The sequence below is a fragment of the Mesoplodon bidens genome (genome assembly GCF_964165515.1).
Source record: "Mesoplodon bidens genome assembly, chromosome: 1".
Classification (NCBI taxonomy): domain Eukaryota; kingdom Metazoa; phylum Chordata; class Mammalia; order Artiodactyla; family Ziphiidae; genus Mesoplodon; species Mesoplodon bidens.
This window is the reverse complement of record NC_138176.1, coordinates 188418093-188562271: the sequence shown is the minus strand read 5'-3', so window position 1 is coordinate 188562271 and position 144179 is coordinate 188418093.

The following is a 144179-nucleotide window of genomic DNA, read 5'->3' as shown; positions in this document are numbered from 1 at the left end:
ATTATTTCTCCTGTTATAGCAGAGATCAATGACTTAATAACTTAGAAATATATATAACCAAGCATCAAAATACTCTATGAAAAAAATCATCTTCTTATAGCAAAATAATATAGAAATACTAAAAGATAACTGTAGAAAGTTAGCTGATGAAAAAGTTTCAAGCATTTTTCTCCCTGGAGAATCTATAGTTTTTTTAAACTATAGTGCAATAGTGTATTCACAGTAACTCTTTGGAAGAGGTTTGACTGAGAATCCTTCTGGGACGTCTGCAGTAGATCAGTGGAAAAGCAAATGCCTCTGTACTGGGTAGGGGCTTCGTGGCTGCCCAGCTGGCCTGGAGGCTGAAGGGTAGTCACAAGCCTTCCTTATGACATATCCAAAGATGTGTGATGTACATCCAATGTGCTAGTCAAACTAGATTGGCAGCTTTTCCCCAAACACTGCCACGACCCTTTATACCTCTGAGCCTTTCCTCTTAGCTGTTACATCTGTCTGAAATTACTTACCTACCTTTTTCATCTGCCTAACTCCAAGCCAGTATAGAAAGGCTGGTTGATCTTGAGTAGGTTAAGCAGGAAGCTGTAGCAATGTTCCACCTACCTGCCTGCTCCTCTTTCTTTCTACTTCCCTACCACCAACCAAACTCAAAGCTAAGAAAATCATCTTCTAGCTGAACTTCTGTAGCACTTTTCACTTCTTTGTTACATTGTAGTTTTTACAGAAGTTATTGTATATTATAATTTCTCTACCAAATTTCAGACTCATCAAGGAAGAAAACACCCAGCCTTTGTCATTCACTTTTCATTGTGCATTCTCCTCTGCCCTCTCCCTCCTCCCTTTCCACTGTACTTTGTATAAAGTAGATATTCAGACAAATATTAAATTATCCTGAAGATAAATTTCATTATTAAATGAAATAAGGTCAAAGCACATGGAATGCACCATTTAAAACTATCTGAAATGGGAAGTTAAATCAAAGAAGGTAAAAGAACCAAGGGCCTTTTTTTTTTTTTTTTTTACTTAACATCTTTATTGGAGTATAATTGCTTTATAATGGTGTGTTAGTTTCTGCTGCATAAAAAAGTGAGTCAGCTATACATATACATAGATCCCCATATATCTTCCATCTTGCGTCTCCCTCCCTCCCACCCTCCCTATCCCACCCCTCTAGGTGGTCACAAAGTACCGAGCTGATCTCCCTGTGCTATGTGGCTGCTTCCCACTAGCTATCGGTTCTGCATTTGGTAGTGTATATATGTCCATGCCACTCTCTCACTTTGTCCCAGCTTACCCTTCCCACTCCCCATATCCTCAAGTCCATTCTCTAGTAGGTCTGCGTCTTTATTCCCATCTTGCCCTAGGTTCCTCATGACCACTTTTTTTTTTTTTTAGGTTCCATATATATGTGTTAACATACGGTATTTGTTTTTCTCTTTCTGACTTACTTCACTCTGTATGACAGACTCTAGGTCCATCCACCTCACTACAAATAACTCAATTTCATTTATTTTTATGGCTGAGTAATATTCCATTGTATATATGTGCCACATCTTCTTTATCCATTAATCTGTCGATGGACACTTCGGTTGTTTCCATGTCCTGGCTATTGTAAATAGAGTTGCAATGAACATTGTGGTACATGACTCTTTTTGGATTATGGTTTTCTCAGAGTATATGCCCAGTAGTGGGATTGCTGTGTCGTATGGTAGTGCTAATTTCAGTTTTCTAAGGAACCTCCATTCTGTTCTCCATGGTGGCTGTATCAATTTACATTCCCACAACAATGCAAGAGGGTTCCCTTTTCTCCACACCCTCTCCAGCATTTATTGTTTGTAGATCTTTTTTTTTTCCTTTTTTTTTTTGCAGTATGCGGGCCTCTCACTGTTGTGGCCTCTCCCGTTGCGGAGCACAGGCTCCGGATGCACAGGCTCAGCGGCCATGGCTCACGGGCCTAGCCGCTCCACGGCACGTGGGATCCTCCTGGACCAGGGCACGAATCTGTGTCCCCTGCATCGGCAGGTGGACTCTCAACCACTGAGCCACCAGGGAAGCCCCCTGTTTGTAGATCTTTTGATGATGGCCATTCTGACTGGTGTCAGGTGATATCTCATTGAAGTTTTGACTTGCATTTCTCTAATGATTAATGATGTTGAGCATTCTTTCATGTGTTTGTTGGCAATCTGTATATCTTCTTTGGAGAAATGTCTGTTTAGGTCTCCTGCCCATTTTTGGATTGGGTTGTTTGTTTTTTGATATTGAGCTACATGAGCTGCTTGTATATTTTGGAAATTAATCCTTTGTCATTTGCTTCATTTGCAAATATTTTCTCCCATTCTGAGGGTTGTCCTTTCATCTTGTTTATGGTTTCCTTTGCTGTGCAAAAGCTTTGAAGTTTCATTAGGTCCCATTTGTTTATTTCTATTTTTATTTCCATTTCTCTAGGAGGTGGGTCAAAAAGGATCTTGCTGTGATTTATGTCATAGAGTGTTCTGCCTATGTTTTCCTCTAAGAGTTTGATAGTGTCTGGCCTTATGTTTAGGTCTTTATTCCATTTTGAGTTTATTTTTGTGTATGGTGTTAGGGAGTGTTCTAATTTCATTCTTTTACATGTAGCTGTGAAGTTTTAGCCACAGAAATCAGAAGAAAAAGAAATAAAAGGAATTCAAATTGGAAAAGAAGTAAAGCTGTCACTGTTTGCAGATGACATGATACTATACATAGAGAATCCTAAAGATGCTACCAGAAAACTACTAGAGCTAATTAATGAGTTTGGTAAAGGATCAGGATACAAAATCAATGCACAGAAATCTCTTGCATTCCTATACACTAATGATGAAAAATCTGAAAGTGAAATTAAGGAAACACTCCCATTTACCACTGCAACAAAAAGAATAAAATACTTAGGAATAAACCTACCTAAGGAGACAAAAGACCTGTATGCAGAAAACTATAAGACACTGATGAAAGAAATTAAAGATGATGCAAACAGATGGAGAGATATACCGTGTGCTTGGATTGGAAGAATCAACATTGTGAAAATGACTCTACTACCCAAAGCAATGTACAGATTCAATGCAATCCCTATCAAACTACCACTGGCATTTTTCACAGAACTAGAACAAAAATTTCACAATTTGTATGGAAACACAAAAGACCCTGAATAGCCAAAGCAAAAAACGGAGCTGGAGGAATCAGGCTTCCGGACTTCAGACTATACTACAAAGCTACAGTAATCAAGACAGTATGGTAGTGGCACAAAAACAGAAATATAGATTAATGCAACAGGATAGAGAGCCCAGAGATAAACCCACGCACATATGGTCACCTTATTTTTGATAAAGGAGGCAAGAATATACAATGAAGAAAAGACAGCCTCTTCAAAAGTGGTGCTAGGCCTTTGTTTTTAAAGCCACTTAAATAAAAATAATGTTAGTCGTGTATCTAGTAAAACAGTAAAAGGGCTCCTGTTTGACCCTCATGTCAGAGTTCCTGGAGGCGCACTCTGAACTGGAGATTTGTGTATAAGAAGTTTACTGGGGAGACAACCACCAGTGTGAGACCAATAACTGGGTGGGAGGAAGCAGGAAGCAGGACTGGGAGGTTCTGGCATAGTCTGCAGCAGATCCCCCGGAGATCCTGCTGCTGGATGTCACTTCAGAGTCATTCTATCTCACGTCAAGAGGGCTACGTTTTTATACCACTATTTGGCCATTACTGGAAAAGTGTTGTGACCTTGGGCCAGATGGCACCTTTCGGCTCTGGAGAATGACTCAGCTGAGAGCCACAAGCTGCTTCGAAGTGGGCGGTGGGGTTGGGTAGCTCAGTTCCAAAGTGGGGGTCTGGGTGGCACAACACAGTGTCCCCTGATGCTGTACCAACACGATGGGGATACTGGTTGATTAGTTTAAAAACTCAGTTAAAGAGAAGAATAGTAAAAAGCAACACATACATCAACAGAATACTTTATTTCAACTTAAAATGTATAAATATGTGTTTATTTGCCAATCTTTTCAATATAGAAACAAACCTTTCTTTGAGCAAGAACTCTCTGGTTGATGTTTTACATCTTTTGGCAAATGACATAGAAGATCATTGTGTAAAATGTCCTATTTCAATACTTGTGAATGATTGCCCTTTTTACACATAAGTTTGAAGGCAATATTTTTAGTGATTTGCCTTTTTATGTCTTGGCTTTAAAATTTGTATATTTTGTCATAGTGTAAATGCACATATATATTAAAGTATCAAGTAGTTCTATAAGCCTTATAATTAAAAACAGCAGTGCTCCATCGCACCCACCTCCCACCTTTGATTGTCTCTCCACAGGCAACCACTTCAACTCTCTTTTCTCTTTGTCACCTGGATTTACATCCATATAAACATCTCTATGTTTATGTTGTTATTTTTGTCTTAATTTTTCAGTTTTGATGTTTTCTCTTGATGTCTACTATAGAAACTGATGGTTTAGTTTTCTTGTATCCCCGTCTCTGTCTCCCTTGCCCCATTCTTCAATACATACTTCCCCTGATCTCTTTCAAATATGATTATGTTCTAAAGTTGTGGTTTATATTATTGAGCCTATGTTACTCTCATTTACAGATGAGCCATGTAGTATATTATGATTGCATTTACTTTTCTATGTAATTTTTAGGGGATTTTTGGAGTTAGTAATTACCAGAAACTCTCTATGCCTCAATTTCTTCAACAGTAAAATGGGGATAATAACTTATAGGGCAGTCAGAGCTATATAGATGTTAATTGTTAATTTTCATTGACTTTGTTTTTTTATATACCAATCCCTAAATCATTTCAAACTTCCTAACAGAACTGTAAATATGCTTTCAATACACTTCATCACATATTAAGTGCTCAATCAGTAAGTGCTGAAAAATATGCGTACCCATTACTCATGAACAGCAAAATAGTTTGAGAGAACAATGCGTTTGGAATTGGGAGGCCTGGTTCGAGGCCTAGATTGGCTCCTACCTAGCTGTATGACCTTGGACTAGCATAGTTGAATCGCAGTTTTATAATCTGCAAATAAGAGAATTGGATTAGATAATCCCTAGGGCCACTTCCAGTTCTGTGATCCTGTTAATGAAATAAAGGCTATGCAGAAAATAGCAAACATATTAAGATTGCAGTGATATTAGCTGCCACCACTTCTAGCACCACGTCCGGAAGACCTCTTAATAACCTCTGTCCGGCAACAGTATGGGGACATCACTTACACTGTGATAAATGAGAATTTTGCTTAGTCATTTGATTGGAACAATTGTCCCACCCCTCTGGGACAACTGGTTGTAATTTGAGGGAGCCACCACTAAATGTCGCTATAGGTTACATAACTAGGTGGTCAGGAGGCATTCTTAGGTGTCCTTCTCCAAGCCTCAGAACTATCATGTGGTCTCCTTACAAATTTAGAACTACACACTTTAAATACTTAAACTTGAACATCAAAAACATTTAGATGGAAATTAGCTATCATTTTAAAAAGAAGATGGTAAGTCCTTCCAAATTCTTACAGTTGCTTGTTCCCTCAAATGCTGTTTCTACATATCTAGTTACTGGGGTAAACTGGTATTTAAAGGAAATCCCAATTGAGCAATTGCTTGACTGTTTGGCCTACACCTTCATGATTTTTTCCCCCTCAAGATAAAGAGATTAAGCTGCAGAAGGCAAGTATGGGATTCTTTGTATCCCAGTTCTTGCTTCTGTTGTATCTCTAAGCTTTTCTGGAATCTTAGACACTTAGTGTATTTCATTGATTTTATGAAAATACACACATATTTTCATATTTTCACTTTTCTGAAATTGTGATGCTTCATAGAGTCAATGGAAACATGATTAGCAACACTTTTTCTTTTGAGTGATGTCTTATAATCAATTATATCTTTTATGTGATAAAGTATTGTATCTGGTATTATGGTATATCCATCTTAATTTATTAGCAGTCAGTGCTCTGTTAAAAGTTTTTTGACAGATAAACTTCCTTTTCCAGTCTAATTTTTTAAGGAGCTCAAACTGGAAGAGAGAGCAATATTTATTGAATGTCCGCCAGTGTCTGAGCTGTGGGCTATGCATAGATGATTGTATTTGATCCTTATCATACTATGAAGTGGGTTTTTTGTTTTCATTTTACAGTAGAGGAAACTGAGGACCATAAAGCTCAGTAAATTGTACAGTCATGCTGCTAGTGTGGGTCACTGCTGAAAACGGTCTATTTATATATTTTGACTACAAATCTTACACTTTTTGTGCCATATTACATGGATATTTTAGGGCACACTGCTTCTCTTTAACATCAGGTTTTTTTGATGTATTCCATAGAACTTAGCCCTCTTTGAATAGTGCACAATTGTTTTCTGACAGCCTTCTTTACCACTGGACCATCAGGGAAGTCCCCGGTTTATCAATTTTAGAACATGGTTCCAATCAGAGTCCATGGTGTCCTGGAGATCCAAGCTGTATGCAAGATGTAGTTGGCAGGAAGGATTTGGTCCCTCTCGCTTAACTTTCCAAGGCGTAAGGCTGAGAAACAACAGCAAATTCCTTTCATACTTCTTTGCTTTGACAGTCCCCTGTATACAGAGGGCACCCACTGGTAGTCAGGAAGGATGAGAGGGTGGAAGGCAGTTTACATCATGATCATCATTATGCTTGCACAGGCCCAGGAGAGCTGAAATTTCAGTTCTCAGCAACTCTCAGAAATTGCTGAAATACGTTCCATTGCTGAAGTACATTCCCTACCTCATGTCCTGAAGGGCATTTGTTGTCACAGGCTGTACTTATGTTTTCCATTTCCAGTCCCTTTTATTTCAAGTTCTCATTTGTAAATCTGAAGACAAAACATTAGCAATCTGTCAGAGATTCTGTTCCATTCATTTGTCTAGGGATTTATCATCAAAATATTCCTTTTATATCAGCAACTTGGGGTATTATGATGATAAGTAATCTGTGGTTCTACTTTGCAAGGATTCCTCAGATAGAGGGCATATGATTATAACATGTACAGGATATAATAGTCAAAAATTCAAGGTCACTAAGAGATGAGTTGATTATAATTATTTAAAGTTCCTTGGCTTAAAGAGAGTACTATTTGCTGCAGTAATTTTGAAATGATGTGTTTAACTTTCCATCTCTTAAGGGAGGTAATGACTCTAAAACTCTTGAGCCTTCCAATGTGAAACTCATGAGAGTTTGTGGGTATATGTGGTAACACCTAAGAATAGAAGTCATGCAGTATCTTCCTGAATACTAAAATCAGGGGGCATCTTTCATTCTCATCTTATGTGATTTCTTGACTGCATTTCACTCATGTATTTAATTATTCATCTCTTCAACTGTTCCAACAAATATTTATTGACCAGTAGATGTGTGCCATATGCTGTCAATAAGACATAGTCCCTGTCTTTGGGGAGCTAATATTCTATAAGGGTTGTAGACAAGTAGACAAAGTCACTGGGATCAGCACTCTGACAGGGTTTAGTATGGAGTGAGGTGAGAGCACATATAAAGAGGATTCCAATCCTGATTTGAGAAATCAGGGAGAGCTTCTCTGAGGAAGTACTATCCTAGGTTTCTTTCAGGAAGTGCTATTCTGTGACAATACTATGGCTCTTCCACTCCTCTGACAGCTTTTCTTAATTTCCTTAGCTGGTTCTTCTTTCTTTTCATCCTAATAAATATCAATGCTCCCTAGGGTTTTGTCTCAATCCCTTATTTCTTTTTCTTTTTTTTTTTTTAAACATCAATCCCTTATTTCTTATAATTATACATTTTCTAGGTACTTAAAATCATAACCATGGCTTCAACTACCCTTATACACAGTTGGTGCCTAACTATATCTTTAACTAACCTTAGACTGTTAAATTAGTGACTCATTCATTGTTTTAGCAAACATTCATTGACTATCTACCACATACCAGACTTTGCCCAGGGTAACAGAGATGAAGTTGACTTCTTTTTTTTTTTTTTTTTTTTTTTTTTCGGTACGCGGGCCTCTCACTGTTGTGGCCTCTCCCGTTGCGGAGCACAGGCTCCGGACGCGCAGGCTCAGTGGCCATGGCTCACGGGCCCAGCCACTCTGCGGCATGTGGGATCTTCCCGGCCCGGGGCACGAACCCGTGTCCCCTGCATCGGCAGGCGGACTCTCAACCACTGTGCCACCAGGGAAGCCCTGAAGTTGACTTCTTAACACTCACTGAGTTTTCAGTATCCCTAGCAAGAACTACATTACGAAACTATAAAACACGTGAGAATTAAAAACTTTAGCAACACAGGAAGGGAAACCACTAACTGCTCCTGGTGGCATCAGAAATCTTTGCAGAGGGGGGCAGGAATTGGCTAGGTGATTTAGGAGAAGAAATTTCAGGCAGAGGGAATGTAATCATATGTGCAAGGACTATTATGTGCAAGGTCTCTCTGGCTTGTCCAGAGAACAATCAAACATTTAATGTGACTAGATTATAGGATGTGTAGTGGAAAACATAAGAATCCAGCCTGATGAAACAAGCTGCAGTCAGATTGTCAATAGGTACCATGCTCAGAAACAAAGACATTTTCTTTTAGGCATTAGGGAGCCAGGAGAGATCTCTTAACTGTCAACCTGCAGAATCAGATTCTGCAATATCTGGTGGCATTGTAGAGGCTGGTGGTGGCATGGAGATCTGGTAGGAAATTAAATAAGAGGTGACAAGGATCTGAACTAATGCAGTGGCAAAACAATGAGAAAAGAAAGCTTTATGACTTGAGAGTTTTCCAAGGTCAAATCAATAAGATGTGGTAGGTAAGGAAAAGAGAAGGATCAAAAAAGACACTGAAATTTGTGGTTGAAAGAGGGAATAAGTGGTCTCACTGTTAACCAAGATATGAACAGTTGGAGACAGATTTGCAGTAGGGGAACACAGTGCGTTCAGTTTTGGAAAAGTCAAGTTATAGATGCCTGTAGGACATTCCAGTGGAGGTATTTAATAGGCAATTGGAAATACTGAATTTGAAGCTTGGGAGGGGATCAGGGATGAACATACACATTAAGAATGGACATTGGGCTTCCCTGGTGGTGCAGTGGTTGAGAGTCCGCATGCCAATGCAGGGGACATGGGTTCGTGCCCCGGTCTGGGAAGATCCCACATGCTGCGGAGAGGCTGGGCCTGTGAGCCATGGCCACTGAGCCTGCGCATCCAGAGCCTGTGCTCCGCAACGGGAGAGGCCACAACAGTGAGAGGTCCGCGTACCGCAAAAAAAAAAAAAAAAGAATGAACATTATATAAAGAAGATGTGGTACATATATACAATGGAATACTACTCAGCCATAAAAAAGAATGAAATAATGCCATTTGCAGCAACATGGATGGACCTAGAGATTATCATACTAAACGAAGTAAGTCAGAAAGAGAAAGACAAATAGCATGTGATATCACTTATATGTGGAATCTAAAATATGACAAAAATGAACTTATCTATGAAATGGAAACAGACTCACAGACATAGAGAACAGACTTGTGGTTGCCAAGGGGGAGGAGGGGAGGGAGAGGGATGAATTGGGAGTTTGGGATTAGCAGGTGCAAACTATTATATACAGAATAGATAAACAACAAGGTCCTACTGTATAGTACAGGGAACAATATTCAATATCCTGTGATAAACCATAATGGAAAAGAATATGAAAAAGAATATATATATATATATATATATTATATATATATATATATATATATATATATATATATATATATATATATATATATATATATATATATATATATATAACTGAATCAGGCTCCCCTGGTGGTGCAGTGGTTGCTAGTCCACCTGCCGATGCAGGGGACATGGGTTCGTGCCCCGGTCCGGGAAGATCCCACATGCCGTGGAGCGGCTGGGCCCATAAGCCATGGCTGCTGAGCCTGCGTGTCCGAAGCCTGTGCTCCGCAATGGGAGATGCCACAACAGTGAGAGGCCCGCGTACCGCAAAAAAATAAACAAACAAAAAAAAAACAAGAAAACAACAACAAAAAAACTGAATCACTTTGCTATACAGCAGAAATTAACACATTGTACATCAACTATACTTCAATAAAATAAATTAAAAAGAAAGAATGAACATCATATAGCTAGTAGTTGAAGCCATAGAAGTGGATGGATTATGTTCGTATTCAAGAAAATTAAAAAAAAATCTATATACTAGCCATTGAGAATATGGGAATGTGTGAACTGTGAATTCACATTGTGAATAGGAATATTAGTATGGCATGGCCATCTGCTTGCAGAGTTCTTTGGGGGCAAGGGACATAATCAAATAAATACAATATGTTGTGAAAAGGTTATTATAGAAATGTGTACAAGGTACAGACATGGCACAAAGGAAAAGGTCAGGATGGAAGACACAGAAGAGAGGAAAACCAGGATCGGAGCTCAGTAGAACTTCAAAGAATATGAGAAGCTTCATAGATTTGCTTGTTATTTCTTCAAGGCACATGTCATATCTCATTTATCAATATACTCCCAGCAGAACCCAACCTAATGCCTGCAACATAAGTGCTCAGTAATGTTTGCTGAGTAAATGGGCCCAGGGCAGTTGGAAAGACGTGGGGAAAAAAAAAAAAATGAAGCTTGGGATTTTCCCAAGCCCTGGGGAACACTTGAATCATCTCTTATTAGCCTTTCACATGGAGAGCTTATGCAGGTGGAGCTCAAAATAAACTCTCTGAAGAAATGAAGATGCAGCAGTTTAGAACTAGGGTAAGGAATGCATCTGTCAGTACTCTAATTATGAAATATGCTATGGCAAGCTAGACCTTTTTTTTTTTTTTTTTTTTTTTTTTTTGCGGTACGCAGGCCTCTCACTGTTGTGGCCTCTCCCCGTTGTGGAGCACAGGCTCCGGACGCACAGGCTCAACGGCCATGGCTCACGGGCCCAGCCGCTCCGCGGCATGTGAGATCTTCCCAGACCGGGGCACGAACCCGTGTCCCCTGCATCGGCAGGCGGACTCTCAACCACTGCGCCACCAGGGAAGCCCAAGCTAGACCTTTTATTTCTGGTGTGCAGCAAAACTGTGTAGCTGTCGATTTCCTGTCAAACCATCACTGAGAGTGCCTGAGACAATGCCACATCACCATTCATTGATTAATGACAGTGCTGGGCTTTTAAACAGGAACACACCACATTGTGTCTTGCAACCTCCATTCTTGTTGTGCGTCCATTTAAATGATTTGTAATAGCCAGTAATTATGAAAATGTCTTTCTTTCTTGACCTTCTCCCTCCTCTCTTCCCCAACCACTGAATTTACAGGTTAGTATTTCATCAAACTGGATTACAAATTAACATCCTTTTTTTTTAAAGACAGATTTATTTCGGTATATGTTAGTACACAGAGTTCCTATGAAAAAGAAAAAGAGAAAGAAAGACACTGTGTGAAAGCCTCAGGATAAAAGATATCCCTACCACTCTACCAGTAAGAATCCCTCCAAGGGCTGAGTGCCTCAACTTCATTGCCCAAGGTTGGCCATCGGTTTCATTACCATCTTACCTGAGACGTTTGAAGGAGGGAATCTTATCATCAAGCACCTACAGCTAGGCTTGAGACTTAACAGTGCTTTTTAACCACCCACCCCCTCCAAAATAACTAAATACGGTGTAATGTTTTTCATTGTTTTATCTGGCCAACATGTAGCTTTTCCAAGTTAAATTTGTTTTCCTGATCGTATTCTCTCTCTAGCTGCTGGAAAGATTCTGCTTTTCTAGAGGATGAGCTATAGAGGCTCCTGAAATATTTTCTCAATAATTCAGACCTGCAAGCATAACTGTATGTGTGTGTTGAAAGCGATCATTCATATCACTTTTCTTTCCTTTCAGGTACTGCACAGTATTCACGGTATAAGTCATTATCCATCTGGTTCAACCAGGAGCATGAAAATTTACCAGCATATAATAACCTGGAGATCATTCGAGGGAGGAGAAAGCTAATCCCTCCTCCCTTCCCCCAGCCACTTGCTAGTGTAGAGCCCAGGCTTCAAGTAACCTTGTAGCTTCTTCCTTGCTTCCTTATGCACCATTATGGGTTTTAGTGGCACAGGCGTATCTGTGCCACTAAATAGGCATTTGTGAAGTCTGTTGAGTACATGTGGCTGAAGACAAAGCTGGAGAAGTCCAGAATGCTCTGAAATAATCATAATAGCTACTATTTTCTGAGCGCACGTCCTCTTAAATTCTTACGAAATACTCTAAGGTAAATGATCTGGTTCCCATTTTACAGATAAGGGATTGAGGCTCAGAATTTAAGTGATGAGCCCTAGCCACATAACATGGGCAGAGCCAGAATTTGAGCCCATGCCCTTTCCATTAAGCACCCTGCTTCCAAGATGGATACCTTTGGCGCAGCCATGCTTTTCTGTGAGCATCTTTTAGAAGAAGGGCATCAAGTTGCTAAGAGATACTCAATCACCATGGCTTTCTTCTCCGTTCTTTTGAAGGCAGGTGATGTGTCAGGGTGGAGGTGGGAATGGAGAAGAAGGCAACAAGGAAGATGAGGCTCCAGATATTGGTGGCAGCCAGGAATTGGCAAAAGATGTGAATTCTCTCCTATTCACTTCAAACATGAGTACAAGGAGTCAGGAACTGAGAATAAGTTTAGTGACAACACTTGTTTCTGCATCAAGGAAATGCACAGTCTTAGGGATGAATGAGAATCAGAATAATTAATTTGGAGTAAAATCCCTATTTTCTAAGGACTTATGACCATGACCGGTTGCGCTACTAATTTGGAAGGGTCTTCTCTCATCTCCTCAAGGGAATAACTTAGTTCCAGGGAGATCTACAGTCCTATGCAGTGTGAGCAAAATGATATTTCCTCCTGTGAACTATTTTCTTTATTCCTCAGTGCTTTCTTTGGCTTTACCTTGTGCCAGACCTGAAAATCTGGAGCTGTCAGCTCTAGTCCAGCCCCTGCAGAGCCCAGTGGCAGGGTTCCAATTCCTTACGGTGGCAAGTGTGAAGACAGTGCTGCGTGCAGGGTAATATTTATGGCTTCGTCAGCTGTTGGCACCATAGAAAGGAGCTCAAGATGGCCAAAGGAGCTTTAGTGGATGATGAATGTTTGTTTAGAGTGATGACCTAGGGAACTGAGTTACAGTACAGCCTCTCAGCAGAACATTCCCTAAAAGAAATTCTTGGTTCAGCAGTAGCCCCGGGTCAAATGTGACCAAAGACAATGAACATTTATTTCCCTTGGAGTTGCTGTTTATACCAGAAAGTCCTTCATCTGCCCACATCTTCCTGTCCTGTTGCCTGATCCATCTGAAGTTGTGGGTGATTGAAGGGGCTTATGTCTTTGTTTCCACTCTGCCCTGGTTGCATGACTCAGAGTCACTTGATCATCACCCTGGCCTTACTGTTAATATTTATTTCTGAAGAGTAAGTCAGAGCTAAATATATCAAAGTATCAGTAGTGTTAACCATATACAAAGTATTTTAAAGTATGTGATTTTTATCTCATCCTCATAACCTTCCAGGTGGGTAAGGAAAGGTTTATTTTGCTCTTTTGAACATGAAAGTCAGTGATTTAATCAAAGTTACAAGAATAATAATCAGTGGAATCAGGACTAGAGCCAGGAGTTTCTGATTCCTAGATCCGTACCCTGGGGCAGACAACCTATAGCTTACAGGCCAAATCTGGCCACTGTCTGTTTTTGTACAGCCTGCAAGCTAAGAGTAGTTTTCACATTTTTAAATAGTTGGAAAAAAACAAAAGAAGAACAATATTTCATGATACAAAAACATTATATGTAATTCAAATTTTGGTGTCTATAAAATAAACTTGTATTGGCACACAAACACACTTATTCATTTATGCATTGTCTATGACTCCTTTTATAGTGACAGAGTTGAGTTGAGTTTTTGTGACAGAGACCTTATGGCCCACAGAGCCTAGCATGTTTTTTTTGTTGTTGTTGCTGTTTTTTTTTTTTTTTTGGGCGGTACGCGGGCCTTTCACTGTTGTGGCCTCTCCAGCTGCGGAGCACAGGCTCCAGACGTGCAGGCTCAGCAGCCATGGCTCACGGGCCCAGCCGCTCCGTGGCATGCGGGATCCTCCTGGACCGGGGCGCGAACCCGTGTTCCCTGCATCAGCAGGCGGACTCTCAACCACTGTGCCACCAGGGAAGCCCTAAAATGGTTTTTATCTGTCCCTTTTTAAGGAAAAGTTTGTCAACTGCTGTAATAATGATCAATAATAGAGACCCATGGTATAGTCTCTCTGTACTAGTTTGCTAAGGCTACATAAAAAGTACCACGAACTGGGTGGGTTCAAACAACAGAAATTTACTGTCTTACAGTGCTGGAGGCTAGAAGTCTAAAATCAAGGTGTCTGCAGAGCCCTGCTCTCTCTAAGAGTCTGAGTAGAATCCTTCCTTGCTTCTTCCTAGCTTCCGGTGGTGGCCCACAATCCTTGTTTTCCTTTGTTTGCATCTGCCTCTGTCCAGTCTCTGCCTCCATCATCACTTGGCTGTCCTCACCTCCTCATCCCTGTGTGTGTGTCTGTGTCCAGATTTCCGCATTTTTATAAGGATACAAGATATATTGGATTAGGACTCCCCCTAATGACTTCATCTTAACTGGATCATCTGCAAAGAAACCCTATTTCCAAACAAGGTCACATTTACATGCACCAGGGGTTAGGACATCAACATCTCTTTTGGGGGGACACAATATAACTCATAACACTTTTCCCCATGGAAGGTGTTATCCTGACATCATCATCATTCTTCCTTCTTTCCTTGCCCCCTCCCTTTGTACCTCCTTCCCTGCTTCTTCCTTTCTCCACTCTCTTGCCTCCCTCACCTCATTCGCTATACATTCAACAAACATTTATGAAGGTCCTACTGTGTCCTTGGCCCTATGCTCATCACTGTGCTAAAGTATACTGCACAAAAGTGATTAAGACTTGGTTTCTGGCCTCAACTGTGCAATGTGGAAAAGCAACCATCAGTGATAAGCCCATCAGAGGGGTTTGTGTAAGGTACAGTAGACATTTAGGGGGACCTTAAGGATCTAAATTCTCAAATATTGAGTCATAATCTTTTAAAATAATCGATGTGGTCTTATTTAAGGTACCACAGCTATTGGCTCAAAAATTACAGGTGCCAATATACATGGAATTGTAGGGTAGAGGTTTCTCACTATTCTTTTTTTATTTTTGCTTTATTTGCGGTACGCCGGCCTCTCACTGTTGTGGCTTCTCCCGTTGCAGAGCACAGGCTCCAGACGCGCAGGCTCAGCGGCTATGGCTCACGGGCCCAGCCGCTCCGCGGCATGTGGGATATTCCCAGACCGGGGCACGAACCCCTGTCCCCTGCATCGGCAGGCGGACTCTCAACCACTGTGTCACCAGGGAAGCCCCCTCACTATTCTTTTAAAGTCATAATGTACAGAAATATTCTGTCCCTCTTATTTGCCTTAATTCCCTCAATCTCTCTTCCCTTTAGCACTTACCATGTCAGGTTAGGATTCTCTGCCCTGGGAAAAACAGTGGGATGACCCTGAGGAGGGGACTCTAACCTTGTTAGATTAAGTTGATGGCTTTTATGGAGACTTTGTCTGCAGCTTTGTGGGATGAAGCTCGACAGCACTCAGTGCGTTTTGTCCCTATATGTTGCATTTTGTTGTGTCTTCTTTGAGGCTCTTTGTTGCTCTGCTCTCTCCTCCTGGCACTAATTGGTTACGTTCAAATATAGTTGTGAAGTGCATGAAATGTGTTCTGACACTTTCTCCTCCCCTTGCCCCAGAGCTCAGCGTCTCGCTGGTCTCGCAGGATCCTCCGGGGTCAGGGGTGTGAGGGCGCAGCAAGGGAGGAGATTCATCCTCTCTTCAGGGGTTCTGGTGGAGGCTCTTTGTGGACCGCATCCTCGGGTCCTATCGTTTTATCTCTGTGCAGTTTGTAAACCATGGAGTTACTTCTGCTCCCTGCAGATTCAGAGTTTCCTACTGGTTATCAACCCCAAAGATGCTGACCTGGTGAAAACATCAAAGATCCACTCCATGCAGGAAAAGGGGAACTGGTGCTAAAAAGTAACACCTCTTCTCCCAGTGGTGTTCTCTTCCTAGGGTTCATAGTTGCTGCTGACCTAAACTTTGTATCTTCACTTTGTATATATATTTCTCAGTCTCTGTTCTACTTAGCCCCCCCTTTTTAAACATATTTATTGGAGTATAACTGCTTTACAATGGTGTGTTAGTTTCTGCTGTATAAAAAAGTGAATCAGCTATACATATACATATATCCCCATATCCCCTCCCTCTTGTGTCTCCCCCCCATCCTCCATAACCCACCCCTCTAGCTGGTCACAAAGCACCAAGCTGATCTCCCTGTGCTATGTGGCTGCTTCCCACTAGCTATCTATTTTACATTTGGTAGTGTATATATGTCAATGCTATTCTCTCCCTTTGTCCCAGCTTACCCTTCCCCCTCCCTGTGTCCTCAAGTCCATTCTCTACATCTGCATCTTTATTCCTGTCCTGCCCCTACATTCATCAGAACCTTTTGTTTGTTTTTAGATTCCATATATATATGTGTTAGCATATGGTATTTGTTTTTCTCTTTCTGACTTACTTCACTTTGTTTGACAGACTCTAGGTCCATCCACCTCACTACAAATAACTAAATTTCATTTCTTTTTATGGCTGAGTAATATTCCATTGTATATATGTGCCACATCTTCTTTATCCACTCATCTGTCAATGGAATCTTAGGTTTCTTCCATGTCCTGGCTATTGTAAATAGAGCTGCAATGAGCATTGTGGTACATGACTTTTTGAATTATGGTTTTCTCAGGGTATATGCCCAGTACTGGGGTTGCTGGGTCGTATGGTACTTCAATTTTTAGATTTTTAAGGAACCTCCATACTGTTCTCCATAGTGGCTGTACCAATTCACATTCCCACCAACAGTGCAAGAGGGTTCCCTTTTCTCCACACCCTCTCCAGCATTTATTGTTTATAGAGTTTTTGATGATGGCCATTCTGACTGGTGTGAGGTGATCGCTAATTGTAGTTTTGATTTGCATTTTTCTAATAATTAGTGATGTTCAGCATCCTTTCATGTGTTTGTTGGCAGTCTGTATATCTTCTTTGGAGAAATGTCTATTTAGGTCTTCTGCCCATTTTTGGATTGGATTGTTTGTTTTTTTTATATTGAGCTGCATGAGCTGTTTATATATTTTGGAGATTAATCCTTTGTCCGTTGATTCATTTGCAAATATTTTATCCCATTCTGAGGGTTGTCTTTTTGTCTTGTTTATGGTTTCCTTTGCTGTGCAAAAGCTTTTAAGTTTCATTAGGTCCCATTTATTTATTTTTGTCTTTATTTCCATTTCTCTAGGAGGTGGGTCAAAAAGGATCTTGCTGTGATTTATGTCATAGACTGTTCTGCCTATGTTTTCCTCTTAGAGTTTTATAGTGTCTGACCTTACATTTAGGTTTTTAATCCATGTTGAGTTTATTTCTGTGTATAGTGTTAGGAAGTGTTCTAATTTCATTCTTTTACATGTAGCTGTCCAGTTTTCCCAGCACCACTTATTGAAGAGGCTGTCTTTTCTCCACTGTATATTCTTGCCTCCTTTATCAAAGATAAGGTGACCATATGTGTGTGGGTTTATCTCTGGGCTTTCTATCCTGTTCCATTGATCTATATTTCTGTTTTTGTGCCAGTACCATACTGTCTTGATTACTGTAGCTTTGTACTATAGTCTGAATTCTGGGAGTCTGATTCCTCCAGCTCCGGTTTTCGTTCTCAAGATTGCTTTGGCTATTCAGGGTCTTTTGTGTTTCCATACAAATTGTGAAACTTTTTGTTCCAGTTCTGTGAAAAAATGCCATTGGTAGTTTGATAGAGGTTGCAGTGAATATGTAGATTGCTTTGGATAGTATAGTTATTTTCACAGTATTGATTCTGCCAATCCAAGAACATGGTATATCTCTCCATCTGTTGGTATCATCTTTAATTTTTTCATCAGTGTCTTATAGTTTTCCGCATACAGGTCTTTTGTCTCCTTAGGTAGGTTTATTCCTAGGTATTTTATTCTTTTTGTTGCAATGAAAAATGGGAGTTTTCCTTAATTTCTCTTTCAGATTTTTTGCTGTTAGTGTATAGGAATGCAAGAGATTTCTGTGCATTAATTTTGTATCCTGCTACTTTACCAAATTCATTGATTACCTCTAATTATTTTCTGATAGCATCTTTGGATTCTCTATGTATAGTATCATGTCATCTGGGAACAGTGACAGTTTTACTTCTTCTTTTCTGATTTGGATTCCTTTTATTTCTTTTTCTTCTCTGATTGCTGTGGCTAAAACTTCCAAAACTATGTTGAATAAGGGTGGTGAGAGTGGACTGCCTTGTCTTTTTCCTGATTTTAGAGGAAATGGTTTCAATTTTTCACCACTGAGAATGATGTTGGCTGTGGGTTTGTCGTATATGGCCTTTATCATGTTGAGGTAGGTTCCCAGTATGCCTACTTTCTGGAGAGCTTTTATCATAAATGGTGTTGAATTTTGCCAAATGCTTTTCCTGCATCTATTGAGATGATCATATGGTTTTCATCCTTCAATTTTTTAATATGGTGTATCACATTGATTGACTTGCATACATTGAAGAATCCTTGCATTCCTGGAATAAACCCCACTTGATCATGGTGTATGATCCTTTTAATGTGCTCTTGGCTTCTGTTTGCTAATGTATTGTTGAGGATTTTTGCATCTCTGTTCATCAGTGATATTGGCCTGTAGTTTTCTTTCTTTGTTACATCTTTATCTGGTTTTGGTATCAGGTTGATGGTGTCCTCTTAGAATGAGTTTGGGAGTGTTCCTCCCTCTGCTATATTTTGGAAGAGTTTGAGAAGGATAGGTGTTAGCTCTTCTCTAAATGTTTGATAGAGTGTGCCTGTGAAGCCATCTGGTCATGGGCTTTTGTTTGTTGGAAGAATTTTAATCACAGTTTCAATTTGGTCTGTGATTATTCTGTTTATATTTTCTATTTCTTCCTGGTTCAGTCTCGGAAGTTTGTGCTTTTCTAAGAATTTGTCCATTTCTTCCTGGTTGTCCATTTTATTGGCATATAGTTGCTTGTAGTAATCTCTCATGATCCTTTGTATTTCTACAGTGTCAGTTATTACTTCTCCTTTTTCATTTCTAATTCTGTTGATTTGAGTCTTCTCTCTTTTTTATTGATGAGTGTGGCTAGTGGCTTAAGAGTTTTGTTTATCTTCTCAAAGAACCAGCTTTTAGTTTTATTGTTCTTTGCTACTGTTTCCTTCATTTCTTTTTCATTTATTTCTGATCTGATCTTTATTATTTCCTTCCTTCTGCTAACTTTGTGTTTTTTGTTGTTGCTGTTGTTCTTCTCTCTCTAATTGCTTTAGGTGTAAGGTTCAGTTGTTTATTTGATCTGTTTCTTGTTTCTTGAGGTATGATTGTGTTGCTATCAACTTCCCTCTTAGAACTGATTTTGCTGCATCCCATAGGTTTTGGGTCTTTGTGTTTCCATTGTCATTTGTTTCTAGGTATTTTTTGATATCCTCTTTGATTTCTTCAGTGATCTCTTGGTTATTTAGTAGTGTATTGTTTTGCCTCCATGTATTTGTATTTTTTACAGTTTTTTTCCTGTAATTGATATCTAGTCTCATAGTGTTGTGGTTGGAAAAGATACTTGATACGATTTCAATTTTCTCTAAATTTACCAAGGCTTGATTTGTGACCCAAGTTATGATCTATCTTGGAGAGTGTTCCATGAGCACTTGAGAAGAATGTGAATTCTGTTGTTTTTGGATGGAATGTCCTATAAATATCAATGAAGTCCGTTTTGTTTAATGTATCATTTATAGTTTGTGTTTCCTTATTTATTTTCATTGTGGATGATCTGTCAGTTGGTGAAAGTGGGGTGTTAAAGTCCCATACTATGATTGTGTTACTGTTGATTTCCCCTTTTATGGCTGTTAGCATTTGCCTTATTTATTGAGGTGCTCCTATGTTGGGTGCCTAAATATTTACAATTGTTATATCTTCTTCTTGGATCGATCCCTTGATCATTATGTAGTGTCCTTGTTTGTCTCTTGTAATAGTCTTATTTTAAAGTCTATTTTGTCTGATATGAGAATTGCTTGTCCAGATTTCTTTTGATTTCCATTTGCATGGAATATCTTTTTCCATCCCCTCACTTTCAGTCTGTATGTGTCCCTAGGTCTGAAGTGGGTTTCTTGTAGACAGCATATATATTGGTCTTGTTTTTGTATCCATTCAGCCAATATGTGTCTTTTGGTTGGAGCATTTAATCCATTTATATATAAGGTAATTATTGGTATGTATTTTTCTATTACTATTTTCTTAATTGTTCTGGGTTTGTTATTGTAGGTCTTTTCCTTCTCTAGTGTTTCCTGCCTAGAGAAGTTCCTTTAGCATTTGTTGTAAAGCTGGTTTTGTGTTGCTGAATTCTCTTAGCTTTTCCTTGTCTGTAAAGGTTTTAATTTCTCTGTCGAATCTGAATGAGATCCTTGCCGGGTAGAGTAATCTTGGTTGTAGGTTTTTCCCTTTCATCACTTAAATATGTCCTGCCAGTCCCTTCTGGCTTGCAGGGTTTCTGCTGAAAGATTGCCTTTAACCTTATGGGGCTTCCCTTGTGTGTTATTTGTTGCTTTTCCCTTGCTGCTTTTAATATTTTTTCTTTGAACTTAATTTTTGATAGTTTGATTAAAATGTTCTTGGCGTGTTTCTCCTTGGACTTATCCTGTATGGAACTATCTGTGCTTCCTGGATTTGATTGACTGTTTCCTTTCCCATGTTAGGGGAGTTTTCAACTATAATTTCTTCAAATACTTTTTCAGACCGTTTCTTTTTCTCTTCTTCTTCTGAGACCCCTATAATTTGAATGTTGTTGTGTTTAATGTTGTCTCCGAAGTCTCTGAGACTGTCCTTAATTCTTTTCATTCTTTTTTCTCTATTCTGCTCTGTGGTAGTTATTTCCACTCTTTTATCTTCCAGGTCACTTATCCATTCTTCTGCCTCAGTTATTCTGCTATTGATTCCTTCTAGAGAATTTTTAATTTCATTTATTTTGTTGTTCATTATTGTCTCTTTGCTCTTTAGTTCTTCTAGGTCCTTGTTAATCTTTTTTTTGTATTTTCTCCATTCTATTTCCAAGATTTTGGATCATCTTTACTATCATTACTCTGAATTCTTTTTCAGGTAGACTGCCTATTTCCTCTTCATTTGTTTGGTCTGGTGGGTTTTTACCTTGCTCCTTCATCTGCTGCACATTTCTTTGTCTTCTCAGTTTGCTTAACTTACTGTTTTGGGGGTCTCCTTTTCGTAGGCTGCAGGTTCGTACTTCCCATTGTTTTTGGTGTCTGCCCCCAGTGAGTAAGTCTGGTTCAGTGGGTTGTGTAGGTTTCCTGGTGGAGGGGACTGGTGAATGTGTTCTGGTGGTTGGGGCTGGATCTTGTCTTTCTGGTGTGCAGGGCTGTGTCCAGTAGTGTGTTTTGGGGTGTTTGTGTACTTAATATGATTTTAGGCAGCTTCTCTAGTAATGGGTAGGGTTGTGTTCCTGTCTTGCTAATTGTTTGGCATGGGGCATCCAGCACTGGAACTTGCTGGCCGTTGTGGGAAGATGGGCCTTAACGTTGAGACGGAGTTCTCTGGCAGAGCTCTTGCCAATTGATATTATGTGGAACCCGCAGGTGTTTTTTTGTCCAATATCTTCAACTCAGCTCCCCCACCTCAGAGGTTCAGGCCTGACACCAGGCCAGAGCACCAAGACCCTGTCAGCCACATGGCTCAGAACAAAAGGGAGAAAAAAGAAAGAAAGAAATACTAAATAAAAAATAATAAAATTATTAAAATTTTAAAAATTATTAAAGTAAAAAATTTCAAAAATAATAATAAAAAAGAAGAGAGCAACCAAACCAAATAACAAATCCACCAATGATAACAAGCACTAAAAACTATACTAAGATAAACATGAAAATCAGAAACAAGTTAGCCACAGACAGCAAACCCCAAGTCTACAGTTGCTCCCAAAGTCCATCACCTCAGGTTGGGTTGATTCGTTGCCTGTTCAGGTATATTACAGATACAGGGTACATCGAGTTGATTGTGGGGATTTAATCCACTGCTCCTGAGGCTGCTGGGAGAAATTTCCCTTTCTCTTCTTTGTTTGCACAGCTCCTGGGGTTCAGCTTTGGTTTTGGCCCCACCTCTGCATGTAGGTCACCCTCAGGCATCTGTTACTGCCCAGACAGGATGGGGTTAAAGGAGCAGCTGATTAGGGGGCTCTGGCTCATTCAGGCCAGGGGTAGGGAGGGGTACAGTAGTTATAATTGGAATGCAGGGCGAGCCTGCAGTGGCAGAGGCCAGTGCAATGTTACAGCAGCCTGAGACATGCCGTGTGTTCTCCTGGGGAACTTGTGCCTGGATCACAGGACCCTGGCAGTGGCATGTTGCACAGGCTCCCGGGGGGGTATGGATAGTGACCTGTTCTTGCACATAGGATTCTTGGTAGCTGCAGCAGCAGCATTAGCATTTCATGCCCATCTCTGGTGTCTGAGCTGATATCCATAGCTCGTGCCCATCTCTGGATCTTGTTTAGGTGGTGCTCTGCCTTCTGTGGGCAGACAGGGAAGGAATCCCCTCTCCTCATGCACCCGAAAACCATAGTCTCTTGCCTCTTAGGCAGTTCCAGACTTTTTCCCAGACTCCCTCCCAGGTAGCTGTGGTGCACTAGCCACCTTCAGACTATGTTCATGCAGCCAACCCCAGTCCTCTCCCTGGGATCTGACCTCCAAAGCCCGAGCCTCAACTCCCAGCCCCCACCCATCCCAGTGGGTGAGCAGACAAGCCTCTCAGGCTGGTGAGTGCTGGTTGGCACCGATCCTCTGTATGGGAATCTCTCCACTTTGCCCTCTGCACCCCTGTAGCTGTGCTCTCCTCCGTGGCTCCGAAGCTTCCCCCTGGCCCCGCCCTCCCCCCATCTCCACCAGTGAAGGGGCTTCCTAGTGTGTGGAAACTTCTCCTCCTTAGGTGCAGGTCCCACCCCTGTTCTTTTGTCTCTGTTTTTTCTTTTTTCTTTTGCCCTCCCCAAATACGTGGGCGGTTTCTTGCATTTTGGGAAGTCTGAGGTCTTCTGCCAGCATTCAGTAGGTGTTCTGTAGGAGTTTTTCCACATGTAGATGTATTTTTGATGTATTTGTGGGGAGGAAGGTGATCTCCACGTCTTACTCCTCCGCCATCTTGAAGGTCCCCCATACTTAGCCCTTTTAAGGGAGATTTTTTATAAAATTCACTTTGTATGCAAAGACTCTTCAGCTTTTATAAATGGTACTGAGTAAAAAGAAATTAATATTTACCTATTGGTAAAGAACCTTTGACATTCATATGAGACTAGAGTGACCTTGCTTTGTTAATTTTAAGTGAATTTCACATTTTACCCTAATGCTCCCAGAGTATGATTCTCATGGCACAGTCTACCCCAGAAATACTTCTGAAGGCCAGTGACCTGAATCTTGGTTTAACCACTTACTAGTTAAGAAAACTTAGACAAGTCACTTAACCTCTCTGTTTTCTTATTGTCCTACAATGGGTGAAACAGATACTCTATAGGGTTGTTTGGAAGTTCAAGTGAAACAATGTGTGTCAAGGGGCTTTAGAAATTGGACATTTTATATAAATGTCACAAGGTATTATCCCTATTGTCCTAATTATAATTAGGCTATGGAAATTCCAGTCAGATATACTTTTTCTTCTTTTGTGAGATCATAAAAGGCATAGTTATCATTGACATTAATTTGCTTTGAGTATTTCTTAGACCACTGGTTCTCAAGGTATGGTTTCCAGACCAGGAACATCCACCTTGTGTTAGAAATGCAAATTCTTGGGCCCCACCTCAGACCTCCTGAATCAGAACCTCTGGGGTTGGGGCCCAGCCATCTGTGTTTTAACAGGACCTCCAAGGAGATTCTCCTGACACTAACGTTTGAGACCCACTGGTTTAGAGTTATACCCAACTGTGTGTGTGTAGGCTCTGATTTTGCTGATGTTTTTTGAACCTGGCTTTTCTTTCAGACATGGAAGAGATTCTGAAAGACAAAATGTGTGTACCTAAGATTGAGTTGGAACCAACAGTTGACTTCCCAGAACATGCCTGCCAGCTAGGTGTGCTGTTTTTAACATTGACATAGATCCTAGGAGCACAGGTCCTTAAAGCATCCCCTTGGTTAAACACACACTTGCTGGAGATATGCTGAGGGTCCAGAGAGCATTATCCTACTTAAGTGGGACAATAACAGTTGAGTGAGATGACTGGTGAACTATTCGGTGAAATTCAGTAGGGCTGCACTGAGCTTGATTCCTATTCTGGCTACCCTTGAACATCAGGTGTCTCCTTCCCTCTAATAGTCTTTGGTCTTCCTCAAACGAACCCCCCACCTATTAATGAGTCTGGGCCCCACTCCTAAGTGCTCTGATGGGTCTTAGAAGTAGCCAGGTGCCTCACTGCACACCCTGTGCTTTCCCGTCATACCCCTGGATTGCAGTTATGCCATGGCTGTCCTGACAGACAGATGGACGGTAGTTACTTTAAAGTGAAAACCAGAGCTCTAAAGGTAATTAAGATGGAAGAAGGAAAGTGGTAGGAAAACATGAGGGAAACCATGGTGCTGTCGGGTTGATCCACAAGGGCAGAGGTGCATGGTAGGTGTTCAATAACTACTTATGGAATGAATGAATGGGGACGGAATTTTGCATTTTGGGAGCTATCCTGCCTACTTAACTTACGAGCATCTATCTTATTCCAAATGAACAGACATTATGCCTTGATTGAGTGAACTATTAGACATGTTTAGTTTTAAATGCAGACATAAATAGATTTGGTCTTTCTATGGTTCGAATTTCCTCCCATCAGCTTTCCCTTAATTATCCACAAGTGTTCCAAACCTTCATTAGCTAAATAGGATGCAGATGACGGTCATTAGTCTGGGATGTAAATCCTGCTGGCACATTCAATGGCTTTTCACTTGGTTAATTGAAATTTTCAGTATTCACGGACTACAAGAAAACACTATAATTTTATCATTTATTCAGGGGTATAATTTTTTTCCTTTAGCAGGTTGTATTTTATTTTATTTTATTTTATTTTTTATATTTTTTATTTTTATTTTTTTTTGCTTTATAACAAATTTAATCAGTTATACGTATACATATGTTCCCATATCACCTCCCTTTTGCGTCTCCCTCCCACCCTCCCCATCCCACCCCTCCAGGCGGTCACAAAGCACTGAGCTGATCTCCCTGTGCTATGCGGCTGCTTCCCACTAGCTATCTACCTTACGTTTGGTAGTGTATATATGTCCATGCCACTCTTTCACTTTGTCACAGCTTACCCTTCCCCCTCCCCATATCCTCAAGTCCATTCTCTAGTAGGTCTGTGTCTTTATTCCTGTCTTACCCCTATGTTCTTCATGACAATTTTTTTCTTAAATTCCATATATATGTGTCAGCATACAGTATTTGTCTTTCTCTTTCTGACTTACTTCACTCTGTATGACAGACTCTAGGTCCATCCACCTCATTACACATAGCTCAATTTCATTTCTTTTTATGGCTGAGTAATATTCCATTGTATATATGTGCCACATCTTCTTTACCCATTCATCTGATGATGGACACTTAGGTTGTTTCCATCTCCGGGCTATTGTAAATAGGGCTGCTATGAACATTTTGGTACATGTTTCTTTTTGAATTATGGTTTTCTCAGGTTATATGCCCAGTAGTGGGATTGCTGGGTCATATGGTAGTTCTATTTGTAGTTTTTTAAGGAACCTCCATACCATTCTCCATAGTGGCTGTACCAATTCACATTCCCACCAGCAGTGCAAGAGTGTTCCCTTTTTTCCACACCCTCTCCAGCATTTATTGTTTCTAGATTTTTTGATGATGGCCATTCTGACTGGTGTGAGATGATATCTCATTGTAGTTTTGATTTGCATTTCTCTAATGAGTAAAGATGTTGAGCATCCTTTCATGTGTTTGTTGGCAGTCTGTATATCTTCTGTGGAGAAATGTCTATTTAGGTCTTCTGCCCATTTTTGGATTGTGTTGTTTGTTTTTTTGTTATTGAGCTGCATGATTGTATTGCATGGTTGTATTTTATAATTATGCAGTTAAAAAAATAAATATGAATGCCACACTTTGCCTGGAGGGGATACCACTATTTTCAGTGCACAAGTGTAAATACTAGTCTACTAAAGCATGAAGACCAAATGGAAAGTCATACTTTGTCTAGAAATCCTAAAATTGACCAACTAAAATGTCTAAGAAAGCATCCAAGTAGTATGAACTTTGGGGACCCATTGATTCAAGTGTAAGAGACTTCCAAATTGTTAGTAATATGTGTGGGTCTGGTTTTGACATCTACCAATGAATAAGAAATCATCCAGTTTTCTGTGGGGTTCAAATTTCAGGTATCAAATGGAGATGCTTTATGCAGGCATTATTCCTTTAAATGGTTCTTAGCTTTCAACTGCATTTGACCATTTATCAAACCTAGCTGGCCTCTGGTGATATTTGGTTGAGAGTGACACACACACACACACACACACACACACACACACACATACACACACACACCCCTGATACTTGAAATAAAATTTCACAAAATTACCAACTATCTCAGAAATTCAGTTTCTGAATTCCTTAATTTTTATAATCCAATACTTAAGCAATGCTCTTTGCTTGCCCCTGACTTTGTTCCAGTTTAATCGAGTAAGTGTCATATGTTTGCTGTTTTAAAAACATGAATCTTAGTTATAGACATTACATGGCAGAAGTTGGCTCAGTAGAGGCAGAGTATATCTATTTCTGTTCTTTTTCTAAACCTAATTTAGTGGGAATGAAACAACATTGTAATAACTCTCAGAGGTAAACTCTCCCTTAAAAAGGAGTACAGAACATATGGAGTCTCTTTTCAGTGCTCAATCACTTTGCAAACACACCCACCAATGAGAATCAGGTAAGCAGCTGCCCTTCTAGAAGTCTCTTTCTGTAGGCTAGACTGGATGAACCACTGATCACTGGTCTTCTGTCTAGGTTGTCTTACCAAGGCCTTATCAGTCTCAGTTGTTTGTCCCAAGTCACTCTTCCTTCTGGGTTGCTTTGGCCCACTTGGAACATTTCTGCAAACGATTCTTAATGTTAATTTAAGGAAGACACGTTTAAGCACCTCAGTCTTCTAAATGAACCATTATTTTATATATATAAGATATATATCTTAATAAATATATAAATATACTTAATATATAATATATAAATGTAAATATTTGATATATATCTGTCAATATTTAATTTATATCTGTCTCAAAGTTGAATATAAAGACATTCATAAGTTATGCTTTTGTGAATTCCCTGAAAAACTCTCTCTGCCTCTGTAGATAATCAAGAGCTGACCATGTTATTCAGCCAGATGTTCTGTCCTCAGAGGATAGAGGAAAGAAGTAGGCACTGTGCTCACTGATTTCCAAACAATGTGCCTGATAAGATCCAGCCCATTTTCTTCAAATTAGCCAGGGTTCTCATGACCTAAAAGGAAATGAATAGGGGCTTCCTCATTTCATAATGAAGAATTCAAGACCGCCAGGCTAGCAATCTGTCTTAAGCTCACAGAGTTAACAAGCTTGTCTCCTGTTAAGAAGAGACAAGTGTTAAATGCCTAGACTCCTGAGAAAGTGGTCCATTTGTCTAACTGTCCAACGACTCTATCATAAAAGACCAGCAAACATATAAGCTCTAATAAGGGGTCACATTCAACTAGAGAACATCAGCCATAGCCAGTATCTGCCCTTGGCAAAACTGTGTCAAATTAAAGTGTATTCCAAAATACAACACTCAGAATGGGAGAAAATATTTGCAAATGAAGCAACTGACAAAGGATTAATCTCCAGAATTTACAAACAGCTCATGCAGCTCAATATAAAAAAAACAAATAACCCAATCCAAAAATCGGCAGAAGACCTAAATAGACATTTCTCCAAAGAAGATATACAGATTGCCAACAAACACATGAAAGAATGCTCAACATCACTAATCATTAGAGAAATGCAAATCAAAACTACAATGAGAGATCATCTCACACCGGTCAGAATGGCCATCATCAAAAAATCTACAAACAGTAAATGCTGGAGAGGGGGTGGAGAAAAGGGAACCCTCTTGCACTGTTGGGGGGAATGTAAATTGATACAGCCACTATAGAGAACAGAATGGAGGTTCCTTAAAAATCTAAAAATAGAACTACCATACGAGCCAGCAATCACAGTACTGGGCATATGCCCTGAGAAAACCATAATTCAAAAAGAGTCAGGTACCACAATGTTCATTGCAGCTCTATTTACAATAGCCAGGACATGGAAGCAACCTAAGTGTCCATCAACAGGTGAATGGATAAAGAAGATGTGACACATATATACAATGGAATATTACTCAGCCATAAAAAGGAATGAAACTGAGTTATTTGTAGTGAGGTGGATGGACCTAGAGTCTGTCATACAGTGAAGTAAGTCAGAAAGAGAAAAACAAATACCGTACACTAACACATATATATGGAATCTAAGAGAAAAAAAAAGGTCATGAAGAACCTAAGGGCAAGACGGGAATAAAGACACAGACCTACTAGAGAATGGACTTGAGGATATGGGGAGGGGGAAGGGTAAGCTGTGACAAAGCAAGAGAGTGGCACGGACATATATACACTACTAAACGTAAAACAGATAGCTAGTGGAAGCAGCCACATAGCACAGGGAGATCAGCTCGGTGGTTTGTGACCACCTAGAGGGGTGGGATAGGGAGGGTGGGAGGGAAGGAGATGCAAGAGGGAAGAGATATGGGAACATATGTATATGTATAGCTGATTCACTTTGTTATAAAGCAGAAACTAACACACCATTGTAAAGCAATTATACTCAAATAAAGATGTAATAAATAAATAAATAAATAAATAAATAAATGAATAAATAAATGATAGATAGATAACCAACAAGGACCTGCTGTATAGCACAGGCAGCTATACTCAATATTTTGTAATAACCTATAAGGGAAAATAATCTGAAAAAAGACATATATGTATATGTATAACTGAATCACTTGCTGTGAACCTGAAACTAACACAACATTGTAAATTAACTATACTTCAATAAAAAGAAAAAAAATTAAGGTGTATTGTAGTGGACAGAGCAGTGCTTCACACAGACCTTCTAGCACGCTGCCCTCAGCTGTCAGCCCTTTCGGGAAATTGCCTTTGGCTGAACAAAGGCATGATGCCTAGGGTCTGCCCCCTTCCCTGGGCAGCCCTTTCCCTTGTCCCAGCTTAGGATAAGTCTAATCCAGCTTCAGAGTTCCCCATTGGGTTTGCTGAGACCTTTGTTGAACTTGCACCGCAGCCCAACATCTCCCTCTGCTCAGTCCTGCACCCTTCCCTTCCCCTCTTCAAGTGGAGATCCCAGAGCAAGCCCTAATAAACATCCTGCCTGCTAATCCCCATCTCACAGACTGCTTTTTAGGAAGACCACCCTGCGACCTGTGTGATCTTTTCCATCGCATTGAGTGTCTTCATGATCTAAGTCTTCATTTTTCTCCTATCAAAATCTGCTTTTGAAATTAATAAAAGACAAGAAGATTCTGCTTGTAGGAAAGGGAATGAATAAATTCGTTCTCTCTAAGGTGTAAGAGACCAACGAATATAATACTTGAAATTTGCAACTTTCCCCTTTGCGGTGACTTTTAACACCCTAGCATCCCTCGAGGGTTTGTCTATTATGATTCAAAGCCTTATGCTAAAAACAGAGCTCTAATAAGTGAAATTTCAGACATCAGTATATAAATGGATAACAGTGGGGCCTCACCTTTCTAGATTCATTTTGGGAAATTGCTATAACTGTCCATGTGTAATACCGTACACCCCATGCTGGTCGCCCTGCCAACAGCCTTAGAAGTCAGTGCTCTGAAAAAGTCACTGTGCTTCATTGTGACAAACACAGCATCAGGCAAACTTTGGTGGAGGGGACCCATTAGGAGTTACCTCTTTAGTAGAAAATATTGATGCAACAATCAAGAAGGTCACAGCATGGGTAAGTCACCATGTTTTGAGTCTTTCATTTTCCGTAATTCATTTTCCGTAATTAAAGTGAACATATTATCGGAAGGTTTAGAAAGCCCACTCAAAGTCATTCACAGTAGCTGCAATTAGGAAATTGGAATGCAAGCGAAAGACATTCGACAGAACGAAATGAGACTGATCAAGCGTATAAGTACCGTCCCCTTAGAAAATGGCCAAATTAAGGATATGGACTCTCTTTGACCTTTGCCATACCTCTTTCACACTCTTTCCATGTCCTGAGATTTCACTGTATGTTTGTCCTTTGGCTCAAGTGGTTCCTTGCTACAAATGTAATGTTTAGAGCTACCTGTATTAATTTTTTTTAGTGAAGCCAATTTCACCCATCTCTGACTCTCATTTCTCCTCCAAACATGTTTCTCAGGTTACCTGAGACTGTTTTTGAAGGTTGAATGAGATTGTTTAATTTCGAAGATCATTTCCCCTGGGGCTAATGTCTGAATTCTTAGACGTGTTCATTAATTTACTCTCCCCAGTGATGTATCTTAAGCTTAGTTAAAAATGCAATTAGGGCTTCCCTGGTGGCGCAGTGGTTGAGAGTCCGCCTGCCGATGCAGGAGACACGGGTTCGTGCCCCGGTCCAAGAAAATCCCACATGCCGCGGAGCGGCTGGGCCCGTGAGCCATGACCGCTGAGCCTGCGCGTCCGGAGTCTGTGCTCCGCAACGGGAGAGGCCACAACAGTGAGAGGCCCGTGTACCGCAAAAAAAAAAAAAAAAAAAAGCGATTAGAATCGCACAAGTTGCGCCCACGTGGGCGACCACACAGAGTCTTCAGTAGCTAGGATTTGTTTCTCCCCTAGTGTTTTATTATACTGCCATTTAGGACAGAGAGTGAGACTTGAAATCAGGAGGAGGAAGAGAAATTCCCACCGTTAGACTTCTGTTTCCTGGAAAAAATTTAGTTGCACTAGTCAGGGAATCACAATTATTTCCATAACTAGCTCCTTTAGAGTTTAGACCTGTTGTTCTCAACTGGGGGTGATTCTGCCAGCCCCCCACCTCCCAGGGGACATTTGGCAATGTCTGGAGACATTTTTGGTTGTCATGACTGACGTGGGGAGGGAGGTGTGCTACTGGCACCTGGTGGGTAGAGGCCAGGTATGCTGCAAAACATTCTACGGTGCTCAGTACCACAACAAGAATTATCCAGTCCAAAGTATTCATAGGCCCAACGCTGAAAAATTGATTTAGCCAAACCAAGTGGATACTAGACAATAGATATATGCTAAATAGAGAGGAAATGTATTTTACTACTGTTCAGGAGCCTTTTGTGTCTCTCCCTTGGCTTCACTTTGTAATGCTATGACGCGTGGGTCTGCTTTTCCAGCTCTGTGCTTCCAAAACAGTGTTTTGGGATAAGGGCTGCAGTCTTTTTTTTTTTTTTTTTTCATTTTCCCATTGAGTGCATATTTAATGGATACTCTTTTTTGTGTGTGTGCCAGGCACTGGGCTAGGTAATGGGGCTACAGCAATGTCCAAGTCTTGTTGGGTCTTTCCCTCCCTGGAGCAGAAATCTGAGAGTGAACATTGAGGTCAATCTCATGATACAGGGCTCAGTGTACAAACACGTAAAAATGACAAAAGGTTACAATCGCGTAAAGATGACAGAAGGTCATAAGGAAGACGTTTGTGGGGGAAGATTATAGGTGGGGTGTTTCAGTGTAACATGTGTGAGCTGTTTGCTTCTTTGGCTGTTCTCTGTCTCCTTACTGGCTCAATCTTGACTTTGGCTTTTCCTGTTTTTTTCCCATCACCAAAATTCTCTCCTCCTTTCTCTTTTCCCCTTTTAACTCAAACTTTCTGAATATGTACCCCTTCCTTCACAAACACAATAAAAACACAAATAAAAACGCCAGCAATCCAAATTTAAAGATCACACCCAATGTAAACCTTAAACTTAATTTTTCTTCATTAAAGATACTTTTTTTGTATGTTTATCCATGTCTGTGTTTCCTGTCCTTTAATACTGTGTATTATTTTGGGCCAGAATATGTGCTGGCCCAGATTCTTAACTTCTTTTTACTGCTTGTCTGAAAACAAATCAAAACCCTAGATGGGTTGACAAATATTTTTATGTTATATAAGGAGAGAGTGGGAGAAAGATTATATACATTAGATCTTTGAGCCATACCAAAGTCTCTGTTATACATTTCTTTTAGTTCTTTTGACTCTATTCAACCAAAATAAAATTATCAGTGTATGTATATATATATATATATACATAAATATACATACACACTGTATGTATATATATACACACACACATATATATACATACCACACATATGTACATGCATATATACACACATATACATAATACATATGTATACATATATGGCATATATATAAAAGAATATTTATTGCAAAGCAAAAACAAAAGAATAAAATCCTGGAAACCATCAAATATCCACCTATAAAGGAAAGCATACATAAAGTATGGTATATCCATATTATGGAATGTTATACAGCTATTAAGAAGAATGAGTCAGTCTACGTGAACTGACTGGAAAGATGTTGATAATATAGCCTTAGTAGGCTGGTATGATCTCAAGAAAGAAGAGACTTCTTTATGTACCTGTGTAATATAAAACACACAATTAACATATACATGCATTTGCATAAAAATAGAGAAAGTGTGGAAGGATGAATACAAATTTTTACTCTTGGTTACCTCAGAAGAATAGGTTAGCAAGGGGATTGGCTCATTAAGAATATATATCAGTTTTGTAATTAAAGAAAAAGTAGAAAATTTTACTGAAAAAAATTTGATACCATTATGTCCATTGAACTCTTCATAGGATAGTCCAAAAGGAACAAACTTGCATGTAAATCCCAACTGGCCTTGAATGCCAAAGTGCCTTTTTAGAGGCTCATGAGGCCAAGAAAATATTCACACAACTGTAAAAAGTCAATCACCGGGAGAACGAGTGAGCTAAAGAGAGTGGGGATGAGACAGCAAGAGCCCTGATACTGCTGTTCAGACTCACATATCTCATGGATGGGGAGAAGCTCCACTCCATCACTCAGGCTATTCACAGGTGTCATTTGAAAGATTTTGGCATTTGACAATTTGCACATATCTCTTCAAGATAAAGAGGGTGCCGTGTGTGGTTGATAAGGTGGGTTTTTGAGTCAGACTGCTTCACTTTCATTCCCGATCTAGCTATTTCCTAGGTATGACAATTAACCTAATTGTGCTGTGGTCCTTTATTTGTGAAATAAAGATAAATAAGAGTCTTTACTTCACTGGATCATCGTTGGCCCATAATGAATGTTCTGACTTGGAGGGGGTGGCAGTGGGAGCAGTGAAGGGCAGATACTTTAAAATCCAGAGAAATCAGTGGGGTCACAGGAGGTGGTACCCACCTTGGATTGGAGATGCATGGGGGCAGGGTCAATATCATTACACTTTACCAGTTCTAATGTGTCTCCCACCTTCTTGTTTTGCAGACCACCATTCTCAGCACATTGGCTAGTGAGAAGTCCTTATCTGACTGCAAAAAGGTAAGTCAGCCTCCAGGAATTGCAGCCTGCTGTCAAAGTAATAAAAAGCTTCAGAATTAATGACATTCGGTTGAAAAAGCTATGGTATCAATGAGAATATTCTGCTGACATATTGTAGTCTTCTTTCCTCAGAGATGGAAATTTGAATGGTTCTCTTTAAGGCTGTGGAAACCTCTGTTATTGTTTGACAGCTTTTTCTTCTAAAGAAGCTCTGTTTCCACATATTTCTATCTTGCTATTATCTGATATTTTATTCTGCAAGGTGAGCATCAAGGGAGTTCAGGGCAAGCTGCATTGCAGGCATCTCTATCTTTGTTTGCAAATTTAAATCTAATAAACCTAAACCCAATACAATATAAAAATGATTTCATATTTGGAAAGCTGATCATATAGCATAAAAATCTGGTTTGGATTCACCAGAGTCAAGTTTGAGAAGCTGTCATGCTTTGCAAAAGGATTAGCCTCGCTGGCATCTGATGGAAGCCATCCTGTAATGGATCATGTCTGAGGACTGCCTGCTAGAGCAGCAGCAGCGTGTCTAATTCCTGGCCTTCGCAGTCCAGGGGGCACTTTTATCCGCCTCTTTAATCTCGGGTTTAACTAGATCTTCTCCTTCTGGAGGGGAAAGAAGCGATTTCATAGTCTGAAAACTCAAATAAATTCTTTGATGCTTTCTATTGATATGGAAAACCAGGTGCATAAAGAGTTGACCTGTGCCTGATATATTAGTTACTTGGCATTTCTAAGGATTTGATACCATGACATTGTTTGCTGGGCTGTTTCCTTTTCTGAATTTGCTTGATATGGAAATAGGTAGAGGGGGAACTTCATCTTTAAAGGTGGTGTGAGGGCCCACTGTTCTGAATGCCATCGTTTCATTATCTTGATCGTTTTTTTATTGCCTGTTAAGTCTCCATCTTGATTGAGTTCTGCTGTGTTTGTCTTGCTCTCAGCTCCCTGAGAGCAAAGTCCACGTGGAATTCTTAAAATTATAGAGCTTAGAGAACAAAAGGATTTTAGGGGTTCTCTAGTCTCCCCCTTTTCCCACAGTGGGACTGCCATCGGTATAATTTATAAATGGGCCTCTAGCCTCCACTTGAATATTCTACTGACGGGGAACTTAATGACCCTACCTGTTCACTAGTGAGACAAAGGATTAGAGAGTTAGTTCTTCATTTTACTGAGCCAGTATCTGCCTCCTTTTGATTTCTGCCTACCGATTTAAGTGTGAAGCCATTTATTATGCTTTCTTCTGAATCTTCTCCCCACCCCATTGCAGGGCTATTTATTTTTCTTCTTTATTTCTAATAGGACATTGATAATGATTGATTTCCAAAAGCATGGCTGCTGGGAGCTGGCTGTCTGGTTTCAAAAAATGGCTCTGCCACTTGTTGATTACGTGACTTTGGGTTGGTGATATAACTTATTTGTGCCTCACTTTTATCATCTGTAGAATGGCGATAATAGTTGTACATACCTCATGAGGTAGATGGTACGTACCTCATGAGGTAGATGAGTTAACATATATAAAGTGCTTAGAACAGTACCCAACACATAGAAATGCTATATTAGCTATTATTATTATGGCTTCTAGACCAGGTTATCCTTTTCTGGGGGGGCATAGTTTTTGTAACCAAAGTCAAGAATTGTGCTTTTTTCCTCTTCATTCAGCAAGCTGTGTTTACAAACTTTGTGTATGGCAGGCACAGCAGAAGACATGGTCTATAATGAAAGGATAAGCTGTAGGCACTCTTGAGTGCAGCACATTCTACTCATACACTATAAGATGGCAGAAGTTTCTATTTAAAAGCCATACCCTTCTGTTGACCACGTGAAGCTTAATGTCCTTCCATGAGCCCTTAAGAGATTTTTACCTGAGCTGGTATTAAAACATGAATCTCTTTTATATTTATGTAAATTATTCTTTTAGTATGGATGCAGGCCATTATGTTTATTTTTATTCATTTAAAAATTTTTGATCAATTAAGATAATTTAGGGCTTCCCTGGTGGCCCAGTGGTTAAGAATCTGCCTGATAATGCAGGGGACACAGGTTCGAGCCCTGGTCCAGGAAGATCCCACATTCTGTGAAGCAATTAAGCCTGTGCACCACAACCACTGAGCCTGAGGAAGAAAAGATAGAACTCACGTAGGTAAGAATTATGGAAGCAGGGAGCCAGAATGGGGACATGCCCCTACATGACTCTGGTCAATTCATCTACTTTATTTTCTGTTTTTGTTTGGGGAGGTGGGATGATTATTCAACCAGCTTTGAGTCTGCACAGCTATACTATTTCAACAGGATGGAATCTACAGTTATCCCCCCTCATATTTTGCTTAGATATTGCCATTCACATGATCAGCAATCTCCGGGCAATCTTGCCTGTACAAATAAGGTCTTTTTTAAGAAAATCACTCTCAAATCTGTCCCAAGTATTCATGATCTCTTCTGAGGCCCAGATCTGTGTTGCTGACTAACTAGTAAGCAGATCTTGTCCACATATTCTCTCCCATCCTGACCTTTCTTTTTCTTCTCTTATATTCACCACTTCAGTTAATGGCTTCACCATTCCAAACTAGAAACCTTGGTGTCATCCAGAACTCCTCCCTTTCCTTTCCTTCCCACATGCAACTAGCTATCAAATCCCATCAACTCCATCTTGAAATGTTTCTAGAATCTCTCCATCATCTCTTTCCTTGCTTCCTCATCCATCCTTTGAAAGGTTGTAACAACTCCCTGCTCGCTCTTTCCTTATACCAAGTTTTCCCTTCTCCACTCCATTTTCCAAAACGCTGCCAGGGTTACTTTCCAGAAGACAAGCAAGAAACACAGCCATGTGTGTCAAACCCTTGCTTAAAAACATCTAAGGGATTTTAGTTTTTCTTCAAAATAGCCCCCAAACTCTGAATCACTTGGTCAGTCATTCCTGTTATCTTTAGCCGCATCCCCTGATGTTTTTCTAGGTGCTGGGGTCTGGAGGCCTGGAGCAGACTGCTAGAATGCCCTTCTGCCCTCTCGTATGCTTGGAAAACTTACTCTTCTGTGGAGGGACCCCTCTCTTTGTCACTTTCTTTTCAAGCATTTTTAAAAGACTTTTCTTGGTTTCTCCAGGAAGGATGAGTGGTTTTACCTCCTTGCTGGGTTCATAACATTTTGTACCGACTCCAAGTATAACCTAACAACAACCACACAACTTGTCAAATGTTTACCATGTTCGCAGCCCTGTGAGAAGTGCTTTGCATGGATTATCTCATTTGATTTTTATAATGGCCCTCACAGGTAGGTAATAGTATTACCGCCACTGACAGGTGAAGAACTTGCTGGAGGAAACTCCAGTAGAAGTTGTTGCAGTCAGGATGGGAATCCAGGCTCTCTGACCTCAGAGTCATTGCTTTCAGTGTTTGTCACCTCCTCTGCTATTGGATTCTAAATCCTTATTTATGGGTCCAGCTTCCCCCTAAACTATCAGCTCTTAGAGGGGAGGAACCATGACTGATTCTGTTAGGAATAATAAAAAATACCCCACGAGTAGTAAGATCTCAATAAAGGTCTATTTAATGCCTGGATTTGCTACATACATGGCTGTCCCTTAGCATAATATTATTATGGGGCCATTTTGTTCTAAAAAGTGTTTGCTTATTTCCCTTTTCATTGGAGTTGAGAAAAGAATATTTTATATTCAGTGTCCACTATAAAGGTAATTTCTACATTAAAATAAGTTGTTAATGGATAGCTGATGGGGATTGAAATATTTAGCTTAGCCAAAGATAACAAATATTCTAAGCCTTACTTCCTACCTTATACAGTTGTAAGAACCCTATTCTTATTTTCAGCCAAAGACCAATTCAGTCCATAATTTGGAAAACCTAAAAACATCTAGGTAATATACATAAATTCATTCATTCGTTCATAAGTATTTATTGAGTACCTCCTATTGCAAAGCAGTTGTTATTGCTAACATGTTATAGAGGAAAAACGAATATGCCAAGACATGAGATGACTTGCTCTAGGGCACATATTAAACTCAAGGCAGACTCTTAGAGGAAAGGCCTAATTCAGCTCTTCTGATTTTCTCTCTCTCAAACCACTTCACCTCACAGTTTTTAACTAGAGTTGACACATGGAGGGTATGTATTGGGTGGCGAGCTACAGGGAATGATCCTCAAGTGTGCTTCATGATGTCTCCTGCCACCTGTTTTATGTTCATGGATATTTATATTTTTGTGTCTTGATTCTTTTCCATCTCTCAGTGCAAGATACTTGGACCCAGATGTGTTTGACTCAGCAGGTTTTGTGTGGGGACATTCTGACCTAGCACTATTGAACTTCCAGCATTTTAATTGGAAGTTATATGTAAAACAGATATCCTTACCCCTTCTCCAAGGTTCCTCACTCTGACCCTGCCCCCCACCCCTGGGGCACAGGTCAGAGATAGGCAAGGGGTGACAGATAGGTAAGGGTGATGGATGGGGTGAAGGTCAGGGATAAGATGAATCCCAGAGATGGGTCAAAGGTTAGAAATTTCCATTTCACAAATTACTTGGAAGTGAAAAGCAGTGGTTTTCCAGTTTGACATCAAAATGCCCTACCTTATCCTGCTGTAAATTCCATCTACATATGGTAACCTAGACTCCCAACCATATAATAGTAGTCACATAAATAGGTTTCTCAGGTTGGAGAGTTTATTTTAAAAATTCAGCTGTCATTTGATGGTTTATTGTACCTTGTGTGTGTGCATGTGTGTGTGTGGTGGGCTCCATTTATCTCTCTGTATGTCTCTCTCTGTCCTCTCTCCTTGGACTTCTGATATCTTAACCCATATAAATGACAACCTTTAAAAAAATAGTACATTTAGGAAATGTATCCTTATCATGTTAAAAGATATTGGTTTGGGGAATATGTGTGAACCTAAAGGAAATCCGTCTGTTGATGGTGGTAATTTGTGGGAGTATTTGTGACTGTGTTGACTGTGCTTTTCTTCCATCTGACCGTTTGCTTTGACTCGGTCTCTCCACTGTTACCAATGATGTATGAGTATGCAGAACATGTGCTTATGTAACTGCTTAGCCCACTGGTTGATGTTTTAATTTTTAATAGACATAGGCTGTGCTTCACTCACATAGGCAAGGTAATTTTCCTTCAGGAAGAGGTGATTAAAATAGATAATGTAATGGGCTTTTGGAAGTTTTTCATCCATGCTGATGAATGGGTCTCTGTGTAAACACAGCCCAAGATTGTAATATCAGTGGTTAAGATGTTTACTTACAGTTGGTTCCTCAGCCTTTGAGACTATATTATATCTGGCTTCCTCTTTTAAAGACCAAGACTTAATGTCTAGACGGCGTTCACTGACCTCCACAGCCGGCTGGGCAGATTCCCATGACTCTTGGCCTCTTGGCAGAATTTCCAGGCTGGTAGGTCATGGTTGCTTCTTCCCATGCCCTGAGAAAGGGCACAAAGACCAAATCAACCCTGTCAGCATCAAGGAAAATTTTCAGTTCCCCCTGAGAAAGACAGCATCCCATGTTCTGGAACAGTCACAGTGAAGGGTATCATTTCAAGTACATTTAAATGCTGTTTACTTTTTAAATAGTTGTTTTGGAAGCTACGAAGGTTCGTTTTTGGCAGAGTGCTGTTTTGCTGACTTGCCGTAGGGCTCTCTGCTGGATAAAGGATGATACATACATATTTGCAAAGTTCTATCCTTTTTATTGTATGTGCCAACACAGGCCATCAATTTATAGGAAGGAAAGTTGTATTGCTTTAAACAGACAGCCCCTCCCCACCTTCCTCCCACTTCTCCTCTCACTTCCCCAGCAGAGAATGGGCTCAGTGTTCATTTGCAATATTTGGGATAAGGATGGGTGACTCTGGATTCCATACACTCTCCTTTCAACTCTTCTTGGTTGGTTTTGGTTCTTATTGTTGCATTTTCCCATCCTACTCTCCTGAGAGGCGGTATGGTGCAGGGTTAAGAGCACAGACTCTGGAGACCAATGTCTGTGACTGGAGTCCCAGCTCCACCACCCATGAGCTCTACAACTTTGCCCAAGTCACTCAGCCTCTCTGTGCCTCACTTGTGTCATATATAAAATGAGGCAAATAATGGCATCAACCTGTGAAATTGAGGTAAGGGTTGAATAGGTGGATCCACATAAATTCTTAGAACAGTGTCTCAGTAAGAGATGTTCATTATTATTCCATCCCTTTGCTTGCAGAGAATAATTTGAGCTTTGGTATTTTGAATTCCACTTTATCTTTTTGCTCTAAAAGACCAACAATATTAAGGAAAGTACATCAATAGACTTGGGCTAATGTCAGCATTTGGAAAAAATGTAAACAGTAATTACATTGGAGAAGTACCCTCATATGGGCCTCTAATTCTTGTTTACTGTAATTCTTAATTAGAATGCACTCAAGTTCAATATTGTTATGAGTTCCAGCTCTGCAGAAGCAAATAACTTCTTAATTAATGAAAGATACAGGCTTCTTAATTGTACAGTGAATATACTTTTCTGTATCTCTAGCACCTGACACAGTTTTGAGCACATAGTAGACATTTAATAATGCTTGTTAATTCATAAGCTTGGCTTGGTATTATTCTTCCCAAAGCCTCCAGGAGAAGGCTTGAAATGGAAAAGAAAGGAAGAGGAAGAATCTACTCTTTGTAGATGGGCTTGTGGCTTTTCTCTTCATTGAAAGGGTTTGGGTTGGTGACTATGAAAAAGTGCTGTGGAAATGTTGGACTTCCTTGCTTTCAGTGTAGTAGCCATGGAGATAATTGAAAAGAGTGAACATTGGTGATTCCTCCATAGTATTAACATTTTATATCCCTAGCCTAGGAATTTTTTGTCTTGACCTTATGATCTTGAAATTTTCAAAGGAAAGATACATATTCCCAAGGTCAAACCAAGTAGTCATAGTTCACTTAGTTTGGGATTAAAATTGGTTGTGGGAAATAGTCTTAGGACCAGATGAAATTCATTGCCTGTTTTTGTGTATGTCCTACCTTAAGCAAGAATCAAAGAATAAATTATAATCATTTTTTGGATGAGGTATAATTTACAGCAAATAAAATGTACTGATAAGTTTACAGTTTAATAACTATTATTTTTTTAAATTTAAAAACAGAATCCCATCAGTAGCATTACCTTATGCCTTTTGGGGTGTGGGCATTTTCATGAATTGAGCCTTACTGCTAAGAACAGCACCGATGATGCCAGAGCACACGCATTATTCTCTTCCAGCAGCTGCTGTAATTGTCACCATCATTTCAGAATAAACAGCACATTTAGACCCATAGATTGTATAGTAGAGTCATTGTCTGCAACAGTAACACTGCTAATAGGAAGAAAGGTAGTTAAGGGCAAATGAATTATGTTGGTCTAATCCCTTTTGAGCTGTAATTATCCCTCTGTATCTGCATTTGACCAAGTTTCAAGAATATGACCTTCGGCGTCTGTGGTTCATGCATAACTGCTCATGTAATATACGTTTTAGGATATATTTGAAACAGTAATAACTAGCAGCAGCCTCCCCACCACACACACCTACACCTGAAAAAAACTATTTTGAGCTTCCAAAAAAACCTGAATTTTTGTCACAGCAATTCCAATTCGTTTAATGGGATGGCAGAAATAAAGGGATGTTGACTAATCTTGCAAATTATACATGCAAAAGGGCATTTAAGAATTGTTTTATATGTATGTGTGTGTATATATATATATGTATATATATATGCACAATATATATATTGTTTTATATGTGTGTGTATATATATATGCATTGTTTTATATGTATGTGTGTGTGTATATATATATGTGCATTGTTTTATATGTATGTGTGTATATATATGCATTTTTTATATGTATATGTGTGTATATATATATGCATTTTTTGTGTGTGTATATATATATGCATTGTTTTATATGTATGTGTGTGTGTATATATATATATATGCATTGTTTTTTTTGTGTGTATATATATATGCATTGTTTTATATGTATGTGTGTATATATATATATGCATTGTTTTATATGTATGTGTGTGAATGTGTGTGTATATATATATATATATATATATATAAATATATGCATTTTTTGTGGGGAGGGGATAAATGTCAAAAAAACCTACACTGTTCAGCTCTATCATCACTAGCTTGATTTCACTAGTTTCTTTATCAAGTACTAAAGATATTAAGGTGAGCTTTTGCCTGTAAATTGTGTTTCCCTTTTCATTCTAGAGAGTCTCCTTTTGGGCTACTGTATTGCTGAGTCTCAAGGGCACTGTGACAGCTTTCTCTCTTTCTTCTTTTTACCCATTTTGTTTTTGGATTATCCAGACTCTTACATAATCAGGATTGGACTATAGTTATTTAAACAGGACTGTGTGCTTACACACACATATACACATTTAATTTTACGTAATATGCTCTGAGAGATGAGCTTTCATAGAGATATTTACCTTGTTTTCTGAGTCTACAGCACAGTGTGCTGGAGGTGAAAAGAAGCAGAAAAAAAGAAAGATGCATCAGTAAGAAGAATGGAGCAGAGTTTGTGTAAATTGGATCTCTACACTGGCTTACAGCTCTTTTTAGAAAAGTGGAGTAGTCAGAATACTTAATTTGCCTCAATTAAGAGTGATCATTCTCGCTATTGTTGCTCAAAATGGGACCAAGTCACTCTACAATCAAGCTAATTGTAACCTCTGATTTAGCGGCTTAGCTCTGTGCTTTGCCTTTGTTTTCATAAGTGATCTGTACAGCCCAAATAATCCCTCCCCACCTCCGCCCATGTTGATTGTTTTTCTTAATTGTTTTAATTCCACACTTAGAGGATTGCTATAATCTTCTGAAGCCACTGCTCAAGCCAACCACTAAAGAAGACAGCTGTGGTAATGATGAGAGCAGAGTGCTCAGATAAGCAGCCAGTGTGGTGGCTGCATTGTGAGGTCCAGAACCAGCCCTGAGACACTGCTCTAAGAATTTTATGTGGATCCACATATTCAATCCTTACATCAATTCTATAAATTGATACCATTATTGGGCTTCCCTCGTGGCACAGTGGTGAAGAATCCGCCTGCCAATGCAGGGGACATGGGTTTGAGCCCTGGTCCAGGAAGATCCCCACATGCCGCGGAGCAACTGAGGCCGTGTGCCACAACTACTGAAGCCCGCGCTCCTAGAGCCCGTGCACCACAACATAGAGTAGCCCCCGCTCGCCACAACAAGAGAAAGCCCATGCACAGCAACAAAGACCCAATGCAGCCAAAAATAAATGATAATAAATAAAATAAATATTTTTAAAAATTATTATTTATTGATACCATTATTTATCTCGTTTTATATGTGAGACAAGTGAGGCACAGAGAGGCTGAGTGACTTGGGCAAAGTTGTAGAACTCACGGGTGGTGGAGCTGGGACTCATCACAAACACTGGTCTCCAGAGTCTGTGCTCTTAATCCTACACCATACTGCCTCTCAGGAGAGTAGGGATGGGTAAATGCAACAATAAAAACCCAAACGAACCAATAAGAGCTGAAAGGAGAGTGCATGGAATCCAGAACCGAATATTGCAAATGAATGCTAAGAGCTCTTTCTTTGCTGAGCAGTGTGAGGAAGGGGAGAGGAGGAGAGGGAGGGAGGGTGGATGGGCTCCGCTCCTCCCCCGTGTTCAACAGTGATTCAGCTGTATCAGTGTATCAGCATCTTCTCAGTGACCACCCTATTCAAAATTGTAACCTGCTCCTGCCCCAAGAATTTCCAAGTCACCTATGTTTTCATTTCACATTCTAAGATACTATGTAATTCATTTTTCCTGTATCGTTTATTACCCATCTCCTGACAATAGAATAAATTACAAGATGACAGGTATATTTGGATCTGCTTTATTCATGGATATTAACTGCGACTTGAACATAGTAGCTCCTCAAAAATACATGTTAAATGAATTACTAGGACTACTATTACCACCACCACTATCCTTAGTCATAGCAAGTAATGGCCATAGAGTTTTAGAACTGGAAGCGATCAGAGATCATCTCTAGTACAGCTCCTCCTTTTGTCAAGGCAGAGACTACTGAGTCATGTCCTGGGTCAGAGGCTGGAGGATGGTCTCAAAGACTTGCCTGCACCATGAAATGAGTGGGATAATTCTCCAGTTTAAAGTGGATAGCACTTTAAATATTGTCTTGGGAGATCATGCACTCTGTCTTGCTCTGGGGTTGAGCCTAAATTTAATGATCTTTAAAACCACAGACCATAAAGCCTTGTGGGACTGCCTAGATATATTGAAAAAAAAATGGTGCTGCTGGTGTGGAATTGTAAGATAAGCAGAGAACCTAGTAAATGACTCAGTAGGAGTTTTCCCCAAGGGAGGGATAAAGAAAAGAGTGTACTGTTTTTTGGCAATGGAAACTGACACTTAACATGATTATTGCAACTCCAGACACTTGACTTTTCCCACTGGGGAGATCAAAAGTGATAAAAGCAGAGCTGCTCTTCCAAAGCTGAACCTTCATGAGATCCAGTCTCCAACTGAGGTGTCAAAATGGCCAATATCCCTGGCAAGAAGAGTGTTTTAATTAATTAGAGCCATGAGCTGGCAGCTTGCCACAAAAGTGCCTGACCACAGTTGCCTGTGAAAAGAAGTGCAGAGGGCCCCTGCCAGTGACTTGTTGATCCCCCAGGAGCATCCACCTGTCTCCATGGAAAAGACAGGTGTTGTGTCCTCCTGATGAGGGATCTGTTTCCCCTTCATGTTCTTTGGAGAGAGGTTTCTGGCAGAGTCTTTCCTCTCATGTAGTTCTAAAGGTGGGAAAAAGATGAAAAGGAAATTGCTGTTCTCCCAAGTATGGAGAGCCACAAAGGTCAATATCTGGAGCAAGCAGAAGATGTCCAAGGAAAGGTTGTACTTCTAGCTGAATCAGAGCTCATCATCTTGCATTAACTCTGGAAATCCCAAGGTTATTTAAGTAGGGTGAAGTCTTGAGGCTCTATAGTGTCAATGAGTGATCTGGCATTTTGAGGCACGACTCCTGTGATCTCTTAAGGGACTTGGGGACTCAGTTGTCAAAAGCAGCATTGCCAGGTGTCTCAGTGGGAGCACACGCCCTTGTTCTGCTTCCATGCAGCACCTTCTGCTCCTGTTGCTACAGGGGATGCCCTTTTGAAGATGGGTTTCTGTTTACTTAGAAAAGCGAGAGATGTGCTGGAGGACAGAGCTGTGCTCACCTCACCTTGCAGAGACGTGCTGAGGTAGAAGTCGTATGATTGTAATGAAGATCAGTGATACACCTTCGGGTCCTGATCTGCCCAGAGCACCTGGCTCCCTTCCTATCATTTGATTCCTGGGCCATTTTTAATCTTGGTGGGGGAAATGCTTTCTGTGACCATTTCCTCAGTGCTCCTCTCAGCTCTCTAAAGTATTTCTAGATATCTTTTAAGCCTCTAAAGAACACGATAATTTACTTTCACACAACAAATAGAGTTATTATAGATTTACTGGTCACATAGGCTATGTAATATTTATTTATTTTTCCACATCTTTATTGGAGTATAACTTCTTTACAATGGTGTGTTATTTTCTGCTGTATAACAAACTGAATCAGCTATACATATACGTATATCCCCATATCTCCTCCCTCTTGCGTCTCCCTCCCACCCTCCCTATCCCACCCCTCAGGGTGGTCACAAAGCACCGAGCTGATCTTACTGTGCTATGCAGCTGCTTCCCACTAGCTATCTATTTTACATTTGGTAGTGCATATATGTCCATGCCACTCTCTCACTTCATCCCAGCTTACCCTTCCCCCTCCTCATGTCCTCAAGTCCATTCTCAACTTCTAAGTCTTTATTCCTGTCCTGCCCATAGGTTCTTCAGAAGCTTTTTTTTTTTTTTTTAGATTCCATATATATGTGTTACCATATGGTATTTGGTTTTCTTTCTGACTTACTTCATTTTGTATGACAGACGCTAGGTCCATCCACCTCACTACAAAAAACTCAATTTCGTTTCTTTTTATGGCTGAGTAATATTCCATTGTATATATGTGCCACGTCTTCCTTGTCCATTCATCTGTTGATGGACACTTCGGTTGCTTCCATGTCCTGACTATTGTAAATAGAGCTGCAATGAACATTGGGGTGCATGTGTCCTTTTGAATTATGGTTTTATCAGGGTATATGTCCAGTAGTGGAATTGCTGGGTCGTATGGTAGTTCTATTTTTAGTTTTTTAAGGAACCTTCATACTGTTCTCCATAGTGGTTCCACCAACTTACATTCCCACCAACAGTGCAAGAGGGTTACTTTTTTTCCACACCCTCTCCAGCATTTATTGTTTGTAGATTGTTTGATGTTGGCCATTCTGACTGGTGTGAAGTGATACCTCATTGTAGTTTTGATTTGCAGTTTTCTAATGATTAGTGATGTTGAGCATCCTTTCATGTGTTTGTTGGCAATCTGTATATCTTCTTTGGAGAAATGTCTGTTTAGGTCTTCTGCCCATTTTTGGATTCGGTTGTTTGTGTTTTTGATATTGAGCTGCATGTGTTACTTGTATATTTTGGAGATGAATCCTTTGTCAGTTACTCTGTTTGCAAATACTTTCTCCCATTCTGAGGGTTGTCTTTTCATCTTGTTTATGGTTTCCTTTGCTGTGCAAAAACTTTTAAGTTTCATTAATTCCCTTTGTTTATTCTTGTTTTTATTTCCATTTCTCTAGGAGGTGGGTCTAAAAGGATCTTGCTGTGACTTATGTCATGGGGTTTTCTGCCTCTGTTTTCCTCTAAGAGTTTTATAGTATCTGGACTTACATTTAGGTCTTTAATCCATTTTGATTATTTTTATTTTTGTGTATGGTGTTAAGGAGTGTTCTAATTTCATTCTTTTACATGTAGCTGTCCAGTTTTCCCAGCACCACTTACTGAAGAGGCTGTCTTTTCTCTATTGTACATTCTTGCCTCCTTTATCAAAGATAAGGTGACCATATGTGCAAGGGTTTATCTCTGGTCTTTCTATCCTGTTCCATTGATCTATATTTCTGTTTTTGTGACAGTGCCATACTGTCTTGATTACTGTAGCTTTGTAGTATAGTCTGAAGTCAGGGAGCCTGATTCCTCCAGCTCCGTTTTTGTTTCTCAAGATTGCTTTGGCTATTCAGGGTCTTTTGTGTGTCCATAAAAATTGTGAAATTTTTTTGTTCTAGTTCTGTGAAAAATTCCTTTGGTAGTTTGATAGGGATTGCACTGAATCTGTAGATTGCTTTGAGTAGTATAGTCATTTTCACAGTGTTGATTCTGCCAATCCAAGAACATGGTATATCTCTCCATCTGTTGGTATCATCTTTAATTTCTTTTATCAGTGTCTTATAGTTTTCCACATACAGGTCTTTTGTCTCCTTAGGTAAGTTTATTCCTAGGTATTTTATTCTTTTTCTTGCAATGGTAAATGGGAGTGTTTCTTTAATTTTTCTTTCAGATTTTTCATCATTAGTGTATAGGAATGCAAGAGATTTCTGTGCATTAATTTTGTATCCTGCTACTTTACCAAATTCGTTGATTAGCTCTAGTAGTTTTCTGGTAGCATCTTTAGGATTCTCTATGTATAGTATCATGTCAGCTGCAAACAGTGACAGCTTTACTTCTTTTCCAATTTGGATTCCTTTTATTTCTTTTTCTTCTCTGGTTGCTGTGGCTAAAACTTCCAAAATTATGTTAAATAATAGTGGTGAGAGTGGGCAACCTTGTCTTGCCCCTGTTCTTAGAGGAAATGCTTTCAATTTTTCACCACTGAGAACGATGTTGGCTGTGGGTTTGTCATATATGGCTTTTATTACATTGAGGTAGGTTCCCTCTATGCCTACTATATGGAGGGTTTTTTATCATAAATGGGTGTTGAATTTTGTTGAAAGCTTTTCTGCATCTATTGAGATGATCATATGGATTTTCTCCTTCAATTTGCTAATAGGGTTTATCACATTGATTGATTTGTGTATATTGAAGAGTCCTTGCATTCCTGGGATAAACCCCACTTGATCATGGTATGTGAGCCTATTAATGTGCTGTTGAATTCTGTTTGCTACTATTTTGTTTAGGATTTTTGCATGTATGTTCATCAGTGATATTGGCCTGTAGTTTTCTTTTTTTATGACATCTTTGTCTGGTTTTGGTATCAAGGTGATGGTGGCCTCGTAGAATAAGTTTGGGAGTGTTCCTCCCTCTGCTATATTTTGGAAGAGTCTGAGAAGGATAGGTGTTAGCACTTCTGTAAAAGTTTGAGAGAATTTGACTCTGAAGCCCTCTGGTCCTGGGTTTTTGTTTGTTGGAAGATTTTTAATCACAATTTCAATTTCAGTGCTTGTGATTGGTCTCTTTATATTTTATATTTCTTCGTGGTTCAGTCTTGGCACGTTGTGCATTTCTAAGAATTTGTCCATTTCTTCCCAGTTGTCCATTTTATTGGCATATAGTTGCTTGTAGTAATCTCTCATGATCCTTTGTATTTCCGCAGTGACAGTTGTTACTTCTCCTTTTTCATTTCTAATTCTATTGATTTGAGTCTTTTCTCTTTTTTTCTTGATGACTCTGGCTAATGGTTTATCAGTTTTGTTTATCTTCTGGAAGAACCATCTTTTAGTTTAATTGATGTTTGGTATTGTTTCCTTCATTTCTTTTTCATTTGTTTCTGATCTGATTTTATGATTTCATTCCTTCTGCTAACTTTGGAGGTTTTTTGTTCTTCTTTGTCTAATTGCTTTAGGCGTAATGTTAGGTCGTTTATTTGAGATGTTTCTTGTTTCTTGAGGTAGGATTATATTGCTATAAACTTTCCTCTCAGAACTGCTTTTGCTGCATCCTATAGGTTTTGGGTCGTTGTGTGTTCATTGTCATTTGTTTGTAGGTATGTTTTGATTGCCTCTTTGATTTCTTCAGTGATCTCTTGGTTATTTAGTAGTGCATTGTTTAGCCTCCATGTGTTTGTATTTTTTACAGTTATTTTCCTCTAATTGAAATCTAGTCTCATAGCATCGTGGTCAGAACAGATACTTGATACAATTTCAATTTTCTTAAATTTACCAAGTCTTGATTTGTGACCCAAGATATGATCTATCCAGTAGAATGTCCCATGAATACTTGAGAAGAAAGTGTATTCTGTTGTTTTTGGATGGAATGTCCTATAAATATCAATTAAGTCCATCTTGTTTAATGTGTTGTTCAAAGCTTGTGTTTCCTTGTTTATTTTGATTTTGGTTGATCTGTCCATTGGTGAAAGTGGGGTGTTAAAGTCCCCTACTATGATTTCCCCTTATATGGCTGCTAGCATTTGCCTTATGTACAGAAGTGTTCCTATGTTGTGTGCATAAATATTTACAATTGTTATATCTTCTTCTTGGATTGATCCCTTGATCATTATGTAGTGTCCATCTTTTTCTCTTCTAATAGTCTTTATTTTAAAGTCTATTTTGTCTGATATGAGAACTGCTACTTCAGCTTTCTTTTGATTTCAAATTGCATGGAATATCTTTTTCCATCCCCTCACTTTCAGTGTGTATGTGTCCTTAGGTCTGAAGTGGGTGTCTTGTAGACAGCATATATACAGGTCTTGTTTTTGTATCCTTTCAGCCCCTCTATGTCTTTTGGTTGGAGCATTTAATCCATTTACATTTAAGGTAATTATCGATATGTATGTTCCTATTACCATTTTCTTAATTGTTTTGGGTTTGTTATTGTAGGTCTTTTCCTTCTCTCATGTTTCCTGCCTAGAGAAGTTCCTTTAACATTTGTTTTAAAGCTGGTTTGGTGGTGCCGAATTCTCTTAACTTTTGCTTCTCTAAAGTTTTTAAGTTCTCCATCAAATCAGAATGAGATCCTTGCTGGGTAGAGTAATCTTGGTAGTAGGTTTTTACCTTTCATCACTCTCTTCACTCTCTTCTGGGTTGCAGAGTTTCTGCTGAAAGATCAGCTGTTAACCTTATGGGGATTCCCTTGTACCTTATTTGTTGCCTTTCCCTTGCTGCTTTTAATATTTGTTCTTTGAATTTAATTTTTGATAGTTTGATTAATATGTGTCTTGGCGTGTTTCTCCCTTGATTTATCCTGTATGGGACTCTCTGCACTTCCTGGACTTGACTGATCATTTCCTTTCCCATATGAGGGAAGTTTTCAGCTATAATCTCTTCAAATATTTTCTCAGTCCCTTTCTTTTTCTCTTTTTCTTCTGGCACCCCTATAATTAGAATATTGGTGTATTTAGTGTTGTCTCAGAGGTCTCTAAGACTGTCCTCAATTCTTTTCATTCTTGTTTCTTTCTTCTGCTCTGCAGTAGTTATTTCCACTCTTTTATCTTCCAGGTCACTTATCTGTTCTTCTGCCTCTGTTATTCTGCTATTGATTCCTTCTAGAGAATTTTAAATTTCATTTATTGTGTTGTTCATCATTGTTTGCTCTTTAGTTCTTCTAGGTTCCTGTTAAATGTTTCTTGTAATTTCTCCATTCTTTTTCCAAGATTTTGGATCATCTTTACTCTCATTACTCTGAATTCTTTTTCAGGTAGACTGCCTATTTCCTCTTCATTTGTTTGGTCTGGTGGGTTTTTACCTTACTCCTTCATCTGCTGTGTATTTCTCTGTCTTCTCATTTTGCTTAACTTACTGTGTTTGGGGTCTCATTTTTTGCAGGCTGCATGTTTGTAGTTCCCATTGTTTTTGGTATCTGCTTCCAGTGGGTAAGGTTGGTTCAGTGGGTTGTGTAGGCTTTCTGGTGGAGGGGACTGGTGCCTGTGTTCTGGTGGATGAGGCTGGATCTTGTCTTTCTGGTGGGCAGGACTGCATCCGGTGGTATGTTTTGGGGTGTCTGTGAACTTAGTATGATTTTAGGCAGCCTCTCTGCTAATCGATGGGTTTTATTCCTGTCTTGCTAATTGTTAGGCATAGGGTGTTCAGCACTGTAGCTTGCTGGTTGTTGAGTTTAGCTGGGTCTTAACTTTGAGATGGAGATCTCTGGGAGAGCTTTCACTGTTTAATATTACATCGGGCCAGGAAGTCTCTCGTGGATCAATGTCCTGAACTCGGCTCTCCTACCTTAGAGGCTCAGGCCTGACACCTGGCTGGAGTATCAAGACCCTGTCAGCCACATGCCTGATAAGATAAGGGAGGAAAAATAGGAAAGAAAGGAAGAAAATAAACAAAATAAAATAAAAATAAAATAAAGTTATTAAAATAGAAAACAATTATTTAAAATTAAAAAGTAATGAAAAAAAAGTAAGAGAGAAAGAAAGAAGAGAGCAACCAAAACAAAAAACAAATCCACCAATGATAACAAGTGTAAAAACTGTAGTAAAACAAAAAAACAAAAAATGGACAATCAGAACCCTAGGACAAATGGCAAAAACTAAGCTATACAGACAAAAGCAGACAAAGAAGCATACACATACACACTCACAAAAAGAGAAAAAGGAAATATATATATATATATATATATATATATATATATATAAAGAAAAAAAAAAGGAGAGCAACCAAATCAATAAATCTACCAATGATAATAAGCTCTAAATACTAAACTAAGATAAACATAAAACCAGAAATAAATTAGATGCAGAAATCAAACCCCAAGTCTACAGTTGCTCCCAAAGTCCACCACTTCAATTTGGGATGATTCGTTGTCTATTCAGGTATTCTACAGATGCAGGGCACATCAAGTTGATTGTGGAGATTTAATCTGCTGCTCCTGAGGCTGCTGGGATAGATTTCCCTTTCTCTTCTTTGTTCGCACAGCTCCTGGGGTTCAGCTTTGTATTTGGCCCCTCCTCTGTGTGTAGGTTGCCTGAGGGCGTCTGTTCCCTGTCCAGACAGGACGGGATTAAAGGAGCAGCTGATCCGGGGGCTCTGGCTCACTCAGGCCGGGGGAAGGAAGGGGTACAGAGTGGGGTGGAGCCTGTGGCAGCAGAGACCGGAGTGACGTTGCAACAACCTGAGGCGTGCTGTGTGTTCTCCTGGGGAAGTTGTCCCTGGATCACGGGACCCTGGCAGTGGCGGGCTGCACAGGCTCCCATGAGGGGAGGTGTGGATAGTGACCTGTGCTTGAACACAGGCTTCTTGGTGGCTGCAGTAGCAGCCTTAGTGTTTCATGCCCATCTCAGGTGTTCACGCTGATAGCCGCAGCTCGCGCCCGTTTCTGGAGCTCATTTAGGTGGCGCTCTTAATCTCCTCTCCTCATGCACTGGGAAACAATGGTATCTTGCCTCTTAGGCAGGTCCAGACTTTTTCCCGGACTCCATCCCAGCTAACTGTGGCACACTAGCCCCCTTCAGGCTGTGTTCATGCAGCCTACCTCAGTTCTCTCCCTGGGATCCGACCGAGGCCTGAGCCTCAGCTCCCAGCCCCCGCCTGCCCCGGTGGGTGAGCAGACAAGCCTCTCGGGCTGGTGAGTGCTGGTTGGCACCAATCCTCTGTGCAAGAATCTCTCCACTTTGCCCTCCGCACCCCTGTTGCTGTGCTCTCCTCTGTGGCTCTGAAGCTTTCCCCCCACCCACCCCCTGTCTTCGCCAGTGAAGGGGCTTCCTAGTGTGTGGAAACTTTTCCTCCTTAGGTGCAGGTCCCGTCCCTATTCTTTTGTCTCTGTTTTTTGTTTTTTCTTTTGCACTACCCAGGTATGTAGGGAGTTCTTCCATTTTGGGAAGTCTGAGGTCTTCTGCCAGCGTTCAGTAGGTGTTCTGTAGGAGTTGTTCCACATGTAGATGTAATTTTCATGTATTTGTGGGGAGGAAGGTAATCTCCATCTTAATCCTCCGCCATCTTGAAGGTCCCCCCATATGTAGAATATTTACAGCATTGGGTAAATATCTGGAGCCAAACTGCTCTAATAAAATGGTACCTTATCACTCATTTGCTCTGTGATGCTCATCGTTACTGAAACCTCTCTTTGCCTCCATTTCTCCTCCCCTCCTTCTCCCCCACCTTCTTCTTCTTTTTTGGAGAAACCATCTGTACTGTAATAATTTAGAAAGGTCTGTCTCATTTATATTGCACAACTCAATAGCAGACTTCCATACTGTCCTCAACAACAGTTCAAAAAGCATTTTATGCAACCTCCGATGTCAGGCTGAAATCCAGAGTTAACATGTGCTTTGTTTTCAAATTTGAAAAAAGACATAAATGCAAGATTAAAATACTCTATTACTGAGTGCCTGAGTTAGCAAATTGTTTTGGTCCAAAGGAGAAAATAAAACTTGGCAATATATGGATTTGTGTCTGTTTTCCTTACCATCTCTTCTTAAAATCAACATTCTAAGCTACTTTAGTATTACTAATGATTTCACTATGGGAGTGACCAACTAAGGATATAGTTATTAAAGCTTTGAAAGTAAATGTAAACCCTCAGACATACTGAAAATACCAAGGTGCAAATCAAGGTGAAAGGAGAAGTTGGGGAACATCACTATTTAGGGATCAAACAAAGCAATAGACCAAAATGGAGACAAAGCTCTCAAGCCTGTAGAGAGGGCCAGAGCATTTGAAGAAGCAGGGAAAAAAGGGAAATCCATTGATGCAGGAATGTCATAGAGATGGAGAGGAAAGGGTATTGATCATGGGAGCCAGAGGATAAGTGCAGAAACTAACATTGAGCTGGAGAAACAGCACACCTGCAAAGAGAACATTTCAGTATGAATGGATTTGGGTGTGGCATCTCTTCATTCTTAAGATGGAAGTAATGATAGTACCCAGCTCATAGGGTTACTATCCAGCGATGATCTCAAGCCCAAAGTCCAGGACCTTGTGAGAGTCTCTTCATCATTTCCAGATCTAGCTTCTCTTGATCTAGAGACAGATCTACCCACCCCCTCCATGGCAAATTATCTACTCCGCCCCGCACCACGCAACAGGCAGTAGTGGAACAGAAACGAGATAACCACATGCAGTCCTCCTTGCCGAAAGGGGGAATCCAGATACACATAACAGCTGCTGCGGCTACAATCCTAACATCTGTTCAGGCGCTGACTCTTGGGTAAGCCTCACTTCTGTTTGTAGGAGAAAATTCCCCAGGCCTCTGGCTTTCCCTCTCAGAGGGTTTTCTTTTACTAGTGTCCTCCTTGACCACATGTGAAAATGGCATTAGGGACTGTGCCCTCCTTGGGGAAGGAGATACTTTCTCAGCCTTCTCCCTGCTTGTTGAATAGCCACAGTTCCTTTTCGTCCCAGGCTCTATAACTCACTAGAAAACTTAGTAGGCTTTTTCTTATCTGATTCCCAGTCAGCTCTATGTGCTTGTAGGCATGCCTACAATTCTTGTATGTATTTATGTTAATTTACATCCCCTGACTTTTTTTCTTTTTATTGAAGTATAACTTACATATAGAAAAGGCACATATTTAAAGTATACCAGCACAAGCATTTTATATATTCTCACTACCCATATTGGGAGATAGAATTTTCCAGCACCCAGAACTTTCATGCCCCCTGGTAAATTTACCACTCTTCAGGTTTCTCTCTCTGACTGTTGATCAGTTTTATTTGGTTTTGAACTATATATAAATGGAATCATTGAATATTTACTCCTCCGCTTCTGGCTTCTTCTTTCCAACATGATGTCTAGGAGAGTCATCTGTGGCATTGCATGTAGCAGTAGTTATTTTTCTTTCCAATACTGCTTCATATTCCATTGTAAGATACACCACAACTTATTAATCTACTCAACCGTTGGTACACTTTTGAGTTGCTTCAAGTTTTAAGCTATTGTGAATGACACTACTATGATTATTCTTGTACCTGGTTGTTGTTGTTGTTGTTTTTTGATGGCCACAAACACTCTTTCACCTGGGCCGACACACAGGAGTGGGATTTCTGGGTCATAAGGCATACATATGTATGTGTAACTTTAGCAGGGACTTCCTAATCATTTCTGCAGTGGTGTATCACTCCTTTTCATAGTCAGTAAGGGATAAATTACACTGACCTAAAGCTCCGTGAGGCTGCAAACTCTACACCACTTATAAGAGGTCCCGCTCCATTCTCCACTGTTGTTCACAGAACCTGGATGAGGAATGTTTTTGACCAGAGCCCCTTGCTGGCATGAGCTACTTCAAATCCTGGTATGCTCCCCTCCATTCGGGGAATGGGAAGGTGGGGTCTGTTCAGGGTTCCAGGAAGTGTGTTGGCTCCCTGGTCCCCTTTTTGGGGGTCTCAATTAAGCTGCACCTCCTCAAGGGCCATCTTCTACCTCTTGGACTGGCGTTTTCCCTCAACTCTCAAAAAACCGCCAGCTCTCCTTGCATCCTAGGCATTATTGGTAAGAGCCTGGGAGTCACTCTCCTAAGTGAACAATGATTCTAGAACTTTGATAAGAATGCTCTTTATAGATCAGCTGCCCGTTTGTTCAGAGACTCTGCGAGGGGGGGAAGGACACTGTGTTCTCTCATCTTTGGGGCTCGTTTCCTGATGTTTAGGGGGTTTAGGGAAGCGAGCAGCACTGACTTTGCCCAGATTGAACAACTGGAGCCTCATCTCATCCTTCTTACCTTTTGAATATTTCCTTCCTGAAGGAAATACTGACTAGTGACTATCAGAGCATCCACCCTCCAGTTTATTCTCGTTAGTACTGAATTGATTGAATTTAGCTCCAAGTTCAAGGAGTCTGAGGAACTGGTCCGGATTCTGGCCTCCTGGCCTGTGCCCAGGGTCTGGGCGTCCTGGGGATAGAACCGGATGAAGGGAAGGAGAGGACTGTGCTAGTCCACCAGGTAACATCTGCTGGAGTTTAGTTGACCTGGGGCTTTTAAAAAATGTAGCTTCACTTTTGTGTGATATGATTGGGCTCCTCAGACTTAAAGGCAGAAGGGGTGGACACATGTGCCTGAGGAAATTCTAGGGAGTGACCTGTAATTCCCTAAAGGCAGCCTGCTTGAGAGGAAGGTCGGAACCCAGATCTTTATGCTGTTAAGCTGGACTACATTTATTCCTTTAGCTCACTATCCTTTTATTTCACTTGAATTCTTCCTATTAGATTTTAAAACAAGCAACTATAGAATTCCTTGCTTTAGCCAACGGCTTCTACCCAAATGTCCCAGCTTTCACCAGGCTGCAAATACAAACATCAACACTGAATACTATATTTTGCCAGCTCCTAGCACCCACCTATTGATGTAAGAAACTCAATTCTTGGCCAGATTTCTCTCACTGTGTATTTCTGAAAGTTCCCAAGAGTTTTTCATATGGATTTCTCAGGTTTCTTTATGGAAGTCTGCTAACTAGAGTCACCTGTGGGAAGCTTGTCACTGCCTCGGCTGTCAGCTCTCCATGAAACCCCTCCTTACCTGTCAGTCTGGAGGGCGGGTGGGCACCAGCCCCAGGTAGCTGTCTCTGCTCCATAACCTGCAGGCTGCTGCTGTGCTTCAGCAATGAAAGGGGAGAACATCCCTCTTCCCAGCTCAGGGAAGAATTGAGGCCCTTAGGCCTCAGAACAGCATTGTTCGTTCTCAGAGTTTCACAGCCTTTTCTGAACACAATGCCTTTAGCTTCTGGCCTTAACTACCCTTCCCACTGGGCTCAAGACCGGTTCCTAAATCTAAGAGGAAAGGTCTATGCCACAGCATTCCCCTCCGTTAAGCTCATCTACCCTTCCCTGTCTATATCTTCCCTTTCTCCTGAACGCTCTTGCTCCAAATATTCTGCCCCCTCATCTAGAAAAAGCTCCCACATATCTTTGTCCATAAACATATGTGCTCAGATGGTCACCAGCCCAATTCCATGAACAGGGAAACTTAGCATTCTAATCTAGACAGCTAGGATATTCTGATAATTGGCTTCTCTAAACTGGTGAGTAGCCCAAAGTCTGGGCTCAGAAGACTTCTAGTTCCAGAAAAGTGTTCGAGTTAATTACGCAAAATGTTGGTCTTTTTGTTCCTCCAGACACCAGTCAGTTGCTAGAGGAAATCCATGTTTATGTTTCTAATGCTCTTTATCTCTGTAATGTGCCTTTCAACAGTGTCTGGATTTAAAGGATTGAGAAAGCCAGAGTATCTGTAGATTCTTATCTTGACCTCCACTCATAAGGAAAGGAAGCTAGATCACTTATTGATCAACCAAGTTTGCTATCTCAGCATTTTAAAAGTTGCCTTTTGTCTCCAGACACTTTCTAGTGGAATCAGCAAGTACCAGATAAAGCCATGACCTGGCTGGGAAAACCTGTTAGTTTGGCTTCAACTTAATGTCATTTTATTGCCATTTCTTACTGTGAAGTTAAAAAAAATTTTTTAGAGGAAGGAATAGACATAACTCCAGGAATAAAGGAAAACTGAAATTAGATCAATTCTATGAAAATTAGCCATGTATGCTCTGGGAAAATAATATCAATTGATTCTGGGGAGATTATGTTGGAGTTAACACAGGTAGTGTAAAGACCCAGATCTTAGATCTGGTTTCCTCACAGTATTTTTGTGTGTGTGTGTTTTGGGCACAGTATCTTAATTTTAGCATCTGTTTCCTCATTCAACAAAGGATTATAATAGCATTTAGGCCCAATACACCAAGTGATTGTGAGGATTAACTGTGTACCTGCCAGAATGGCACGAATATGTTTCGTGAAGGTGAAGGTGAAGAAGAGGAGACAAGGGAGGGTGCAGAAAGGAAACCAGTTTTGCTTTCTTTAAGGTCCGTGGGAGCACAGATGGGGAAAATTTTTAAAATTGTTGCAGTTTTTATGAAGGAAGGAATAAGGCAGAAAGATCTGATTAGGGGAAGTTTGTTCGGGCATTTCATGCCTTCCTAATGAGAGAGGCTGGGACAGTGCCCTTCCTTATGAAGCAAAATGTGGTGAGCCCTATGTACTACTGGCTCCTCCAAGCAGGAACCACAGTATTGTCATTTCTGTCATCGCAGCCCATACAGACCAGGTGCTGGAACAGAACAGTTTTCCAATAGATGAACACTGAACAATGCAGCAATGAATGAAAAGGTTCGGGTATCGTTTTACCACATGAGGGTACAGAGCAATCTCCAGGTGAATGCTTGTTGTATGAATGAATAAGTGAATGCACAACTCATATCTGATGATTGTGCAATGAGGTTGATTTGAAGACTATGAAGTATACAAATAGGTGGGCACGAAACAGGGAAAGTGCAAAATACCAGTAAAACATCAGGAAGAATGCTTTTAACCCCTGCTGCTGTTCAGCGTGGTTAGGAATTTGTTCACATTAGAGGAAGTGACTGTGTAAACACAGTTTGGGGACATCCAACTGATAAAGGAATCTCTTTTGTACTTTCATCCTGAAGGTTTCTCTTCCAAAACCCAGGGCTATTTGTAAAACCCCAGTGACCACAGTGATATGCAAAATGTGTGCTGGAAAAGACCAGCAGCCCCTGTAAAATTGGGTGAATTTGTAGATTGGCTCAAAACTGTGTTCCAAGTATTGAAGAGTCTCACTTTGAGGCATTTGCCAAAAATGTAGACTTTAAAGAACTGTAAACTCATCAGGGCTTTCTTTGTCCGTGTTGAAGCTGTGTTTACATTTGTTGCATGAATAAGTCAAGCGAAGTTGGATCAGAACTTCTAGAATCTTCTGTTCTTCTGTTCAGCTTACCAAGACATTAACTCCTGGAGAGACTGGGCAAATAGTGGATTGAGTAGGTAGAAGGCTGTGATATTTAAACAGCTCCATTCACAGATCTGTTTAGCACTTGGCTAAACAGAATGGGAAAATGAGGTTATCTCCAGGCCTGCATATTTTATTTAAGAACAAAGAATTTTAGCCAGTATAAGGAACAGCCAAGGTAAGCAGGATATAGATATGACTCAGGAAATCATTTGAGTAAGAATATGCAGTCACGAGATGTGTTTTAGGGGTAAAGAATGAGAAGAGTTGAAGTTCTTGGGTCAACTATGCAAATTGACAAGATTTTGCCGTTCTAGGGTAGAGACAAATACCAAAAGCATACCTAGCTTTAGAGACTCAGAATGAAAGAGAAAAAGGAGCACCGATACTGGTAATGCCGAGCCACTTAAATTAGCTGAGCTGTCTTAAACCTCTGAGTCCTTAGTAGGATGTTCCTTCTATGTTTCCCTCTCACTCTGCCAGGAAAGCTGTCCATTAGGACCCTGCTGACCTGTTACTTCTCTGTCAGAGCCTTTTGTGATGCTCCAGGCTGCTTCCTATGCTTTGTTCCCCAACACATTGGACATTTGTTTTGACAGCAGGCATTCACATACTCTCATGGAGCACCTACATAGTGCCAGGCACTGTGATGAACAAGACAAAATTGTTGCCTGCAAGGGGCTCAGAATCCAGTAAAGGAAATAACATTTGCAGTAGAGTAACTAGAAACAGGGTACAGAAGATGTGCTGCGGAAGGCAGCTTGGTAGGGAGTAGGGCATAGCAAGCATTTCAGATGGAGAGAACAGCTTCGGTACGTGTGGGGAGGCTAGAGGCGCCTGTGGGTGCATTTCTAGCTTTGTCAGTAGTTCAGTTTGTAACTGTCAACCTCATCTCCTGCACTTTAAATTGATGTGCCTGTAATGTAAACACACATGCTAGGTGACGGTAAAGAAAACCACATGGGGCCCTGGCCAACCCCATCCCACTCACATCCATGTGGGATAAAACCTGCTTGTTTTACTACTCATTCTTGTCATCCTGATTCTAAATTCCTGACTCTGTATCTCCACTGAGATAGAGACTTACCTCTGGGACACCCCTCAGGTGGTTCCTACTTCTTGACCCTCCTACTAGTTTCCCTTTCTCATCTGGCCCTTGTCTCTTCCAGGTGAACTCACTCACCTTAAGCCCAAGCACTGCAGGTAGCCACCTCTGCATGGCTCCTCAGCTGGTACCATATACCTCCTGGGAGGTTGGCTTTCTATCACCCGCGAAGATGGAGCTACTACTGCCATTTTTTTACTGCCTGCATCTGGGAAACACAGGCCTGGGTGAGAAGAGTGTGAACTTGTGCACAGAGGGCAGCAGATGGCTGTGCTGATGAGCACAGAGGCTGAAGAGAGAAATTCGGGAGGCAGAGTGGTGTGCCTCCCCGCTCCTGAGGTCAGGAGCTAAGTCGGAGGTCATAGGTCCTCACTCTGCTTCAGCAACACCTGAGGAGAATGAACAAAACTAGAGACCCCTGAGCTTGCCTTCCCTCCCTGAGACTCTGATTCAGTTGTCTTGGCAGGAGGCCTGGACACTGACAAATTTAAAAGCTCTCTGGAGGATTCTACTGTGCAGCCAGAGTTGAGAACCACTGAGTTAAAGGAGCAAGTGGGTTCCCATGTCTAAGTCCATTTTCTGATGAACTGGCTGTGGTGAAGTGGACCCAGCTTGCTACCCAACCTGGTCTCCCTCATGCCACAGACACTGCTCCCAGATCCGTACTGCTGGGGAATGGAAAGCCCTGATACTTCCCTCATTGGCCTTTGCTTGACACCACCAAGATCTACCTTTCCCACCAGGACTGTGGACTTCTCGTCTCCTTTAGGCCTTCTGGCTTAGCTCACTCACCCCACTTATCTTTGTCTATACTGACTGCTGTAACAAAATATCATTGAAGGGTGGTTTAAACAAGAAATATTTATTTCTCACAGTTCTAGAGACTGGAAAGTCCAAGATCTAGGTGCTGGCAGATTCGAGGTCTGGTGAGGGCACATTCCTGGTTCATTCCTGGTTCATGGACATCTTCCTGCTGTGTCATCACATAGTAGAAATAGGGCAAAAGAGCTCTCTGGTGTCCTTTTTATAAGGGCACTAATCCTATTCATGAGAGCTCCATCCTCATGACCTAATTAGTTCCCCAAAGTCTCACCTCCTAATACCATCACATTAGGATTTCAACGTCTGAATTTTGGGGGGAAGAAAACATTGTTGTCCACTGCCCACCTGTACCTGAATATCCATGCATAGGTATGCACACATATGCACATGTATTCATAGGAATGCACACAGAGATATAGGTCTATATTCAGGGATCAGATGACAAATGGCCTCCCAAGGAGTTTGGATTTCATCCTGCAGACTGTGAGGTTTCACTGAACAATTTTAAGCAGGAAAATGATCTGATGCACATTTTAGAAAGCTCTCCCTTTCTAAATGTAGTGTGTAAGATGCTTTAGACCTCATTAGGTCTAGAAGCAAATGCTAGTGTGTTAGCTGAAGCCTTTCCTTATTACCTGACTCTTAGTTCTTTAATTCACAGGATACTCATTTTCTACCTCTTCGTTCTGCCTTCCATATACTGGTTGCTCAATTAGTGTTTTTAAAATTAAGCCAAGAAAGCAAGCTGGATCGGCACAATGGATGTAAATAAGTCTGGAACCCTTAGAGAAGTAGGCAGCAAAAGGGGACCAAGAAAGTGGGGAGAATAATAGGAAGGTGGGCTTTCACTTGGGACAAGGAGAGACAGGAGTGGGTAAAACATAAAATTGCTGGGAAAAATTAAATGCAAGTTAGAGTAGGCCATATGACACAAAAAGCATCAAGTGAGGGAGACTAACAATGCAGATTATGTGGCTGGAGAGAAGAGAAACTTGATGTGATTTTAGTTCCAACAATCAAGCTGAAAACAAAGGGGAAAGTCATTGTTCCTAAAGGAAGACAGGAGAGCTATACCAAGGTGAGATTTCTCTTGCATGGAATCTGAATTGGAAGATGTAGTTCATGAAAAATAAGAGACTTCTGAATGCATGACTTCCTCAAAAGATATGTAAAATGGAAAATTTATTTAAAGGCATTCACCTTTCTGCACTATTAGAATGACAGTTTGGGGAAGACATTAATTTACATCTTGAGAAAAAATGGTGGAGCCCAAAGCAACCAATGCTTGATATATGAAGCCAGATGCTTAGAATAACTTGGTCAGAATATGGCATTGAAGCACAACATTCAAATGGAGTTTACAATATAGGCATAAAATGAGGAAGCTGATTAACGGAATCAACAATAATTATATATCACAACCAATAACAATAGATACAAAATGTAAAGTGAATAAAATACTTTTTGAAACTCCAGCTATAGCAACGACTGATTTTTTTTTTTTTCCTATAAAGCTGGAGAAAGTTGACGGGTAAAAATTTGAAGCTATTAGAATTCCTATTAGAACAATGAAGAGAAGGGTACTCAGCTTATTATATGAAAGTGGACAAAGTCAGGTGACACTGAAGAAAAGCTGTGAAACTAGAAATTTTTATTGGGGAACTATCACATGGGCATGAAAAGTGATTAAAAATGGGAAGAAGACAAACAGATCTAAGGCCCCCCAAAATGAAGAAGAAACAAAATATTTAATAGCAGGCATGGTAGCTTAGGAAGTGAATAGCACAATTGAGTTTTGAAGAATATAAGCGTTCCCATGCTTGTGGATTTGCTGTTGCACTATACAAAGCTTTTTGAGGACCCTTGGCAAATAGGATGAAGGAGAAATAAATAATGAATGTCAAAGACTAGGAAAGATTTTAGAAACTGTAGGCCACCACCATTACTGAAAATGTATTACAGCAGATTTTACTTGCAGTACTACAGGCTGTGGTTGCCTAGATTAACAAAGGGCATGTCACAGCGTTTTGTAATATAACATATGTGATGGTAAAAACATGAATTGAAGAAAAATCCCAGAACATCCCAAAGGAAAAGAATAGAATCCATGTTATATTTGAATTAATGATAACTTTTGTTTTATCCAACAAACTATGATTATTTTTCTTTAAGACCGTGTAAAAATTTATGGTGCTAATAAGATGGATTGAAAGATCTTTAAGTTACCCTCAGCCCATGTAACCAGCCCATGTGACCATTTTTGAAATTATTGAATGGAGGGGGAAGAAATGAAAGCATGAGGGCAGTGAAACATGGCAGCCAACACATGGCTTTATTCTATGTATAGTCTATTGATAATCTCTGTATTCACCCAGATTTCACTGAGAGAAGCAGGACCAGGAGGAGACATATATCAGTAAATTTATTTTAAGGAGTTGGTTGCACAGCTGTGGGCTGGCTAGGCAAGTCTGAAATCCATAGGGTGAGCTCAGGACAGGAAGGATTGAACTCTCAGGCACAGGCTGAAGCTGCTGCCCACAGGTGGAATTTCCTCTCCTTCTGGAAGCCTTATGTCTGCTCTTAAGGCCTTTCAACTGATTGAATCAGACCCACTCAGGTTATCTAGGATGAGCTCCCTTACTTAAAGAGTCAACTGATTATGGACTTTAATCACATCTACAAAATACCTTCACAATAGCTAGATTAGTGTTTGATCAAATGACTGGAATTGTAGCTGGCCAGGTTGACACATCAAAAACCATCCCTGTTAAGCATTCCTATATGCTGTTGAGCTCTCTGGATCAGTTCATAGTAAAGTTGTGTTGGAAAGACTTCAATCTCCTGAAAGACTATAGAATTGAAGTTTATCTGTGGCTGTTATATCCTTAAATTTGGACATTTAACAGACCTTCTATTAACATGGGTCAGATTTATTTGCTGTTTCATTTTCCATAAAATTCAGTTGATTTGAGTTCATTTCTCATACTGCATATCAAAATAGAAATTTGAACAATTAAAAAAGAAGACTATCGGGCTTCCCTGGTGGCGCAGTGGTTGAGAGTCCGCCTGCCGATGCAGGGGACACGGGTTCGTGCCCCGGTCTGGGAAGATCCCACATGCCGCAGAGCGGCTAGGCCCGTGAGCCATGGCCGCTGAGCCTGTGCGTCCGGAGCCTGTGCTCCGCAAGGGGAGAGGCCACAACAGTGAGAGGCCCGCCTACCGCAAAAAAAAAAAAAAAAAAGAAGACTATCAAACTCTCTTAGGGAAATTTGGTAAGAATGGGGTGTTAAATGAAAAGGGATATAATGATAGGAGCTCAGCCAAGGAGCATGCTGCTCATTTATTGTGACAATAAAAGAAAGAGAGAATGCATTTAAAGTATATGACTAGAATTTGAGAAATACCAGAGGGAGCAAAAGTCATTAATTCACTCACTTAATCATTCACTCACTCACACATTGGACATTAATCACACATTTGTTAGCTAATGTATGAGACATGGAGGTTATAACAATAAGACACAGCCTCTTCCAATGAAGAGCTCCCAGCCTGGTGGGAGAGACAGGGAAGTAAAAAGACATTTATAAAATGCGTATTTTAGAACAATATTGTCGAAGCGTGTATATGCTATGGGAACAGCAAGGGAGACCAATGAGGATGGTAGATAAATGGATATGAACTTGTATTGAGGTGTAGAAATAGGTGATTGGACAGTGAGAATTCTTGGTGTATGTGATAAAGGATGAATAAAGAAAATGGCACTGACAATAGAGGAAGTAAAAAGTTAGCAGGCATGGGAGGGTAACATTTCTTATGCTAATTTTTCTCTTACACATTCATGATGTGTCCTTCCTCCACCAATACACCAAGAGTATGTGTGGGGCTTCCCTGGTGGTGCAGTGGTTGAGAGTCCGCCTGACGATGCAGGGGACACGGGTTCGTGCCCCGGTCTGGGAAGATCCCACATGCCGTGGAACGGCTGGGCCCATGAGCCATGGCTCCTGAGCCTGCATGTCCGGAGCCTGTGCTCCGCAACGGGAGAGGCCACAACACTGAGAGACCCACGTACCGCAAAAAAAAAAAAAGAGTATGTGTGATCCCAGCAACCGTAATGAAGATCCTTTTATGGCCTGTGGAAAAGTAGCACAATCTCAGAGGGCAGCTGTGTATCTGCTAGGCTAGAAGGAAAAGAATGTGCTGTATAGAATTTTTTCACACTTCAGGGTTACTGAATTTCAACTTTAAGAAGCCAGAAGATAAGGATGATGGTTGAGTGTATGGGTAACTGAAATACCAAGTGCTTGAGTTGGCTGAGAAGACTCCCCTGGAAAGGAGTAAGGTTTATAGTGAACTTATCTGTCCCCAAAGGCACCAAGTTATGTTTGCTCCTTTTCCCCCTGTCTTCCAAAATAGATCTCCACTGTATTAACTTGGACTCTTGATTGCAAGGAACAGAAATCAATTCAAGCAGGCCAAACAAAAAAATGATTATTGGTAAGAATGCAGGAATAGATCCTAGAACCAAGAGTGGGAAGATAGCCAGATCTCAGATTGGGGGGTGGGTGCCTGGTATTTTCACCCTCACTCTGCTTGTCTCCTATCTGCTCATTGGCTTCATCCTCCCTGGGAACCAGAGGTCTTTGGTCTCCAATCCCCATGGTAGAATATCTGCCACTTCATGGACTGTTTGCTCCAGAGTTAACAGTTACAGCTGCAGCCATGCTCAGAGACTTTCCCAATTCTAAATCTGATTATCCTGTTTTGGATAAGGTAGCTGCCCCATTCAGTCAGATATGGCCCAGGACGGGGGCCAGAGAGGGAGAGATGTAGGGGGAGAGATGGGTCATGGGCTAGTTAAATGTCTCCAGAGAAGCTCACAGGAAAAGAAGGGAGACGTGGAGCACGTTATGCACTTTCAGTCCCTCCTGTGAAGTTCTTGATTCCTATCTTTACTCTTTTTTATCCTGACCTATGGGTGGGCCTTATTTTCGTAGCCCTACAGAAAACTATGATGCCTAAGATCTAGAGTGAAATCCTTAGGAAACAACAGCCAATGTGCTTCATTTGTTTTTCCATTTTAGTAAAACCATGATAACACACTGAACTAAACAGCCACCCTTTTGGCTTCTGTTTCACTTTAGTCCACCTACCCCAGGAATTAAAAAACAAAAGCTCAGTGGATCATAACGTCTCCTCCCATGTGTTTAGCATTGTGGAGATCAATATCAGGAATACAGAGGAAGCACAAGACATGGATCTTGCAAAAAATAAAAAAGGCTTATTATCTACTGAAAAAAATAAAAGGAACGATTGAGAATAAGCCTTATTATACCAGATTAATATTCTAATACAACATATTAATATAATAATATATATATAATATATAATATATATATTATATATATTATATATATAATATATATATATTATATATATATATAATATATATATATATATATATAATATCAGAAAGTACTAGAGGAATAAAATATTTGGGGAACCCTTTTCCCTGGGCCTCATGTGTACCTGTGTTCAGTCTTCTGGGCACAGGGAGGGAAAAGGCTCACCCTGTGTTTCCTCCCTCCTCCGGGAGAGGAGAAAGCCTGGTGAGATTGGGGCAGAAACTCCAAGAAATGCCTGGCTGGGGAGAAGGTGAACGTGTGTGTGGAAATATTTCTGAGCCTGCCTAGTGGTTTTTGAAATCAAATGTATTAGACTTCTCTCCCCATTATGGCATACTGCCTCTCCCTAGATCTATAAGTGATGGTAATTGCTCTATTTTTCTGAGCTTTAGCCCTCGTAATAGTCTTATAATGATAATATATTTTACATGGTAATATCCTAATAAGAATACTACATATAAGATTAGGTGAATTGCATTTGACAAATTTAATTTTAAAAAGCTAACAGAAAAAACCCCACATCCCAATGAGATTAAACTCTGACTTAAGTCCTCAAAGCGGGAAATTGCTGGAGGGTTAATTTTGCCTTTATCATGGCTCCACTCCCTCCTCCCAGAGGGCTTTGCAGCTGCTCTCAGAGCCTGTGTTCTGAGCCTCTGAAGCACTTGGGGGGGTCCTGGGTGAAAGGCAGGTGAACTTCAAAGTGAGTTTTTCCTCATTAAGGATTACTATTTATCTCTTAATGGACCGTATAAAGATCAGTAAACAGATGAAAGTTTAAGTGAATGAATTTAGAGGTTTGTGGGGAAAGATGATCAATAGGCTTAAAAATAATTTAATATCCTCTGGATCATTTTCACCTTCCTTTATAAATAGTTCAACAGAGTAAAATCTCTATTAGTTTGTGATAGGAAGGGGCTGAGTAATTTTTCAGCATATCAGTAGTTTCAGAAGTTTGGTTTTGTAAAAAAAAAAAAAAAATCTCAGAGTGTAATAAATTTCTTGAAGCTAAATTCGAGTTTTGAAAGCAAACCTATCACATCATGCTTTTAAGGAGATGGAATGGAGTCTCCCTCAGAAATAGTACCAGAAAGGGAGACAGCTCTAACTGCAGTCACCTTCTAAGGGTATGAAGGAAACAACTCGTATTGTAAGGACTCATTGGGAAACAGCCACAAGTTTATTATAATAAAGTAAATATAAAATTAAATTTAATGGTAATAGGAAATACAGTATTTTTGCTCTCGTCTACAATTGTACCCAGTATAGTACATAGAATATTCTGTCTGAGGCTATGATATTTCATGTGTCAACTTTATGATATTTTATGTGTCAACTTGGTTGGGCCACAGTACCCAGATATGTGGTAAGACGTCATTCTGGACGTCTCTGTGAGGGTCTTTTTGGATGAGATTAACATTTAAATTGGTGGACTTTGAGTAAAGCAGATTGCTCTCCATAGTGTGGGTGGGCCTTACCCAATCATCTGAAGGCCTGAATAGAACAGAAGACTGACCTCCCCTGAGCAAGAGGGCATTCTGTCAGCAGAAGGCCTGTGAACTCGAACTGCACCACTGGCTCTTCCCTGGGTCTCTAGCCTACAGGTACCCCCTGCAGATGTTGGATTTATTTAATTCCTTAAAGTAAATCTCCGTCTCTCTCTCTCTCTCTGTCTCTCTCTGTCTGTCTCTCTCTCTCTCTCTCACACACACACACACACACGCACACATGCACACACGCACCTCCTATTGGTTTTGTTTCCAAGACTAACACAGAGGTTGAGTTCTATTATTTAAAGGAAAAAAAACAAGAGAGAGAAACTGAAAAACAAAGCAGCTCCCTTTAAGAGTAGCTCCCCTTAAGAATTTCTTTAAATGGTATAGACCCTATTACTTCCTTTAAAACACTGCCTCTTGAATGTAAGTTTATAAATCATTTAAAAGGTGCTTTATTTAAGCAAGCACTTAATGAATTGGAACAAAAGCTGCAATAAGAAGTAGATTATGTAGGGATATATTTTAACAATTATTAGATTGTGAACTCATGGAAGACAAGGTCATTTGCATTGTATCAAGTTCAATCTCTGATCTATTGTATTGAACCATATGAAACTGCTGATATTTGAGTGTTTCTGACCTATTAAAAAGAAAAGCAATTACATATGGTTCAATCCAATAGAAGTATATTATATTCTTATATGATAAAGGCCAGAAAAGTGCATTTCTAGATTTTTTTCCCATATAGTTTTATTTATTTTTATTTGTTTATTTATTTATTTATTTTTGGCTGCGTTTGGTCTTCGTTGCTGTGCGCGGGCTTTCTCTAGTTGCGGTGAGCAGGGGCTACTCTTCGTTGTGGTGTGTGGGCTTCTCATTGTGGTGGCTTCTCTCATTGTGGAGCACGGGCTCTAGGTGTGTGGGCTTCAGTAGCTGTGGTACGCAGGCTCTGTAGTTGTGGCTCGTGGGCTCTAGAGCACAGGCTCAGTAGTTGTGGTGCATGGGCTTAATTGCTCTGTGGCATGTGGGATCTTCCTGGACCAGGGATTGAACCTGTGTCCCGTGCATTGGCAGGCAGTTTCTTAATCACTGTGCCACCAGAGGAGTCCTTCCCACATAGTTTAGAATCAGTTTTTTGTTTTGTTTGTTTATTTCTTTAGGACCAGTAAGGTGAGCGTAAGATGAAGGTAATCAAATACCTTATGGGAAAAATACACAAACTTGGGCAGGATGATTATTCTTTTAAGTATTTTTCATCAAATCTTGAAATTTCAGCTCTTTTTTGAGTATACTGCAACACTCCCAAAATCACAGATACAAATTCTTTTCCCCCTTAATTAGCTTCCACCTAAGGCGCATTCCATGCAAGTGGACTTGGCTGTGTGCCAGGCATTCATATAGATGCTATTGAAGTGTCAGTTGATGTTCAGTGTGTGTCTTAGGTGTTATTGATAAATCTGCACAAGAAAAATTTATGACATCCCTAGTGATCTCTAGTAGGGCAAGATCTGGAACTGTGTAACAGTACCTTACATTTGGGTAGCACTTGACAATCTAGAAAACTCATTCTCCTTTCCTTTTCACACAAACATCATAGAATACAGTGTCTTTCCCATATTTACAATGGAGAAGATGCAGCCCAGACAGCTGAACTCACTTGCTGAGGTTACATAATTTAATGAAAGGACCTGGAACTTTAAATCACTCTGAGCACTGTTACTTTACCACCGAGAGATCGATTTCCAGCTTTCTTGCACTTCGCTCTTCCTCTTCCAATTTTCTTCTAACCCATTTTGTGGATTAGCTCCCCACAGTGCCCTGAGTGGCTCATGTCACAGGATTCTGTAAACATTTTCAAGGCTGTGTTTTCAAAGAAAATCTTAACAGTTCCCTGCTGCGCTCTGGTGAATGGTCTCATCTGTTTCTGAGCTTGTTCATGTTCCAAAATACAGTGCTGACTTTGCAAATGGCCCATAAAGCAAGTGTACTTTGAAATCAAGCCAACTGTGTGCAACAGAGCTGGACATGTGGCATCAAGCAGCCAGCTGTTTACAAGACCACCACACTTGCCTAGTCCTTTCAAAGAAGAGACAACATCAGCATACCTCTGTAGCTGTTGTGTAGCAAGCTGAATTCAGAAACTTTGGAAAACGAGGGACAAAAAATTGGTGAGGGACTTCTTAAGGTCCTGCGTCAAGCGCTGGAGAACAACAGGGACTAAGTGGGAAATATGTGGCCATAGACCAGCCTCGCTGTTACTGACTGTGGATGGAAGAGTCCTGTAACAGCGAAGGTGCAGACAGACGGTTGGTCTCAGAGAAGACGCCCTGGAGTGCAAGGGTTGTGCCTAGCTCTGCTCCGTGTCCGCCAGAGGACTGTGCCTATAGCCCAGACGCACAGATTGGAAGAAAAAATTGTCAAAATCAGCAGAACGTTCTTTGTGGTTACAGAATACACTGACTCTCTAATTAAGGAAAAATTATCCACCTCTTTGCTTCAATATGTTTTAGCACCTTTGCTGGTATCTTTTATTCCTGGAAGGAAAAAAAAAATTGCAGTTCTTTTTTTCTATGGGTTATCCAAATCTGTCTTCACTACTGTATAAATTCACAGAGTTTGTGAATGTGTCTTCAGATTTAGTTCACAATTTCCCTAATTATAGATTTTCTTTCTTGTGAATTTATTTTTTAGGCTTTTGCCTAGACATTTATAGTTGCTTCGTTCTTTTTGGCTCAGTGCCACAGGGACAATTCTGGCACAAAACAAACATTAGCAGACTAGAATATAAGATCAATCTCTTATCTTACTAATTACCACCCATTCCCACTGACAAAGTCTTCAGGTCTTCAAGAGAAAATAAAGAATTTACCTGAAAAGCAGAGGCAGTCTATATGTGTAATTTCACCTGGCTGGGTGTGTTCTGTCAGGAATTTTCAGTGCTGGCTTTCCTGTTGGTACAACTTGAACAGCAATTGCAGTAACAGGGTCGCCTCTGGCCTTGAGTCTCTCAGCTAATAAACTGAACCTCAATTTCCCCACATGTAAAATTGGAATAATCATAGCTACTTCATAGTGTTTAAAGATCAAATAAGTTAATGAATGAGAAATGGCTTTGTAAGCTGTAAAGTGCTCTAAGAGCTTTAGCTGTTGTCATGATGATTGCTATGATTTTTGGAAGTTAAAGAGTTTCTACACTGTCAACTTTAAGTTGTTCTTTCTTTTTTTGTTTTCTTAATGAATGAACTTGTTTATAGGTATTACGATAAGAATACAGACACACACATACCACATGATTCCTTATAGATTTCTTTATAAGAATTATCAAAAGATAGGTTTTAAAAATCACAACTAAGAGTCTTGAGAGGGGTTGGCAAACTATGGCCCACAGACAAAATCTGTCCAGCTGCCTGTTTTTGTAAATAAAGTTTTATTGGAACACAGCCTGCCCATTTGTTTACAAATTGGCTATAGCTTCTTTTGAGCTACAACAACAGAGTTGGTTACTTGCTGTACACTGTATAGCCCAAGAAGCCTAAAATATTCACTATCTGGCCATGTACAGAAAAATGTTTGGCGACCCCTGAATTTGAGAGCAAACGATTTGGCAAAATAAAAGAAATGTTAAGTCCTCAGTCTGAACATATCCTTTACTATCCCCAGTGGTTCAGTGAAGTGGGCATTTTGATACACTGGTGGTGAGAGTGTAGCCTTTTTAAAGGGCAATTTGGCAATATGTATCAAGAGTTTGAAAATTTGTCATCCAGCTTTAATCAATGAATATAAGTACAATGAATATTAACAGTGTTTATTTCTGAGATATGGTACTTCAAATGCTTTTAAAAAGAAACAAACAAAAACTCTTCTCTTAAAATTCCCTACTGTCATTTTAGAATCTTCATAAGAACCTGATAAAAACACAAACATACCAACTTACATGATGTTGTGAGGAAACTATGCCTCTAGTTCAGTGCCACTTCAGTGGTTGTTGTTTAAGGATCTATAGAGGGAAGCCTTTTGGTATGTGGATAGGCAGACTGCATTTTGTTTTGCAAGTTTAGAGCCCTATTTTTAGGTTTCCTTTAGATCAAACAGATCCAGAGCTCTAAGTGCTTTTATGTACCTTCTGATCAAATATTTCTGTTTCTCTTATAATTGTACACACACATACCCAAAAGGGAAATTCAGTATTAGTAACAAAAATATTATTATCTGTTTTCAGCTTCTCTTTTTCTGGAGCAAATAATTTCATGTGGAACGTCCTTGTGTTTAACCAACAATTTCTTTTCTTTGAAAGGACTTACAGTGGCTGAATATATTATTTTAAAGATTCAGTAAAAAATTTTTTTTCTGGTTAGAGCAGCTAAATTTGGAATAGCAAAACTTTGCCCTCAAAAAGAAAAAAGAAAAAGAAATGGAGTACAAGTTTAGAGCATTTGCTATGGTTTAAAAATGACTTTATCCTGGAATCTATTTGCATTTATTATTCTTTTGTAGTCAGTGGTAGTTCCCTTCATTGCTATCTTAACATTCTTCCTCCAGGGATAAATGCATCAGAGAAAGTGGTAACCCATGGCAACCAAGCACTGTGTGAGAGGGGCAAAGTAACTTGGAGGTGTGCTTAATATTTTCTTGGTGAGGAAACCTTGTGGAAATGATTTCCCTTTTCCCTATTGTCATAATTCACAAGGAGCACATGTGGAATGTCATAATGAATGCACTGTGAGATATGCTACTGGTGGATGGAACCTAGTTATCAGCTTCTGAAGTTCAGTTTCAAGGCTGCATAACTGCATTAGAAGGCCTGGGGGCTTCTAAGTGCATATGCAAAAGCTAAATGAGTGCTTATCAAAAGCATGTGTTTTCTCACTCTTAGAGGTGCAGTTTTGGTGATTACTAAGTAACTTTTGCTTCAAGAAAGAGTCAGGAACCAGGCTTATGAAAAAATAGATTGTGTATTCTGTGTGCATATTGATTGAGATAAGCATTCATGCACAAATAAGATTTACAGGTAAACATGCCCCAAGTATAGAGATGGAGTGCTACTTTCATGGAAGGACTGGATACCCTGATAAAAAACTCTAAGAAAGCCTGTCCTTTCCCACTTACATACATAAACACATCACAAGGTGTTAATTGTTTTGCTGCGGAAATGGAGTGAGTATTGTTTCTATTCTTACTGTTAATTCTTTTTCTGCAAAATAGGAAAGCTTGACAAGCCAATTATTAAATCTGAGAATATAGATGAAAGCATGAAATAGGATGTAGAGGAAAGGGCTTTCTGTACTTCACTCTTTAGAACAAACCTCAACTACAACTCTTCTCAAATAAAAAGAAACCATTACGTCTTTGAGGATAAGAAATTAATGTGATTCTTTACATTCGCAGAATGTACCACCTTCATTCCATGGGTGATGAGCACATGCTGGCCTTATTAATTGTACTTTGCCCTGTGAGTTAAGTAGCAGAGCAGATTTTGCCACAGGGGATAAATATCATTATAATATCTGTAAGTGTGTATTTGTGATATATGTGTATGTTGTGATATATATGTATTTGTGATATATATGTATGTGTGCCTACATATGTACATATATATCATACATACATGCTTCCGCATTATTTGCAATAGCAGAAAACCTGAGGATCAAACAATTTAAATACATGTCAATAGGAAATGGGCTAAATAAATCATGGTTCTTTGAAGAACCTTTAAAAAGAATGAAGTGTGGGGCTTCTCTGGTGGCGCAGTGGTTGAGAGTCCGCCTGCTGATGCAGGGGACATGGGTTCGTGCCCCGGTCCAGGAAGATCCCACATGCCACGGAGCGGCTGAGCCTGTGAGCCATGGCCGCTGAGCCTGCGCATCTGGAGCCTGTGCTCCGCAACGGGAGAGGCCACAACAGGGAGAGGCCCGTGTACCGCAAAACGAAAAAAAGGAATGAAGTTTGGAGGAAAGTGGTCAAAAGGTACAAACTTCCAGTTATAAGATAAATGGATACTAGAGATGTAGTGTACAACACGACAGCAATAGTCCACACTGCTTTATGATATTTAGGAAAGCTGTTAAGAGAGCAAATCCTAAGAATGCTCATCACAAAGAAAACATTTTTTTCTCCTTTCTTTTTTTTAATGTTGTATATATAAGAGATGGTGGATGTTAGCTGAACCTATTACAGTAATCATTTCACACACAAAAAATATGTAAATCAAACCATTATGCTGTATGCCTTAAACTTATACAGTAAGGTATATCAATTATTTCTCAATAAAACTGGGGATAAGAAAGGAATGAAGTAAATCTCTATCAGCTGCTATGAATGTTCTCCAAGATGTAAAATTAAGTAAAAAGAAAAAATACTAAACAGTGTGAATGATCACATTTATGTAAATAAAAGGATATATACACAGACACACATATGCTAGCCAATTATACCTTTTTGTTTTGGAAGGATGCATAAAAAACTATTGTTGATAGTTAGATTTAGAGACAAGGTTTGGAGGAGAGAGAATTTTACATCTCATCTTATATTTTCCTAAACTACATGAATTTTTTACTGTATGTGTGTAATGATTTTATCTTTTAAAAATATTAAGGTTTATCTGGGGATAGAAGTTTTGTTCTATATGCTTTTCAGCATTTGAAAATATCTATGTTAATAAAAATAATATTTGTTAGCTATAGTGGCAGTTGACAGCCTTTTAGCCATACAGAATAGTAAGAGAATTTTAAATTTGCGTTGCTTTTTGTTCTACAGTTAATAATGAAGCCAAGTGGAACTTAGTGTCATCCTCAGTCCTCCAGTCATTTCCATTATCCACAGAGGATGCTCTCTGCAGTTCTATCTGACACATGTATTTAACCACCACAGTTGCAGCTACAATATCACATCTGACAATGCACAAAGTTGAATAGATCTAATAGCCAGTACGCTGATAACTGAAAACATCCAGGCTTGTAGTTCAGGGTTTAAATCTTGTAGAGACTTCAAATTCTATAATCAAGAGAGCCCAGATTTCTGAGCTATGACTCCTTTCACACAGAAGAAATGAGAGAAAGAATGAAGAGATCAATGTTAACATCCAGGGGTAACCATACATCTGTATTATCACCTGTAGTATCTGATTTCTAAATTGTATGTAGATAGTATGTCTCCAGCAAGTTTATAAGTAAAGTTTTCATCAGTTTATAAACGTTTATTTGAAATCATGTTGTGAGACAAATCAGGAGGAAATATCACTAAAACACAGGGGCTTGTAACTTAGATTACTTTGGAGTTAACCCTCTTTTGGCTCATTCAAGTAATCAATATTGTAAGAGAGAATAACCCCAAATCCACTCACATTAAAGGAGAGAATTATTGACTCATCTGTCAGGGAAGTCCAGTGGTGACTGCAGACATAGGTAGATGGCTAAATCAAGGGATCAAACAATGCTATTTTAATGTTCTTATTTCCGTTCCATTTTGCTTGCATGTTGATATAATCCTTTGCTACTTTGTACTTGCCTTTTTTTCTATGTAACAAAATAATGGTCCTGGAAACTCTCAGCTCACTGGGTTATACTCCTCTGTCCAGTGGGATAAAGACAGTCTTTTTCCTAATGTCCATTATTAAAATAGTCCAAGGAGGACTCCTGTTGCCATTTTGAGGGTCATGTGCCAGTTTCATGGCTAATCATTGGTCCTAGAGGATGTAGTGCTGTGACTGGTGTGGCTCAGTTCATCTGCCCACTTCTGTGTACGGGGCTGGTGATTAGAGGGGTTTCAGGATCGGCAACCCCAATAAAGTTCTTCCAGGGAAATCAAATTAAGCATGACACACAGCATTTTGGAAATGAAAATTTCCACAGCTTTTGTAGTCTCTATAAATGGCATCAAAAGCCATCATTTCCCTTTCATGCTCACCCTGAATGTAACACTATATATGCTTGTATATATATACTTCTATATATGTTTGTATATATACACTTGTATATATGCTTGTATAAATGTTTGTATAAATACTTGTATATATACGCGTGTATACATACTTGTATATATGCTTAGATACAAGTGGACTGAGGCAAAGGATTAAGATGGAGTTTTGGCCACCACTACATTTTCCAAGTATCTTTCATTAATAAAAGACTTCTTAAATCTAATTTTCTCTCATATTTTATAATAAAGTATTTTATAATAAAGTATTGAGAATTTTCAAAGCCAGGACTTCTTAATTTTTAGAAAGTCTTTGTCCTCCCAACCCTTCAGTTAATAAAGATTGTTGAGGAACCAAAACAAAACAAAAATAGGCTTGTTAAGTTACCCGGTTGGCCCATCAAATGAAGGTCAGAAGTTAAAGTGACGTCAGCAACATGACTGAATAAGACACCCCTTGCGCGTATCCTCCCTTCAGCAACAAAAATTTGGCATCTGTCAATGGATAAAAGTAGCGTTGTGCGAGCTCTGCGATCCAGCACCATACACTAAGGCATCCCGGGAGGGGTCTCACCCCTTGTACAGGCTGCCCAACCTTGGTCTGTGCTGTGGACCCTGCAGTGGCCCATGAATTGACCCTAGCCCCTCTTGGCTGTGTTCTGGCAGCCCCTGGAAAACACCATCTTAGACAGTCACCTACAGATGAGAGAGCCTTTTTGGAAGCCCAGGTTTCCAGCACAGAAATTCCAGCAACTTCTGTTAGAGCAAAAATTACAAGTTTGGATGCACTGCGGAGGGTAAGAGATGCAATTTGATTTTCCCAGTGTCCCCTCCCCGCCAAGACAGCACATTTCAGTGCCAAGAGAGATCTTCTCGACCGTGATCTCTTTCTCGGGTGAAAGTGGACTACTTGGCTTCTTCAGCTGTGCAGGATGCTGCCAAAGGAGCCCATTTCTCTTTCCCTCCATTCAGAGTACTGAATCAGTGAGCTGACTGACTGGGGGTGGGAAGAGGCTGGGAGATTCTCAGAGGGCATTAAAGGGATGTGGATCCTATTAATGGTGTCTGGGACCCATCGAGAATCGTGCCCATGAGCTGCTGGCACACCTTGCCCATGGATCCCTGCAACTGGCCCATGAGCATCCCGGGTCCTGGGTGTGCCTCACCTCACACCCCCTCACGCTGTGGCCACCTCTCTGTGCATGCTCCTGATGGTGCCAACAGTGAACTTTGGCAGATGGCTAGTGATCATACATAGACATACAGATGGCCAACAGGTACATAAAGACATCACTGATCACCATGGAAATGCAGATCAAATACTCAACCACTAATCATCGTGGGAATGCAAATCAAAACCACAGTGAGGGGCTTCCCTGGTGGCGCAGTGGTTGAGAGTCTGCCTGCCCATGCAAGGGACACGGGTTCGTGCCCCGGTCCGGGAAAATCCCACATGCCATGGAGCAGCTAGGCCCGTGAGCCATGGCCGCCGAGCCTGCACGTCCGGAGCCTGTGCTCTGCAATGGGAGAGGCACAACAGTGAAAGGCCCGCGTACCGCAAAAAACAAAAACAAACAAACAAACAAAAACTACAGTGAGGTATCTATCACTTCACACCTGTTGGAATAGCTATTATCCAAAAGACAAGAGGTAAGCGTTGGCAAGGATGTAGAGAGAGGAAAATCCTTGTCCACGGTGGATGAGAATGCAAATTGATGTAGCCACTTTGGAAAACATTATGGAGGTTTCTCAGAAAATTAAAACTAGAACTACAGTATGATCCAGCAATCCCACTTCTGGGTATATATCCAAAGGAAATTAAATGAGGATCTTGAAGAGATACCTGTACCCCCCACCGCCTGCCATGTTCATTGCATCATTATTCACAATAGGCAAGATAACATCCTAAGCATCTGTTTTTGGATGAATGGATAAAGAAAGTGTGGTTTACATAGTGAATGGAATATTACTCAGCCATGAGAAAGAAGGAAATCCCGTCATTTGCAGCAACATGGATGGGCTTTGAGGACATTATGCTAAGTGAAGTCCAACAGAGAAAAACAAATACTATATGATATCACTTATATGTGGAATCAAAAAAAGCCAGACTCATAGAAACAGAGAGTAGAATGCTGGGTGCCAGGGGCTGGAGGATGGGGGGGAAATGGGGAGATATTGGTCAAAGAGTACAAACTTCCAGTTATAAGATAAATAAGGTCTGGGAATCTAATGTACAGAATGCCTGGTGATTATAGTTAATAATACTGTATTACATACTTGAAAGTTGCTAAGAAAGTAGATCTTCAATGTGCTCACAACAGAAAAAGAAATGGTAATCATGCGAGGTGATGGAGGTGTTGGCTAACCCTACTATGGTAACCATTTCACAATAGATAAACTTATCAAATCAATACGTTGTACACTTTAAACTTATGCAATATTATATGTCATTATATCTCAATAAAGCTGGAAAAAAAGTCAGAAGAAGTTAATCATGAATATAGAGTTTATATCTTACTATGCATACTTTCATTACATTAGAGATGTGGACAAATCCCCAAACTTGAGTATAGCACATCCCAGTGGGAGATTTGGCTTTTAGGGCCAATGGTGATGAAATCAGGAGACCACCATTGCTTTATGACATGGCATTGGTTAGAGATGATGTGGAGGTCATCTGAAAAGTCTATTTCTTTCTCCTTTTTTTTTTGGTGTTTATAAAGCTTTTATTTTCTGTTTTCTTAAAAATAAGATTTTATTTCCTTTATGCATTGTGGAGTGTACTTGTTTCTGTTGAAAAGTCTATTTCTTATTAGGAAATGATTAAAATTTTATAGACACTGGGTCCTTTTCTCAATGGGCTTTGTAATCAGTGCTTTGCATAGCCATTCAATTGATAAGCTGCCTGGAGTACTGGGTGAATATTTCTTATTTCCACAATTGTTTCAAGTCTCATTCTAACTAGGGAGCTCTGATCCAGGACAAGTTGCTTCAAATAATTTCTCAGGTATGATGTCCTCTAAATGACTTGAGTGTAATTTAGAAACTAAATTATAACAAATCAAAGCTGTAGAATCATCACTTTTCTAAATATACTTTCAAAACTTTATTCCATCTTTCTTCTAAAAAAAGTGCATATTTGAGTCTGTTGGTCCAGTATTTTACATGAAAAAACAAGTAGGTTTCAGACATAACTATGTTACTGAGGGAAGCAGGAAGGTACAGAGATTACAATTGTTACAATTTGAGTCAGGGAATCCTGAGTTTTTATTTTGACTTAGCTGTGTGACAAGTTTCTTGGACAAAGTTCTTTACCTTTTTGAGTCTTGATTGTCTTCTTATTAGACATCAGAAATACTTATTAAGTAGTGCTACAAATGCTAATACGATAATATTGATAAAGGACTTACCCCAAAATCAGATATATAGTAAATGTGCGTGTGTGTTTGTTTATTGTTGTTACTTTTGACTATTATTATACATTATAAATATTATAGGGAAAAATCTGTCAAAATCTGTACAAGATTGTGTGTCCCCTTTATTGATTTCTGATTCTGTATGCTTATTTATGGACCCAGCTATGTGAACCTAAATTTTTTCTTGGTAAGTAAGGTGACTAGTTTAACTGTTACTTAAACCTCATCAGGTTCCATCTTTACAGATGTTTCTGCATTTGCCCTGAAACTGTAAAGATAATAATTGTCTATTACATCACAAAGTGATCCCTGCTCCCTCCTTACATAGGAAATTTCTATCAGAGTTTGGTGCTAGGAAAAGCTCTATCTCGCTTGGGAAAGTAGTGAGTTTCCTCTTCTCAGATCAAAATGACTTATGTGATTTATTACATGTTCCTCTTAGTCTTGTTTGTCAGGAAGATTACAGTTGGTCTTTTCACTCAACCTCAACCACTAGACTCATTGTTATATTTTGAATCTTTACTTTTTTCCTCCTGTTTCCCATTAAAAACCTTAGTTTATTAACTTATTTTTTTCTTCCTTTTACCAAGTTCCTCATATCCTTTTGGGAAATGGGGAGGCAGAAATATATATATTTATATGTATATTAAATAAACATGTGTGTATGCATATATATATCTTCATGCATAAATATTTTTGTATTAATTTTTATTTAGAAGTTTGACACCCAAGTTTAAGTTCTGATATTAGCAACTTCTTTAATCCAACTACTGCTCTCTTTCCCCTTTTTACATTTCCTTCATACGTTTGTCCAACAAATATTCCTTGGTGCCTAATATGTTGGATTTTTAGGTGGGGAAGACTCTGAAAATGAATCAAATTGTCATCAGTGAGCCATGTGTGCTACTGGGGGATATGGAATCTTGAGAGGAAGAACAGGCCTAATGAAATCAGAGTTGCTTTCTATAAAAAAGTTTGAAATTTGAATACCATGCTACTTCTGATGTAAAATGACAGGTAGGAGAAAGGCCTGGGTTTTTTTCCTGACATTATTACTGAATCTAATGGGATTCCACTAGTTTGCCCACAGCCTCAGGTGAAATTGGTTTTTCTGTTCATTATCTTGGTGCCTTTTCTACAATAGCTACAAATAAGGTGCCCTTTCATATCGCAAAGAAAGAGAATGAATTTTGTTTTGTCACATCCCTGACTATACTCTTAAAGACAGGGAGAAAATATGGCTTAAGAGCCCCTGGTTGTTTAATCCCATTTTCTTGTCATGGTGTACTACACTTTTAGGATATTTCTCAGGAAAACTTAACTATCCTTGCTTAACGTTGTCATATTTTCATCCACATGGTTGTTTATAGCAACAAGAGGCCTTTTATCCTATATAATGAGGAAATGCAGTTATTTTTTTTAACATCTTTATTGCAGTATAGTTGCTTTACAATGTTGTGTTAGTTTCTGCTGTGTAACAGAGTGAATCAGCTATATATATATATACATATGTCCCCATATCCCCTCCCTCTTGCGTCTCCCTCCCACTCCACTAGGTGGTCACAAAGCACGAGCTGATCTCCCTGTGCTATGCGGCTGCTTCCCACTAGCCATCTATTTTACATTTGGTAGTGTATATATGTCCATGCCACTCTCTCACTTTGTCACAGCTTACCCTTCCCCCTCCCCATAGCCTCAAGTCCATTCTCTATGTCTGTGTCTTTATTTCTGTCCTGCCCCTAGGTTCTTCAGAACAATTTTTTTTTTTTTTTTAGATTCCATATATATGTGTTAGCATGTGGTATTTGTTTTTCTCTTTCTGACTTACTTCACTCTGTATGACAGACTCTAGGTCCATCCACCTCACTACAAATAACTCAATTTCATTTCCTTTTATGGCTGAGTAATATTCCATTGTATATATGTGCCACATCTTCTTTATCCATTAATCTGTCGATGGACACTTAGGTTGCTTCCATGTCCTGGCTATTGTAAATAGAGCTGCAATGAACATTGTGGTACATGACTCTTTTTGAATTTTGGTTTTCTCACGGTATATTCCCAGTAGTTGGCAATCAATTATTAACGATTATTTTATTCATAAGTCAACACTGCCTCAGCAGAGCCTAGATCACCCCAAGGATAACTCTTCCTGTGTGAAGGGAGGTTTTCAGGTCATGAGTCTCTTTAGGGAAGTTTCTTTTCATCTCAGAGAATGTTTTTGACTTTAACATAATGGTACATTTTATTTAGGAAAGCTGCTCCCCTGTATTAGGGTTAATGGTGCTCATTTTGTACTTATATTCTCAATGCCTTTTGAACCGCCATTGTGATTTTTATGCCATGTTGGGACCTGGACTGAATGTAACTGCAATATTTGGTATCTTAAAACTGTAGTGAAGTCTGAAAGTAAGAATATAAGGTAGTTTGTAGGTCTATAGTTTTTGTTGGTTTTCTCTCACACTCTGATCCTAAGAAGAAATACTGGATATGGGAGGGGCTTAATGAATTTGGTATAGACCCTGTTATTGAATTTGGGATGACCAATGAAACCAGTTTTTAACACTGAAAGTCCTGGGTCCAGGAAACCCCTCTGTCTCGGGCACACTAACATGGTTGGGCATATTGAATTTGAAGCTCAGATAGAAGCTGTGTCATAATAGGACCATAAGGTGGCTTGGAATCTAGGATCTCAGTTTCCAGTAAGGCTACCTTAAACACAGCATTTTATTTGCAAGGAAATTATACCTATTTATTAACTTAAGTAAAGAGGGTTTATTATAAGGAGGCTTATGGAAATAAAGAAAAACTGAGCAACCAGGGTCCAGGAGAGGTGAGACTCAGGTGGCTCTGAGGACCTCAGCAGCTTAAGTTCAAGGATTTTAATGTAGTATTCTGCCATTAATATGAACTAGCTCCCAACTCCCGTAGGCTCTATGCCTCTTAGTTCAAATTTTTGAGAACAAGAATTTCAGTGACTCAATTATGCCTATGAATTGGTTACTCTTTGGTCTTGTGTCCAAACCTGGTCTGCTTAGCAGCTGCCCAGGGCCCAAGTAGTGATCATTGCAACTGACTGCCCAGCACCCATCACCCCAGCTGGCCATGATCATTCTGTTTCCTTTACCTGTGGTTGGCTTAGGAATGGATATGTTCCCAATTCTGGTCAGTGAGAACTGAGGGGAATCTTCTGGAGGACTTTTGGGACTGGTTCATAAATCCTCAGAATGAGAGACAAAGTCCTCTGCATACCGTTGTGTCTACTTGTGTTGCCTGGAGCTATGGAAGCCGTCTTGCTAGTGGTCTGAGAATGAGGGCAACACAAGAAGGGCAGAGCAGAGAGAATGAAAAATCCTGAGTCTTTGATGAAATCTTTGAGTCAGTGAATCAACCCAGAGTGCGCCCTTCCACTGGACTTCCTGTAATTAGGGAGGTAAAAATATTCTTTCCTTGTTTAAGAAACATATGATGTACCCTGTATCCTAGATGTATAATGCATCCTAGGGTAATAATAAAGCATAATAATAATAATAATAATAATGATGATGATGATAATTCTAACAAACACCAGTTGGCCAGTGGGAGCTGGTAGGGCTGCTCCTATGGGTGGATTGTATTCTTTAAGAAAGCTTGAGAAGAAAGAAATTGAGAGGTATTGCTTATGCATGGGTAAACCAGAGATTCACTGCAGTTCTTCTCTTTAACCTCTGCCTTAATGACTTGAATCCTGTTTTGAGTGTGCTGGATACATGCCCCCTCTCTCTTTAAAGAGAATAAGAGATAAAAGATCCTACATCCTTTTACTTACAGATGCAGTGGCTCTAATCACAACCTAAGAAGTGTTCCAATAAGCAATGAGCCCTGCTATCTATTACTTGCCAGAAGGAAGCACCTCAAAAATAGAGTCATCATGATAGCTTAGATATCTTCTAAATATTAACTGGATTATAATGAACTCTATTCAGGAAAGCATCTTATCTGGTTACCCAGGACACAGTTTGTAAGCACTTCATTTTAGAATGTGTACAAGGAAGTTTCATTGCTCAAGGGCAAATGTTTTACAGGTGCTTTACATATGTGTGTATATATATATATATATTTTTTAATGGTCAAGCTAGACATTTTATGATATCCAAGTTTGTAATTGTCCAGGCTTAAAATGTTGCCATGTTTGTGTCCTTGAGCTCTGGATGTCATGATTGTTGATTCATCTGTGAGTTAGACTGGGAGAATCTTGGTAAGAGGGAAGCTTCGTGGGAAGGAGAGTATCCAGGCCACCCAAGGGAATATCTTAGAATAATCTGACTAGTTGTTAGAGCATGTGGTCAGAGTTGGCTTCACAGGTGTGTGACCTTATACAATTACACAGGGCCCCTCCTTCAGAAAGGCCTTGTGCTTGGTTTAATATTCTACTGCAGCCATCTTGAAATTCCTAATAATTTTGAACAGGGGGCTCTACAGTTTTAGTTGTTATGGGTTCCTGCATATGATTCCTTACTCATCTGGATCTGGCAGCACGAAATAGTTATATTCTTGTTCCTGATCAGAGAATAGAATTTTGAACACACAGCCCTTACTTCTTATCAGAGCACATAAAACAGCATTTGTGGGGATTGGCTGAAGGATTTGTGGCCCTTCTACTCCTCTAAACATGCTAAAAGCAATTTCTGTATTAATCCACTGATTTCAGGGCCTGGACCTCACCATTTGCTGCTCTTATCGCCCACCCCTGCCCCCATTGCTTTACTGAATTGCTCTTTGGGGGCAAGCCCTTGTATTGCGGGATGTCTAAAAAAGTCCATATTGCATTCATCATTGTATTTACTGGAAAGATATTGTTGACGATGTTGTTTATAACAATATTGACTATCCTTATTATGGGGATCAATGAAAGATATTTTTCTTTGTTCTCAGTACCAAGAATGGTTTTCCTGACCCATTTAACTGGTTTATCTCTTGGATTTTCCTTTCTGTCATGGTTGCTAGAAAGCTTAGGGGAAAAGTGACTAAGGACTAAAGACACAAACCTCATAGTTTGAATTTTGTGTAGTAACTTCATTCTTGCTTTCATCTCCCATACCTCATTTTCCCTCTGCCTTCATTTCCTCACTCACTTTTATTTATTTATTTATTTGTGGTATGTGGGCCTCTCACTGTTGTGGCCTCTCCCGTTGCGGAGCACAGGCTCCGGACGCGCAGGCTCAGCAGCCATGGCTCACGGGCCCAGCCACTCTGCGGCATGTGGGATCTTCCCGGACCGGGGCATGAACCCGTGTCCCCTGCATCGCCAGGCGGACTCTCAACCACTGCACCACCAGGGAAGCCCTCACTTTTGTTTTTTAAAAGATAGCAATCTCTTTTTGTCATAGCATGTGCAGTATTGCAAGTGGCCTTAAATTCTTCTGGAATATGGTGAATAATAACTGTATAACAAAGGTTATTTCTTGTGTATACTGCGTTTCCTTCTGGGAACACATAAGGGAAACATTTTTAAAGAGTGGCAAGATTTGAGGGATAAAGAACAGTGACAGAGTTTTTACTGTGTAGAGATACAAAGAAATCATTTCAGACTGGTGTTAATGCAAGAAATGACAAGGAAAATGTTTGGTAATAATAAAATGTGACTTAGAAATAGATAGATTGTTTCCCCGAAAACCAGCTGTGTTTGAGTTTTATTTCATGGTGCCTCTTGAAAAATCCCCATTTCTTCGTTCTTCATTCTCATCTTTGAAGAGTGGATAATAACATACCATATGTTTACAAATATGTAGGAGAGGTATTTAATATTATCAGAGTTAAAAGAAAAAAGAATTGCCTTTAAATAGGTATTTTTGTAAACACAAAGAAGTTATTATTGCTGATTTTTAATAAAGCTACATTTGTTTCACTGCTGTTTCTTCTACTTTTTCTTTTTTTTGTAATGAGTGGAAGATTGCTAACACTGCATATAAAATATGTTTAGGAAGAAATACATGAAATTGTAATGTGTAGCTTTGTTTTCTCATTTCAAAACTTACATTGTCATGTTTTTCTCATGACATTTTTGATACAGTAATTAATTCAATATTCATTCCCAGATGTTTACTGAGGACCTATAATGTACCAGGTATTGTTCTAAGTGATAGGAATACATCAGTGAGCAAAAAGCACCCTGCCTTCATGGTTCTCACATTCTAGTGATTTCCCCCAAATTGTCTCCATCGATTTCTTGAGTTTATGTCCCTTTTCCAATGCTATATTTTATTTTGTTATTGGCATGTTAAAATCAACTTTGCCTACCAATGTTCTAGGTTTTCCTTCTCTTTCTTTATTTACTGATCAAATGGCTGGAAGCTTCACTTGATTTACTAGTGAACTACATATTTTACCGATTATGGGGGCTATGTGATGTGCTTGATTTGGACTAATTTACATAATTTCCTGATTAAGCTACATATTAGCCTTTTGACCTTTGCACTTCTTCAAAGGTAGAGAATAATTAGCCTGCACAATTTGTTAGAAAGAATTCACATCTGCTAATTCTTTTTTATTTTGCCTCAATTAACAGACACTTCTGATAATATATAGATTTTCTTCCAGGCTAAATATGAATAAGCTGTTTTCATTCTGTCAAGAATGGCACCATTGAGCACTGTCCACTTCAAAAAAAAAAAAACAACAACAAACAAAAAAACTATGCCACTTCTTATTCAAAGCAAGTAGAAAAAAAATCAAGGCATTTGCCAATGGAGGACAGCAGTTTCTTAGCCCTGGTAACTTACTTGCTGTACGTGGCTTAGAAGGAAACAAAAAGGGTGAAGCTATTTGCAAAAACATATAAGTCTGCAGTTAGCACTCAAATATGTAGTACAATGCCTAGTTAGATGAGGATTTGAAATTTCTTTTCTGGAAGGAATGCCTTTTAACTATTCAACTCACTTTTCTGATTAGATGGAGAAAAGCTATCTCGAAATAGCTTTGTCCTGAGGCTGATTATCCTGGAAGAAAGAAATAACATGACTTTTTTTGGTAAGGCTTGACAAAGGACAGGGAGACTTTAAGCTGTGATCCTATACTTTTTGAGGCTTGCTGATATTAGCAGCTCTCTGGTGGATTACGATGGCTCTAGGATGTCACGCTCCCTTCCTTGCCCAGGGGAAACTCATCACGAAGAAGAGAGAAGTGTCAGCTTCTCGGTGCAGCTTCCACATCAGGACTTATAGGTCTAGGTGAAGGGCTGATATTGACTCAGAGGTTTACTCTACCCACCTTGGCATTGCTTTAGAAACATGGGCTGGCTGTGTTACCATAGCTAAAGAACAAAGACCTTGGAAGTCATGGGGTTAACCTTGAGGGAACAGAATCTCCTTCTCTTGGTAAACCAGCTGGGCCTCTACAAGGCTCTGAGCCAGCAGTGGAGCCATAAGACAACGGGCAAAGGCCTTCAGGCTTGTGTGAATTTTTAGTAGTGATTTTGTGCAGTGGCCACAAGAGCAACGTCAAATGAGAAATGAAAATCTCTAGGGGGCTGAGCAGACTTTCTAGTTTCTCAGTAGAAAGCTTTGGAATAAGGATTTTTAGTAAACTTCCAAGGCTCTTGAACAATTCAGCAGTGAGGAGGAAACCTCTGCAAGGGGGAATCTTTCTGCTCATCTGTCCTGCTGGTGGTGGGAGCTAGAGATAGATATTTCTAAGTTTGAAAAATAAAAGAAATGAAGTGGGATAATCTAATTACGTACACCATATTAGTCCCTATCAGGATGTTTGCAAGTGGATTGACTGGGACCAATTTTCTAAAGCAACCAAAGATAGTTGTGGGACCTGTAATGAGGCACATTACAGTTAAGCAGCACTTCTATCACTAGATCCCTGGGTGAAATAACTACTTGGGTCTTTCCAGTAGTTGACGTGCATGGTATCATTTCAAATTAAAGTGTTCCTACTTAAGTCTGTCTACAAGTCTTTGAGTAGGCCTCTTACTATTGGAGAAAGTCTATGCATAGTTTCAAATCCAAGGCTATTCTATGGTTTTACAATTTCTCATGAGCTAGGGAAAGGGAGTGAATTTTGTCTCTTCAAAAACTTCGGTCTATGACACTTTTCTGTTCTTCTCTACACAGAGAAATAGTTTTCTTAGGATCTGGGAGGGACTTTATTTGGTTCCCATCGTAGGGCTTTGGTATGGACTTTGTTTTTTTCCTCCTCCCAACACTTCAGTAGATATGATTTTTTTTTTTTCCTGTGTTAAGGCTGGTTGTAATGCCCATGTGCCCCAGCAGAGCTCCCCGAAGGCACATTGCATAATACTGATTTAGCAGAGTGTGAGGACTGGCTTCTCATAGACCTAAAGTATGTCCTAGAGCACATTTTTCTTTTCCATTTCAGGAACTGTACAGTATTTTAAACGTTCAACATTTAATGACCATGAAAAGCTATGGCAGGAATAATAAGTCTGACATTGCCTAGTACAATATCTGGCACATAACAGGTACAAAATAAATGCCCATTGAAAAAATAAAGGAAAACTGCTTCTTTAGAAAATATGATCTATTTGGAAGGGAAGGGACAAATTAGCAATATTGATAAGTCACTGTCACATTTGCTAACTTACAGAGTCTGCATAAAATCCCAAGGAATAACCATTTAAAAGAATACTAATTAGTGATACTTAGAAAAAGCACATGGCCTTTTTACATCCCTGCTGTCTGATTGGTGAACATTAGCAAGGTAAAACAACCTAATCACAGCTGTTGCTCAGGAGAAAGAATTTTACTCCTTCAAATTTTTAGTAAACTTTCAAGGCTCTTGAACAAGTCAGGTAGGGGCAGAAACCTGAAACTTATATTGTACTTTCTAAAACCCCCATTATGCAGGATTAATTTAGATTATTTCAATAAGTCTTAAAAACCCAAATCACCCTGTACAGATTACTCATATAATCACTTTTATGACATATAAGAGGATGGAAAGAGGATTTCTCAGGGTACTAATTAATTATGAGCACAGTAACTTTGCTTTAAAAGTAGTGATGTTGGGACTTCCCTGGTGGCACAGTGGTTAAGAATCCGCCTGCCAATGCAGTGGACACGGGTTAAAGCCCCGATCCGGGAAGATCCCACATGCTGTGGAGCAACTAAGCCCTTGCGCCACAACTACTGAAGCCCTCGTGCCTAGAGCCCGTGCTCCACAACAAGAGAAGACACCGCAGTGAGAAGCCCGCGCCCCGCAACGAAGAGTAACCCCCTCTCGCCGCAACTAGAGAAAGCCCGCGGGCAGCAACAAAGACCCAACGCAGCCAAAAATGAATAAATAAATTTAAAAAAAAAAAAAAAGTAGTGATGTTGAGCAAAAGATAACAGAAACGCAAAGGCATTTAATGCCTTCAAAACAGGTTTCAACTCTACTACATCATACTTACTCTATAAAAAAGGCATGGCTAAACTTTTCCCTTAAATTGGAATTTCACCCTGAATAAAAGACACCCAACTCAGGCAGTGATTCTAAACCATCAGTTGGTGGATCAGCTGCCTGAGAATGAGCTGGAGAACTTGCTAAAATATTGATTTTGGGACCACACTCTTGAAACTATGACTCAGCTGATCTTGGTGAGGCCCAATTCTGTGTGCATATTAAAAGTTTTTTATTTCTGGTGGGAGAAAGGATTAGATGATTGGAGAAATCTTTCCTGATATTCATTTTAAAATGCACAGTAAGTTAGTTAAAATTAAAAATATGTATGTACTGCTCTTTGTAAAACAATGACAGAGAAAGCCACAGAGAGAGAGAGGGAGAGAGAGAGAGAGCGGGGAGAGAGAGAGAGAGAGAGAGACATCTTGGACTTCAGGCCTTTAAAACTGTGAGGAAATAACCATACACACATTTTATCAGTAGTTGAGTTAGAAGCAGAATAATGGAATTCTTTGGGTTCAAATGTGATAAGGAAGCTTGACTCAACAGAATGAAGCAAAGTGCCAACCCTGGCATGACCTGGGATCTCTGCTGATTGCAGGTGGTCCACAGCCTGGGTTTTAATAGTCCACATGTGTGCTGCAGGAGGAAACAAAGTCTAGGGTCCCAAGCGGATGGGAAGTCAGATCAGAGTTTGCACGTGAACCCAGAACACTCCAAAGACAATATGCTCAGGGTATGCCAAAAAATTGTCTGCCCCCTAGGTGATGTGGGTATGCACCTGTTTTAGCTTTGGTCCTGGGTGGAACAAATAAATAAAGAAAATTGCCTCCTCTGATAACCCCTGAGCACAAGCTCACACTCATGCAGGATTATGGCTTGAATTCACACTATCTTGTAGGTGCCCAAACACTCCCAGCAGTGTATTGAATGTGAGATGGCCCTGGCTGGTGTGGCCTCCAGGTGGCAAGTAGAAGCCAAACAAAAACCTCCCTGAAGGTATGCACTTTAAACAGGGCCTCAGGAAATCGCATGGTGGTGTTCCAAGTCAAATGAACGCATAATTTTAAAAATCCCTATAGTCATGAGGAAACAAGTCACTGTAAGTGAGAAATAGCAGTAGCAAAGAACTGAAGAGGCAGATAGGCAAACACTATAGGCATTGGAATGATCAGATATCAAGTATAATATGTAATAAAAATAGAAGGTATTCATTTTACGCTCAAGAATAAGAAGAAGATGCCCACTATTTTTGTTGCTCTATATTCTCCACCGGGGCAGGAATGAATCAGTGAACCGTGGTTTACGTTGGTGTTTTTCTTATTTATTTAATTAATTTATTTATTTTGGCTGCGTTGGGTCTTTGTTGCTGTGCGCGGGCTTTCTCTAGTTGCGGTGAGCGGGGGTTATTCTTCGTTGTGGTGCACAGGCTTCTCATTGCGGTGGCTTCTCTTGTTGCGGAGCACGGGCTCTAGGCACGTGGGCTTCAGTAGTTGTGGCTCATGGGCTCTAAAGTGCAGCCTCAGTAGTTGTGGCACACGGGCTTAGTTGCTCCGTGGCATATGGAATCTTCCCGGATCAGGGCTCGAATCTGTGTCCGCCGAATTGGCAGGTGGATTCTTAACCACTGTGCCACCAGGGAAGTCCCTATGTTGGTGTTTTTCTGACTTGTAAACAAATAAGAGTAAAATATATCTGTATTAGTCTGCTAGGGCTGCCATAACAAAGTACCACAGACTCGGGGGCTTAAAAAGCAGAAATTTATTTCCTCACATTTCTAAAGGCCTGAAGTCCAGGATCAAGACCTCTCTCCTTGGCTTGTAGACAGCCGACTTCACCCTGTGTCTTTACATGGTCTTCCCTCTATTTATCTCTGTGTCCAAATTTTCTCTTTTTATGAGGATGCCACTTATATTGGAGTAGGGCCCATTCTAATGACTTCATTTGATTATCTCTTTAAAGACCGTATCTCCAAATATAGTCACATTCTGAGGTATGAGAGGGTTAGGACTTCAGTATGTGAATTTGGGAGGGCGGGATGTAATTCAGCTTATACCAATGTACAAGGGTGAAAAAAATGCAATAGGGAAAAATCAGGTGGGGAAAGTGGTTGGCAACATCTAGAGGCTTCCATTTTAAATTGGGTTGCCAGGGAAAATCTTGCTGAGAAGGTGACACAAGCAAAGATCTCAAGGATGTGAAGAAACTGACTATACATATGTCAGGGGGTGTCTGGAGTGTTCCAGAAAAAGCAACAAAATACCATTTCATTTCCATGATATCAACAGTAACTAACAAGTCTGAGGATATCAGTTTTTGGCAAGGATGTGGAGAAATGAGAACTCATATACTGCTGGTGGGAGGGATATAAATTGCAATAAACACTTGGGGAAATATTTAGTCATTTCCAAGTAAGATCGAAGATGCCTATGTCCTATGACTTAGCAATTGCATTCTTAGGTATACTCACAAAGAAACCTGTACCTGATTATTAGGAGAGAAGTATTAGAATATTCATGGCAACATGGCAAAATTCATAGCAGCAAAAAATTGGAAACAAACAACACAATGTCCATCAACAGGAGAATTAATGCATAAATTAAAGGCTTAAATGTAGACCTGAAACCATAAAATTCCTAGAAGAAAAGATAGGCAGTACTCCCTTTGATGTTGGTCTTAGCAATATTTTTTGGACCTATCTCCTCAGGCAAGGGAAGCAGAAGCAAAAATGAACAAACTGGACTACATCAAACTGAAAAGCTTGTGCACAGTGAAAGAAACTATTAACAAAACAAAAAGGCAGCCTACTAAATGGGAGAAGGTATTTGCAAACAATATGTTCAATAGGGGTTAATATCCAAAATATACAAAGAACTCATACAATTCAACATTAAAAAAACAAACAACCTGATTTAAAAATGGGCAGAGGACCTGAATAGACATTTTTCCAAAGAAGGCATACAATGGCCAACAGACACATGAAACAATGCTCAACATCACTAATCATCAGGGAAATGCAAATCAAAACCACAATGAGATATTACCTCACACCTATCATAATGGCTATCATCAAAAAGACAACAAATAAGTGTTGATGAGGATGTGGAGAACAGGGACCCCTCACGCACTGTTGGTGGGAATGCAAGTTGGTGTAGCCTCTGTGAAAAACAGTATGGAGGGTCTTCAGAAAATTAAAACTAAACCTTCCATATGATCCATCAATTCCACTTCTGGATATTTTTCTGCAGAAAACAAAGACAGTAATTCAAAAAGAAATATGTGCCCCTATGTTTTTTGCAGCATTATTTACAATAGCCAATATATGGATGCAACCTAGGGATAGGTTAAAGAAGATGTATATATACATATGTATGTATGGTATGTATGTATATATATGTGTGTGTGTGTGTGTGTGTGTGTGTGTATATATATATATATATATATATATATATATATATATAATGGAATATTACTCAGCCATAAAAAAGAATGAAATCTTCCCATTTGTGACAGAATGAACAGATCCAGAGAGTATTAAGCTGAGTGAAATAAGTCAGATAGAGAAAGACAAATACCATATGATCTCTCTTATATGTGGAATCTAAAAAACAAAACAAATAAACAAAACAAAACAATGCACACTCATAGATACAGAGAACAAATGAGTGGTTGCCAAAGGGGATGGGGCAAGGGAGTTGGGTGAAATAGGTGAGGAGGATTAAGAGGTACAAACCTCCAGTTATAAAATAAATGAGCCATGGATGTAATATACAGCATAAGGAATAGGGTCAATAATATTGTAATTACTTTGTAAGGGGACAGATGGTTACTAGACTTATCGTGGTAATAATTTCATAATGTATGCAAATGTCAAATCCCGTGTGTAGTACATCTGAAACTAACAATACTGTACGTCAACTGTATTTCAATTAACAATGCAAAAAATAGATGTATTAATAAATGAAATACTATACAGCAGTAGAAGTGGATGAAATGTAGCTATGTCTATCAACATGAATGACTATCAAAGAAACAATGTTAAGCATATATACAGTATGCTTCTGCATGAGTAAAGTTCAAAAACAATTGAAACTAAATGATTTCTTTTAGGGATAGACACACACACAGATGCACATGTGCATAGCACACACACATTTGTGATAAAGCCATGAAGAAAAGCAAGGGGGTGATTAACAAATATTCACGATGGAGTTTACCTCTAGTGGGGAGGACAGGAGATTAAGTTGGGAAAGAGTACACAGGGGAAAAAAAAAAAGAGTACACAGGGGAACTTAAAGCCCTTTTGTTCTATTTCTTAAGCTGGTTTGTTACAGCATGGGTATTTAGATATTCAAATATAAAAATTCATGACATGTTAAATTTTGTATAGATAAAGTATATGTCATGAACTAATACATAGAAGATAGATTAAGAACAGAATTTTTTCCCCTACATTGTCTCATCTGGTAATTAATTGGGAATGTATATTCTTGATTAAATGAGTGCTAGAAAATAGTATTTTCTTTAAATACAGCCTTAAGTCTTGAATGGTGTTTTCGTTTTTAATTTAAGTGTATATTTTCTGCGAGAGCTGGAAGATTCTACCTGATTTCTCATGGCCAGAGTAATGTTATATTTATTAATGTGATTTTTCTTTCCACACGTTAAAAAAAAAAAAAAAAAACACCTAACATTTTATCTGTAAAAATGTTGAAGCAGATTCAGCACTAGGTAGTCAGGACCATAGTCTGATTCAAAGCAGACAAAGCTTTATTTGAAACACTAACCAAGCATAATTAACCCCATTTAAACATTCACTTCTTTTGTTTCAACTGACAGGGGCATTTAGTTTCTCTGACCAGCTACTTCTGTTGATGACCCAAGTAAACCCCCAAGGGAGAGAATATAAAATAAATTAAACTTATATTCCCCAGCATTGGGGTATTGAATTTGTGTGATTAAAATTTGAAATAATTTTCCTTGGCTGTATGTCTTTAATCATATTGTTACATAAGCTTTATAGTTTATCTGTAAGCATGTTCACATGTGTTTCCTGACTCGAGCCTTAAACCCTTGTAAGAGGTAGGTACACAGTTGAAACTACAGAGGAGACAAATGTTCCTAGGGCCGTTTAGCCCTTTCGTTAATAAATGGAATGGTCAGAATTTGAGTCCAGTTCTTTGGACTCCTACACCTTTTCTCTGATAACATCTTGCCTTCATTAGTCCCTCAGTTTTCAGTTTGGGAAATACTTCATTTAGGAAGGGTTTTTCTTGTTTTGTTTTGTTAGAAGTAACAGAAAACACAATAATTGTGGTTTACATAAAGAGTGACATTCTTCTCACAAGTTCAGAGCAGAGGTAGGTACTGCCGTTGTTGGTTTAGATTAAAAGCTCAAAACTATTCTGACTGATGTCTCTGTTCCCTCATGATCACAAGATTGTTGTGGCAGTTTCAGATGCCACGTCTGTAATCAAGGCTAAAAGACAAAAATTGGAAAGGTGGTACCAACCAATTTCCATTTACATCTTTTTGTCCAGAGGTGTGATCTATAAATATCTCTCATTGAAAGAGATGCTGGGGAATTACTTTGTTTCATTTTGTTTTCCGATTTCTATAGTAGAGGCCAGCAAAGGAGAATGGGGTTAAGACTGAGTTGGGTTTTGCATAAGCCAAAGCCTACAGTGCTTGTCACAAGAAATTGGAGGCATAGCTTGGATGCTGATGTTGAAAGGTTTGATTAATCAATATCTGCACAGCCATGTCATTTTTAATCTTAAGAAATTCTTTATAAACCCTTCTTTATGGGTTGTTCCACAGTGAACCATAAGTAATTACTGAGATTCTGTCTATCGATTAAAAAGGGGATTACTGGGAAATTTAGCCCTACCATTAGCAGTGATTTTCTCTGGTCATGTGACTTCCTACTCAGTCTCTTGTAGGCAGAGAAGCTGGCCTTGCCCTTGGGTACTTACAGCTTTGCCTTTTGCTTTTACATAGCATCAGACAACTGGAGATTCAAGAGATCAAACCAGGGTCCAGATGTTAAGGGCTGTTTTTTGTTTTTGATTCAGCAAAACATAACTATAAATAGTTATCATTACTCTCTTGTGCACATTTATCTAAACCCGTGCTCTAAAATAAGGGCTGGCAAACTTTCTGTAAAGAGCCAGATAGTACATTTTTTAAGTTTGTGGGCATTGTTGCCTTTCTGTTGGAACTAATCAACTCTGCCATTATAGAGCATAAACAGCCATAGACAGTATGAAAATGAATGGGTGTGGCTTGGTTCCAATAATGCTTTATTTCTAAAACAGGTGGAGGGCTGAATTGACACCTGGACCATGGTTTGCCTGCTCCTTCTCTAGAGAGGTGCTCTGGAATAACTATTATAACTATTATAATGATACCAAATGATAGGCAAATGCATACGGTATTTATTATGTTCCAGACCTTGCTGTAAGCCCTTTTCAGATATTATTCCATTTTGTCCTCATAATAATCATCTGAAGTAGATACTATTATTAACTCATTTCACATATGAGAAAACACACACAAGTTTGTCTTGCCCAGCACCCTCAGGGAGTATGATCACAGCCTGGCTCTACTGTGTACACTCTCCTAAGATGGTTTTTGTAACTGTCTTTTGAGGAAAATTAGATAGTTAATAAAGCAGAAGTGTGTCCACCTTTTGCCCACCCTGAGATTCACCCATCCATTCATTCAACCAAGTTAACAAATATTTCCTTACTGCCTCCCATGCAGTAGGCCTGTTCTAGGCTGTGGAGACATATCAGTGAACAAGACTGAGAGAATTTCTGTCCTTAAGGCTTGTTGTCGGGCATGCAGAGCCACGCAGATAAGCCGGTAAGCCGGAAAGTGAAGACAATAAGCCTGGTTGAGGGGATAGTGCCTGGGTTGGCCAGTGAAGGCCTCTCTGTGGGGTATTATTTGATTTGAGGCACAAATCATGAGGGAAACTGGCCATGTGAAGATTTGGGAGAACGAGAGTTCCTGGCAGAGAGAAAATCAAGTGCAATGCCCTGAGGTGGGAAGGAGCTTGGTTTGAGGGATGCATAGAAGTGTGCAGAAAGGGTCTTACAGACAAGCCATGTGAGGGAGGTCGGAGAGTTAGTCAAGGGACAGCACATAGAGGGCCTTTTAGGTAAAGATGAAGAATTTAGGTCTTATTCTAGGTTTGGTGAGGAGTCGTTGAGGATTTGGAATAGGAAAGTGAGTGATCTGATTTTCTGTTTGACATAATTACTCTGGCTTCTCTGAGGAGATTATGGAAGGGAATAGAGAGGCAGGCGGAGGGCAGTTAGGAGGCCAATGCATGAGTCCAAGTGAGAGGAGGTAGTTATTTGGCTTAGGGGTTAGAAGTGGAGAGGAGAAAAATAAATAAAGTTTTGGGATTTTACTTTTGTAGGCAAGGTAGACAGAACTGGTGGATAGATTAGATATGGGGTCTGGGAAAAAGGTAATCCCAGACAGTTCCTTGGGGTTTGGCCTGAGCACAAGGTGACATTTACAGAGGTGGGAAAGCCCAGATGAGAGCAGATTTGGGAGGGAAAAAAGTGACCAGGAGCTCTATTTTGGACAAGCTTTTGAATGACTATTACATATCCAGGTAGAGATGTCAAGTAGGCAGCTATATATATGAATTATAGGGAGGATGTGGTAGTTGAGATAAAAATTTCAGAGTTATCTGCATGTAGGTGAGTGTATCAAGTACAATATTTCCTGCTGCGTGTAACAGGAAACCCAGATCCAACCAGGTCAAATGATAATGACACATAAAGAGTGTTACTGAACTCAGGTCTGGCTGCTCATGGCTCAAAAGCAAATACTTGAGAGGCAAATGTTAGTAAGAAAGGAAAGGTTGCTTTATTGCCGAGGCTGGCAACTGGGGAGAAGTCGGACTTGTCTCCAAAAGCCAACTCCCCCCGCTGGTCAGGGGGCAAGAGCTCTTAAGAGGAGTTTTTCAGGGGTATAGAGGCAGAGGGAGGGGACTATATACAGAGCAGTACAGTCAGCTCTGACAGTCATCTTGAAATTGGTCATGTGGTGGTCTGATCGGCTGCATCTTGATTGTTTTAAGTACAGTTAGTCTTCAGTTCCAGTGTCTGTTTGTTCCCATTTCTTTGAGGCCAGTTCCTGTAATTGTGCAAGATAGAGCAGCTTATGTCATGGCTGCGGTCTGGCCATCATGTAGTTAACTTCTTCCACCTGATGGGAGTTTCAGTCTCTACAAAACAGCTCGAAGGATTTGGCTCAGAATATTATGTAAAGCCCTTGAGGAGGAGCTAAAGGTCCTTGAGCTTTCTTAGTGACTAAACTATCATTATTTGGTCTTGTTTGACTACTTTCCTTTGCTTCTGCATTTTCTCACTTCTCTGATTAAATTTATTCTTTGGCCAAAGTTTTTCTTCAGACAAGAGGCAGGTGGAGGACGTAGTGCAGGTGGGGGTCTGTCCTGGGAAGGCCCCATAGGGTCCTGCTCTGTTTCAAGAGGAAGCCCAGACATAGGTCAGGCTTCTCTGGTTTGGTTTATTCAACACTTCAGTGATGTCTTCAAAGACCCAAATGTTTCTGTCTCTTTATTGCTCTGCACCAGTGTTTTCTGTCTCCCAAAGTTGGTTTTGTATGATTGACATCAGAACAATGGGTTTCCTCATTCCTATGTGAAAGGGAAGAGATAGACAAACAGAGAGACAGACAGACAAACACTGACTGGCTAACTATGGCTCTCTCTTAAGAATAAAAAAGACTTCTTGCCCAGGAGCTCCCAGCAAACCCTTGCTCACACCTTATTGGTCCAAACTGGCTTAGACTTGCCCATCCCTGAATTGGCAACAGTCCTGGGGTTTCTACTACTGACCTAGACAAAGCACCTGGAGTGAAACAAATTTGGGGAGTCAACCTCAATGTCCACTGTTTACACCCATGTGATCACAAAGGGAAAATGTAGAGATAGCAGATGGAAGAGAATCCCGGCATGCCCTGTGGGATTCTAGTATTTAGAGGCCAACCTGAGGAGTAAGTAGGAGGTGGTAAAGTAGACCGAAGAGCAGAGGGCAGTGAGGGAATAAGAATAGCAGGAGAGGGCTTCCCTGGTGGCGCAGTGGTTGAGAGTCCACCTGCCGATGCAGGGGACACGGGTTCGTGCCCCGGTCCAGGAAGATCCCACATGCCGTGGAGTGGCTGGGCCCGTGAGCCATGGCCGCTGAGCCTGCACGTCCGGAGCCTGTGCTCCGCAACGGGAGAGGCCACAGCAGTGAGAGGCCCGCGTACCGAAAAAAAAAAAGAAAAAGAATACCAGGAGAGTGCCATGGCACGAAGGTTGAAAGAAGAAAGTGTGTGGAACTGTACAAAATGCTGCTGAGGGAAAATAAAATGAGGCAGAAAAGTGATCTTTGCATTTTATTAGTGTCCGGTGAGGCCATCGAACTGTAGGACATTTGCTCTCTGTTGGGTTGGGGCTGGAAGCAGGGTACTAACTCCACGTTCATAAACTCCACTATTGATGAGTTATTCTCTCTGGAGGAAAGGTAAGGAGCGGTAAGAGTTTATGGTTCTTTTTTCCATTTAGTAACTGTGAATTGTTAGTCACTTGGAAGAGTAGTTGTCCATAACTGGTCTTGTTATGCAGGGAAAAATGGCTCTTTTTCAGACCTTTATAGAGACTAAGGATCAGGTTTCACACATTGATATCCAGGTTTGTGATCCTTTATCACACCATATGCTGGAATAAAAAAGAAAAATGAATATGAACATTTAAAAATCTGATTTCGTTATCCTTCTTCCTGGATTTCTATACATTCTTTTTTATTTGTAAGTGCCTGAGTAGACCACAGCTGTGCGAAGGCGGGGTCATCAAAATTCCTTGTGACTACACGTTTGAAATTTTCATGGATGTCAGTGACAATTCCATGTTCTCCTATGCTGCGAGATAAAATCAGGGATGGATGGATGGATGATGATGGATGGATTGATGGATGGAATACTAAAATGCTGCATGTTCAAAATTTCTTAATCAAGCCCAAGGTAAGACAAAGTCATAAGCCTTGTAGATGAGGTGATGGCCCAAAAGGAAAGGGAATATGGAAGAATGATAATATAGCAAGTTTTGCAGGGCGTTTGGACTTCTTTGTATCTATTTGTTTAAAAGTCTGTTTCTCCCTTGAAATTTTTAACTCCTGTAGGGAAAGGACTGTATTTTATTTATTTTTGTATTTTCAGGACTTAAATAGAGTGCCATGTCTGTAAAAATGTTAAGTAAATGTGAGGAGGAAGGTTGGATGGAATGAGATGGGTTGGCATAGGACTGAAGTTACATAAAAGAAACCAATAGTTTTGCATCTTCGTGTGAAGCCATTAGTTGTGTTGTGAAACCTGACAAAAGAACCCCCATGTTAAGAAATAAAAACTTTCCTAAAAGGCCCCATCAACCCCATTAAGTCAGTGGTTCAACTAGGGGCAATTTTGCTCCCCAAGGCATATTTGGAAACATCTGGAGACGTCTGGTACCGTCTTCTGCATAGTAAACTGCATTTGTTTCCTGTTTCTTTGTAGAGTAGAGACTTTAGTAATGATATCTGAAGAGGAGCAGAACCAATCCTAGATTCCATGGCTATGTGGAGCTTTTAAAAATATTCCATGTGGTATGTTTATCTGGGATTTTCAGACACCTTGGCTGTAAAGAAGTTGAGCTTCACCTGCTTATATTGTTTCTCTGGATAGAGACTTCATCATTCTTTACAGGAGGACCTAATCAAGACACCTCGAGTACACAGCAGATTAAACAATGACCAAATTGTTTAATGAAATGTGCTCCCCACTCCCTGTGCTGTACTCAAATGGCATAGCACTTAAACATACCACAATGCTGCTGTGTCCACTCGAGTTTCCCATTTGGAAATGAACAGCAGGTGGTGTCTGACAAGCTGAAGGATGCTGAATAAAGACTCTACACAGCTGTAAATAGTAAGGAGCTCCCCAGGATAAGGCAGGGAGTGTTTGGATTCTTCCAAATCTTGCAGGCTTCTGTGCAATCACATCTGCGTGCATAGTTGCAATGTCTCTCATTACAATTTTAAATGATGAGCTTATTTTTTAATGCACATAAATTGCCTTTAATAGACTTGGTGATTGAACACAGTCAATATTTTTCTGTGTCACTAAAAATAGTAAGCACAGAAACGATCCGGGTAGCCTTTCTCTTTCCTTTTCTTGCAAAGGCTTTTCTTTCTGCAGAGCATGAGCTCTTGAACACGATCTTTACACACATCCTTCTCACTGTATTTTCTGTCTTCTCCTTTACTAGGGTGAGCTCTGTCAGGGCTTAGTTGAACCCCACTGCCCTTCATAAGGCTGAGCTGGTCCAGGGAATCTGTTGCCCTTGGTGTGTGTGCATGTGCAGTGGGAGAAGGGCAATGGGTCCTCCCCCAGCCGGCTGCCTTGTCACATGTCTGGGCTGCTGCACCTATCTTCCTGATGGCAAAAAACCAGCTTGCTCTTTCTGCCTATTTTGAAGGGCCTGCCTTCTCCGGAGGAGCTGCTCATGCAAATTATATCTGGCAAAGGTTGTCCTTCCGTCTTATGTTTTCTGTGCATACCCACCTTTACATTGCTGTTAGCAGTCTTCATGTCAGTCTAAGGGGTCCCCATTACCCAGATCCCGACAACTCATTCCTGTAAAATGCCCTTGGCTGGGGGAAGGGAACTTGTATAAAAAGAATCTATGCTTAGATGGTTCCAAGTATGATTGTTTAGGATAGCACTGAATAAAATAGCTTTTCCTCAAATTCATATAAAGGACAAGTGGATCGGAAATGAGAAATAGAAATCTACAGCCTAGGACAAAGTTCACAGATACTCAGAGGGATCGCCTTCAGACATTTCACTTTAATGTCACTCCGTATTTCCAGAAGCTGGTGCATTTCTATATCGCCTAATAGTTTCATGAAATTAAAGTAAGTTATTGTGCAGGAAAAATGGGTTTCTGTTGATTCTGTCACTTCGTTTTCTCATGTCAATACTTTTATATTTTCTCTTATAGAGGAAGTGCAGTAAATATTGCTAATATCTTCCCCTAACATTTGAGAAAGTTCTCATTCCACTGATGTCTCATTTTGCCGGGCTGGAAGACAGCCTTTTGGACAAGCCATCCCAAGTCAATGGCAAGAATTCAGTGCAGGAGGTGGGTACCAGCTCTGCCTGAGTCTTTATTGTCAGTCTCTCTTTTGAGTCCAAATAATCTACTGAGTTCTTTCAGCTCTAAGATGAGGAAAGCTTGAGCTGTTCTGCCCTGTCTCCTACTTCTAGACCTTGGACCTCTGGACTGTTCATTGGTGAAGATGAAGTAGACGCTTATTCCTGATAACATGGTGATTGGTGCCCCAGTCGACTCCATTCAGAAATTAGAGGGGAGCTGTTTTTAAAGTCCCAGAGAAATTGCAGTGTCTGTTCTTTGAGGGGAAGATACTGACTGAGCATCCTTCCCTGTCTGAGGGGTGTGTGTGTGCGTGTGTATGTAGAGGTCACAGAAAGCTGCTGGAATGGAGAAGGTCTTGGGTCCAAGTGCCAAGTGGGTCAGAGGAGTAGGGAAAGGACTTTGGGGCTTTGCAGCTGTGAGATGTGGCTCTCACCACTGTTGTTACAGTGGCAGCAGGCAAGGGATTGCCTCAAATATGCTGCTCAGAAGCCAAAGGGGCTTCTTGCCAGACAGGCTGCTGCTGGGCAAGGCGAGAAGAGCTGTGAAATGTACCCCCCGCTGGCAGTGGGCCTGGTGGTTGCAGAAGGGCAGGCTTCATGCACAAAGCAAAGGAGCTCCGGCCATGATTTCTGGGTGGACCACTTCTGGCAGCTCTTCCCTGGAGCTCAATCCACAGGAATGACTAGATGATGTAGACTCTCAAGTCCTCCATGAAAACAGATGTACTATTAATACATTCACAAATAAAATAAATTTATGAATGAGATTGCCAAGAAATTGACATCCACATAGTTATCTCTTTTTTTTCCAGTAACTGTGTAAAATACTCCATGGTGTTTTTGAAAACTTTAGGACTTTGTGTAATGTTAAATTAAGACTCCAAGCTTTAGAAACTAGCTCGCTTGAAATTCTTCAGGTATCATTGTGAGGAATGCAAATGAAGACACATCTCAAGAGAATGGAAAGGGTGGACCCTGCTGATTCCTAGCACATGGCTCTACACATTCACCTTCTGTTGTGGGCTGATTGTGTCCACCTCCAAAGTCAGATGTTGAAGTCTTCACATCCAGCACCTTACAAATGACTATATTTGGAACAAGGTCTTTAAAGAGGTAATTAAGTCAAAGTGAAGTTATTGGTGGGGGGCCTAATCCTATGTGAGTGGTGTCCTTATTAGAAGAGGAAATTTGGATACAGTCGTGTACAGAGGAAAGGCCATGTGAAGACAGAGAGAGAAGATCGCCATCAGTGGGAGGAGTCTCAGAAGAAGCCAACACGGCCGACACCTTGATCTTGGACTCCTAGCCTTCAGCACTGTGAGAAAATATTTTTCTGTTGTTTAAGCCACCCAGTTTATGGTATATGGTATCTTGGTAAGGCAGCCCTAGCAAACTGGTACAACTACCAATTCAGTTGAGAGTGATATGAAATGGGCTACAAATCTTAGCCCAGAGTCTTCCTTCACCCCATATGTAAAAGAAAATATGATTAGAATGTATTCTTTCAGCCCATCCAGCAAAGCAAACAAGCAGATCAAGGAATATTAGCCGAAGAGTATTATTCTCAGTAAAGAAGAGCAGCTAGACTATGATCCATCAGCTAGTCCTCTGAACACTTCCCTCTCCCTCCTCCTTTCCCATCCTTCTCCCTTCCCTTCATCCCTCTACCCACATCATCTTGGTGGGAGGGAATAGTCCACATTCACTGGAGAACTGAAGGGGGCCTGTGTGGCTGGAGAGCTGAGAGCAACGGAGACTGACATGCAACAAGGTTGGAGATGTGAGCAGGGAATAGATGAGTGTGGACTAGGACAAGAATTTGTATCTTAATCCTGATAGCAACAGAAAACCATTAAGGGATTTTTAATTTATCAGGTAACATAATCAAATTTGTATTTGAAAGGATCGCTCTATCTGTGGTGTGGACAATGGATTAAAGGATGCATAGGGTAAATCCAGGCGTATGCATTTCTGTGGGATTGCTACAAGCCAGGCTTTGGCAGTGGAGATGGAAAAAAATGGATTCCAGAATTAAGAGGTTCACTTAACACCCATTAGGATGGCCACTACCAAAGAACCAGAGAATCATAAATGTTGTTTAAGGATGTGAAGAAATTGGAACCCTGTGCACTGCTAGTGGGAATGTTAAATGGTGCAGCCACTATGGAAAAAGAGTGTAGCAATTTATAAAAATAAAAGTTAAATATAGAATTATTACATGATCCAACGATTCCATTTCTAGGTATGTGTGCAAAAGAATTGAAAACTAGGGATCAAAGAGATATTTGTGCACCCATGTTCATAGCAGCATTATTCTCAGTACCCAAAGGCGGGAGCAACCCAAGCATCCATTAACAGATAAATGGATAAACAAAATATGGTATATATATACAATGGAATATTATTCAGTCTGGAAAAGAAAAGTAATTCTGACACATGCTACAGTATGGATGAACCTTGAGGTCATTAGGCTAAGGAAGATAAGACAGTCACAAAAGGACAGATACTGTATAATTTCACTTATATGAGGTGCCTAGGGTTGTCAAAGTCATAGAGATAGAAAATGGAATGGCAGTTTTCAGTGGCTGGGGGGAATAGGGAATGGAATGTTATTGTTTAATGGGTATGGAGTTTCAGTTTTGCATGAAAAAGTTCTAGAGATTGGTTGCATAGGAATGTGAATGTACTTACTATTGAACTTTAAAATGGTTAAGGTGGTAAATTTTATGTTATGTGTATTTTACCACAATAAAAATTCATCTGAAAAAAACCCCAAAACAATTAGGAGGTAAGATGGAAATCACCTGGTCATGGGTTGGATATGGGGTGATAGAGGAGTATCAAGGACAGCTTCTAGGTTTCTGACTTGCATAATGGCTAAAAAGTGGTGTTACTCACTGATGTAGCAGACAAGATTATTGGACCCAAATCATAAATTCCATCTGGACATCTTGACTTTGAGATGCATTTGAGACATTCACATGGTGATGTGGAGTCGGCGTCTGGATATACGAATATGGAGCTTAGAGGAGCAGCACAGGGTCTAGCTACAAAGGTCACTGTGTTACGTGTGAGTGGGAATGTGGGGCAAGGGCTTCAAGGAAGGGAGGCCAATCAGAATCAGTTAATCAGGAGGTCGTTTAGTATCTGATGAACTAAGTAATGATAGAGAGAAAAGAACTTCAGAGATACTTGTGATGTAGAATTACAAAAATATAGGGACCAGTTGGAGTGGGGGATCCATTTGAGGGTCATAGTTAACTCCTTCAAGTTTCTAATTTTTGGAATTGGGTAGATGGTGAGGTCATTAACTAAACTCAGAAATTTAGGAGGCAGAAAAGAGGTAGGAAGGCATCATAAGTTTCAAATCTGTTGAATGAAACTATCCAAGTTGAGTCATGTAATAGGCAGTCAGATAGTATGTCTGGGTCTCTGTCAGGAGCTCTGTCCTGGGGAGACAGATCTGGAAGTCAACTGTGTACAAGTGAGAGTAGAAGTAGATTCTGAGAATGAGCAGTACAGGCCAAGAGAGCAGGCACAGTACAAAATAAGAAGGCTAATACAGAACGCTGGGGGCACTAACAGATCAGGCAGAAGAGAAGGAAACCCAAAAAGAACATCAAATGATAGGAGAATGAGGAGAGAGTATTGTTACGGAATCCAGGGGTAAAGTTAGGAAGGGAGGGGCTGCTAACTGCTGTGACAGTGGCTGCAGCAAGGCCAGTGAGATTAGGACTGAGAAATGTCACTAGACTGGTCAATAAAGATGCCCTTGGTGGATGTGAATAAGAAGAGTCTCAGGAAAGTGGCTAAAGGACTGGAAGGGTTTTAAGTGGATGGGGAAATGGACGTGCAGTAAAGAAATGGAGATAGTGTCTGTAGATTACTCTTTGTAGAGATTGGCCAGAAGAAGACGAGAGAATGGGGGAATTGGCTAGAGGAAGACACTGACTTAAAGGATGGTTTTTATTAATTGGAAAGGGATGAGAAAATTTTGTAGATTGAGAGGAAGGGGCCATTGAAAAAAAGCTTAAAATATGGGAGGAAAAGGCATGGAGAGGCCCAAAGAATGTTGGAAAAGATAAAATTGATGCACAGAAAGGGGAATGTATAGTCCTCAACCATGACAGGGAATGAGGTTGGGAGAAGCATAACTATGGATAGTTCTGGTGATGGTGAGGAAGAGCAGGACGTTGAGGAGATTCATGCTTGGTAGCCTCTTTTCCTGTGAAGTAAGACTGAAGCTCATCTTCTGAGAGCAGCAAATAAGGGATGGGATAAGAGGTTCTAATATAAGGATGAAATGTTGAAATATTGGGTGAAGTGCAAGAGAAAGTTCACTAGCTCAGGCCAAGGAATTGCTGGGTGGTCCTACAGTCTGCAAAGCTTGAAACCATAAGCTGTACCGGTTGATATTATGGTAAAATCTTTTCCAAACGTGATCCATGGTCTGGGGAGAGGAGCACAGAAAACAGATGGTCTGTGAATTAAGGTATTTGAAGGGCAGGTGCAAGGAAAAAGTTTAAGTGGGTGAAGGAATTATAGACGGTAGTCAGTGAGGAGTTGAAGTAGTCATGGCTTGTTGGGTCAATCCTGGGAGCAGGAAATTAAGCTAGGAGGAGAAAAGTGAGAAGTCAATCCATATGAAATCGGAGTGAAATCTAAATACAAAGGTATTCAGAGTTAGGGATTTGAGGGCTGGTGGGATAGTATTTTGTGGTCAGAATGTGACATTTTGGAGTATAAGATTTTGGAGATGGAACAGCACCAGAAGAAGAAAAGATTGTGGTGGCAGAAAGGATTATTCAAGTAAAGTGTGGTTAAAAGTCATTGAAAAAAAAAAAAAAGGAAGAGGTTCTTTTTTTTTTAACCATCTTTATTGGAGTATAATTGCTTTACAATGGTGTGTTATTTTCTGCTTTATAACAAAGTGACTCAGCTATACCTATACATATATCCCTAGAAGAGGTTCATTTTTATCACAATTTACTATGAAAAATAAGACAAGGTGAAATATCCATGAGAAGTGACCAGTCAGGGCTGGGATTGCAGAAGATGTACTTAATGATGATTAATTATGAGAGATTTTTCCCCTGAGGAAAAGGCGTTTGCTTGCTTATTTATTTTTGTGCATGCTTATTTAAATAAAAGGAATAGACAGTCTGGTTTTTCCATTTCTAATGTCAAATAAATCCCTAGGAGCTGGAGAAAAGGCAACACAGATGTGATTCCTGCTCTAAGTAATGAATTCTCCCTTAATGCCACCAAATTGCAAATGAGTCATGACACACTCATGATTATTTCTTTAATGAAAATGTGACATTGACATTCCCAATGACATAGTAAACTTCTGTTTGCTGATACAGCCGTTCTTTCATTAACCTTTTCACACATGCCATAGGATCCATTTTCAGTTCATCAAAGCTTTATATTCAAATCCCTCATAAATATTATATAAATATAAACGGACTTGGAGAGTTTTCCTTTCAGCAAGTGAGAGAAGAAAGTAGAAGGCTCTACCTCCCAGTTCTACAAGCACCAAATCCACCAAAAACAGGATTGATGGCTGAAACAAATTGAAATCTTGAATGACAGTTGTCATGGAGAATTTGAAATCCCTATAAAATTCTCTTAGTGAACTGCTGTTACCTAACTAGCTCAGAGTTAGCCTTTATGTTTTACACTATTTTCTATTTGCTTGTCTTGAGAAGGAAGTTGATAGAGACAGAGAAAAGAGGTGAGATAACTTGAAAAATACTTATTCAGGTTAAGAAAAGTCTATGAGGCCGATCTATTTGGTTTCTAAGACTCAATTCTCTCCCTTTTTTAATTTTTATTTTTTGTGTGACTTTTTTTTTTTTTTTTTTTTTTTTTTTTTTTTTTTTTTGCGGTAGGCGGGCCTCTCACTGTTGTGGCCTCTCCCCTTGCAGAGCACAGGCTCCGGATGCGCAGGCTCAGCAGCCATGGCTCACGGGCCTAGCCGCTCTGCGGCATGTGGGATCTTCCCAGACCGGGGCACGAACCCGTGTCCCCTGCATCGGCAGGCGGACTCTCAACCACTGCGCCACCAGGGAAGCCCTGTGTGACTTTTTTAAACCATTTTTTATTGAAGTATGGTTTATTTACAGTATCGTGTTAGTTTCAGGTATACAGCAAAGTGATTCAGTTATATATATATATTATATTCAAATATATATGTAAATATATATATATACATATATATATATTCTTTTTCAGATTCTTTTCCATTATAGATTATTACAAGATATTGAATACAGTTCCCTGTGCTATGCAGTAGGTCCTTGTTGTTTATTTATTTTATATATAGTAATGTGTATATGTTAATCCCAAGCTCCTAATTTATTCCCTTTCCCCCACCTACTATCCCCTTTGGTAATGGTAAGTTTGTTTTCTATGTCTGTGAGTCTATTTTGTAAATAAGTTCATTTATATCATTTTTAAAGATTCCACATATAAGTGATATCATATAATATTTGTCTTTGTCTGAGTTACTTCACTTAATATGATAATCTCTAGGTCCATCCATGTTGCTGCAAATGGCATTATTTAATTCTTTTTTACAGCTAAGTAACAGTCCATTGTATATATATATACCACATCTTCTTTATCCATTCCTCTGTTGATGGACATTTAGGTTACTTCCATGTCTCGGCTATTGTAAATAGTGCTGCAATGAACATAGGGGTGCATGTACCTTTTCGAATTAGTTCCTGAGACTTGATTTTCTCACTTTTAAGTGATTTCTTAAACAAATCAGGTCCCAGGCTGTGCTCTGTGAATTGTCCATCAGGAGCATTCCAAATTACTTACAGTGCAGTTTTCATCTTCAGAGCTGTCTTAAACTGCTGCATAGAAAAAGCCAAAGCAAATCTACCTGAGCATGGCCTCTGTCAGCTGGTGAGGCATTGAGAGGGCCAGGGTGCTAATGAAACATGCATTTCTCAGGCTTAATTTTAAAGGGCCAGAAAATAACCTGCTCTTGTTTTCTTCTGTGTGGTTTCATGTTATACACTGTCAGTGATGCTGTTGTCAGAAAGTTAATTGTGCTGGTCTGGATCAAAGAACTTAGTCAAACCGTGTGGGCAGAAGGAACACTGGAGAGCCACTGAAATGTTATTGGACAGAGCCAGAGATGAGGGGTGCACAGCAAGCAAGATTGTTCAGCTGACTCATGGGCTGCCAAGGGGACAGGTTCACCCAGCACAGATTCTGCAAGCTAAGTGGAACCTCCCTCCCTGCACCTCCCCCAGGTATCTGGGAGTCTTGAATCCTTTCAAATGGACTCATGTTCCTTATATCCATACTGATATTTCCTGAAGCTGGCTGTTATTCTCATGTACCCCAGGCCACTGTTCAACGTCAAAGCATATAGATCTGCTTTGAATCAACAACACAGATTGTCTAACCTTGAGTACCTGATCTTTTTCTGGTCTAATCCCTGCCAAAAGCTTGGTTGCAAGAAATCGTAATTATAATGGAACATTTGCGGATGTTGCAATCCACCCACTGCTCCAGATATAAAACGTTTTTCCCTTGGATGAAGAAGACCGTCTACCTCCACCTTTATTATCAGCCTTTGTTGAAGTGCTTTAACCGGATTGCACTTCAGAATTTGAGCTTCTCTCTTTGGCACAGCAAAGGAAACCATAAACAAAGTGAAAAGACAACCTACAGACTGGGAGAAAATATTTGCAAGCGATGTTCCCAACAAGGGATTAATTTCCAAAATATACAAACAGCTCATACAGCTTAACATTAAAAAAAAAGAAAGAAACCCAGTCCAAAAAGGGGCAGAAGACCTAAATAGACATTTCTCCAAAGAAGACAAGCAGATGACCAACAGGCACATGAAAATATACTCAATATCACTAATTATTAGAGAAATGCAAATCAAAACTACAATGAGGCATCACCTCACACTGGTCAGAATGGCCATAATTAAAAAGTCTACAAATAATAAATGCTGGAGAGAGTGTGGAAAAAAGGGAACCTTCTTGCACTGTTGGTGGGAATGTAAATTGATACAGCCACTATGGAGAACAGTATGAAGGGTCCTTAAAAAACTAAAAATAGAACTACCATATGATCCTGCAATCACACTCCTGGGCATATATCCAGACAAAACTATAATTCAAAAAAATACATGCACCAACATTCATTGCAGCATTATTTACAGTAGCCAAGACATGGAAGCAACCTAAATGTCCATTAACAAATGAATGCATAAAGAAGTGGTATATATACACGATGGAATATTACTCAACCATTAAAAAGAATGAAATAATGCCATTTGCAGCAACATGGATAGACATAGAGATTATCATATTAAATGAAGTAAGTCAGACAGAGAAAGACAAATACCATATGGTATCACTTATATATGGAATCTAAAAAAATGGTATGAATGAATTTATTTACAAAACAGAAATAGACTCACAGATAGAAAACAAACTCTTGGTTGCCAAAGGGGATAGTGCAGGGGCAGAGGTATTGTGGGGCAGGGAGAGGTAAACTAGAGTTTGGGATTAATATATACATACTATTGTGTATAAAACAGATAACTAACAAGGACCTACTGTATAGCACAGGGAACTATACTCAATATCTTGTAATAACCTATAATGGAAAAGAATCTGAAAAAGAGTCTCTCTCTCTCTCTCTCATATATATATATATATATATAATCACTTTGCTGTACACCTGAAACTAACACAACAGTGTAAATTAACTAAACTTCAATTTTTAAAAATGGTTAAAAGAAAGAATTTGAACTGCTCTTGGCTTGCAGTGCAGGCTTTCATCAGCCACAGCTGATGATTTTACTATGAGATATGTTCGAGAGCCTTCTCTACCACACCCCACAATGTCCCCTTTCTGAGATTCCACAGGTGACGTCGCTCTCTGGTCTCACTACCAGGAAAAACCATGTTACTCCTGGGTAGTTGGCTTGCTTTCCCCTTAAAGGCATGACTCATCTTGTAACATGTCTTTTGTTCTTTGTTTTAGCCATTAGAAAGTTAGAGCTAAATTTGGGGCATAGCTCTAAATAGTATAATGCTAATTTATCCTTAGCTTTATTATATTCCCTTCCATTTTACCTTATGTACCAGCTCCTTCAAGAATTTTATATCCTTTTGTGATTGACATAATAACAAAATTGGCATAAACAATAAAAATGTGATTTTATGTGACTACAAAAAATTTCTCTCTAATCTGAAGAAATGATATGCAATCCTAAGAGTCTGCAAGTAAAGGAGTAAAAATGTAGCTCTGATGCTTAAAGAAAATGAAAGTAATGAGCCCACACGAAGGAGCCCACGAGTGGACCTGGCTTAGTTCAAAGCATATGTACATTGCAAAGAATGTCTGCCATTCAGCTTCATGCCATTTATTTTAAGTCAAAAAGAAACTAACACACCATTGTAAAGCAAATATACTCCAATAAAGACGTAAAAAAAAAAAAAAGACATGGCTAGAATCAGTGTTCCCTGCAGTGTATTCCATAGGGCATTAGTTCTTAAAGGATTCTATGTTCAAATATGTGTGGGACACTCAAGGAATATATTTAACTTTTTTTAAAACCTAAACTGCGGGATTTCTGAAAGTTCTTAACATACATTCATTGTGAATCTTCAGGAGGCAGACTGTGGCGCAGAGTTTCTAAATTTATTTGACCGTTTATTTTTCCTGGAGCATGTCCAAGAGCTAATCTTCTTTGAGAAATGCTAGGGTAGAATAATGCCATTATAATAATAATTATTATTATAGAGGACTTTCTGCTTTCTCTTAAAAAGTATAGGGTGATGGCTTAGCTATTTATTGCTGGTATTCTTAATTTCTTATTTTAAACTTTAAAGTGAAAATGCTGAAAACAAAAGCAATAAAAACCTGTATAAGCCATGTGAGGTGTTTTGTGGATTTATTTAGTGGAATCTTTCATATTTAGGTTATTCCTTCTTAATTTAACGTTCAAGTTTCTTAACTATAGTATAATGTGATGTTGAGATGGAATCGTTGGCAACATGCTGATTTGATGACATAATTACACTTCAGGAAGGCAGAGGAGTGAGTGGTTGGAGTCTGGAATAAGACATGGGTTCAGTTTATGGTTCTATCACTTATTAGATATGTGACTTACTGGATCTGTCACCTTGGGAAAACTATTTAAATTCTATAAGCCTTGGCTTCCTTGTCTGTAATATGGGGATTATTATATACCTATCTCATAAATTTGTGAAGATTAAATTAATTTGTGTGTGTGTGTGTGTGTGTGTGTGTTTGGTGCATGGCACAGTGATTTTCATATCGTAAGAAGCTAATAAATTGTAATTGTTATGATTTTTGGTTATTCAGCAAACATTTATTGAGCAATTGTGAGGCAGTAGGTACTGTGTTGTATATGTGGATGTAAATATGAATGAGTCATAGTCCCCACCCTTGAAGAACATAGTGAAGTAGACAAATAACAGACAGTTACATAAATGTATAAAGTGAAGTGTGTATGGATTAATGAAAAATATAAGTACAGAAAGAGTGGGGTCAGAGAAGAGAAGGTCGTCAGTTCTTTTGGAACAAGGTGGAAGGTGGCTTATAGAGGATCCATGGTGGATGCTCCATCATGGATGAGTTTTAAAAGGTGATTAGGTGTTTGCCGGGGAGTGAATAGTGAGGCCAGGGATGCTGGTGAGAGGGCTTCTGGGCTGACTTATGAGAATGAACAAAGGCGGAGTAAATTCAGGAAGCTGTTAAGTAGCTCAGAATAGCTGTGAATGGCATGTGTGGTGGGGAGGTGTGGGATGAAAAAGAAGGTGGCCAAGGATGGCAATGGCTAGATCCTGAGGGTCTTAAATCCCAAAGTGGAGCATCTGTAAGTTGTGCTGTAGGCAATGGAGAGGCATCAAGGCATGTCAGCGGTGGAGTAACCATATCAGGTTCGCTTTAGATCAGTCTGACTCCATGCGTGGGCTGTGTACTTGCTGCATTACCATCACCTGAGAGCTTTATTAGAAATGTCAATTCTCAGGCCCCACCCAAAGCTACTGAATCAGAGTCTCAGAGTCAGCAGTTCATGTTCTGGTAAACCCTCTAGATGACATTTTGGTAACATTAAGTTGGAGAAGCACTGTTTTAGATAGATCACTCTATGCGCTTTGTAAAGGATAGGCTGGACACTCTCCAGTTAGAAGCAGGGAGATGAATGCGTGAAGAGTCATTGCTCAGGTGAGGAATGATGGCAGGGTCTGAACTACACCAGAACTGGAGAAAAACAGAGGAAGAGACAAATAATAGAAATATTAAAGTTTACTTTATGGAACCTTAGTCACCACCTGTTTACTGTGTGAGGAAAACGGACAATTCAGGGGTGACTCCCAGGTTTCTTTTTTTTTTTTTTTTTTTTTAATTAGTTTCTGCTTTATAACAAAGTGAATCAGTCATACATATACATCTGTTCCCACATCCCTTCCCTCATGCATCTCCCTCCCTCCCACCCTCCCCATCCCACCCCTCCAGGCGGTCACAAAGCACCGAGCTGATCTCCCTGTGCTCTGCGGCTGCTTCCCACTATCTATCTACCTTACGTTTGGTAGTGTATATATGTCCATGCCTCTCTTTCGCTTTGTCACAGCTTACCCTTCCCCCTCCCCATATCCTCAAGTCCATTCTCAAGTAGGTCTGTGTCTTTATTCTCGTTTTGCCCCTAGGTTCTTCATGACATTTTTTTTTTTAAATTCCGTATATATGTGTTAGCATACGGTATTTGTCTTTCTCTTTCTGACTAACTTCACTCTGTATGACAGACTCTAGGTCTATCCACCTCATTACAAATAGCTCAGTTTCGTTTCTTTTTATGGCTGAGTAATATTCCATTGTATATATGTGCCACATCTTCTTTATCCATTCATCCGATGATGGACACTTAGGTTGTTTCCAGCTCCGGGCTATTGTGAATAGAGCTGCAATGAACATTTTGGTACATGTCTCTTTTGGAATTATGGTTTTCTCAGGGTATATGCCCAGTAGTGGGATTGCTGGGTCATATGGTAGTTCTATTTGTAGTTTTTTAAGGAACCTCCATACCGTTCTCCATAGTGGCTGTACCAATTCACATTCCCACCAGCAGTGCAAGAGTGTTCCCTTTTCTCCACACCCTCTCCAGCATTTATTGTTTCTAGATTCCTTGATGATGGCCATTCTGACTGGTGTGAGATGATATCTCATTGTAGCCAGGTTTCTTGCTTTATGTTTTTTTTTTTTTTTTTTTTTTTTTGCGGTACGCGGGCCTCTCACTGCTGCGGCCTCTCCCGTTGCAGAGCACAGGCTCCGGACGCGCAGGCTCAGCGGCCATGGCTCACGGGCCCAGCCGCTCCGCGGCATGTGGGATCCTCCTGGACTGGGGCACGAACCCATGTCCCGTGCATCGGCAGGCGGACTCTCAACCACTGCGCCACCAGGGAAGCCCAACCTTGAGGCTTTTGCACATGCTGTTCCCTCTGTCAGGATTGTCCCCTGCCTCATTCTCTTGCTCAACTCTCTGTGTCTACCAAACTCCTATTGGTCCCTTAAGACCCACCTCCAAAGTAATCCCCTCCCCAGGTAAAGTGCCCCTTCCATGTGCTTTCCTAGGGTAACTACATTAAGTAAAATGGACTTTTTGCTTCTCTGTTTCCTTTATGCTTAGGTCCTGCTGGTAAGGCCTGTGTCTGGTTCAACATTTCACACCAGTCCCTGGCAGAGTGCCTGACACATAGCAGGTGCTCGATAACTAATTGTTGGCTGAATTATGAAAGAATGGTCAGAGGAAGAAGAGTTGTCAGGGAGGACTAAGAAAGCATCATATTAGAAATAGAAAGAGTACAAGGAAGGAGTGATGACATGGAAACCAGTGAAGGACATTCTAGAAGGGAGTGGTCAGTAGTGTTAAAAGCTTCCAAGCAATCATGTAAGATAAAGACTGAAAATGTCCATAGGATTTGATAATGAGGTTAGTGGTGCCCTTTGTCAGGATGGTTTCAGAGGGCTGAGCTGTAATAGTAGAGATCAGATTGCAGTGTTTGAAGAACAGTTGGCAGGTAAAAGTAGAGCCTGAAGCTATGAGGAACTGGCCTAGGTTAGACAGGATGCAGGGATACATGGAGTCAAAAGAAAGCTCTTCAAAATAAGAGATGATGAGTAAGAGGCTGGTATAATGAGGAACCTAAACTAAAGGAGGAAGAATGAGAACTGAACCCGATTCTGGCTTACAGGAAGGGATCAAGCTTCCTGAAGGAGGATTAATCTTGCTGGAAGAGGGCCCGGAAGGGATTGGGGATGGGTGTAGATGTAGACACGTTTATAGGGGTGGGGAGGATATTTTAGAGAGTTGAGGATTGATAGCTTAATTTTCTCAGTGAAATAGTGGGCAAGCTAGAAGTTCCTGTTTATGAATTTGTGTGTGTGTGTGTGTGTGTGTGTGTGTGTGTGTGTGTGTAGGGAGTGGTTTGGACAAGCCAGGGGGTGTGCTCGTGAAGAGGAGTGAAGGTTCCAGGTGAGACCTGAGAGGAGCTGACCAGAAGCACATTATTCTTTTCTTAGAAAAGGAAGTCCTATCAGTTTAAGGTTAGTGCCCCTTATGAAGTCTAAGAGTTTATTTATTTAGATGAGAACTTTTTATTGAGTACATAGGGAGTGACATAAGGTCATTATTGACTTACGATATTATGCCCGAGAGACTATCAGTGAGGAAAAAATATTTTTAAAGGGCTATCCTTCCCTAATTCAAAGAATGTTATTTGTCTCACCATCATTTATACACTACGTAAATGACCTGAACACTTAATAGCAGTGTGACCCATGTCACACTCCCACATTACAAAAGGAAAGGGAAGAATCCAACCATGTTATTACTTTGGTTGAGTTTGTCATATCCCTTAGTTAAATGCATGAGCAAGCCATGCTGGGCTGCCTTGAACAAGCTATTAATCAGTATGAAAGTAAAAAGATATGCACTTTAAAATTATGGTTTAATGTCCCAAGTGGCACATGAACATTTATTGAATTCTCACAAAATAGTATCCTATAAAATTTCCTAGTATAATCTCATTTAAACTTCATAATCATTTCAGGAGGCAGGAAATATTTAAGTCCTATTTTATAAATGAAGAAACTGAGGCTTAAAAATAGGTACCTTGCTTCTCTTTTAGTTTGCCATTCAGAGGAGAATATGTTAAGTTCAGAGGGCCTGATATTTAGTCAGAGTTCTGCATTTTAATGGCAATTTTGCAACTTTTTCAATATTACAGCATTGAATTACCTGTGTAGGGTTGTTTAAAATCCTGGACTAGCCCTCTGATCATGATGGACAAATACATGAAATATGTGCCTTCCCATCCCACTCTGTGCCCATTGCAGACATTGATAATCAATCGTAGCACACCTTCCTTGGGGCTCAGAGTTAGTGTCAGAAACCCTCATGAGGTGGTGATCCAGGCAACCACTACTAATTGATTTGTCATCCAGAAGCTAATATACCCAATTATTTTGTGAATCTCACCTGGTGGACAGAACTGTATGTCTTTTCAGATCCTCTGAGAAGCAGCCAAGATGGGATAAGACCTACAAGGGCTTTATTGGGGGAAATGCCCATGAAGATAAAGGGGAAGGGAGAAAGGGAGCTGTTGCAGAGAGGGAGGGTCTTCAGACTACAGTGCAGCTTTTCCACTTGTGAAAGGAAGGAAGGATTGGATAGGTAGGGCTTCTGAATGTAGCCCAGTTCTAAGAAAGTCTCAGTCAGGATGATGGGTTTCCTAAGCAAAGGTGTCTCTTAGAAGAATCCCTCCATGGGCAGGAATGGGCTGGCTCTCATTCCTGTTCCCCTTACCACGTTCAGTAACCGGCTGCGGGGAAGCACGGCATTGGATCTGGAAGCCACAAGTCAACTAAATCCTCGGTGAGGATTTGAGTGCACACTTCCATGGCAGCCATGACAAATATTCCTTGGAAATATCTCAGCTGATCCTCTGTTGATCAACTAGGAATGATTGTGCTACCAAAGCTGACAATTCACAAAGCCACCGAAGGTGTCTTAGCAGATAGAAGATTAGAACTCCATTTCATTTTCCTGAAGTAGTGGCTCATTTTCCTGAGGTTTAAGGAGTTATGTGTGGAAGAAGTTCCTGTTTGTTTGTGGAGCCCTTGATTCCTCCCCTAACCATCAAATCCTGAGAAAGAAGAGGAAGTGGGAGCCACTATTTTTCTCATTTTGCCAACTGTTTCCTGGTCTTATCATTTCCTTCGGTTGGAAATTATGTCTCACTTTTTCACTTAGCAAAAACTAACCTCTCTATGTTATAAGAATTGTAAAACAATAACGTGATTTTTAGAGTATCACAAAACATTGGTATCTACAGGGAATATGTTTAAGATCTTCAAATATTCCCTAAAGTTACAAATACAGAATTATTTAAGCAGCTCATTGGCTTTCTCCCAAATTATATTTTCACTGAAAGACACAAGCATTTATCTTTATCATGTGATGGACATTATTTTTCTTAACAAAGAAACAAAGATTTTGCCACTTTAGGGCTTCCCTGGTGGTGCAGTGGTTGAGAATCTGTCTGCCAATGCAGGGGACATGGGTTCGAGCCCTGGTCTGCGAAGATCCCACACGTCACGGAGCAACTAGCCCCGTGAGCCACAATTACTGAGCCTGCGCATCTGGAGCCTGTGCTCTGCAACGAGAGGCCGTGATAGTGAGAGGCCCGCACACCACGATGGGGAGTGGCCCCCACTTGCTGCAACTAGAGAAAGCCCTTGCACAGAAATGAAGACCCAAGACAGCCATAAATAAATAAATAAAATTTTTTAAAAAAGGCAAAATGCCTTTTAAAAAATAAAAATAAATTTAAAAAAATAAAAAATAAAGATTTTGCCACTTTAACAGTCACTAACAAGAAGTAGCAACTCAGCAGAGCTGGTAGGCTGGTAACTAAGTTTATTCACTAGTTAAGTGAATTGGTCCTGTATACCACTCTCAGAATGTGTGGGATTCAGATGTACTTTTCATTAAGATTACACTTTACCACTGTAATGAAGACAACAATCAGTTATTACCTACCATTTATTTATTGCTCATTGCTAAGGCACTGTATCTGAAATACATTAATATCAGATATAATAACAACCCTGTGAGGTAGATGGTACTACCCCTTTTAGAGAGAGAGGACATTTTTAGAAAAGCATTAGAGAAGTTAATGAAGCTACAAAAGTCAAATAGGAAGTGGCAGAACTAGGATGTAAAGTCACACATCCTTTGACATTAAAAATAGAAAACAATTTCTCTGTTTTTCTCAAAGTTATCTGGATGCCAAGGGTGGTGTTATAAGCTCTAGGTGAGCAGACTCTATGTCTGGTTTGTCCCCAGCTCCTAGCACCATGCTTGGAACATAAGGGAAACTCCATATAGACATAGCATGAAGGATTGTGGGCACATTTGGCTGCTGATAAAATGTGATATTTATCTAATAGAAGATTATAGGCAGGAAAAGAATATTGTAAGCTCACTTAAATTAAGATGGGAAAAAAAGATCGGGAAGTTGGATGCCCTGAGTCTGATCAGTAGTCTACTCTTCTTTGAGGTTGAGGGTGGTTCTTTGTAGATTTGATTTTCCTAAAGGACTCAAAAAGGGGCAATTGTCTTAGCCATCGAGAAGAGAAAATGAAAAGGAACATCTGACCACTGTTTTTTTAAACGCTTTATTACAAGTCCTGGAAAAATGTGTGCAGATCAAAACAGCCAGGTGTTTGGATAACAGCCCTCTGGGGCCAGCTGGCAGAGGGCAGCTGGTCATCAGAGTCGATGGAAAAAACATCTTCTAAAAAATGAGGCGTGAGCCTAAGAGAGGGGCCAGGAAAACACCCCGTGTGGAGGAGGCTATGGACAGACCATAAATTATGTGGATAAAAAAGGATTAAAGGAGCACATTTTAGAAGGTGCTAGGGTCTAATAAAAGGTCTCTTTAATCAGCAGAGGCAGACAGTCAGCTAGGGAGTCAGTTGACCCTTCCGGCATTGGTGGGTCAGAAGACACGCACAGCATTCAAGAGCTGGAGAAACTTACTTCAATGCCGGCTCTGATGACGCTAAGCACCTCCAGCAAATGAACCGCTAAACTCAGGGTTCTAAATTACAAGGCAAACCTCTCGGGGTTGAATGCAGGAGATTGAAAACTACTAAAATTTAGACAAATACCATGTGATTAATGGCCTTATGGGGAAGTAATCCAAAATATCCTTCTTGGATTTTGAACTTCTCATCCTGTAAACTTATGGATTGTAGAGCTGGCTCTCCATATCTGTGGTTCTTGCATCTGCATATTCAACCAACCAGGGATGGAAAAGATTGTTTTAAAAACTTCCAGAAAGTTCCAAAAAGCATAACTTGAATTTGCCTCATGCTGGCAACTACTTATATAGCATTTACATTGTATTTACAACTATTTACATAGCATTTACCTTGCATTAGGTATTACAAGTAATCTAGAGATGATTTAAAGAATACAAGAGGATGTGCACAGGTTATATGCAAACACTATGCCATTTGATATGAAGGGCTTGAGCATGCATGGATTATGGTATCTGCAGGGGCCCAGGAACCAATCCTCCTCAGATCCTGAGGGATGATGGTATTTATAAAGGAGACGTTTCAAGTATTACTGTGGTCTCCCTTTTGTCCACCCCCTCCACTCTCCTCTGACCCCACTTACATTTCCAAGCCAACAACAAACTGTAAGTAACAATAACTAACATTGTTTGACACTGTTCTAAGTGTTTTACATAAATTAACTTGTTCATCCTCATAGTAGCGCTCTAAGATGGCACTTTTATTACCCCTTTTTACAGACGAGGAAACTGAGTCACAGAGAGGGAATTGACTAAAGAAAAAAAGAGCACCTAGAACCCAATAGGGTAAGAAAATGTAGTCCCACCATTATTAAAATAAGCAGCTGGTTACAGTGACTGAGAGCTGGCAGACGGGAGAAGTGGGCAAGAAATGAGATTAGAGGGGGCTTCCCTGGTGGAGCAGTGGTTGAGAGTCCACCTGCCAATGCAGGGGACATGGGTTCATGCCCCGGTCCAGGAGGATCCCACATGCCGCAGAGCGGCTGGGCCCACGAGCCATGGCCGCTGAGCCTGTGATCTGCAACGGGAGAGGCTACAACAGTGAGAAGCCCGCGTACCGCAAAAAAAAAAAAAAAAAGAAATGAGACTAGAGAAACAACCTTTTTAAGAGGGCGAAATACTAGTCTTAAAAGAAGAAAAGTAAGAAATAGGTCTACAGTCTATAAAATTAGACCAATATTTACTTATTAAAGGGAATTTAGAGCTAGAGGACCATGTCTAAATCTTGAAAATAAAACACATGTGGTCTGTTTCCTCAAGTCAGCCTAATGAGTATAAACCTTGAAAAAGCACTGAGAATAAAAGGAAGTGACAGAGAAGGGGAAGGGACCGCAGATGCAGGGGTGCAAGAGGATGCAGAGTCATGCTGTTGACTGTCGGGGATGCCCATCTGTTGTGGCCTGCAAGCCCTCAGGGCTTTGGCTCCCAACCCTGAAAACTCTCACATCTTCTTTGGGGTCCTCGGAGGGAATTCACCCCACCTACCCACCCCCATCCTCCAGCCGACAGGCTGCTGTTACACATAGGTCCAAACTGCGACCTTGTCTTCTATGAGTAAGCTGTTTTTCACTAACGCGTATGTGAGCTGAATCAGCCAAACAACCACCTGGGGTCCCAGGCCATTCCTAGCTGATGTCTGTCCCAGTCACCACACTTGCTGGGCCCCCTCCCCAGTTTCCATTGCTGCCTTTGAAGCAGGCCCACCAATGCCAAGTCCTATAGACTCAACTGGTCCATGTTCAAGGGCTCTCTCTGCCTCAGGATTCTTTACTCCAGTCACAAGAGACACTGTTGCCAAGAACTGGGCCAGTGAAAATACAAAGACATTTTTCAACCAGGCAAAACTGTGCAAACAAACTGGTTTGAAGGGAGGTGCGAGGCAAATCCAGGGTCTTAGCTTCTGAGCTGGGGCACAGGGAGAGAACTGGGGAATCCATGTGATTGTGGCTCTGAAGTAGAATGTAGGGAATCCCTGGCTTTGAGTATCTTTGAGGAGCCTGAAAACTGAAAAATAAAACCAGAATACAGCAAACTTCATCACACTGGAGTCCTCAAAGCACAAGTTTAGATTAAAATCTCTCTTCTCTCGTTTTTGTAAAATGCTTAATGTTGCTTATCTGAAGGCTTCACATAGCAAATATGGAAGGGTTCTTGCTCCTTCTAATTTCCTCTCTGCTCTCGTGTGACTTTGGGAGCACCCAGTTCCTGGCCACTCCATCCCTCGTCTGCTGTATAAGGAGAAAATCCCCTCCCTGCCATTTTTTTGTGGGGGGGTATCTCAAAGGTTACTATCTCTTTTGTGAAGAGTTACTTCATCTCCTGTACTGTGAATGTTGAGGGAATGAGATGGGTGCAAACAGTAAACTTCCCGAGAGGAGAGAGGGGGAGAAATACCTCTCTCAGTTAGAAATCATAGCAAACTGGGGCAAGCAGAAGGGCGTGTGTGTGTGCATATCAACTGATTGCCAGCAACATCTATCTGGTCAATTTATCAGGTAAATCTTCAGAATTAACTGATTACAGACCTCTATGTCGGCTTCTTTGTTTTCTCAATGTATTGTTATACTCAGGGATATCTACATTGTTTAGTCCGACAGCAGTTGTCAACACTGGCTGTACATTGCCATTATCTGGGGAGCTTTCAAATACCCTGATGCGTGGGGGAGTCAGATTCAATTGGTCTGGGTGTGACCTGTGTATCAGGACTTTTAAAAGACCTCCAGATGACTCTAACTCAAAGACGAGGTTAAGTACCGAAGGTGTAGAATTACTTTCTAATGAGAAACTGAGGAGGACTCAGGCTACTGGGCCAGACGAAAGGACATGTTATAGTGACACCATTAGTCAAAAGGAGGAAAAGATATTGGAAGTAAATATCGAAATGCAGGCCTTTCTGTTTACAAAACAGCAGCAACAACAGCTCTGAGTCCATAGGGGAGGCCACAGAAAACACTTGATCTCTTCCAAGTTTCATTCTTGTCATCAATATGTTGGCATTAAGGTGTGTTACTGTCCCCCTCTCTTAAACACTAAGAGATGCTCAGGGAGCCCGGAGGCCAAAGGCACATCTTTATTAACAAAGTGTCCACTGGCTCTCCCTGGAGTTCAACAACAGAATAATCACTACAAGCAAACCCCACTGCTTTCAGTGCACATCAAGATAGACACCAAAACCAAGCTGTTTGGTCTGTCACCCCTGATGTCCAGGTGAGTAAACTGTGAAAACAGAAAATTATGCCACTGAGGGTTTGGACAAGACAATGTCAGTCAGGTTCACAAGGTCTTTCTGCATCTTGGACACTCAGGCAACTTTTAAGATATGACTTGAATTTAGTCAGGGAATTCCCTTCCTTACAATTCTATCAAATACTATCACTGCTGTGTATATTCCAGACATTCTGCTAAGGGCTTTATATGGATTGTCTCATTTCATTGTCACATCCTGAACAGGAAGTAGATGCTGTTTTCCTCATTTTACAGGTGAGGAAATTGGGACTTACCGTGGCTTTGTGACATGGGCATTATCTTGTGGATAGTAGATAATAGAGCAGTGGTTTGATCTAGATCTGTGACTTTAAGATCCAAGGTTCTAGGACTTCCCTGGTGGCGCAGTGGTTGAGAGTCTGCCTGCCAATGCAGGGGACATGGGTTCGTGCCCGGGTCCGGGAAGATCCCACATGCCGCGGAGCAGCTAGGCCCATGAGCCATGGCCGCTGAGCCTGCACGTCCGGAGCCTGTGCTCCGCAACGGGAGAGGCCACAACAGTGAGAGGCCCACGTACTGCAAAAAAAAAAAAAGAAATCCAAGGTTCTATCCCTGAGCCACAGCCTCTGGTTTATAGACTTCCAGGAAAAAACAATTCACTTCTGCTTCTTTTTCAGTCTCTTGGTTTTTCCCTTCGTAGAATCTGAACCCGAGTCATTATAATGATGTGGAATTTTTTTGTGGTTGATTTCTTTAAAAATGAGTCTTTCTCTTGGGGCTTCCCTGGTGGCGCAGTGTTTGAGAGTCCGCCTGCCGATGCAGGGGACGCGGGTTCGTGCCCCGGTCCGGGAGGATCCCACGTGCCGCGGAGCGGCTGGGCCCATGAGCCATGGCCGCTGAGCCTGCATGTCCGGAGCCTGTGGTCCGCAGCGGGAGAGGCCACAACAGTGAGAGGCCCGTGTACCGCAAAAAAAAAAAAAAAAAAAAAAAAGAGTCTTTCTCAAAGAGTTTGCCAATGCATACATGAACTTCAAGCAAAAGCTGACTTTACAACTGGGGATTGAGGTGTTCTTTATGCAATCCGATTAATCACAAGAAGGAGGCAGTAGCAATAAAAATTTAAACAGCGGCTGAATGTGCTCATGTGCTCACTCACACCACCAGTGCTGCTATTTGGTCAACACTGAAAATTGGATTTTATACTTTATACCGCTCCATTTCTGTTTTAGCTAATGATTGTTATAACATTTTGCTCAATCTGCCGGAGATACTTGAAAATCTTCCCAAAGCTATCATTAGCAAGTAATGCAGGACAGGGCCAGCCAGCACTTCTCTGCCTACCAGTAGCTGAGTGTATCGTATGAATATACAAGGCGCGATGATACCTGAGTTTTCTAACATTGATGTATTGCTACAAAGTAAACAGAAAGGAAAGGAGGACCGCAAATGAAGGTTTTGTTAATTTGCATTCGAATGTATGTATATAAAGGGGTCCCCATGTACATGTCTTCTACTAACTTCTGTCCTGCACCTTGAATGTGATGCCCAGCCTCTGAGAAGCGGTGTGTGCTGAGTGAATAGCTTGGCCTTAACTACTGTCTGAGCTTGCCCTGTCCTTCCTAGGGCCTAGATGGAGTGGCTCTTCACTGACAGGGATGTTTATCTGGTTGTTATAAAGTGGTCAGGGGGTCTTGCCTGCGGCTCTGCACTTGAACTCACAATGTCAGTGAGTGAAGGCCGTGCAGGTGGATTTATGGAGTCTCTAGTACCTTTAAAATCTGTTGCAACTTGTCAGAGTCTTCTGAGGCCAGATAGTCTAGAATAAATAAATCTCAAAGATCGGCTTATTCCCTCTGAAAGGCTTTACTCCTCTGAGGACATGACCACATTTTTTTACCTCCCCAACTAAAGCATAGAATGACATGTCCTTTGATGCTGTGGGATCCTCTAACTTCTGAGCTCAAGGACAGGATGGAATTGAAAAGAAATCTTCTTATAGACTCACTGTGGACACGTAGAGAGAACAAGAAATACTTTTTGTTTCTTTTGTTATTTGAAACTACTGAGTTATGGGGTTATTTGGCTTCACAACATAGTCTGATGGACAAGAAAATCAACATATTAGAGCTCCCATATTGAGGGGTAGTAGAAATATGACAAAGGAAATTGCTTGAGAGGAAAGACTTGGAAATTTGTTTGTTAGTTTTAACCTTAGGAACTGCTGGCCAGCAAGTGTAGGAAAAGATTGAAAAGATATTAAAATGCCCAGGCCAAGCCCTATAAAGCTTCTGCTTTTAAAAAAAAGTTGTAGTGGGCTTCCCTGGTGGCTCAGTAGTTGAGAGTCCGCCTGCTGATGCAGGGGACGCGGGTTTGTGCCCCAGTCCTGGAAGATCCCACATGCCGCGGAGCGGCTGGGCCCGTGAGCCATGACCGCTGAGCCTGCGTGTCCGGAGCCTGTGCTCCGCAACGGGAGAGGCCACAGCAGTGAGATGCCCGCGTACCGCAAAAAAAAAGAAAAAAGAAAAAAAAAAGTTGTAGTAAACTTTGCCATTTTAACCATTTTTACATGAACTCTTCCGTGACGTTAAGCACATTCACACTGTTAATCAACCATCACCACCATCCATCTACAGAACTTTCTCATCATCACAAACTGAAACCCTGTACCCATTAACAATAACTCCCTGCTCCCTCTTCCCTAATCCCCAGCAGCCACCGTTCTACTTTCTGTCTCTGTGACTTTGACTTCTCTAGATACACCATATAAGTGGAATCCTGCAGTATCTGTCCTTTTGTGTATGGCTTATTTAAAGCTCCCGCCTTTTAAAAAAAGATTGCATTCTAGTTTTTGCTAGCAACCCCTATATCTGTCTAGCTATTTCTAAGACAGTCTTTGCTCAAAGAAGAGGGAGGGATGACAAGAACCTGCCTAATCACTGACTCTGGCAGTGAGTTGAAGTGGCTGCAAGCTTTCTAGGCCAGAGGTTAGCAACCTTTCTAAACTGGGATGTCAGAGTTCCAAGCCCTGCGCTTCCTTTGGGTCAGAGGTCAAGGATGGTTTCAAACCCTGAGTGACCAAGTTCTGCCTCCTGCTGATGTGGAGAAGGCAGATTACTTTCCTGAAAATTGAGGTGGCAAGACAGCTTTGATTTCTCTCAGTTGTAGAGGAAAGGTTGAGCCCAGTGACAGCAGGTGGTTATAGCTTTCAGGAGAAGATGTGACAATGGTGACAGGTCCCAAAGGCATAGAGCATCATCCCATGGGCCATCCAAGAAGGAGGGAGCTTCTTTACCATTCCTTTCACCTGAAGAAAAAAGTAAGTTGTCAGAAGTTGCCTGGGGAAGTGATTACCTTTTTGGTCATTGCTTTTCTTTCTTCCAGAATTACAGTTGTTAGCAATATGTGGATAGTCTAAGGTGGACCTTGGAGGGGTGAGGGGTCAGAGGATGGCAAGTTGGAGGATGCGAACTCACCTGCATTGATGCGGTGCCCAAGTTCCTGTTCGGGGAGGTGGGCCACCCTTGGAGGAGACAGGTGAGCCCTGCAGCCTGCCTCAGAAATCTAGCTTCTGCCTGCCCCGTGAGATCTGAGGGCCACATGGGCAGAGTGGTGAAATCCCTGTCTTCTGATCGTATTGAAGTTTTTGTTTGGAAATTAGCAGGATCGGAGGTTTGCTTTTTAAAATGGGTCCTAGGAAACTTCCATAACTGCTGTAGAGATAATAAAACTGTGCTCTGGTTTACATGTTTGCTCAGTAGGTATCAACTTTGTGTCAGGCAGTTAGCTAGGTGCTGAGGATGTAGCAGAAGCATAAACACACGTGGTTTACTCCTTCATGTAGCGCCCAGTCCAGGGAGCAGACAAATATTAATCAACCTATAAGTCAGTCAATAAGTATTTATTGAACATCCATTATGTTCCAGACACTGGGCATATTCCAGGAAGCTAAGCAGACACAAATCATGTAAAGCAAATGTCAGATTATAACTCTGAAGAAGGATAGGAAAGGGAGGTGTTCTGTACCACGAGAGCCTGTGATCCAAGCTTAATAGCCAGGGAGAGCTTGTCTGGAGATCTGAGGGATGGAAGAGCTTCACTAGGTAAAAGAGGGACAAGAGTGCATACTAGGTGGAGGGAACAGCCCATGCAAGGGTCCTGTGGGAGGGAGCTTGGTGAGGATGAGGGTGAATGAAAGCCATATGTGGCTGGAGGATTACGAGAGGGATTGGTGGACAAATTAAGGTTGGAGGGGTAGGTGGGAGCGAGTCAGGAAAGACATCCGCATAAAAGTGAGAGGAGGGCTTCCCTGGTGGTGCAGTGGTTGAGAGTCCGCCTGCCGACGCAGGGGACACAGGTTCGTGCCTCAGTCCGGGAAGATCCCACATGCCGCAGAGTGGCTAGGCCCGTGAGCTATGGCTGCTGAGCCTGTACGTCCGGAGCCTGTGCTCCGCAATGGGAAAGGCCACAACAGTGACAGGCCCGCATACCGCAAAAAAAAAAAAAAAAAATAGTGAGAGGAGTCTGACTTGTCATTTTTCTTGTTAGAATGTCTTTTTGTCCTCAGCACAGTACTGTTTAAGAACATGGATTCTGGAGCCAGACTGCCTAGGTCAGATCCCTGCTCTCCCACTTACAAGCTCTGTGACCATAAGCATGTTACTTAACTTCTCTGTACCTCAGTTCTTAAATCTGTAAAATGCTGAATATAATAGTTCCTACCTCATAAATTTGTTAGGAAAATTAAATGAGTTTATGTATATAAAGTGTTTAGAACAATACCAGATACTAATTATAAGTGCCACATAAATAAGTCCCGTTATTATTACTCTGTATGGTAGAGAACATTATTATTCACCAGATATTCCCCAATCAGTTTATGAATAAGAAATCCACACTGAATTATATCCAGAACACATAAATGTCTATATCACAGACAGATAAAACCTAAGACAAACTGTAGGTCTCTTTAATGTCCACTTATGGTATGGAAAAATGCATTTCTCAAGTAAATCATCTTGGAAAAGTGCCTTTTCAGAGCTGAGAGAATTAAATGCCTTATATTTTGCTCCATGTGTGTTTGAAATTTGTGGAAGAAACTGTATTCTTGTTAATGATTCAGCTGATACTCAGAACTGACTAAGGGCAGAATGTACCTCAAATCCCTTCATCATTTTATCAACTGATGGAATTGAGCAATCAGAATGGTAGAGCCGGAAGCAGCCTTGGAGATAAGTTGGTCATTTGTTCTGATTTAATTGTCTATTGGTTTCTGCTTGAAGTGATCACATTAGAAGAAAGAGCTGGAAGCTTAAGAATTTAATAGGCAAGTAAATTCATTTAACTGAGACACCTCTGTGAAAATCATAAATACCACCTGCAGCTTTTCCTTTGGTAGGTGGTAATGCACTTTTGCTGAAGTTTTTCCTTTTGTTTTTTGGTAACTATTTTTGAAAAATAAAAATAACAAGCAGTGTTACTTTGTACCTATAGATGTGGTAACATTGTAAGTCATCAACTCCTCTGTGTGCCTGGTGGTATAGTACTGAACAAACAAACTTTTATTGAAAGCTCACTATGTATGAGGCCTTCTGATGGATGCTTTTATATAATGCTTCATTTAATCCTCACAGTAATTATATGGAGTCTTGGAAGCCTGTATTGCCCTTCCTCTGCTTTGCTCTGTATTGCAGGGGCCTGGATCGTAGAGCTGCATTTCCTAGCCTCTCCTGTCCACTAGTTTCTGGCTGGGTTTGGGCACTGGTGGAGGTGGAGGGTGAGGTAGGGAGAGAAGTTGTATTTCTCCCATCCCTCTCTGCCTCGGGCTGCATCTTCTCTATGGCTCCAGTTCCCATGGGTCTGGCAGACCACAGTTCTAGCTCCCCCTTGGTGGATCCACGCCTAGGCTCCAGTAACACTCTCTCCTCCTTTGGTCCCTCCAGCCACGGGTTGATAGAACATTCTGCTCTTGTTCATCTCTGGATTACCCCATTGTCTGCTCTTTGGCTTACAGTCTCCATCACCTGTATAACCAATTCCCTGCATTAAACTCCCTCTATTAAAAATAATTGAAGTAATTTGTTTTTTTCTTATTTAGGACATAACTGATAGAGTTCTGTATAATTATACCTGGTTTTCTTTTTTTCAATCTATGAGGAAACTGAGGACCATACAGGCTACATGTCACAATATTAAACCCCTCATCACAAATCCACCAATTAGATCAAAGTTGGTGCACTCCTAAGTTCATATATACTTCTTCTACTATTATATTCTGGTGACTTCATGACTTTCTAGAAAGGGGAAATCTGTTTTTATAGGGGATAGCCCCCTCTTGGATCATTAGAATCAGGAGTTTTACTACAGTCTCATTTTAGTTCAGTTAGATTGATGACTTGCTGCAGGATGAGTTTGATGGTCAACCTCTTACATCTCTCCAGAGACAGAATCATTAGACCCTCATGCAGCAGATCAGAAAGATGCCCACTTGGATGTATCAATACACCGAAGCTGGGTTCCTTGGGAAATTCTATACAGATCCATGGAGCCACCAAGTTCTGGCCACTCTTCCAGGCCAGGTGGTAGACTCCCTTTGTTTCAATTCAAGTAGAAAATTGAGATCTTTATTCTTCACCTTGAATTTACTCAGAATCAGGATAGGAGTACTCTTAAATTATCGTGAATCCCACATAAGATCAAAGACTTTGGACTTTACCATAATTTTAGGCTTAATTTTTAGACTCTTTTCATAGGAGTAAATCATAGGCTAAAATGTCTGTGGTCTGAAAACACTGAGGGAATCTTAGGATACCATTGATTTACGTATAGAGACTCTTCTTATGAAGAAGTTGGCATTCTAAAAAGGACAAATAAAATGCTAAACCAGCAGTAGAAAAACAGCCTCTGAAATTCTCCCCATATGTTAAATAGTAAGAATAGGTAAATAGGACCAAGTAGTGGAGAGTGATGAACTCTTGGTTAACGAGTGTGTGTGTGTGTGTGTGTGTGTGTGTGTGTAGGGAGGGGGTACAGTGTAAAGCCATCAAAGCAGTGAGTGATTTAACTATGTGTTTAGGAAAACAGGTAAAATTGTGTTGGTTGAACTTAGAAATGGGGAAGAGGGTCTGGATAGAGGGTACTATTATAATACTACTATAGATTGTATACATAGCAAATCTATATATCATTATACTGTATGGTAGTTAAGAAGAAAGGTGAAGACTTGAACTGAGTGACTTTGAAATGGAAGCTACAGGTGGATGCGTGAGGGTAATGTGGAAGTAGAATTGTTAAGATTTGATCATTGATGGGGTAAGAGGTGCGGGAGGAGAGAAAAACTTGAGGGTTGTTCTGAGGTTTGGAGTCTTTATGATTCTATTTTTTCTTTTTTCATATAATATCCAACTCAAATAACTTTGCATCCTGTTGTGAAACTTTCACCCTTTTTTTTTTTTTTTTTTGGCGGTAGCGGGCCTCTCACTGCTGTGGCCTCTCCCGTTGTGGAGCACAGGCTCCGGATGCGCAGGCTCAGTGGCCATGGCTCACGGGCCCAGCCGCTCCGCGGCATGTGGGATCTTCCCGGACCGGGGCATGAACCCGTGTCCCCTGCATCGGCAGGCGGACTCTCAACCACTGCGCCACCAGGGAAGCCCTAGTCATTCTTTGATGAGGAAAGAGAAACCTACCAAGTGGCTTTAGCACAGCTGCATTTCCATCTGAGGCAGAGAGAGAGCAACCTGGAGATTCTGAAGTCTTCAGTACTGCTGACCATGTACTGAAACCATGGATGTAAAGTAAACGGGGCACCTTGCATCTACTCATCACACAGAGAACCACTAAAAATCAAGGGGCTTGACAGTATTTTTATTATTTTTTTTAATATCTTTATTGGAGTATAATTGCTTTACAATGGTGCGTTAGTTTCTGCTGTATAACAAAGTGAATCAGCTATACATATACATATATCCCCATATCCCCTCCCTCTTGCGTCTCCCTCCCACCCTCCCTATCCCACCCCTCTAGGTGGTCACAAAGCACCGAGCTGATCTCCCTGTGCTATGCGGCTGCTTCCCACTAGCTATCTATTTTTAGACCTCTAGGTAAGATCTAAAGATCTCTGGGAAAGAATTTTGTACAGAGTCAGGCAAGGGATGAGGTAATTACCCACCTCAGATTCACCTGGAGTTGGAAGTAAGCCTTTCAGGGTGGTTCTCTTACCTAGCACAGCCCTGCACTCCAGTCACGCTGGTCTGTGCACGCACGGCCTGAGGACAGATCATGGCTTCTCGCCACCGTCCTTGCTGATCCACTCACCTGCAGGACCTACTCCTCACCACCGTTCACATCCTCCCTCCTCAGAGCCTGAAAACCTCCTGCTGCCCAGTGTTCTCCTCAATACTTTGCTTTCCTTTAAACTATTAAGTTGTGTGTATTTCATGTTATTTTGTACTTCATTATACATTGCATTTTATTACCCTTTCATTTTTACAATTGTGTTAATCTTGTCTTTCAAGTATCTCGCAAACTCCTTGAGGGAAGAACTATTTCTTACTCTTTTTTTTTTGTGGTACGCGGGCCTCTCACTGTTGTGGCCTCTCCCACTGCGGAGCACAGGCTCCGGACACGCAGGCTCAGTGGCCGTGGCTCATGGCACCAGCCGCTCCACGGCATGTGGGATCTTCCTGGACAGGGGCATGAACCCGTGTCCCCTGCATCGGCAGGCGGACTCTCAACCACTGCGCCACCAGGGAAGCCCTATTTCTTACTCTTTATCATCCTTCACAACACCTAGTATAGAGTGAATACTTGTTGAATAATTGATTTAGTGTGAAAATTTTCCCCAGTCTGCCCTAGCTCCTAGCCACCTGATCTGCTTATCTACCTATTGCTTCCTTCTTGAGCTATTGGGCTGCTACCACACAGTACGAGTTCTGAACACTCAAATATTTCCTCCAGAACATGAAGAGCTCCATACATGGTAGTGAGGAGGGAGAGAGAAAGAACGAAAAATGCATTTAGAAACACAGCTTGTTCTTTGACCTGGGAGAACTTGTTTGCCAGAAATTACTGAAAAGCAAAGCTGCTCAGAACAATTATCAGTCCATCTTCAGACTCTGGGATGTCTTAAAACAACAACCCAATAGGAAATGACATAAGCCAAGAAATTCTTGGTGGAACATTTGGGTAAAAAGGGTTTTCTGCTTTAAGAACATTCATTAGTGGAAGACCTACTGTATAGCACAGGAAACTCTAACTCAGTATTCTGTAATAACCTGTATGGGAATAGAACCTGAAAAACGTATATGTATAACTGAATCACTTTGCTGTACACCTGAAACAAACACAGCATTGTAAATCAACTATACTCCAATATAAAGTAAAAATTAAATTAAATTTTAAGAAAAGGACATTCATTAGCTTTGATATCACTATGAGAGACCAGTAGCTATCATTTCTTGAGCCAGGAATGTTATAGCAAGTTGTATCTACATGTTGAAGTTTTCACCATTAGCATAGGTGTAGTATTCTAAATTCCACTAAAAATGAGAAAACTTAGATCTAGAGAGTTTAAGTAACTTAACATTAATATATTGCCTCCTCCAAGAAGCCTTCCCTGGACCTTCAGGATGGGGTAGGCACCATTATGTCTCCCATAGCAACCTGTGACTATCCTAGCTTCTACATATCATCTTACGTAGTAAATGTAGTAATGCAGTATAATAATCTGTTTCATCTATCTGTCTCCTCTATTAGAGTGCAGCTTTCTTGAGGATAGAGGAAGTTCCATTTCCAGGTCCAGTGCTTTTTTTCCCTGTGTTACATTGCGATTTTCATACATGCCATAGACCTGGGAGTTTTAAACCACAGAATGCCCTTCAACCATTGAGGAGAATTACTAGCTTTATCACACAGTCAAGGTTACTCGGTGTGTCCTCCTTCTCTGTGGAAGGGAATGTGTAGGACATTTGCTTTCTTATGAGACACCCTCCCCAACTGCATTTTAGTGGACAGGGAGGCTCTGTTTCCAGAAGCTAACATCAAAAGAGGATTGCTTATAGTTAGAATTGCTCCCTGAAGGAAAGGTTGCCATGGACACTGGAGAACATGCACGGTTAATTTCATAGAACCATGGCTAATGGGACAAATCGCTCGGCCATGGAGACTCCTCAAGCTGAAAGGGCATAAAGAGGTGTAAAGAGGGAAGCAGGTCATGGGCTCTGCCCCGGGATTCTGAGGAAGTTCATGGCCAGGAGAAAGCAGGCAGCTGTGATGCACTGGGTTGGCTGTGGGCAGCGTTGGACTCAGCTGTCACAGCTGGGCTGACATCTGCAGCATGTGATTGACATCAGTGCAAAGACAGCACCAGCCAGCCGAGGGTGTGTGGCAGGGACAACCAGGGTTTGAGCCTGTGAGAAGAAAATCTGTTGGGGGACACCAAATAGCAGCAGCAAGCCCTCTCTTTGTGTCTAAAATCCAACCAGGCTCAGCTGACTTGGAGCACATCAGAGAGGTGCTGTGACTTGTCCTAGATCACACAGAATGTTAGAGGCCAGGTGGGACTAAAAACTGGGTGGTCAGACTCTCAGGCTGGTGCCTTCTCCATAGAGCCTAGAGAAAGGGAGACATAGGCAGATTTTTAAGAAGTTGTGAAATCAGGTTAGGAACAACCTGACTCTTGCTTCTTCAAAGCACAGAAGGTCTTTGGGTTGTTCAGTGACTGCAGTGATTTGACACAGCAGCTTGTCATTATTTCCTGGAGGTGATTCTTATAGATTAAGTCAGAAAAATATTGTGATAGTGCAGTCATCATGCATGTGCTGATCTTTATTGATGTATAAGAAACAACGACCATGATGCATGCAAGAAAGAGATTTAAGTGGGATCCCTTCCTATAGAAGCAACACCATGGCCTTCAAACAGGAAGCAGTAGTACATAATTTAAGACTAAATAGACATTTCTCCAAAGAAGACATACAGATAACTAACAACCACGTGAAAGGATGCTCAACATCACTAATCCTTAGAGAAATGCAAATCAAAACTACAATGAGGTATCACCTCACACCAGTCAGAATGGCCATCATTAAAAAATCTACAAACAATAAATGCTGGAGGGGGTGTGAAGAAAAGGGAACCCTCTTGCACTGTGGGTGAGAATGAAAATTGATACAGCCATTACGGAGAACAGTATGGAGGGTCCTTAAAAAACTAAAAATAGAACTACCATACGAGCCAGCAATCCCACTACTGGGCATATACCGTGAGAAAACAATAATTCAAAAAGAGTCATGTACCACAATGTTCATTGCAGCTCTATTTACAATAGCCAGGACATGGAAGCAACCTAAGTGTCCATCGACAGATGAATGGATAAAGAAGATGTGGCACATATATACAATGGAATATTACTCTGCCATAAAAAGAAATGAAATTGAGTTATTTGTAGTGAGGTGGATGGACCTAGAGTCTGTCATACAGAGTGAAGTAAGTCAGAAAGAGAAAAACAAATACCGTATGCTAACACATATATATGGAATCTAAAAAAAAAAAAAAAAAAAAAAGGTTCTGAAGAACCTAGGGAAAGGACAGGAATAATAAAGACACAGATGTAGAGAATGGACTTGAGGACATGGGTTGGGGGGAAGGGTAAGCTGGGATGAAGTGAGAGAGTGGCATGGACATATATACACTACCAAATATAAAATAGGTAGCTAGTGGGAAGCAGCCGCATGGCACAGGGAGATCAGCTCAGTGCTTTGTGACCCCCTAGAGGGGTGGGATAGGGAGGGTGGGAGGGAGACACAAGAGGGAGGAGATGTGGGGATATTTGTATATGTATAGCTGATTCACTTTGTTATAAAGCAGAAACTAACACACCATTGTGAAGCAATTATACTCCAATAAAGATGTTTAAAAAAAATCCAAAACTATAATATTCTTTAAAATAATTTTTAAAGGTAATAACCAGCTTGAATTTGCTACATACTTCACTTACTCAACATGCTTTGGCAAATCCTGTCTCATTTCACCTTTACAGCTACTTCTACACAACTTAGGAGGCAATAGCAGTCCCCCATTCTGTAGATGAAGAATCTGAAACCAGAAAGTTTTGGTGATTTGCCCAAGATCACATAATACTTACTGTCAGAACCAGGACTAGAATTTTGCTTCTTTATCAAGTGTTTTTGTGTAGTAAAGTTCACAATCCCTTCCTTACCTGAAATTCTGAAATCCAAACAAAAACAACAGAAGTCTATTTTTTTTTTCCTAACTTACTTGGTGGCAAAACTTTACCTGTCCTGAACTACTTTGACAACGAAACCTGTTTTGAGATGATGTGAAGCTCTTTATTGTCCTCTTTAGGGAGAATATTCATATATTTTATTACAGAAATTTTAACATATTCAATTACAGGATGCCCCAAACCAGTGTGTCATCTTTGTTATATGAGCTATCTTATCTTTGTAAAAGTCCAAAAAAAAAATTCTGATTTCAGAAGCAAATCTGAACAGAAGAGTTTTGGATAATAATTGTAACCCTGAAGTAGACTGGCTCTATAATGTGACAGTCAGGAAGTAAGGTTTTTATATTAACCAGATATAGTCAATATAGGTGCCATACATGCATTACTATATTGAATAAATTAGACTATAATGAAATAAACTTAATACCGACTCAGCAGTTGTTGTGAGGGTTAAATATGATAATTCAGGTAAGTCCTTTGGCACAGTATCTGGTTTACAGGACACATTCTGTAACTAGAGTGTTAACTGTTACCTTTCTTAATAAACTTTGTATCACCAGGAGGAAGCGGTGACAGGCAGAGAGGTTAAGTTACTTGCCCAAGGTCACATTGCTAGTAAGTGACACCGCCAGGACTGGACACAAGACTGTCTCTTCCGCCCAAAGCATATGCAAAACCAGTAGGGTAGAGATAATTCTGGGATCTTCCAGGGGGCTCTAGAAATCCTTCCAGATCATCATTATGAAAATTAATTACCGAATCATTGGACTGGAGCATGTGGAAGTGCTGTTTAATAGCCTGCTGGTTAAGCCAGCTTTTGCTGGCTATGGAGGGAGAGAGAGAGAGTGAAAGGGAGGGAGGGAGGAGGGAGAAAGAGAGAGAAAGAGAGGGAGAATGCCTTATAAATTAAAATGTTGGAATGACCTCACGGAGTGATTGACAAGCCTCTATTCCAGAGAAGCCTTACAAGAACATAACTTTCTTGGATATTCGTGAGGTCTTTCTGGGGATTCGAGCAAAGAAAAGACTTTTCTTTCCCAGGACTTTCCCCCCAAATTCTGTGAATTAGGCCAATGAAATCTATGGTTTGGGAGGAAAATAGTCCACTCCCATCCTGCCAGCTACCTTCACAGTGGCTTTTTTCGCCTTCTGCACGTCCTTATTTGAACCTAGGACTTTCTGTTTTCCGACCACGCTTTGGACGTGAGTGCTGACATGAGGGTGGGGAAGTGGGAGGGAAAAGCATAAGGATGACAGAAGCCTGTGATGCGGAGACACGGGAGATGAGAGGAGTGCAGTGCTTGCCTCACAAATGGCTTCTCATCCCACCGCGCCTTGTCCCAGCTCACATCCCAGATGGTGGGAGGAGAGCTGTGGTCTGTCAGGACGGCCTGGCGCGAAAGCGAGCCCCTCGGCAGCGCAGCCTGAGGTTAAGGGGACCTCGGTACCATTGTGCCGGCAGCTGCTCAGCCTCACCCGCGTGCCATGCGGCATCGGTCCACGTCTGGTCTGATTTGCTGTTGGGGAGGCTACACTTGAAAGGTGGCCCCTCCCCCAGACTCCTTGACATTTGTCCAGAGATTAATTGGGCTAATCCCCTTCTTGGAAGAATAGGTTGGAGAGTATGTGTTCGCAGAGGGTGACGAGGCCGGCTGGGATTGAGGAGATGAGCATTAATGAAGGCGCTGGGGCTTACTGGAGCCTTTGAAGGAAGAAAAGAGCAGATTCTCTGCTGTTCCCAGACGAGGCTGACAGGTGGGCAGGGAGACTGCAGTTCTTCTGTTCTGCCCGGCTTTGCCAGAAGGTCTGTGTGCACCAGCAGTAACGACTTCTGACAGCACCAGCTGTCACTCAGGGAGGGAGCCTCCCAGTTCACCTTGGCCTGCCATTCTCATCTCTTGTAGCGAGGGCAGAAGCTGAGAGTCCCAAGCTGGGCCGTCCTGGCTAGCTGTTTCCAGAACACACGTTGCTCAGATCCTTGTCTGGGATACTTACAAACCTACATTTAAATTTCATTTTGAATCAAGCATTCAAAATAAGCATCATTTATCATTTGAGGGTTTTGGCAGGGGACCGTAGACAGTGTTTTCTTGTGCTTTATGCAGCTGTCCGTATTTGGGAGGGGATGCAAAGCTTTTCGCCTTATTGTCTAATAAGAATAGCTAGCATTTATTGGGAGCTCAGTGGGTGCCAAGGCATCGTTTTCAACATTTTACATGTCTTAATTAATGTTTTAATTCGTAACAATCCGTATGAAGTAGATGTTAATATTGTCTTCATTTTACGGAGCTAGTAACCTGCCCGGTATCATTGGTAAATGGTGGCACCAAAACTCAAACTCCTACAGCCCAGTTCTCAACCCCACCCTCTTAACCGCTGCATTAGTCTGTGTTGCTAGCAGAGAAAAGGGAATAAGCATTACCAGGTTAGAACATGACTTCAGTGAGATTGAACAGTTAATTGAGAATAATGCACCCCAAGAGAACTGATAAAGAGCCATGGAAATACTTTGAGGTCCCTGGGAACCTCTGAAAGATACATGCTTCATTGTACTATAGGTGGAAAATTTCTTCCAGTTACAGAATTCCAATCATGTGCTATGTTTCTTTGTAAATTACTGCAGACACTGGCAGAATGAATATGAAAAGAGTGGTGGTTAATCAAACGAACTTACAAGAAGAGAGTTCTTAAAGTAGGATTTATATGGATGCCCATTCTAAAAACTATTGATAGTGAGGAATTTTTAGAATGTCACTGCAAGGTGAAAGGAAGTCGGCCAAGGTATGAATATCTGTTCATCCTTTATCAGACGTAAGATAACTAGGTGGCAGTAACTGCTTTGGGGGGAACTGAAATGAGAGATGCTAATGTCAGAACAATGATTGGAGAGTTGGGAGCAGATCTGTGGTTTTTGAGCACAAAGGGCCATCTTTGACTTAGGAGCATCTAATTTAAACATGTTTCTCCCTTCTATGTCACTGCTGTCCACCCAGCATGCAGCACACACGACCTCTCCTTTTGCAGCCATGTTTTGTTTTTTTTTCCCCCTGTTGTGAGGATCGGTTTTCGGGTCCTGGAGACCAGGACGGATTCTCAAGTGGGGTAAGGAAGATAAGGGAGAGTAGATGCAGAGTCAGTTCACCTCCTGTTTGATCTTCGAAACCATTCGAAGGAGGGCTGTCCTCACTTGATGGTGAGGGAACTAAAGATCAGAGAAGTTGCTAACGGGAGACTATCCAGTGAGTAAGTAGCCAAACTGGCTTTGTGCACAGGCAGTGATGCCCAGAATGCGGCTTCCACAATGCCTGTCCAGCACCAGGAGGTAAGGATGGGGAAGGAAGGAAGGGGAAAACTTCATCCTGCCACCTTGGTTCCAGCCCCCTCCCTCCTCTGCTTTGCTGCCAGGTCCTTTTGCCACACCCAGAGTCCATCTCCTCGCTGTAGGAGGGGAAGGGGGGGAGGGGAAAAAAGTGGGCATCCTCTCTTCCTAATTTCTCATTTTGTAACTTTCTCCCAGTTCCCACAGCTCCCCTCTCACCTCCCAACTCTGCTCGCATGCCACGCAGAGCCTCACTGCTCAATTGGACCTATGAGAGGCTCCACCACTGTTTACTCCCTAAGGTAGAAAAATCACTTTAGATTTCTTCCTCCATAGTGGGGAAGTGGGAGGACGGCCTCTAGGTCACCACTGCACCACCTGCGCCTCCAGGCACCAAAGTGCCTGCTCAGCGGTCAGCCGGCGCTGTGCCACCTGCCTGGTGTCTTGTCTTAAACAAAAACAGCGACAACAAAACCAAACCCCTCCCAACTTTAATAAAGACAAAAAAGCAAACTCCAGAGGGAAAAAAATAGAAAATGATTTTAGTCATCTTTACTAGACTCCTAGGCCTGACAGATCTGAGGGATGAATCCTTCTGTGTACTCAGCTGTTTTTCGATAGTCATCACCGATGCAGGGATTCCGTTGAAAGTTTACTACACTCAGAAAAAAACTTCATGCTACAGTTTTTCAGAAGAGAACCTGTTCCAAGCCAAAGATTTCCAAATAAATTATTGAAAGAAGCTCTTTCTGAGTCGGGAATCACTAGCCCAATCTCCTGTGCCTCCATATATAGAGTCTTTAGTTTCTGATGAAATGCTCAGTGGTTTTCAAGTTGTACTAATTTTTGCACAAACTCAATGTCTTAATTCTACAAAGTAATGTCTTCTACATCCATTTGACTTTATTTTAACATGGCTTAATTCGATAAGTGACAGGATCAAACCCAACCTTTCCTCCTTGGTGCCTTGGGCGCGCATACCCCGCTGCCCCTACTGCAGTCCTTCACTCACCTGCCTTTGACTCACATCAGACCTGAACTCTTTGGTCGCACAGACCATGTTTTAACTTATTTTGCATCTTAGCGTAACATCCTTCCGCTCTTACCCTGTCCAATCCATTTTCCACACAGCAGACTAAGAGGGCTTTTGAAAACATAAATCAGACTGTGTCACTTTCTTGCTTAAAACTTTTCAGTCTCCCCACTGCCTTGAAATTCAGTGTGCATGCCTGGTTGTGGCTCCTCACTCCTTGAAGGTCTGGGCTCTTGTCTCTTCTCCAGCCTTGCTCCAGGCCTGCTGGCCTTTGCTAAGTGCTTTGCTGCCTCAGGGCCTTGGAGCTTGCTGTCGCTTCGTCTGGAATGCTCCTCTCCTGGCTTTTGCATGTCTGTCTCCTTCTCTTGCCTCTTAAATGCTTAAATGTCACCTTAAATGTCAGCGAGACCTTTCCCTGAATGCTCCATCTGAAGTAAGTCTTCCCTGTTACTTTCTATTTCTGCATTCTGTTTAATTTCTTGATAGTATATGTCACAATCAGCAATACTTTATCGACTCATTTTGCATTCTCTATTTCTCTTATTAGAATGCAGGCATCGTAAGAACAGGGCTCTCATCTGTTCACAGATCTAGCTTCAGCACAAAGAGTAGTCTTGGCTTGGAGCCGTTTGTCTTATGTGTTTAATAAGTCTATGTGTTTAATAAATGAATGCTTGAAAAAACAAATGAACAGTCCCAGAGCTTTTCTTACAGTCATTACCCAAAAGGAATTATGTGTAAAGATTCTACCAAGGGTTTGTAACTTTTGTGTGTACCCAAGTGGAGAGTGTGACCCCTCACATTTGTGAACAGACCAACCAGAAGGAACCAAGAGAAAGACAGCTCTTACTAGAAGAGCACTGCTTGAGAGCAGAGATGGTGTTCAAGGGTCCCAGTGCTTTTCTGCTGCCAGCCTCCTGCTGAATCCTGCATCTTTCCAAGCCCGAGATGGCCAGACTGCCTTCGGACGCTCTAAGTACAAATAAAAATGAATTGGGAGATTCTCACTCCTGAATTTGGGAAATTCTGACTCATAGCTCTTTAAATAAAGTATCTGTTTTTAAGGGAAGCTTTAAAATCAGTGGGAGTGGGTAATTGGGATCTAACCCCTAAGGCTGCTACCTGAGGCTGACCATCTTCAGAAATGGGTTATTTGTACTGTCTTATCTAAAGCCCAGTGTCCTTTTTCAGGTCTGTTTTAGCATCCTGAGAAACAAGGGAGTGAGTCCCACTAAATCTACAAGCATTTAGGGTGACTTATTTTTTGATACAACCATTTATCTTAAAATAAAGGAAAGATGACAAGACCCCAACACACCAGGGTGTCCCCAGTACCTCTGTTGCTCGTCAGTTTGTGCAGGAAGGCCCTGGGAGCCTACCTCCCCCCAGGCATGGAGAATAACTCCCCCCAAGCATCCAAGTGGTATAGGTTATTTGAAATGTATTTTCTTGGATGAAGATGCTATTTTGTCTTAAACTTTATATTTGTTTATATTTACAGTGCTTACCAGTATGTTCAGTATGGCAATTTGGTTAAGTTCCTATAGCACTATTAATGATAACTAACATGGACTCAAAATAGAAAATGACAGGGATTGTTCTAAGGAAAAATTTATGTCATCCCTGCATTCTCAGCTCTTTTGAGATCGGAAACTAATTGCCTAAATTGTGGCCTAAGGTGATAATCTCCTAAATACAGTCTCCTCCCTCAGTGAAAGAGTTGAAATCCTTATTTTGTTTATTGCCTTTGAATCATTTATGGATTTAAAGCCATCCCACTGAGCACCAACTCATCTCTGCCAGGTGCATTGCGCCTCAATGGGTTGGAAGTGAAATGTGGGGTCCCAAGCAGGGAAAGGGATGGAAACCACATTCACAGTTTATTTGCTCACAGATGTTCACATAATAGAAGCTGAAATTTAAGAAGTAGCTTCTTTCTCTTTGTATTTCACAGAAACAAAGAAAAACAGTTGTGTGGAGGTTGGGAAGGCAAGAGGCAATGAAGCCGTGAGAAGCATTGGAAATACCCATGTTCCCCAACCCTGGCAAGACCATAAACTCCTTAACAAGAATATTGATTTTCATTCCCAGAAACACAGACTGGGCATTTGGCTCTGGATGATTCATCAGCAAGTGACTTTGACATGAGGAAGGAACTAGGGCTGATCCTGGATGAGGACCTGACCATTAATTTCTCCCCTCTCCCAGTGCCCTGAAGAGCTTCAAGGGAATCATCACACAGCATCAGGGTCATGACAACGCCTGATGCTTTGTGATACTGCTAAGATGTCAGCTACAGATTTCCTCTCTGCCTGTGTCAGCGCAGTCAGCTTTGGTCTGTGTTTACCACAGTGACTTGTCACCTTGTGGTATTGAGTTCTCTGTTTTCTCAAGAAAGGTGGGAGAGTGTGAGTGAAAGGGAGACATCTGTGACTTTCTAGGCTTGGACTTTCTAGGCTAGAGGTTTAGAAGCTGTTCTGTCTCCTCCAATGTGTGGTGGTCCTGTAATCATGGTCAATGATCAAGTGAATAATTGCTTCTGAATTATGATTTTTATGGTCTGAACAGCTAGATTTCTTTCAGGTTTGGTTAAGTGAATCAATGTTTAAGATGCTTTTCCAGTATATTATGGTTCTTCTAAAAATTGTATTTATCACATCATATGTTAGTTTAATGTCACCCTGGGGTCTCAGATTTGGGTTTCTTTCCTCTCCCTCGCCCTAGCAACCAGTGCTTATCTCTATTGAAGCAGCAATGAAGAGGGGACCATGTTTGATTTTCCAGTCCAGTAGACATTATTCTGTTGATATCTCCAAGTATCTTATTTTTATCAGATGAAACTTAAAACAAACTTATACATGTAATTTAACTCATATCCCTTGCTTTCTCTAAGACTTTCACTTTATGAATAGTAGTAGTAATACTCACTAGTAAGGGCAGGCTTACTGCTGTATGAAAAAAACCCACACTTCAATAGCTTAATACAATAAAATGTGTGTTTCTTATTCAGATGGGAGGGGTGAGGAGATGTTCTACTCAGCCATTCAGAAACTCAGGGTCCATCTTGTGGCTATTCTAGAGCCTCAGTGACTTGTCCATTCAGCTGGTGATGAGAAGAGGGTTAGTATTATGCACTGGAGCTGTTGATGGGTCAGACCTGGAGGAGTCCACAATACATCCACTTAATTTTGTTGACTAGAATTTGATCACACAACCACACCCTAGTATGAGGGAGGTTCAAAACATAGCCTAATATAAGGCACTATGTAAACTTTTTAAAAGATGGCTTTAAACTGCTATCAATGCTGTAAATTTGGTAATAGCTACACATGCCACTGGAACAACATTAAGTACAAGATCAGATTGTGCAGAGTAAGTATTTGTTGAATGACGATGCTTGTTGAATGACGATGTCGAATGCACACTCATTGGCATTATCTCCAGCAGCATCTCCATCCAGAGGTGACTCAGGGGCACCTGGAGTTGAAGCAGTAGCAGATACAGAGGTTGTAGGAGAATATTGGATGCCTTCTTTATGATGTTTTGACATATGCTTCTGATGGAGATCAGTTTAGCTCATAGATATTTTGTTGACTGGCTCACAACATTGAATAAACATTATAAACAGTAGTTGAGGATAGGCTATTGTACTTAGGAATTTCTTCTTTTGTATTTCTCGAGAGATTTTTGAGTTAATGGTAGATTCACTTGGCCAGTCAAGGAAATCCATCCTAGCAATCACCTTGTGACTACCAAGATCATGGGAAGTAAAGATGTTCTGTATTACTCTACCTTTGACTAAAGTTGAACCATCGGGGTATCTGGGTTACTAAATACTGGATTATCAGACATCTGCTATATAGTAAAATGATCTATGTTATGTGTTTTTTGGCCCATTGACTCCTTGAGCCCTGGGACTTGTTTTATTAATATTGTGCCCTTAGCTCCTGGTTCGTTGTATCTGACGCTGTAGGCCTTCAATAAATGCTCTGCAGTGGTTCTCGAAGTTTGGCCCTGAACCAGGAACATTAGCATTTCATGGAAACCTGTTAAATGTGCAAATTCTCAGGCCAACCGTAGACCTACTGGGGTAGAGCTCTACAATTTATGTTCTAACAAGCCCTCCGGGGTGCTGATACATGCTAAAGTCTGACAACCACTCCTTTACTAAACTGAAATGGGAAGATCCTAACAATCATATATATACATATATATATATATATATATATATATATATATATATATATTGTGTGTGTGTGTATATATATATATAGTGGGTACTTCATTATTTTTCACTGTTCTCAATCATGTTTAATCTGTCCTTGGTTTTACTTCAAGTTTAAGAAAAATACAGTGAGAATCTTTTCTAGAATTGGACATTTCTTTGATTTATCCATAATAGTGGCATTTCTTCAGTTTCACCAGATGTCTCATAAAATCCCAGTTGATACCTTGATTTTGGTCTGGTGATGCTGATTTTGGATTTCTGGCCTCCAAAACTATGAGAATAAATTTCTGTTGTTTATGTCACCAAGCTTGTGGTAATTTGTTAGAAAGCCACAGAAAACTAATACAAGCAGCATTCTCCAAATATTTTGTTTTTGTATCAGCAAAATGTTTTGAGCATATCATACAAAATATGTTTACTCATAAATATTTACACATAACACTATGCCAATATATTATATACATTATATGATACACAGAATAAGAAACAAAAATTAACTGTTAAGAAGGGAAATAAATTATATCTTATAAGTAATTTATATTACTAATCATATAAAAATATTTTATTCCTACTAAGAATTATTCTATTTTAGTGAAAGCAATGTGATTGAATATGCTTCATTAGTTTAAAATTTTTGCTTTAACACTTTGTTAAAGATCTTTGTTAACACTTTGTTAAAGATCTGGTTCAAAGTTGAGTTTATTTAGATATTTTATTCTAATGGCTATTGTAGCTGAAAAAAATACCTCACAAGGTTATGCAGATCCAAAAGAAAGAAGTGCATCCTTGACTATGCTTACGGAATTAGGACATTCTTTTATTTTCCAATCCCATTTACTAATTTTGCAGATGAGTTTATAATCTCATTCAGATAATGCATTTCCACCTTAACCTTGTCAATCAGTTGCTCTTCTAAACTAACCAGATGATGTCAAGGTCCTAAACTTTCAACGGATAGGTTCATCTCACACTCGCCTAACAAATAGGTTCAAACCCTACTGAATGTCTTTATTTGGAAGATTTGAAAATAGATGCAAATCTTTAAAAAGAGCAGATAAAAGAATATTTTAAGTGAGACATAGTGTTTTCAGACAACAAGACCACGTAATCATGGAAATATTTCTAGACATCTGTTTTCAAAATGTTCTCTGTTTTAAAGAGCAATTTTTAAATTCATTGCTGAAATACCCCTCTATCATGGAGGGGGAGATTGAAAAGAATAAAGAGAATTAAATCTTTGGAAAGTTAATTGGTGGAGTTATTGTTTTGAAAGAATATCTTCTAGATACCTACCAGGGTTAGCAATCTCTTGTATTACAGAAAACAGAAAATTTGGGCATGTATTCTTGAAAAGAGGACTATGAAATTCATCGTCAAGTGTGACAGCTCTTCACTACAGCCTTGAAATAGCCATGAACCTCTGTGGAGTATGGGAGTTCCGTGGGTACTGCTGATTCCACTGCAAAATACTCAAAGCAGTTTATGAATAGTAACTGAGTGTATGTGGGTGTGGAGGAGGGTTTACTCCAAGCATTTTAAATAAAATACTTAGAATTTGGGACAAGAAAGATGTATGCAAGAAGAGAAGAGGAGAATCCTTCCTTCCCTACAGAAAACCAAGATATCTTAAAAAAAAAAAAACGCATTTTGGGATTGACATATATACACTACTATATGTAAAATAGATCTAATAAGGACCTACTATACAGCACAGGGAACTCCACTCAATACTCTGTAATGACCTATATGGGAAAATAATCTGAAAAGGAGTGGATATAAGTATATGTATAACTGATTCACTTTGCTGTACACCTGAAAGTAACACAACAATGTAAATCAACTATACTACAATAAAAATTAATTTAAAAATAAATAAATAAAAGCCATTTTTTCTTCCACAATCTTTAGGTCCTTTCAAACTCCTAGGCATTTCTAAACCAAGGCCTGAATCTTCTCTCTGCTGCTGGTGGTCAGTCATAAAAGGGAAGGTGGCCCCTTGTTTATCATAGCCCAGGGGTGGGAATATCAATTACCTATTAAGAAGAAGGGACTTGAGGCCCAGAGGAGACACTCAATCCACCAAAGGTCACATGACTCAATGACAGCTTAGGACCTAGAACATTAACTGGAGCTTTATTCACTTGAACACCCAATTTTCCAGGACAGAAAGCAAGCTGGTTTCTCCTCAAAGATGGATACTTTTTCTGTGGTGCCGGACACTCCATTTTTCTTAATTACCTAGTTGTGGTGCTCAAGAAGATCCGAGTGTGTCTTTGTGGGACTAAAAGAGAAAAGTCAGACTGTTCAAATATGAAACCTTGTGTGAACTGAAAGGGACATGTTACCATCAACAAAGTGTCAGAAGAAATAATCATGAAAAATTTCCTTCGAAGAAAACTGATTTCTTTTTCTTTTCTTTTTTTTTTTTTTTTTTTTTTTTTTTTTTTTGCGGTACGCGGGCCTCTCACTGTTGTGGCCTCTCCCGTTGTGGAGCACAGGCTCTGGACCCGCAGACTCAGCAGCCATGACTCACGGGCCCAGCTGCTCTGCGGCATGTGGGATCTTCCCGGACCGGGGCACAAACCCGTGTCCCCTGCATCGGCAGGCGGACTCTCAACCACTGAGCCACCAGGGAAGCTGGAAAACTGATTTCTTTATCGAGAGGAATCAGAGTTTCCAAATACTGTGTGATGCTATATATGCACTAGACTGGGCCTTAACCCATACCTTCCCCTGGGGCATAAACAGCATCCCCTGAGTTGTATAGCTCAGAAGTCCTGAGACCCCATGAGGGCAGTGCCAGGCACATAGTAGGTACTCAACCAATATTTGCTGGTTGGATAAATGCGTTGGCTGCTCTCTTAAACTTCCAGAATAATTTTCCTGCTGGACTGTAGCAAACCCTCCTCTAGTCTTCCTGGTTAGGATGTT